Source organism: Pelobates fuscus, chromosome 11 (genome assembly GCF_036172605.1).
Source record: "Pelobates fuscus isolate aPelFus1 chromosome 11, aPelFus1.pri, whole genome shotgun sequence".
In the NCBI taxonomy this organism is placed as follows: Eukaryota; Metazoa; Chordata; class Amphibia; order Anura; family Pelobatidae; genus Pelobates; species Pelobates fuscus.
The window spans coordinates 133,517,118-133,626,318 of NC_086327.1; the positions used below are offsets into that span (position 1 = coordinate 133,517,118).

The window sequence follows — 109,201 nt, forward strand, 5'->3', positions numbered from 1 at the left end:
CAGTCACTGGATTTGCTGCATTGTGAGGTCACACATATGATGTCATTGTTACAGAATCCAGTCACTGGATTTGCTGCATTGTGAGGTCACACATATGATGTCATTGTTACAGAATCCAGTCACTGCATTTGCTGCATTGTGAGGTCACACATATGATGTCAGTGTTACAGAATCCAGTCACTGGATTTGCTGCATTGTGAGGCCACACATATGATGTCATTGTTACAGAATCCAGTCACTGGATTTGCTGCATTGTGAGGCCACACATATGATGTCATTGTTACAGAATCCAGTCACTGGATTTGCCGCATTGTGAGGCCACACATATGATGTCATTGTTACAGAATCCAGTCACTGGATTTGCCGCATTGTGAGGCCACACATATGATGTCATTGTTACAGAATCCAGTCACTGGATTTGCCGCATTGTGAGGCCACACATATGATGTCATTGTTACAGAATCCAGCCACTAGATTTGCCGCATTGTGAGGCCACACATATGATGTCATTGTTACAGAATCCAGTCACTGGATTTGCTGCATTGTGAGGTCACACATATGATGTCATTGTTACAGAATCCGGTCACTGGATTTGCTGCATTGTGAGGCCACACATATGATGTCATTGTTACAGAATCCAGTCACTGGATTTGCTGCATTGTGAGGCCACACATATGATGTCATTGTTACAGAATCCAGCCACTAGATTTGCTGCATTGTGAGGTCACACATATGATGTCAGTGTTACAGAATCCAGTCACTGGATTTGCTGCATTGTGAGGTCACACATATGATGTCAGTGTTACAGAATCCAGTCACTGGATTTGCTGCATTGTGAGGTCACACATATGATGTCATTGTTACAGAATCCAGTCACTGGATTTGCTGCATTGTGAGGTCACACATATGTTGTCAGTGTTACAGAATCCAGTCACTGGATTTGCTGCATTGTGAGGTCACACATATGATGTCAGTGTTACAGAATCCAGTCACTGGATTTGCTGCATTGTGAGGTCACACATATGATGTCATTGTTACAGAATCCAGTCACTGGATTTGCTGCATTGTGAGGTCACACATATGTTGTCAGTGTTACAGAATCCAGTCACTGGATTTGCTGCATTGTGAGGTCACACATATGATGTCATTGTTACAGAATCCAGTCACTGGATTTGCTGCATTGTGAGGTCACACATATGATGTATTTGATACAGAATCCAGCCACTGGATTTGCTGCATTGTGAGGTCACACAAATGATGTCATTGTTACAGAATCCAGTCACTGGATTTGCTGCATTGTGAGGTCACACATATGATGTCATTGTTACAGAATCCAGTCACTGGATTTGCCGCATTGTGAGGCCACACATATGATGTCATTGTTACAGAATCCAGTCACTGGATTTGCCGCACTGTGAGGTCACACATATGATGTCATTGTTACAGAATCCAGTCACTGGATTTGCTGCATTGTGAGGTCACACATATGATGTCATTGTTACAGAATCCAGTCACTGGAGTTCATTAAGATCACAAGCCACCGGCGCATGCCCAGACCCACACAGTGTTAGGCTAGCAAAGAACCTGCACAATTCTTGCCACATCCTGAGTCCTGCCGCACTGTGCAAACAAACAACCCAATCCACCTCCTGCCATTTCAACCTACAGAGGAATGAACTGAGACTGCAGTCCCAACTCACCCTGGAACTCATGTGATGCATGGGTCAATTGGCCCTCCCCCCACTCGGTAGCCCCCCCGTGCTGACATTTAATATCAGGAGCTGTCACTGAGAGGTTGAAACTATTTCAAAATGGCCGCCTCTGCACTGAAAGGCTGACAGAGAAGTGGTAATTATTATTGCAGCTAAATTCGCTATTACTGGGTTACATAAAAATCAGTAACTCTATTTGTATTTTTCAGTAAATTGATTTATAGAATGACATTTTCAGGTGAAAGTTTCACTTTAAATATAATAAGTCCCTATTCTGAGTTAAAAGACTGAGGTTTAGTGGGGTTCAGTGGGGTGAGATGGCCGCCAGGATAAGACATGGAGATTGCTGTGTGCCATATGTGAACAAGCTCGTTGTTAGAATGCATTTTCATACAATCCCGGCCTGTGTACTGCCACAAAGAGAACTATTCATATAGGTTAAACCAACAACCCAAATCTGAACACAGGCCCGTCTGTAGCTCATTCAGAGCCAGTAAAATCCCCAAAATAACCAAATCTGATCTTTTCACAGCCCCACAGCCATTCACTGCGACAGAAGGCATAGGGCAATACACACTGCAACATATAATGTCATCGCAAGAGACACTGACAGAGACACTGACAGGAAAGACAGAGACTGTGTGAGTCTGAGAGAGACAGAGACCGAGAGAAAGACTGTGTGAGAGACTGACAGAGACTGACAGTGACTGTGTGAGAGACTGACAGAGACCGAGAGAGACTGACAGTGACTGTGTGAGAGACTGACAGAGACCGAGAGAAAGACTGTGTGAGAGACTGACAGAGACCTAGAGAGACTGTGTGAGTCTGAAAGAGATTGACAGAGACCGAGAGAAAGACTGTGAGTGAGACTGACAGAGACCGATCGAAAGACTGTGTAAGAGACTGACAGAGACCCAGAGAGACTGTGTGAGTCTGAGAGAGATTGACAGAGACCGAGAGAAAGACTGTGTTCGAGACTGACAGAGACCGAGAGAGAGACTGTGTGAGAGACTGACAGAGACTGTGTGTGAGACTGACAGAGACAGAGAGAGAGACTGTGTGAGAGACTGACATAGACTGTGTGTGAGACTGACAGAGACTGAGAGAGAGACTGTGTGAGACTGAGAGAGACTGTGTGAGTCTCAGAGAGACTGACAGAGACTGTGTGAGTCTGAAAGAGATTGACAGAGACTGAGAGAGAGACTGTGTGAGAGACTGACAGAGACTGTGTGTGAGACTGAGAGAGACTGTGTGAGAGACAGAGATAGAATAAGAAAGTGACTGTGTCAGAGATTGAGAGAGAGAGACTGATAAAGGCTGAAAGAGTGAGAGAGATACTTTGAAAGAGGGAGACTGTGATAGAGACTGTGTGATAGAGACAGAGACTGTGTGAGTCTGAGAGAGACAGAGACCGAGAGAAAGACTGTGTGAGTCTGAGACAGACTGACAGAGACTGAGTGCGAGACTGAGAGAGATACTGACAGAGACTGAGAGAGACTGTGTGAGCCTCAGAGAGACTGACAGAGACTGTGTGAGTCTGAAAGAGATTGACAGAGACCGAGAGAGAGACTGTGTGAGAGACAGAGACTGTGTGAGAGAGAGATTGTGTAAAACAGGGACTGTGAGAAAGCCTGAGAGAATTAAAGAGAGAAAGAGTGGAGAAATGAGAGAGAGAGAGAGAGAGAGAGAGAGAGATGTTAGACAGTGACGGAGTTAGGAAACAATAGGCAAAATGAAAACATGCTGACTTGGAGGATTTTACCAATGATGACCTAAACATTTGAAACTTACAGTTCTGTTCAAATTCCCAAAATTTGAGAATTTGTGAATGACCATGCGGATGTGAAATAGAGGTGGAAGGGTGAGAGCGATGGAACGATTATAGAAGGTTATAGCTGGTGTATTCCTTATCAATGAATAAATGACTCATTCATTCTCGTTAAAGTTACAGTAAAACATTATATCGAGAGTGACCGATAACTGCTCTGAGAATTCTCAATGACAATTTGAAATAAAATAAATCAGCTCAATGTAAAGGAATGTGATCATTCAGAAAGTGTTCGTATGAGCTCACAGACTGTGAATTATTAAAGATCTCTGCTTTCACACACATTGAATCAATTTCAGTCGGTCCATTGAGAGAGGTAAAGAGAGAATTTACAATGTTCCAAACGAGGATTCCTCAAGATACAGCCTACCCACATTATATAGAGAGCAATGGGGTTTGTGTAAGGAAAAGGCATACACCAGGCATGTATTAAAGGACAACTGTCACCTCTAAACTATTTTTAATATAATAAACCCCCCCCCACTCTTTTTTTTTTTTTCAATAAAGTACATATAAAAAAAAGAGAAAAGGTTATCCCTACTTTTAGTATATAACAGGATCCTTGTATGGTCCTCCCTGCTTCATTCCCTGTGCAGGATCCTGTCATAGACTAAAGGTAGGGATGATTTCCACTATTTATTTATTTTTACATTTACCTTGTTTAACAATATTTATATTTCCTTTCAATAATCGATGGAAGATTTATTATATTAAAAAAAGGTTTGAGTTGACGGTTATCCGTTAAAGGGACATGCATCACTTGATAGCTGTTTTTTAAACCAGCATTCAAACACTTTTAAAGGGACACTATAGCTTTAAGGATACAAAGCTGAACAAACAATATAGGATCCCTCTGCTCCCACACCCCTCCACTGGCACTCAAATGGTTAAATAAGCATTTAAACAATCACTTTCTTTCAGGTCCCTCAGCACTGGGTCATTGCTGCCTCCTCCGATGTCATCGCAATGGGAAACCTAACATGCATGCGCGGCGGGTGCTGCATGTTCACTAGGCCTTCCCCTTAGGATAGCATTGAATCAGTGCTTCATGTGAGGAATTAGACACAGGATGTCCTCCAGGATTTCAGCTAAATAGCAGGAATACACGGACCAGGTGGTTGAATCGAGGTTCAGAGGATTCAGACTGGGGTGTAGCAGCCACAGACACTATGACAGGTGCCAGGGTCGCCATCAGAAATTTTGGGGGCCCTAACAAAGCTCTTGGCCCCTAGGGGCCTGCCTCCAAGCCCGCCCACAGGAATACACACACAGACACAAACATACGCACTGATACAGAACGACACAGATACACACACACAAAGACATACTGACAGACATACATATGACAGACAGACATACATACTGACAGACAGACATACTGACAGACTGACAGACAGACATACATACTGACAGACATACATATGACAGACAGACATACTGACAGACATACAAAACAATAGGGTGCACCAAGGGGTAAGGAATCGGCATAGCTATAGATAAGACAAATAAAAATGAAACAAGATATACACTGTCCTATAATAATACAAAAACGTTAATTTAAAAAGAACAAACAAAAAGTCCAAGATAAAGTCTAATATACAACAGTGCGGAAAAGTCTGTAAGGTTTTGCCTGTGTCTTCAGGTTAGTGTACCATCCAAATGTTCGGAATCCAGGAACATAAAAGAGAGAAGAAAAACTACAATAGTGTAATATGTACAAAATGAGATAAAAACTTGAATAAAAGGAAATCCAAATGGCCTACTCACATGGAATAGAGCTAAGACCAGCTCTAGTATAAAGCGCCTGCAGTGGATTTGATCCCACACTTCAGGGATATTGGTGGAAGATATTGACCAGCAAATGTCTTAGCAGCAGGATATATTTGAAAATAAAAAAGGTGCAACGATAGTGCTCTCTGTATAAAATATATAAAACCAGGAGTAAAAATAAATGAGTTGTGGGGGCGGAGTCTGACCGCCAAGCAGCACGGACGTGCGGGGAAAGAGCTCCCGTCAGGCGGTCAGCAAAAACGCCGATACCGGCGGCCACAGAGCTCGTACACCCATCGGGGTGCGCCACCCGAAACGGGGGTGCACCACAGCACCAGAGGAACCTTTTTCTGAGCCTGTCGGAGCCTGGGGCCCGACACACGACTTGCGGCCTGCGGGAGTGGATGCCGGGGAGAGGCGGCCGCTCTCCTCGACGCCGGAACCCCGAGAGTCAATACCGGTCTCCTACCCCCCCCCCTCTGGACCGGTGGGGGTCATCCCGGTCCCTATCAGAAAAGCGGGCACAGATTGAAGCAGAGAAATTCAGCTAAACAGTTGACTGAAACGGAGGGTGTCTGAGCATGCCTAAAATGGCCGCCCAACTAGGGCCAGTGAGAAAGCACACAGACAGCTACCCACACTCGCAGCACCTAGAAGCACTGGACCGACTTTGCTCGAAGTTCTATATTATACTATGCGATAGAGGGGTGCTGTACCTTCAAGCGGCTAAGATGGTCTCCTCATGGCTCCGCCCTGACACCCGCCGACGCCACTACGGAGCCCCACTGCGGGCCTTCGGGGAGGACAAGCAGACCAAACAGCACCGGCAACAACGGCGGCGGACGAAGGTACGGAGCAAATTGGGTGCATGCCACCGCTCACATGCAAATAAGAGCGGGACAGCCAGGCAGCCACAAAGCCCCGGCCTGTCGGAGCCTGGGGCCCGACACACGACTTGCGGCCTGCGGGAGTGGATGCCGGGGAGAGGCGGCCGCTCTCCTCGACGCCGGAATCCCGAGAGTCAATACCGGTCTCCTACCCCCCCCCCTCTGGACCGGTGGGGGTCATCCCGGTCCCTATCAGAAAAGCGGGCACAGATTGAAGCAGAGAAATTCAGCTAAACAGTTGACTGAAACGGAGGGTGTCTGAGCATGCCTAAAATGGCCGCCCAACTAGGGCCAGTGAGAAAGCACACAGACAGCTACCCACACTCGCAGCACCTAGAAGCACTGGACCGACTTTGCTCGAAGTTCTATATTATACTATGCGATAGAGGGGTGCTGTACCTTCAAGCGGCTAAGATGGTCTCCTCATGGCTCCGCCCTGACACCCGCCGACGCCACTACGGAGCCCCACTGCGGGCCTTCGGGGAGGACAAGCAGACCAAACAGCGCCGGCAACAACGGCGGCGGACGAAGGTACGGAGCAAATTGGGTGCATGCCACCGCTCACATGCAAATAAGAGCGGGACAGCCAGGCAGCCACAAAGCCCCGGCAAAGCACCTAGACACAGCACCCTCGACCAGCCAGCCTATACTATGCAATCGGGGAACACAGCAACCTACCAAGCCCCAGTACAGCCTAATGCCGCACACAACCAAGCCAAAGAGGAACCCTGGCCCTCCCCAGTTACAGAGACTGTCTATCCCAAATGGCCCATATGCGGGGTCGGCTGATCCGGGACTGGACCTGGTGTTATCGTGAGAGGCATGGACGGACAATCCAATCCCAAGAAAAACTTGCATTCATATAATATGTTAACATTTGTCGCTACGTTGCACCATATCGTTTTAACGTTTTAATGCTTTAACATACTCAGCAGGCAGAAATAATCAGCAAATCTTGTTACTGTGCCTTTAATACCCAAACAACACACAAATGTCATCTCTTGTATTAACTTGTGGAAAACACACTAGCATGTATGTAAATTCTTGTTATACTCATGCCATTAATATAATTAATCTAGAACTGTTAAACGTTGACCGTCCTACTTTACTTTATTTTACTATTGCTAAGTTCACCGTTTAGCTATGCTTAAAAATAAAAAAAATGTGCAATTCCTCATGCCACTGTCAAACTCCAGTACATCTCTTAACACGCTGATGTGGCGTATGTCGCTACCATGTAACACCCTGCACAACAAAAATAAAGAATTCAAAAAAAATAAAAAAATAAAAAATAAATGAGTTGTACTCACATTTACCTGAGCAGATAGCCCGCTCAGGTTAATCAGCATAGGTGGTATAATCCCCACCTGGGATACTAGGTGAGGTCCTCACTGGAAAGAGAAAAACTGGATGCCAGGTAACAAGAGAAACAAGGTATATGGGACAAATATATGTTGTAAATATAACCAAAACCTTTATTATAACAAAAATAGTAGTAAAATAGATCCACAACGTGTTTCATGCACAATGGGCTTTTTCAAGTGGTAATGGATTACGGATTACAACTTGAAAAAGCCCATTGTGGGTGAAACGTGTTGAGGATCTATTTTACTACTATTTTTTACTACATACATACATACTGACAGACAGACATACTGACATACACATACATTCATACATACTGACATACATACATATTGACATACACGTAAAAATACACATACATATATACATACTGACATACACATACATACATACTGACATACATACATACTAACACACACACACACACATACATACTGACATACATACATACTGACAGACAGACATATTGACAGACATACATACATACTGACATACATACATACTAACACACACACACACATACATACTGACATACATACATACTGACAGACAGACATATTGACAGACATACATACATACTGACATATATACTGACAGACATACTGACAGACATACATTCTGACAGACAAACATAAAGACAGACAGATATACATACTGACAGACAGACATACTGACATACATACATACATATGACAGACAGACATATTGACAAACATACATATTATTATTATTATTATTATTATTATTATTGCCATTTATATAGCGCCAACAGATTCCGTAGCGCTTTACAATATTATGAGAGGGGATTTAACTATAAATAGGACAATTACAAATAAACTTACAGGAACAATAGGTTGAAGAGGACCCTGCTCAAACGAGCTTACATTCTATAGGAGGTGGGGTGTAAAACACATTAGGACAGGAATTTACAATCAAATAAGGTGGGCTGCCCTTTAGGAGAGGGCAAGAGACAGGTATGTGAGGTAGGGGTTAGTCTTGGAGGCCATAAGCTTTCCTAAAGAGATGGGTTTTAAGGCACTTCTTAAAATATGCAAGACTAGGGGAGAGTCTGATGGCGGGCAGGCTATTCCATACATACTGACAGACATACTGACAGACAGACATCCTGAAGAGCTCTTCTAACTGCACATGTGTAAATCTGTCAGACATGCCTAATACACATGCAGCATACCTAGGGACAGGAAACTGATTGGTTATAGCAGTGTTACCACTGGAGTGGTTGTGGAAAGCATCAGACAGCAGAAGCAGATAAATATGAAGAAAATAATAATATCTAACTGTTTCATGCTGCAGAGTGAGGTAGTTGTCTCATTTAAGGCTAAATCTGTAATAATTAATACATCCAGGGGACACTATCACAGCACAAGTTCAACTAGTACCATATCAGCACTTTATAAATAATTATGAGATTGTAGTTAAAACCCATACTCACAACTAACTTATCATTTAATTTCACAACATTCCTCACCAGTCTACTCTCTACCCAACTGTAATGTATTCACTAAATTGGGAATTGTTTCATGAGAGAATCACAATTTTTTGTACAAAATAAAAGAATTGAAAACATTGACCTATTTTTCCCGCTCACCACTTTGGCTACAAATTACAATCCCATTGTATAGGGAATACACCCTGCATATCAAGAGAGAGAATAATAGTTTATAATTAAAGGGACAGCCCACTGCCCTAATACAAAAAATAAAAAAAAACATATTGTTTAGTAAATATACAGCAAATAAAAACATGTCTGCATGTAATTCTGCAATTTTTATTATTTGGGGGGGGGGGGGGGGTGTCTAAAAACAGCTTGTAAAAGCTGAAGATCTCTTCTCTGCAGCCTTCGCAAGTCCTCCCATTCAAATCCAGCCCAGACTTTCTGTGGCTGTCCAATCACAAACTTCCCAATGCAGCTCAATGAGAAGTCTTTGCAAGGTAGGTGCTCTGAACAATTGCCGACTCTTGAGTTTAACTTCACTGAGCTAACCGAACCAGGAAGTAGCAGCAACTGTGTCTGATTGACAGCCAGGGGATATAACAAGGTTAATTATATAAAAGTGTCAATATGTACTAAAAAATTACAAAATGATGACACATCCTTCACACATAAAGCATTTCAGCAAGTGTCCATTTATGATCTGAAGACATTAATAAAAATATGCTTGCAATCATTTGTATCAGGGTTGAGCTGCAAAATGGTGGGGCATAGGTGGAGGGAGAGGGGGTGTTGGATACAAGACACAATTTGTGCTTGTTTCAAATTATGATTTATCTACAAATATACACAAACCAGTTTCTTAATAGAACACATTGTTCAGTTATATTGTTATTATTATTATTATTATTATTATTATTATTATTATTATTATTTAAAAGAACATTTTATTTATTTGACTACTGAGTAGCTATGTAAAACCTGGGAAAAAAAAGTATGTAAACTCCCCCAAACCTCTGGTCCTATCACTCTCCACTACCACTGTAAAAATGGTCACAAATCTTTTTTTTTTAAGAAAAAAATCCAAGAATTCTTTCTTTGGGGATAAATTGAAAGCAGACTTCGAAAAAAAAATGACTTCACAGCAAATATTTGATTCTATCCGAATGCATGGGTGACCCATTTGCAGAGCTGTTTTTCTAAGGTCAGGAGAGAGTTGAGTCTATCCAATATAAATAAATCTCAGATTAATTACGGCCCCAAGCAGCAGACCAGACAGCAGAGGCAGCAGCACTGCTCTGTGAGTTTGGCAAGATATTTACTAAGCAGAGAAGTCTTGTTCAGAAGGGATCCCCAGATATACAAAACTGCTTCCAATAGATTTCAATCTTCTTTTTAGCCTTAGATGCAAAGTGTAAAGAATAAAATAGTAGACATGGCTCCTTGAATGTAACATGACAAACAGTAGACAGGGATATTGGATTATGGGGTAACAATATTGCTTCTTACTATATAATTCCCTGTGTGCTCCCAGCTCAGGGCTGAGTCACAGCTATGGAATCTCAGTGTGCTTTCAGTAACCTGGGCTCAGCTCCCTGGGCGGACATATTGTGGGCACACAGTATATATACCAGCAAAGGTTTAAATGGGCACACTGTGTATATATCAGAGAGGAGAGAGTGGGCATTGTGTATATTATTAGTGTAGAGTGGGCACAGAGTACATTGTTGGGTTAGAGTGGGCACTGTGTACATTGCTGGGTTAGAGTGGGCACTGTGTACATTGTTGTGGTAGAGTGGGCACTGTGTATACTGTTGGGATAGAGTGGGCACTGTGTATATTGCTGGGTTAGAGTGGGCACTGTGTATATTGGTGGTATAGAGTGGGCACTATGTATATTGTTAGGGTAGAGTGGGCACTGTGTATATTGGTGGTATAGAGTGGGCACTATGTATATTGTTAGGGTAGAGTGGGCACTGTGTATATTGGTGGTATAGAGTGGGCACTGTGTATATTGCTGGGATAGAGTGGGCACTGTGTATATTGCTGGGATAGAGTGGGCACTGTGTATACTGTTGGTATAGAGTGGGCACTGTGTATATTGCTGGGTTAGAGTGGGCACTGTGTATATTGGTGGTATAGAGTGGGCACTGTGTATATTGGTGGTATAGAGTGGGCACTATGTATATTGGTGGTATAGAGTGGGCACTGTGAATATTGCTGGGTTAGAGTGGGCACTGTGTATATTGCTGGGATAGAGTGGGCACTGTGTATATTGCTGGGATAGAGTGGGCACTGTGTATACTGTTGGGATAGAGTGGGCACTGTGTATATTGCTGGGATAGAGTGGGCACTGTGTATATTGTTAGGGTAGAGTGGGCACTGTGTATATTGGTGGTATAGAGTTGGCACTATGTATATTGTTAGGGTAGAGTGGGCACTGTGTATATTGGTGGTATAGAGTGGGCACTGTGAATATTGCTGGGTTAGAGTGGGCACTGTGTATATTGCTGGGATAGAGTGGGCACTGTGTATATTGTGTATATTGTTAGAATGAAGTGGGCACTTTGTATATTATTATAATAGCACGGGCACTGTGTATATTGTTAGGATGGAGTGGGTACTGTGTATATTGTTATGATGGAGTGGGCACTGTGTATATTGTTATGATAGCGTGGGCACTGTGTATATTGTTAGAATGGAGTGGGGACTTTGTATATTATTATGATAGCATGGGCACTGTATATTGTTAGAATGAAGTGGGCACTGTGTATATTATTATCATAGCATGGGCACTGTGTATATTGTTATGATAGCGTGGGCACTGTGTATATTGTTATGATAGCGTGGGCACTGTGTATATTGTTAGGATGGAGTGGGCACTGTGTATATTATTATCATAGCATGGGCACTGTGTATATTGTTATGATAGCGTGGGCACTGTGTATATTGTTAGGATGGAGTGGACACTGTGTATATTGTTATGATAGCGTGGGCATTGTTAATATAGGTGCGGTTTATTATGAAAATATTAGTCTTATCCAATTATATTTTTTCAAATTGCCTATTTTCTACAATACTAAAATGATAAGGGACAAAAATGAGAAAAAATGAAGAGAATGAAAGAGAGACCGAGTGATGGAGATGAATGATGGGTAAGGTCTGCTCTGCAGACAGGATGGCACCATGGTTCTGCCACCTAGACTACGGATCCAACAACAACCCAAGGAGGCCCTGATCTCAGTCCCTACCCCACGTCCCCATATCATGCCCATCTCGTGACTGGTCGTCGCCATAGGGTACCAGAGTGTAGGACTATTATAACTATCTTCCTGTAACCATGGAGACTGTCACCCAGGGTAACGGGATGACTTAGGAGGAATAGGATTGTAGATAGTAACCGGATGATTTTACTTGCTAATCGTTATTCTTATCATTCTAATTAGCAGTAATTAATAGTGGAAGTATTATTGGTATAGGAGTAGGTAGTATTAAATGAAGCATCAGCAGTATTAAATAGTATTAGTAATATCGGTGTTATTATTTTTACTATTAGCAGTCTCATTATATCACTAGTCATATATTATTATAATTATTACTGCAGTCCTCCTGCAGGTTATGTAGATGTGTGATGTCATACAATGAAGTGATGTACAGTTTGCATCACCATCAGTTGTTGGTAGACTCTGCAGACTTAGGGAACTTAGAAAGTCCAGCTTCTTTATTATTATACTGTTATACAGTTATTATCTACGGCATTCTCCGCTATCAGTCAGTATGGTCAGTTTACCCTTTCAGTGCTGTTCAGATACATTACTTGGCCATTTAGGAAGTTGATTGTAAACAAAATCTGCATTCACTATAAATAGCCAACTGTTTCTATTAGTTACTATGAGTCTCTATATCTATACTATGATTGGGTCCATTGACTCTGTAATCGGATTATGATGTGCTTATCTGATATACCGTCTGTATGTTGTATACATAGTTTATCTGTAATCTCTGTGTATACCTGTTATTATGTATCACTCAGCCAGCAGAGTTGGGCAGGGGAGGCTGGATGCAGGGTCTTTGGCCAGGTTAGGTAGCCAGTCTGGAGGGGGTTATGATGGGGTCTGTGAGAGCCAGAGCCAGAGCCAGAAAGGGACATGAAGGGTTAAGTCTGTATTCATTTAGTGTTGTTGCAGCTCAAGTGGCCTCAGGCAAGGGGAGAAATGACCCCGCTAGCAGCATCCAGATGTGGCAGGCTCTGGGGACTTGGGATGCAGACCCCTGGATTGTAAAGCAGACAGGAGGAGGGGGGAGGTAAAGTAGGGGTGTGAGTACCCTTCACATTTCCTTGCTCTACCCCCTTTACAGTCTACATGGAGACAGACCCTCCCTCCTTTACCTACAGCAACCAAACCCCATACACCCCCACTCTGCATCTGCACTGGAAAATCTACTTGAATTGATGAGGCTAATTTCAGAGGGGGGAGGGATAGAGAGAAAGAAAAAATAATAAGGGGATAGAAGTAGTTAGAGAGAAACAGAGAGAGAGTTACAAAGAGAGAAATTGGGAGACTCGGCCACCTACTGGGATTAGCAAACACATGGCCACATAGGGATAGTGTCCAGAAGGAACCATCTACAGGAGGAGGACACCTCCAGAACCCATCCAGAGGAGGAAGAGACCTCCAGAACTCAACCAGAGGAGGAAAATACCTCCTGAACCCATCCAGAGGAGTAGGACACCTCTCAAACAAATCATAGGAGTAGGACTCCTCCAGAACCCATCCAGAGGAGGAGGAGGATACCTCCTGGACCCATCCATAGGAGAAGGACACCTCCAGAAACCATCCAAAGAAGGAGGACACCTCTAGATCTCAGTGAAAGAAGGACACCTTCAGAACCCATCCACAGGAAGACACATCCAGGACCTATCCAGGAGAAGTGGGCACTTCTAGAAACCATACAGTGGGGTAAGATACCTCTAGAACTCGTTCAGAAGAGTAGGACACCTGTAGAACCCACCCAGAATAGGAGGACACCTCCAGAACCCATCATTGTACCTGTGGATATATATTCAACTTTTCTGTGCACTCCCTGGATTAGCTGAACATGCATGTTAAGAAGATTGTCGAGCATAGAAAGGTCAGTGAATGTTATCCCGAGAGTCAAGGTCTATGGTGAAAATTAAAGGTAGAGAATAAAGCTGTCTCTGTCACAGTATACAGGAATTTACCCCTTTCACCGCTAGAAAGGATGTGGCTTGCTCTCTGTGTGTATCTGTTAGTGCTTCCAATACCCAGACTTATGGAAGGCTCTGGCCAGGGAGGAGTTAATGGGATTTATCCTAAAAAGAGATGATTTATTTTATAGTGTCCATGTGGACATGTTACTGTGTATCTCTGGGCTGACTGTATGTGTGCATATATTGCATTGTATTCTAGCTCTTAGTGATCATTTCCTGCTGATCTCAGTGAGGAGTGGCTGGCTGGCAGTGATGGGAGCTGTGCCATAAGCTGTTTATTATATGGACCAGACTGGTGGTGGCAGGGGATGCAGGGGGATGGGGGTTTTTGGGGTGCCCAGTTAGACTGAGCTGGGGTGCAGGCTGTGGAGGAAGGGACCTGCCTGGAAATGATTTAGGAATTGTCCCCAGCTTATCTCCCTGTGCCACATATCCTGTCCATGTGTAATGCTGGAGACTGCACTCACCCTGCTGCTTCCTCCTTCACAAAACCAGTGACTTCACTTCCCAAAATTAGCAAAAAAAACTTTCATCCGGTGAAGTGTCTCTCTGTGTCTCTGCCACAATCAGAGTGAGAGGGTCCGGGACACTGACAGACATACAGACAGGCAGGCAGGCTCTCCGCTCACCAGGTCAATGAGTGGCACCGCAAGGGGTTCTCCTGCACTCAGCTTCATATGGACGGGACCATCAAGGTAAGGGGCAGGAGATAGGGGCCCGGGACACCGGGGAGGGGGAACTCGGCCAGGTTAGGGGCTCAGCTTAAACTGGAGATGGGGGGCGGGGGCACAATCTGGTACCCCCACAAATAGCGCCCCTCATCGCTTTATTTACCATCACTGGCTGCGTTCACCATCACTTTCACCAGAATTATCTCTCTGCACCATCACTGTGTGAATACAGCATCACTCACTGCTCACCATGACTACTCACCATCAATCACTCTCACTCTGCTCACCATCACTCACCTTCTCTCCATCTACTCACCATCACTACTCACCATCACTCACCTTCTCACCATCTACTCACCGTCACTACTCACCATCACTACTCACCATCATTCACCTTCTCTCCATCTCCTCACCAACACTACTCACCATCACTCACCTATCCATCTACTCACCATCACTCACCTCTCCATCTACTCACCATCACTACTCACCATCACTCACCACTCCATCTACTCACCATCACTACTTACCATCACTCACCACTCCATCTACTCACCATCACTACTCACCATCACTCATCATGTACACAATTACTCTGTTCACATCACTTTCTCTATTCACCATCACTCACACTATTCACCATCACTTTATTCACCGTCTCTCACTCTATTCACTATCACTTTCTAAACTCTTAATCTATTCTCTCTCTCTCTCTCTCTCTCTCTCTCTCTCTCTCATCACTTTATCTATCCTATTATCTCATCACTTTATCTCTCCTATTATCTATCTCCCTGGTATTTATCGCTTTATTCAGAGAAGTGCGGGTTTACAGCCTTATATAAAATTAGGAAGACAAAGTTATTGTGCAACTGCGGTTAGAGGGGGCTAAACGTGACACCCAGCCTGGCTCCCTCTGTATAACCACACACGAGTAATATAATATAATACTGTGCATAGAGACTGGGCCCCTCTGTATAATAATATAATACTGTGTATAGAGACTGGGCCCCGCTGTGTAATAATAATATAATACTGTGTATAGAGACTGGGCCCCACTTTATAATAATATAATACTGTGTATAGAGACTGGGCCCCACTTTATAATAATATAATACTGTGTATAGAGACTGGGCCCCTCTGTATAATAATATAATACTGTGTATAGAGACTGGGCCCCTCTGTATAATAATATAATACTGTGTATAGAGACTAGGGGCCCCTCTGTATAATAATATAATACTGTGTATAGAGACTAGGGGCCCCTCTGTATAATAATATAATACTGTGTATAGAGACTAGGGGCCCCTCTGTATAATAATATAATACTGTGTATAGAGACTGGGCCCCGCTGTGTAATAATAATATAATACTGTGTATAGAGACTGGGCCCCACTTTATAATAATATAATACTGTGTATAGAGACTGGGCCCCGCTGTGTAATAATAATATAATACTGTGTATAGAGACTGGGCCCCACTTTATAATAATATAATACTGTGTATAGAGACTGGGCCCCCTCTGTATAATAATATAATACTGTGTATAGAGACTGGGCCCCTCTGTATAATAATATAATACTGTGTATAGAGACTGGGCCCCTCTGTATAATAATATAATACTGTGTGTAGAGACTGGGCCCTCTGTATAATAATATAATACTGTGTATAGAGACTGGGCCCCTCTGTATAATAATATAATACCGTGTATAGAGACTAGGGGCCCCTCTGTATAATAATATAATACTGTGTATAGAGACTGGGCCCCTCTGTATAATAATATAATACTGTGTATAGAGACTGGGCCCCTCTGTATAATAATATAATACTGTGTATAGAGACTGGGCCCCTCTGTATAATAATATAATACTGTGTATAAAGACTAGGCCCCTCTGTATAATAATATAATACCGTGTATAGAGACTAGGGGCCCCTCTGTATAATAATATAATACTGTGTATAGAGACTGGGCTCCTCTGTATAATAATATAATACTGTGTATAGAGACTGGGCCCCTCTGTATAATAATATAATACTGTGTATAGAGACTGGGCCCCACTTTATAATAATATAATACTGTGTATAGAGACTGGGCCCCTCTGTATAATAATATAATACTGTGTATAGAGACTGGGCCCCTCTGTATAATAATATAATACTGTGTATAGAGACTGGGCCCCTCTGTATAATAATATAATACTGTGTATAGAGACTGGGCCCCACTTTATAATAATATAATACTGTGTATAGAGACTGGGCCCCTCTGTATAATAATATAATACTGTGTATAGAGACTGGGCCCCTCTGTATAATAATATAATACTGTGTATAGAGACTGGGCCCCACTTTATAATAATATAATACTGTGTATAGAGACTAGGGGCCCCTCTGTATAATAATATAATACTGTGTATAGAGACTGGGCTCCCTCTGTATAATAATATAATACTGTGTATAGAGACTGGGCCCCTCTGTATAATAATATAATACTGTGTATAAAGACTGGGGCCCCTCTGTATAATAATATAATACTGTGTATAGAGACTTGGCTCCTCTGTATAATAATATAATACTGTGTATAAAGACTGGGCCCTCTGTATAATAATATAATACTGTGTATAGAGACTAGGGGCCCCTCTGTATAATAATATAATACTGTGTATAGAGACTGGGCCCCTCTGTATAATAATATAATACTGTGTATAGAGACTAGGGGCCCCTCTGTATAATAATATAATACTGTGTATAGAGACTGGGCTCCTCTGTATAATAATATAATACTGTGTATAGAGACTGGGCCCCTCTGTATAATAATATAATACTGTGTATAGAGACTGGGCCCCACTTTATAATAATATAATACTGTGTATAGAGACTGGGCCCCTCTGTATAATAATATAATACTGTGTATAGAGACTGGGCCCCTCTGTATAATAATATAATACTGTGTATAGAGACTGGGCTCCCTCTGTATAATAATATAATACTGTGTATAGAGACTGGGCCCTCTGTATAATAATATAATACTGTGTATAGAGACTGGGCCCCTCTGTATAATAATTTAATACTGTGTATAGAGACTTGGCTCCTCTGTATAATAATATAATACTGTGTATAAAGACTGGGCCCTCTGTATAATAATATAATACTGTGTATAGAGACTGGGCTCCCTCTGTATAATAATATAATACTGTGTATAGAGACTTGGCCCTCTGTATAATAATATAATACTGTGTATAGAGACTGGGCTCGCTCTGTATAATAATATAATACTGTGTATAGAGACTGGGCCCTCTGTATAATAATATAATACTGTGTATAGAGACTGGGCCCCTCTGTATAATAATTTAATACTGTGTATAGAGACTTGGCTCCTCTGTATAATAATATAATACTGTGTATAAAGACTGGGCCCCTCTGTATAATAATATAATACTGTGTATAGAGACTGGGCTCCCTCTGTATAATAATATAATACTGTGTATAGAGACTTGGCCCTCTGTATAATAATATAATACTGTGTATAGGGACTGGGCCTGCCTGTATAATAATATAGTACTATGTATAGAGACTAGGCCCCTCTGTATAATAATATAATACTGTGTATAGAGACTGGGCCCCTCTGTATAATAATATAATACTGTGTATAGAGACTGGGCCCCTCTGTATAATAATATAATAATGTTTATAGAGACTGGGCCCTCTGTATAATAATATAATACTGTGTATAGAGACTGGGCCCCTCTGTATAATAATTTAATACTGTGTATAGAGACTTGGCTCCTCTGTATAATAATATAATACTGTGTATAAAGACTGGGCCCTCTGTATAATAATATAATACTGTGTATAGAGACTGGGCTCCCTCTGTATAATAATATAATACTGTGTATAGAGACTTGGCCCTCTGTATAATAATATAATACTGTGTATAGAGACTGGGCTCGCTCTGTATAATAATATAATACTGTGTATAGAGACTGGGCCCTCTGTATAATAATATAATACTGTGTATAGAGACTGGGCCCCTCTGTATAATAATTTAATACTGTGTATAGATACTTGGCTCCTCTGTATAATAATATAATACTGTGTATAAAGACTGGGCCCCTCTGTATAATAGTATAATACTGTGTATAGAGACTGGGCTCCCTCTGTATAATAATATAATACTGTGTATAGAGACTTGGCCCTCTGTATAATAATATAATACTGTGTATAGAGACTGGGCTCGCTCTGTATAATAATATAATACTGTGTATAGAGACTGGGCCCCTCTGTATAATAATATAATACTGTGTATAGAGACTGGGCCCCTCTGTATAATAATATAATACTGTGTATAGAGACTGGGCCCCTCTGTATAATAATATAATAATGTTTATAGAGACTGGGCCCTCTGTATAATAATATAATACTGTGTATAAAGACTGGGCCCCTCTGTATAATAATATAATACTGTGTATAGAGACTGGGCCACTCTGTATAATAATATAATAATGTTTATAGAGACTGGGCCCTCTGTATAATAATATAATGCTGTGTATAAAGACTGGGGCCCTCTGTATAATAATATAATACTGTGTATAAAGACTGGGGCCCTCTGTATAATAATATAATACTGTGTATAGAGACTGGGCCCCTCTGTATAATAATATAATAATGTTTATAGAGACTGGGCCCTCTGTATAATAATATAATGCTGTGTATAAAGACTGGGGCCCTCTGTATAATAATATAATACTGTGTATAAAGACTGGGGCCCTCTGTATAATAATATAATACTGTGTATAGAGACTAGGGGCCCCTCTGTATAATAATATAATACTGTGTATAAAGACTGGGGCCCTCTGTATAATAATATAATACTGTGTATAAAGACTGGGGCCCTCTGTATAATAATATAATACTGTGTATAGAGACTAGGGGCCCCTCTGTATAATAATATAATACTGTGTATAAAGACTGGGCCCCTCTGATAATAATATAATACTGTGTATAGAGACTGGGCTCCCTCTGTATAATAATATAATATTGTGTATAGAGACTTTGCCCTCTGTATAATAATATAATACTGTGTATAAAGACTGGGGCCCTCTGTATAATAATATAATACTGTGTATAGAGACTGGGCCCCTCTGTATAATAATATAATAATGTTTATAGAGACTGGGCCCTCTGTATAATAATATAATGCTGTGTATAAAGACTGGGTCCCTCTGTATAATAATATAATACTGTGTATAAAGACTGGGGCCCTCTGTATAATAATATAATACTGTGTATAGAGACTAGGGGCCCCTCTGTATAATAATATAATACTGTGTATAAAGACTGGGCCCCTCTGTATAATAATATAATAATGTTTATAGAGACTGGGCCCTCTGTATAATAATATAATAATGTTTATAGAGACTGGGCCCCTCTGTATAAAAATTAATATAATACTGTGTATAAAGACTGGGACCCTCTGTATAATAATATAATACTGTGTATAAAGACTGGGGCCCTCTGTATAATCATAATAATAATATAATATTGTGTATAGAGAATGGGCTCCTTTGTATAATAATATAATACTCTGTATAGAGTCTTGGCTCCTCTGTATAATATTATAATACTGTGTATAGAGACTGGGCTCTCTCTATATAATAATATAATACTGTGTATAGAGACTGGGCTCTCTCTGTATACTAATATAATGCTGTGTATAGAGACTGGGCTCCTCTATGTAATAATATAATCCTGTATATAGAGACTTGGCCCCTCTGCATCATAATAATAATAATACTATAATAATACTCTGTATAGAGACTGGGCCCCGCTGTGTAATAATAATATAATACTGTGTATCGAGACTGGGCCCCGCTGTGTAATAATAATATAATACTGTGTATAGAGACTGGGCCACTCTGTATAATAATATAATAATGTTTATAGAGACTGGGCCCTCTGTATAATAATATAATGCTGTGTATAAAGACTGGGGCCCTCTGTATAATAATATAATACTGTGTATAAAGACTGGGGCCCTCTGTATAATAATATAATACTGTGTATAGAGACTGGGCCCCTCTGTATAATAATATAATAATGTTTATAGAGACTGGGCCCTCTGTATAATAATATAATGCTGTGTATAAAGACTGGGGCCCTCTGTATAATAATATAATACTGTGTATAAAGACTGGGGCCCTCTGTATAATAATATAATACTGTGTATAGAGACTAGGGGCCCCTCTGTATAATAATATAATACTGTGTATAAAGACTGGGGCCCTCTGTATAATAATATAATACTGTGTATAAAGACTGGGGCCCTCTGTATAATAATATAATACTGTGTATAGAGACTAGGGGCCCCTCTGTATAATAATATAATACTGTGTATAAAGACTGGGCCCCTCTGATAATAATATAATACTGTGTATAGAGACTGGGCTCCCTCTGTATAATAATATAATACTGTGTATAGAGACTTGGCCCTCTGTATAATAATATAATACTGTGTATAAAGACTGGGGCCCTCTGTATAATAATATAATACTGTGTATAGAGACTGGGCCCCTCTGTATAATAATATAATAATGTTTATAGAGACTGGGCCCTCTGTATAATAATATAATACTGTGTATAAAGACTGGGTCCCTCTGTATAATAATATAATACTGTGTATAAAGACTGGGGCCCTCTGTATAATAATATAATACTGTGTATAGAGACTAGGGGCCCCTCTGTATAATAATATAATACTGTGTATAAAGACTGGGCCACTCTGTATAATAATATAATACTGTGTATAGAGACTGGGCCCCTCTGTATAATAATATAATAATGTTTATAGAGACTGGGCCCTCTGTATAATAATATAATACTGTGTATAAAGACTGGGTCCCTCTGTATAATAATATAATACTGTGTATAAAGACTGGGGCCCTCTGTATAATAATATAATACTGTGTATAGAGACTAGGGGCCCCTCTGTATAATAATATAATACTGTGTATAAAGACTGGGGCCCTCTGTATAATAATATAATACTGTGTATAGAGACTGGGCCCCTCTGTATAATAATATAATAATGTTTATAGAGACTGGGCCCTCTGTATAATAATATAATGCTGTGTATAAAGACTGGGTCCCTCTGTATAATAATATAATACTGTGTATAAAGACTGGGGCCCTCTGTATAATAATATAATACTGTGTATAGAGACTAGGGGCCCCTCTGTATAATAATATAATACTGTGTATAAAGACTGGGCCACTCTGTATAATAATATAATAATGTTTATAGAGACTGGGCCCTCTGTATAATAATATAATAATGTTTATAGAGACTGGGCCCCTCTGTATAAAAATTAATATAATACTGTGTATAAAGACTGGGACCCTCTGTATAATAATATAATACTGTGTATAAAGACTGGGGCCCTCTGTATAATCATAATAATAATATAATATTGTGTATAGAGAATGGGCTCCTTTGTATAATAATATAATACTCTGTATAGAGTCTTGGCTCCTCTGTATAATATTATAATACTGTGTATAGAGACTGGGCTCTCTCTATATAATAATATAATACTGTGTATAGAGACTGGGCTCTCTCTGTATACTAATATAATGCTGTGTATAGAGACTGGGCTCCTCTATGTAATAATATAATCCTGTATATAGAGACTTGGCCCCTCTGCATCATAATAATAATAATACTATAATAATACTCTGTATAGAGACTGGGCCCCGCTGTGTAATAATAATATAATACTGTGTATCGAGACTGGGCCCCGCTGTGTAATAATAATATAATACTGTGTATCGAGACTGGGCTCCTCTGTATAATAATATAATGCTCTGTATAGAGACTAGGCCCCTCTGTATAATAATATAATACTGTGTATAAAGACTAGACCCCTTTGTGTAATAATATAATACTGTGTATAGAGACTGGGCTCCTCTATATAATAATATAATACTGTGTATAGAGACTGGGCTCCCTCTGTGTAATAATATATTACTGTGTATATAGAGACTAGGCCCTTCTGTATAATAATAATAATAATAATAATAATAATAATAATAATAATATAATACTGTGTATAGAGGCTGGGCTCCCTCTGTATAATAATATAATACTGTGTATAGAGACTAGGCCCTTCTGTATAATAATATAATACTGTGTATAGAGACTGGGCCCCTCTGTATAATAATATAATACTGTGTATAGAGACTAGGCCCCTCTGTATAATAATATAATACTGTGTATAGAGACTGGGCTCCCTCTGTATAATTATATAATACTGTGTATAAAGACTAGGCCCTTCTGTGTAATAATATAATACTGTGTGTAGAGACTGGGCTTGCTCTGTATAATAATATAATACTGTGTATAAAGACTAGGGGCCCCTCTGTATAATAATATAATACTGTGTATGGAGACCAGGGGCCCCTCTGTATAATAATATAATACTGTGTATAGAGACTGGGCCCCTCTGTATAATAATATAATACTGTGTATAGAGACTGGGCCCCTCTGTATAATAATATAATACTGTGTATAGAGACTGGGGGCCCCTCTGTATAATAATATAATACTGTGTATAGAGACTGGGCTCCTCTGTATAATAATATAATACTGTGTATAGAGACTGGGCCCCTCTGTATAATAATATAATACTGTGTATAGAGACTGGGCCCCTCTGTATAATAATATAATACTGTGTATAGAGACTGGGCTCCTCTGTATAATAATATAATACTGTGTATAGAGACTGGGCTCCTCTATGTAATAATATAATCCTGTATATAGAGACTTGGCCCCTCTGTATAATAATACAATACTGTGTATAGAGACTGGGCCCCGCGGTGTAATAATAACATACTACTGTGTATAGAGACTGGGCCCCGCTGTGTAATAATAATATAATACTGTGTATAGAGACTGGGACCCTCTGTATAATAATAATAATAATATAATATTGTTTATAAAGAATGGGACCCTCTGTATAATAAAATAATACTGTGTATAGGGACTGGGCCTGCCTGTATAATAATATAGTACTATGTATAGAGACTAGGCTCCTCAGTTTAATAATATAATACTTTTTTTAGAGACTGGGCTAATCTGTATAATAATAATATAATACTGTGTATAGAGACTAGGCCCCTCTGTATAATAATATAATAATAATAATAATAATAATAATATATTGCTGTTGATAGAGAATGGGACCCTCTGTATAATAAAATAATACTGTGAATAGGGACTGGGCCTCCCTGTGTAATAATAAAATACTGTGTATAGAGACTAGGGTCCTCAGTATAATAATATAATACTGTGTATAGAGACTAGGCTCCTCAGTATAATAATATAATACTTTTTTTAGAGGCTGGGCCCCTCTGTATAATAATATTATAATACTGTGTATAGTGACTGGGATCCCTTTATATACAGATATCCCATGTTATCCCTGTTTGTCCCTCGTTCTTAATGTGTGTGACATAAAGTACCTATGAACCAGAAAACATTAAAAGATTACTATAGGGTCATGAACACAAATGTAGCCCCCCTGGCCCCCTCTTGCCACCCTAAATATAGTAAAATCTTACTTGTATTCAAGTCTGCTCCTGGCTCTGCCCCTGTCTACCTCTGACTTGCCCCTGTCTGCTGACATCATCAGAAGTGGTGGTCTGAACCAATCACAATGCTTCCCCATAGGACTGGCTGAAACTGTGAAGGAGGCAGATCATGGGCAGAGTCAGCATGATTCAAACACAGCCCTGGCCAATCAGCATCTCCTCATAGAGATACATTGAATCAATTAATCTCTATGAGGAAAGTTCAGTGTCTGCATGCAGAGGGTGGTGACACTGAATGGCAGTGCTGCACATTAGGCACTGCAACTTTAGCAGCCATCTGAGGAGTGGTCAGTGGAGGTATCCCTAGGCTGTAATGTAAACATTGCATTTTCTCTGAAAGCCTGAAGGGAATGATTCTACTCACCAGAACAAATACAATAAGCTGTAGTTGTTCTGGTGACTATAGTGTCCCTTTCATTTGTGTTCTATAATTTTTATTCAAAGAAATAAAATACATATTTTGAAAAGTTGTTTATGTTTCTTGAATGTATCCAAGAGAGTGTAGCAGTAGAGTGTTGTTCTATAGAGTGTAGCAGTAGTAATATAGAGTGTAGCAGTAGATGGTTGTTCTATAGAGTGTAGCAGTAGTAATATAGAGTGTAGCAGTAGTAATATAGAGTGTAGCATTAGAGGGTTGTTCTATAGAGTGTAGCAGTAGTAATATAGAGTGTAGCAGTAGAGGGTTGTTCTATAGAGTGTAGCAGTAGTAATATAGAGTGTAGCAGTAGATGGTTGTTCTATAGAGTGTAGCAGTAGTAATATAGAGTGTAGCAGTAGAGGGTTGTTCTATAGAGTGTAGCAGTAGAGGGTTGTTCTATAGAGTGTAGCAGTAGTAATATAGAGTGTAGCAGTAGATGGTTGGTATATAGAGTGTAGCAGTAGTAATATAGAGTGTAGCAGTAGAGGGTTGTTCTATAGAGTGTAGCAGTAGAGGGTTGTTCTATAGAGTGTGTCAGTAGTAATGTAGAGTGTAGCAGTAGAGGGTTGGTATATAGAGTGTAGCAGTAGTAATATAGAGTGTAGCAGTAGAGGGTTGTTCTATAGAGTGTAGCAGTAGTAATATAGAGTGTAGCAGTAGAGGGTTGTTCCATAGAGTGTAGCAGTAGTAATATAGAGTGTAGCAGTAGAGGGTTGTTCCATAGAGTGTAGCAGTAGAGGGTTGTTCTATAGAGTGTAGCAGTAGTAAATCCTGAGTAATCCCTGGTCATTAATTATTTATCTCATTAATCCAAATTAATCTCTTTAAACCAATTCTGCTGTCTGGTGCTTTGTAAATGGCAAAATCCAAACTAATAATGAATTTTAACATAGGGGCCTTTGCATTCACATATATTGTTCCTACGCCTGGCAGGGCACCAACGTATCTTCTGGTGAATGTAGCGGCCACAGAATGTGTGAGCTCTGCGTATAATGTGGGGTTTGTCCACACGCCCGGGGTGGGAACACTTTTGATCTGTGAGATCTGCTGACCTGATGGATAAATACTGTTAAGAAATAATGGACCACCAAGTGAATGTGTTTGATTAACTTTCACAGAGAAAGCAGTTTAAAGCATGAAATGTCTGTCTGTCTGCTGCAACATCTCATATTAAATATATAATATTCATGAAAGAAATTGAGCATATAACATAACATACAATACAAGTATAATATATACAACACAACATGTAAATATACTAAAATGCATATGTAATACAAAATAGATATTGCACATTTATATAACACAATCTATATATATATCACAAAATACTTCTAGCACAACATTCATATATATATAACACAACATTCATATAACACAGCATAAATATAACACAACATTCATATAACAGCATATATATAACACAAAATACATATAACACAGCCTATATATGACACAACATTCATATAACACAACATTCATATAACACAGCATATATTTAACACAACCTATATATAACCCAACATGCATATAACATAGTATGCATATTCATTGAAGTCATTTCAGTTAGTATACACATGCTATGTCTCTGTATAAAGAGCTGCTGTGTTTATCACTGATATGTACTATTAAACGGGATGCATTGGAGTATGATGGACAAGGGGTAACTTTGTCTGCCCTACAAGGTACCCTCAAAACGCGAAGGGATTTCTTCGCTAAACAGTGAACTGTGGGATGTTCTAAAGGGATATGGAAAAGTGGAGCCAAAATCTTCACCAGAAATCACCAGTTGCAAAGCCTGGATATTTGTTACAATTTGATTTTAACAAACACGGGGTTAACTCACCATTTAGGGAATACTCCCCCTGGGCCGTGGTCCTACTAGATGAATTTTAAAGATCGTCAGGGTTATTTACTAAATTGTGCATCATCCCGAATTCAGGTTTAATTTTAGGGTTCAGGCAGAAATGGCAAAACTGGAAACAGCAAGAAAGATGTGTTGGCTATTTTGGGCTAAAACTTGAAGCAGTCTGTATTTGCCATTTTGTTTTCTATCCAATGGGTTGCTTCATTTGAAATAAAATCACCTTCCTCAATCTGTGTGTGATTAATACGATGTAGCGTTAATGTATGATGTATAGTGTGACTTCTAGTGGAGGGTAGCACAGCTTAGTGGAGGTGGCCCACTGTAAATAGAGTATACTTGGTGGTAACTTGTCTTTGGTGCTTGTTAGAGATCGCCTTTTCCTTTTATGCCTTCATTCTGGGACTGGCTGGCAGATTAACTATTGGGTGTTCACTGAAGTGTGAATTATTGGTAGTTTGAAGTAATTTCAGAGTGAATTTCACTGCTCAAATTAAAAAAATAAATTGAAAAAATGCACTGTTTAGGAGCTAAAAAATGCACTGTTTAGGAGCTATACCACATACAATTCTTTTTATATGGGAGTATATATAAAACAGCTTGTAAAAGCTGCATATCCATTTTCTGCAGCCTATACAAGCCCACCCCTTCTAACCCCGCCCAGACTTTCTGTGGCTGTCCAATCACAGACTTCCCAATGCAGCTCAATTAGAAATCTCTGCAAGGCTTTGGGCAATTGCTGTATCTTGAGTTTATCTCCACTGAGCTAAACAAACCAGGAAGTAACAGGATTAATAATCTGGTTGACAGCTGGGGGCATGTAGCCAGGTTATTTTATAAAAATGAATGAAAAATGAGACTCTCATCAAACATGAAGCATTTTTAGCAAGCTAGTGGTATGGAGTGTCTCTTTAAGCCACAATAGGCCAATTGGAAATATCTTACAAGTAGTTTTTGTTTTCAGTTTGGCTATTCTTGGCTGGAATGACAGATTCATTTTGATTTCACTATGAATCCTATCTATTCAGTATGAGAACACATGCTTGCATGTATAGACATTGGAATCGCGTTTAAAAGGGAATTCTGGAGCAAAGTTCTGGAAGTGTAGGAATCAACAGAAACATTCCCTGGGTTTCTGTGGAGACTGCTCCACTTTTACAATTTGCACTACTTCCCAGTATACATGTGCTGCATTAGGTGCACCTGCTGGTTAATGTAAACAGCCAAACAGTGACTCATGTGTCTGTAACTCAATAAATAAAACATGTGAGATATATGCCAAAATACCAGAGAGCAAAAAACGGTAACTGGAGATTTTTTCTTTCTCATTCAGTTATTTTTCTGGCATACATTTTCCAGGGCCCTAAGTTAAATACAACAATTCCTCATAACTCACCCCAAAGTACATTCCAGCCTCAAGTGGACAGAGATAACAGTCAGCCTCTGATAACTACACACAGGGTCAGTGACATATAATGATCAATACAAGTTTGGCTTTATTGAATACAGTATCCCAGGGCTCAATCTGTAATGGCTTTACTGCAGAAATTCAACTCTAATTTAATCTTTCATTGCTCACTTCCCTTCTGTTATACTTCACCCTCTCCTCAATCATCAAACCCAATACCTCTACCTCTCCTCAATCATCAAACCCAATACCCCTACCTCTCATCATTCATAAACCCAATACCCCTACCTCTTCTCATTCATAAACCCAATACCCCTACCTCTCCTCAATCATCAAACCCAATATCCCTACCTCTCCTCATTCATAAACCCAATACCCTACCTCTCCTCAATCATCAAACCCAATACCTCTACCTCTTCTCATTCATAAACCCAATAACCCTACCTCTCCTCAATCATCAAACCCAATACCCTACCTCTCCTCAATCATCAAACCCAATACCCCTACTTCTCCTCAATCATCAAACCCAATACCCCTACCTCTCATCATTCATAAACCCAATACCCCTACCTCTCATCATTCATAAACCCAATACCCTACTTCTCCTCAATCATCAAACCAAATACCCCTACCTCTCCTCATTCATAAACCCAATACCCCTACCTCTCCTCAATCATCAAACCCAATACCCCTACCTCTCCTCAATCATCAAACCCAATACCCCTACCTCTCATCATTCATAAACCCAATACCCCTACCTCTTCTCATTCATAAACCCAATACCCCTACCTCTCCTCAATCATCAAACCCAATATCCCTACCTCTCTTCATTCATAAACCCAATACCCTACCTCTCCTCAATCATCAAACCCAATACCTCTACCTCTTCTCATTCATAAACCCAATAACCCTACCTCTCCTCAATCATCAAACCCAATACCCTACTTCTCCTCAATCATCAAACCCAATACCCCTACCTCTCATCATTCATAAACCCAATACCCCTACTTCTCATCATTCATAAACACAATGTCCTACCTCTCCTCAATCATCAAACCAAATACCCCTACCTCTCCTCATTCATAAACCCAATACCCTACCTCTCCTCAATCATCAAACCCAATACCCCTACCTCTCATCATTCATAAACCCAATACCCTACCTCTCCTCAATCATCAAACCAAATACTCCTACCTCTCCTCATTCATAAACCCAATACCCTACCTCTCCTCAATCATCAAACCCAATACCCCTACTTCTCCTCAATCATCAAACCCAATAACCCTACCTCTCCTCAATCATCAAACCCAATACCCTACTTCTCCTCAATCATCAAACCCAATACCCCTACCTCTCATCATTCATAAACCCAATACCCCTACTTCTCATCATTCATAAACCCAATGCCCTACCTCTCCTCAATCATCAAACCAAATACCCCTACCTCTCCTCATTCATAAACCCAATACCCTACCTCTCTGTGGTGAAACCAGCTTCGCCACTGTGAACTGGAGAGGCCTGGCTGCTGGCCTCCTGCCCGCTGACTATGGCCCCTGGACGTGTTGCACTTTAGAAACTATATTTGGGCATGTAATAATTTGTATTGCTGCTGCTGGCCCTTTAAAAGCAGCGATGGACATATTGGAACTTTTGGGACTACTGTACCTTTAAGACTGTGGAGCGTAGTACAGTAATCCTGCCTTTAATACTTTAATGTCATGTATGTATTGTTGTATGCAGTTAACCTGGGTTATATATATGTACAGCATTCATCTGATTGTTCGGTAGAATCACTCCATTCATTGTATGGAGGAAACTACCGAACAACCAGACCACCCAGGACTAAGTGTGCCTCCAATTACCGTTTGCAACAATGTTGCAAACAGGTAATTGGCAATCCATGTAATGTATTATGTGTCCTCTGGGTGGCCGCCATTCGGGAAACAACCACGTGGCGGCGGCCATCTTTAACTGCCGAACAGCGGTGTTTTGCCGTCGAGTGTCTGGAACTGAAATCGGACACTCGACTAGGCAAACACCGCTGAGACCTCCAGACTTCCAGGATTTCGTGGGGAAACTACCGAACGGCCCGCCGTTCGGTAGAAAGAAACATACGAACTAGGGGATTCATGCGAATCCCCCTTAGTCTCTATAACCCAAGTAATTCGTATGTTTCATTCACCTGTTTGTGACCGACCGCAGGGCCAAAATGCATGGAACTGTTTTCGGATACTTTACCCATGCGGTCGGTCAATACTTTAAAGTCCCATAACTCCTGAACCATTTATCCGAATGGGCTGATTCTTGCATATGTTGTCCCCCTGAATAAGGGCTATCAGGGGATACCTGTTTTGGAGGTGTAGCATAGGTATTTGGGGTACATCCAGGAATTGGGGAAAAAGGTGTACAGTATAATTGTGTTAAGTGTTAATCTAAGGGGAGGAAATGTGTGGGAGGTACATCCATGTGATTGGTTAATTTCATCCTCCCCCTGGGAGTGTCCTGTATGTACTTGTTGGTAATAAAAGCCAGACTGGGTGTCCCAGTCTTGAGTCTTGCTTAACCCTCAAAGCGATGTGTCGTCTCGGTCTTTGGGGGAATGGGATTGTATGCTGACTGCCAAGAGTGTAAGCCGATGTCTGCTTTTCTTGTTCAGCTGTTCCAGTGTTCGTGTGGTTCCAGTCGGGAGAATGGTGTTTGCAGTAGCTGCCTGTGCATCTGGAAAGGGGATTATCGCCTAAACTGGGTTTTATCCTCTTGTAAGTGAAACGGTCCGTTACAATTGGTGGCAAGCGGCGGGATCGTTCCTACAACCAGAGGGACAGCTACAGACAACACCATTTCTGGATTACAAATTGAGGGCAACGCTAGTATCCGTACAGCGACCCTATCTACAAAGGAACTCAGAAAATGGAGAAGAAGCTTCAGGATGTAATGTCCAGTTACGTAAGCCTGTGGGGTGGAGGAGTCCCAGAGGAGGACATGATGAGGTACAGAGATATGGCCAGAGCCAGATTGTGGGACGAAGCCCTAGAAGAAGTACAGCATTCACGAGGGGATCGGCGCCGCAGCAGAAGGCAGCGAATTCTGGCTAGAATGGCAGAGCGGATGCCCCTCCTGAGAAAACAGACCACAGAAAAGTGGGTGACTAGACTCGAGATTCTAGTATACGCAGAACTGACGCTCGACAACGCGTACCAGGCGCTACAGTGGTATGCGGCTCAGTGTGTCCCCAGGATGGCAGAGTATGAGTTCCCAGAAGGCGGAGAATACACTGGCCCCGGTCTATTTTGGGATAATAGTGGTGACGGGGACTTTGGGGAAGATACCGACTATCGTTTTTGGGACCTGTACGGCATCCGAGAGAACATGCTGGGTCTCTTTGGCGCTATGGACCTCGAGGCAGACCTACGATATTTGGTCACCGAGGAATGGAACCTGGAGGGGGATTACCTGCGACTCATCAATGAGGCCTGGGAAGAGACAACCGGCCCTCCCGCCCAACAGCAACCAGCAGTACCCGAGGTAGCAGAGTTCCTAGACTGGTCCTGTGAGCAACCCCAGGGAGATGAAGGTGTCGTCCTTCCTCCCCAGCGGCAGGCTGAGTTACAGGGGGCAGAGGTTGTTGTTCCTGCCCCCCAGCAGCAAAGTGATGTGCCAGGAAGGCAGTGTGAAGTGAAAGGAGAGGAGAGCAGCGTCCTCCCTCCCCAGCGGCAGTGTGTACCCCAGGGAGATGAAGGTGTCGTCCTTCCTCCCCAGCGGCAGTGTGTACCTCAGGGAGCAGAAGGTGCAGTCCTTCCTCCCCAGCGGCAGTGTGTACCCCAGGGAGATGAAGGTGTCGTCCTTCCTCCCCAGCGGCAGGCTGAGTTACAGTGGGCAGAGGTTGTTGTTCCTGCCCCCCAGCAGCAAAGTGATATGCCAAGAAGGCAGTGTGAAGGGAAGGGAGAGGAGAGCAGTGTCCTCCCTCCCCAGCGGCAGTGTGTGCCCCAGGGAGCAGAAGGTGCAGTCCTTCCTCCCCAGCGGCAGTGTGTGTCTCCGGGAGCTGATGGTGTCGTCCATCCTCCCCAGCGGCAGGCTGAGTTACAGGGGGCAGAGGTTGTTGTTCCTGCCCCCCAGCAACAAAGTGATGTGCCAGGAAGGCAGTGTGAGGTGAAGGGAGAGGAGAGCAGCGTCCTCCCTCCCCAGCGGCAGTGTGTACCTCAGGGAGCAGAAGGTGCAATCCTTCCTCCCCAGCGGCAGTGTGTACCCCAGGGAGCAGAAGGTGCCATCCTTTCTCCCCAGCGGCAGTTTGCCATCCAGAGAGAGGAACTTGTTACACCCTCTCTCCCACGGCAACCTAACCCACCAAGGGGAGATGTTAAGCCCCACAACTGTGCAGATGGGACCGTAGTCTCTGCACTTACAGCACAAGGGATAGGGACGGTCGGTCCTGTTCCCCAGCCTCAGTGTGATGGATCCAAAGGGGAGACAGTCGGTCTCCCCCTCCGGCAGTCGAGCGGTGCACCTAAAGGGGAGACAGCCAGTCTCCAGCAACCAGACGCCCACCAGACTACTCCCGTGGTAGTGCTGACAACAGGACAGAGTACCGCTGGTCTCTGCCCCCTCAGCAACCCACCAAGGCAGCCTACCCGTCTCCCACCCAGCAGTGGTGAAACACCAGAACTTGGACAAAATCCTTCCTCACCCAGATGTAGTAACCGGTTAGTGTGGGTGGGCTGCTCTGTTATTTCTGTTTTGTGGGTGGGTTGCTGGACTAACCAGGGCACTGACCGGCAGAAAGTCAGGTACCCTGTTAGTCTAATTGGCAAAGGGGAGAAATGTGGCGAAACCAGCTTCGCCACTGTGAACTGGAGAGGCCTGGCTGCTGGCCTCCTGCCCGCTGACTATGGCCCCTGGACGTGTTGCACTTTAGAAACTATATTTGGGCATGTAATAATTTGTATTGCTGCTGCTGGCCCTTTAAAAGCAGCGATGGACATATTGGAACTTTTGGGACTACTGTACCTTTAAGACTGTGGAGCGTAGTACAGTAATCCTGCCTTTAATACTTTAATGTCATGTATGTATTGTTGTATGCAGTTAACCTGGGTTATATATATGTACAGCATTCATCTGATTGTTCGGTAGAATCACTCCATTCATTGTATGGAGGAAACTACCGAACAACCAGACCACCCAGGACTAAGTGTGCCTCCAATTACCGTTTGCAACAATGTTGCAAACAGGTAATTGGCAATCCATGTAATGTATTATGTGTCCTCTGGGTGGCCGCCATTTGGGAAACAACCACGTGGCGGCGGCCATCTTTAACTGCCGAACAGCGGTGTTTTGCCGTCGAGTGTCTGGAACTGAAATCGGACACTCGACTAGGCAAACACCGCTGAGACCTCCAGACTTCCAGGATTTCGTGGGGAAACTACCGAACGGCCCGCCGTTCGGTAGAAAGAAACATACGAACTAGGGGATTCATGCGAATCCCCCTTAGTCTCTATAACCCAAGTAATTCGTATGTTTCATTCACCTGTTTGTGACCGACCGCAGGGCCAAAATGCATGGAACTGTTTTCGGATACTTTACCCATGCGGTCGGTCAATACTTTAAAGTCCCATAACTCCTGAACCATTTATCCGAATGGGCTGATTCTTGCATATGTTGTCCCCCTGAATAAGGGCTATCAGGGGATACCTGTTTTGGAGGTGTAGCATAGGTATTTGGGGTACATCCAGGAATTGGGGAAAAAGGTGTACAGTATAATTGTGTTAAGTGTTAATCTAAGGGGAGGAAATGTGTGGGAGGTACATCCATGTGATTGGTTAATTTCATCCTCCCCCTGGGAGTGTCCTGTATGTACTTGTTGGTAATAAAAGCCAGACTGGGTGTCCCAGTCTTGAGTCTTGCTTAACCCTCAAAGCGATGTGTCGTCTCGGTCTTTGGGGGAATGGGATTGTATGCTGACTGCCAAGAGTGTAAGCCGATGTCTGCTTTTCTTGTTCAGCTGTTCCAGTGTTCGTGTGGTTCCAGTCGGGAGAATGGTGTTTGCAGTAGCTGCCTGTGCATCTGGAAAGGGGATTATCGCCTAAACTGGGTTTTATCCTCTTGTAAGTGAAATGGTCCGTTACACTCTCCTCAATCATCAAACCCAATACCCCTACCTCTCATCATTCATAAACCCAATACCCTACCTCTCCTCAATCATCAAACCAAATACCCCTACCTCTCCTCATTCATAAACCCAATACCCTACCTCTCCTCAATCATCAAACCCAATACCCCTACTTCTCCTCAATCATCAAACCCAATACCCCTACCTCTCATCATTCATAAACCCAATACCCCTACCTCTCATCATTCATAAACCCAATACCCTACTTCTCCTCAATCATCAAACCAAATACCCCTACCTCTCCTCATTCATAAACCCAATACCCTACCTCTCCTCAATCATCAAACCCAATACCCCTACCTCTCATCATTCATAAACCCAATACCCTACCTCTCCTCAATCATCAAACCAAATACTCCTACCTCTCCTCATTCATAAACCCAATACCCTACCTCTCCTCAATCATCAAACCCAATACCCCTACTTCTCCTCAATCATCAAACCCAATAACCCTACCTCTCCGCAATCATCAAACCCAATACCCTACTTCTCCTCAATCATCAAACCCAATACCCCTACCTCTCATCATTCATAAACCCAATACCCCTACTTCTCATCATTCATAAACCCAATGCCCTACCTCTCCTCAATCATCAAACCAAATACCCCTACCTCTCCTCATTCATAAACCCAATACCCTACCTCTCCTCAATCATCAAACCCAATACCCCTACCTCTCATCATTCATAAACCCAATACCCTACCTCTCCTCAATCATCAAACCAAATACCCCTACCTCTCCTCATTCATAAACCCAATACCCTACCTCTCCTCAATCATCAAACCCAATACCCCTACTTCTCCTCAATCATCAAACCCAATACCCCTACCTCTCATCATTCATAAACCCAATACCCCTACCTCTCATCATTCATAAACCCAATACCCTACTTCTCCTCAATCATCAAACCAAATACCCCTACCTCTCCTCATTCATAAACCCAATACCCCTACCTCTCCTCAATCATCAAACCCAATACCCCTACCTCTCCTCATTCATAAACCCAATACCCCTACCTCTCCTCAATCATCAAACCCAATACCCCTACCTCTCATCATTCATAAACCCAATACCCTACTTCTCCTCAATCATCAAACCAAATACCCTACCTCTCCTCATTCATAAACCCAATACCCCTACCTCTCCTCAATCATCAAACCCAATACCCCTACCTCTCCTCATTCATAAACCCAATACCCCTACCTCTCCTCAATCATCAAACCCAATACCCCTACCTCTCCTCATTCATAAACCCAATACCCCTACCTCTCCTCAATCATCAAACCCAATACCCCTACCTCTCATCATTCATAAACCCAATACCCTACTTCTCCTCAATCATCAAACCAAATACCCCTACCTCTCCTCATTCATAAACCCAATACCCCTACTTCTCATCATTCATAAACCCAATGCCCTACCTCTCCTCAATCATCAAACCAAATACCCCTACCTCTCCTCATTCATAAACCCAATACCCTACCTCTCCTCAATCATCAAACCCATTACCCCTACCTCTCATCATTCATAAACCCAATACCCTACCTCTCCTCAATCATCAAACCAAATACCCCTACCTCTCCTCATTCATAAACCCAATACCCAGGGGCGTATTAGCCGCGAGGCAAACAAGGCATTTGCCTTGGGCGGCATTTTCCAGGGGGCGGCAAAAAAAGCCGCCCCCAAATGCCCAAGGCAAATGTCTTGTTAGCCTTGCGGCTAACAGACCTGCTGGGCTGCTGCTGGGCGATCGGGCGGTACTGCCTGGCGGGCGGGCGGGCGGCCGGCGAGGGAGCACTTCCCCTGAGCTGTCTGCTCAGCTCCCTCGCCAGCCGCAGAGTGAGGCTGGGAGGCGGAGCCGGAATATGACGTCATATTCCGGCTCCCAGCCTCACTCTGAGGCGCGCGAGGGAGCTGAGCAGACAGCTCAGGGGAAGTGCTCCTTCGCCGGCCGCCCGCATGCCCGCCCGCCCGCCAGGCAGTACCGCCCGATCGCCCAGCAGCCACTGGACCACCAGGGAGGAAGAGACACCCCCCCTCCCCAGCATTCCCAAAGGTAAGGAGGCTGGGGGGGGGGTGTTAAATAAAAATAAAAAAAAAGTGTTAAAAATAAATTTAAAAAAAAAGTGTTACAAATAAATTTAAAAAAAAAACGTGTTAAAAAAATAAATAAAAAAAAAGTGTTAAAAAAAAAAAAAAAAAAAATTAAAACAAATGTGTTAAAAATAAATTTAAAAAAATGTGTTAATGTGGGTGGGTGAGTGTGTGTCTGTGTCTGTGTGTGTGTGTGTGTGTCAGTGTTTGTGTCTGTTAGTGTGTGTGTGTGTGTGTCAGTGTGTGTGTCTGTTAGTGTTTGTGTCTGTTAGTGTGTGTGTGTTTCTGTTAGCGAGTGTGTGTGTGTGTATTTAGAATGCGGGGCGGGGGGAAAGGTTGGCTGGGGGTGGCGCGGGGGGAAGGGGGGGGCGCCTGAGTTTTGTCCTGCCTAGGGCAGCACAAAACCAGGATACACCACTGCCAATACCCTACCTCTCCTCAATCATCAAACCCAATACCCCTACTTCTCCTCAATCATCAAACCCAATACCCTTACCTCTCATCATTCATAAACCCAATACCCCTACCTCTCATCATTCATAAACCCAATACCCTACTTCTCCTCAATCATCAAACCAAATACCCCTACCTCTCCTCATTCATAAACCCAATACCCCTACCTCTCCTCAATCATCAAACCCAATACCCCTACCTCTCCTCATTCATAAACCCAATACCCCTACCTCTCCTCAATCATCAAACCCAATACCCCTACCTCTCATCATTCATAAACCCAATACCCTACTTCTCCTCAATCATCAAACCAAATACCCTACCTCTCCTCATTCATAAACCCAATACCCCTACCTCTCCTCAATCATCAAACCAAATACCCCTACCTCTCCTCATTCATAAACCCAATACCCCTACCTCTCCTCAATCATCAAACCCAATACCCCTACCTCTCCTCATTCATAAACCCAATACCCCTACCTCTCCTCAATCATCAAACCCAATACCCCTACCTCTTATCATTCATAAACCCAATACCCTACTTCTCCTCATTCATCAAATCTGATACCCCTACCTCTCCTCATTCATAAACCCAATACCCCTACCTCTCCTCATCCATCAAACCCATTACCTCCACCTCCAATCATTCATCAAACCCAATACTACTACCTCTCCTCATTCATCAAATCCGCTACCTCTACCTCTCCTCATTCATCAAACCCCATAGCCCTACCTCTCCTCATTCATCAAACCCAATACTGCTACGTCTCCTCATTTATACTCACTATACCATTACCTCTCTTCATTTTTCACACCCAATACCCCTACCTCTCCTTATTCATCAACCCCACCACCCCTACCTCTCCTCATTCATCTAACCCAATACCTTCACCTCTCCTCATTCATCAAACCCAATATCTCTACCTGTCTTCATTCATCAAACCCAATACTGCTACCTCTCCTCATTCATACTCACTATACCCCTACCTCTCTTCATTCATCAAACCCAATACCCCTACCTCTCCTCATTCATCAAACCCAGGGTGGGTCCTTAGTACACGTGCATTTCTCTATTTTCCACTGGGAACTCACTGCAGCCTCTTGTTGATTTCTCTAATACTTTTAATTTTCAAATACAATATACAATAGTTGGTTTACTCATCCTCAATCAGTTTTTCCACACTTTAGTTTTTAGGTTTTTTTTCTGATATGCCTGCATTGCTAAAAGAGCTCTGAGACATTACTGCTAATAAGAAAAATGTCCAAAGCCTCTAATATCTCGCCATGATAATATGGACGTTAAATTATTGCTAAAAGAATTACACTGTGGGTATTAAGTCCCTCCGTTGTATGCTCTCATCCACTCTCATTGCATTCCTGCCGTCCAATCTATCAAGCACTTATCCCCTCACATGATAATCCTTTCATGCCCAGTTCTCTCTCAATCCTATGCCCCCAGGGCTCCCCCAGGCTATGCTGCTCCTCCCTTCTGTTCCCAGGTCTCTTACACTCTCACCTCATCATCCCCCTCTGTCCCTAAGTTTCCTTTACTCTCAGCGTGTTCCCCCTCTGTCCCCAGTTTTTCTTACCTCTCACTCTCCACCATCTTGGTTCCCAGGACGGTTCGATCCCAATCTTCTCACCCCCGACACCAGCTTATCTTTAAAGGTTAATGTTTAACCACAAAGTGTTGAATTCAACTCCGTCTAGCTTTGCCCCTCTTCTTCCACTTATGTCTCAAGCTTAAATTAGGAAGCCTCGGACAGGGGCGCTGTGATGGCAGTTACCATCACCTGGAAATTCAGACAAACACTTTGCATAGGACCCTGGACTAGTCCTATGTCTAAGTCATCCTGTGCCCATTATAGGTGCAGGCTGTGTATAACATATTTGTTTATTGTTAAATGTTTTGTGTGCTCTCCTGTCCTGCTTATGCTTGCTACAAACGGGTGGATTTGGCTAAGGAGCCTGTATAGCACCCTCTGTTGGTAGCAACGCTACCTGATTAGCAAGGCTTGTTAATTTGCATATTCAGGTAGATTTGCATATTATGGTTTCTGAAGGCAGGATAGATATTTTGTGTTAGTTATTATTTTTCCCACCCCTTTATAAATATGTCATTATGTTATTATAAGTTCATGTATGTTGTATGATATGAGTTGCTTATTTGTATGTTATTTAAGTTGTCACAGCAATGTTAATGTAATGAGGATAGTGGCTAGTCCTCAGTAAAAATAAAGCTGAGAATGTTCAATCATTTTCAAACTTGAGAGATGTATATATATTTCTTAATTATGTCAACTATTTAACGGAATCCCTGTTTGAAGCTGTCCATGGCTTTTTCATTCCAACTTTAGACAAAAGCAGAAGGAGAGGAGCCAAACTCACAGGCGCTGGATTCAACACTTTGAGATTACATAGTTCTTTAATGGTTTAACCCCTGAAATAAGGTGATGCTAGGGATGCCCTGGTACCAAAACAACTTAATTCAGAAGTCGTTATGGTGCCAAGAGTGTTCTTTAACCCCTTAAGGACACATGACGTGTGTGACACGTCATGATTCCCTTTTATTTCAGAAGTTTGGTCCTTAAGGGGTTAAAGATGGATGGATAGAACAAACATGTTATAAGGTGTAATAGAAATGACATGTAAACAAAAAAATTTATTAAATAATTTTTCTGATTTGGCTGTATTGATATATGCCCATGTAGCAAATCCCTGTGTAGTAAATAAACTTGTAGGAGGTCAGTTTTCGTCCTATTCAGTTCCTCTAAAGTTATTTGGATTGAGACAGCTTTGTAGAGTGACAGGATTGGGACTTTGGGTTTCCATATGACAAGAGGTGGCCAACTTGCTCCTATTTTTGAATTTGGGCCTCAGCTTTTCTGTGAAGTATTCCATTAATTCCTCCATTCTCTTACAGATGTTGATCATGTTGATGTTGATATTTTCTAGCAACTTTCTTTTCTACTCTTACCCTCACATTTTGCGTCGCTTTACCCCACTCCCTCTAGAATGTAGGCTCACTAAGCGGGTCCCTCAATCCATCTGATTCTGTGCGTCCAACTCATCTGGTTACAAATACATGTCTGCAGAATATAAATAAATAATAATGTATCTAAATAAATAATAACTATAATAATAATAATGATAATAATAATAATAATGTGCGGAAGCATCAAGATGTTCCGGTTTTGTAGATGTGCCTCCGTGGATGACACTTTTTAATCTTTCCATCTGGAAGCATTACCGATGGTGCCGCCATGATTGCATAGTATAGCTGTCCTAATGATGCCAATAAAGAGGTGCCCCCTGTAATAATTCATGGCTGCTGTGTTTGGAGAGCAAGCTTGGCTAGTGAGGAAGCTGGTTTCCTTAATCTATTCACTGCAGAGATCTGTGTCTAATCTGAAGGTCACAGGTCAGTTCCCAGCAGATCCCTTCATCAATCTAAGGTCACTGAATGAGCAACAAAGTGTCAGATAGGAGCCATGTTTTGTTGCTCACTGTAAATTACACGATGCCCCATTTATAAGTAAAGGATTTTTACTACATAATGGATTTAAAACTGAATTACAAAATATAATAATTGGAAACCTCTGCAACTCAGCTACACTCACAGCCCGGATATTCTAGCCTGAAGTTGGTCATTTAGTGGATAAACTGGGATATTTTATCTTCTAGAATGGCATCAGGAATTCATCATTTCGAAGATGTTCATCATTTTGGCTCATTTTGTCAAATTATTGTCTTTTTCATCTTTGCTTGTATCATATAATTGGCATTCCAACCATAACAACCACAACAACCACAGTCATTGTGACTGCTCACACCATTAGTTTAGGCCTATCATTGAGGATTAGACAGTTCGGGTAATGTTCAGGGTTTGGATCAGCGTTAGGTTTAAGGTAATGGTTAGGGGGATTGCGTTATATTATGACGCACGCTTTGATTTATTAAATCTAAATTACTGAAATCATTGTACGCAATCTACTTTTTGACGAAATCTGTGTTATTAAATACATTTTATGTAGCAGTTGACCTACTCTCAACTCTATACACTGACATTTCTGGAGGTTGATTTTAACAAGTCGTCATATCTGAGGTCGACTGGGAATAAGGAAGGAAAATGCAGGCGTCCAACTAATTAAACTTGTTAGACCTCTGAGCCTGGGACCAGCATTCAGCAATGTGTGTTCTTAACACCGAGACACATATATTGCAGTCATGTTGCAGACGATGCACATGTTGCAGCAGTCTGAACACTTGCGTTTGTTTTGCATTAATCTCAGAGAACGTCAGCCAATAACCCAGGGAGTCAATTTGCAGGAAGATACTGATTATAAACTGCTTGTGATCTGGTCCAAGATATTGGAAGATGCAAAGAATGAATCGTACCCAGATCAGTTATAAAGGGACTCATGTAACATGCTCTGCCGTGCTCCGTAACGGCCACCATAGCGAGCATATAAACACGCTTCATTAGTGACAAATAGAAGAGTTTCAGGATATTTCTCTAAAATGTTAACTGTCAGGAATTCAAAATTAATTTAAAGTAAATTTTAAATGTAGGTCCCAAATAGCTAAACGGAAAATATAGTTAATTTGAAAAATGTCCCTATTCAGACTTTTTTTGCATAAAATATTGGAATTCCCGTTGAATTCTTGACAATTCCCACTTTAGTGGATAACTGTGTGTTCTTCTCACACTTACTACATGTGGCAATGATTGGAAATATATGATAGATAGATATATATATAATAATCAAATAAAATCTTATATCTATTATTTCTACAACACATTATTTATTTATTTAGAATGTTTATCTGAACATATTTTACCAAGACGGGCACATTGGGATTTCTTGTGAAGTATAATAAGCAAAATACAAATGTTACACATTTACTATGAGTCGTACCCAGTGCAGGGTACATTAACAATGAGTGCAGTTAGGTGGATATTTGTAATTATTGTGCGTTATCACAAAGGGTAACAAACTGTGTGTACTTACCACCTTGTGTACTTACCACCTTGTGTACACATAAAGCAGTGTATCATTTTCTTAACTTATTTGCAATTATCAAAAGGGACTGTAGCGGCTAAGGAGGAGCAATGGAACGGATATATATTTCTTCATACTGTTTTATTTCTAAACTCTTACAGGCACTGACCACTGTAGTAGAATGGAGAACTGCTCACAGTCTCTACCAGAGTTAGAGTTTGGTAACATGACTTCCTTAGAGCTGGAAAACCCAGGTTCAAATACCGGCTTAGACCAACTCACCAGTAAGTGCACCTGGGCAAGACATGTAATACGGGCCAGATTAACATAGGGTCTGATGGTGCTGCAGCTCCAGGCCCATGTTCATGGAAATAGGCATATTGTTAAAAAAACAAACAAAAAAAACTATAAAAATGTTTTTTTTTTTACTACACTTCCCATGCTCTTGCTTAAGTATGGAAACTTAAGAGGAATGTAGGGGAACACAAAGTGTATGGAGTGGCTGACAATGAAATTAGTTAAGGTAACGCTCTGTGCAAATACTCTTGCTGCGCAAGTCTCTCTAACACTGTGGCATATTCCCTTTCTGCTACACTCACTACATACACCTTTTCTCTGTCCCAGACTGTATAACAGGAGCTTCTGCCTGCCAGTAATAAGGAAAGCAGAGGAGTGGGCCAGTGAGTGCTAGGGGACAGTCCTTAGAAAGCATGGAGCGAGCACATCATTAGACGCATTTATGCCAAGCTTAGGGTGCTCAATGTAACACAGGAACTGCACTCAATCTTCCAATCTTCAGGGTGCTGTCTGCATGGTATGCCCTTTGTTGGCCAGTCTGCATGATTGGCAGGCTGTCTGTCATGCATTTACACCTGTCTGACCATCTACCGGTAATTCTTCAGGCAGACACTCCCCCTTTTTGGGCATGTTTGCCCCTTTGGGTACTTCTGGTTACGTGATTCGCGTCAGTGGCCCACCGTTTTATCCTGCCCACCGACATTCTGCTTCACCGTACACTGCTGTTAGGGGGTATGGATTTACTTTAAAGATGAGAGATTAGCATAGGGTATGTGTTTTATGATAGCTATATCCTATGATGTTAGCCCTTAATTTTCTTGCACTGTACAGGAACCTGCAAGGATCAATTTGTGCAGGACTAATGAAAATCATCTGGGGGTTTAGGAGGTGGGATGGGTTCTGTTCACAGTTAAGGGGATATAAGCAAGCAGGGATGCCCTTCAAAATGCAAATTCACAAAAGCTACCACACAACTTGATCAATTTTGATTTGACTATTTTGCCTGTGTACATCATAATTATTTATGCTTCTGGCATTTTTGGACTTTACATTCCCAAACATGGCTGTAACGGAGCTCTCTGTACTCCGACCGAGTACCCTCCGTTGATGGACGCTTCCTAGTTTGCGCCAAGGACCACAAGCACCGCGCCAGGCACCACAAACACTGCAACTGCTGTAGCTTGACTGGAGCCTCGCCGTCTTCTTTCCACCCTGGATCAGCTTCTGTCCTCCAGGACTGTTTGGGAAAGATCTCTTCCTTCCACCCTGTATGAACCTCCAGTATCCAGGACTGTGTGCAGAAGACCTCTCCTCCAAGGAGAACACATCAAGAACAAGCTTTCAAAAGTGCTAAGTGATTCAAGCTCAGGAGAGTATGCAGAGCATAGCAATCCCGAGTGTACTTATAACAGCTCTCTCCAATAATGAGACAAGGCTACATTTTGAGAGATCAAGAAGAACTGTCTAAAACTTTATTTTACTTGGGACCAACCCATATGGTCATAACATTAACATTGCTGTGAAAACTCAATAAAATTACAAACAGTCAAATCATAGCAGGCAACATACAGTGACTTATTATAACATAATTACATATTTATAAATGGGTGGGGAAGACCATAATTAACACAAAATGTCTCTCCTGCATGCAGAATTAGTGATATGCAAATCTACCCGAATATGCAAATTACCAGTCTTGCTATTCAGGTAGTGCGTATTACTGTTGCTACCAACAGAGGGCACTACACAAGCTCCATAGCCAAATCCACCTAGTTGGTAGCAATCCTCAGCAGTACAGGAGAGCAGGCAATACATTTCACAGTACACACACACACTATAAACAATTACATTACACACACCCTGCACCTATAATGGGTACATGGTGACTAAAACATAAGATAAATAAAGCAACCTACATAAATAGTCTGTCTGAAGGTAGAATAGGGGCTTTAAAGCCAAATACATCAAAGAGTCATAGTCACAGGGGAGGAGGCTGGCAAGCAGGCCTCTCCAGGACCAAGTGGCGAAGGGCACTTCGTCACACCTTAAAATACTCATAAGCAAAGTTTTCATAATTTTCATCTATATTTTTTAATCACACGTACTCTACATTATATAAATTATATTTGTGTGTCTTTGCTACGTACCCCATTTTTCATATAAATATTGTATGATACATCCCGCAGACTAAAATCAATCAATAATAAAGTAGTCACAGTAACCATGTACAAGAACAACAAAAATAGCTTTATTTAACCATGTACCTGTCAGTATACTCTAATGCATGACATTCCCACTGTCTGGATACACTGCGCTGTTAGAGAAAGGATTTGTGCGATCTGACAGGTTATTACCAGTTTGGGGTTCGTAGTTATTTAAAAATTTCCTTTTTGCCTCCAAAGTCATCTCGCTCAGACATTTTTATCAGCTCCAGAGAGATTTCCGTTTAAACACATCCAACACTTCCTGATCTATTTCCTCTGGTAGAACAAATATACCACCTGACTCGGTTTCCTTTGATACATGCCAAGGCTGTTGGACAATAGAGACAGGACAATGGGGTGTCCATGTGCTAAACGGTGCCATACAATGAGGCTTCATTTCCCACTGGGAGTCCAACTAATTTATAGGTAAATATTAGTAATGTGTGGGGCTATAAGGGCGAAAGAGTGATGAAAGAGCGGAGGGTGAATATTAAGGAGGCCAGTTTGTGATTAATCTTCTTCCTGAAGTCAGTTTTTATTGTTCACATCATGGTCGTTTAAAAAGTTCAGCATCGTTCCACATGTATTTTACTTGTATATTAAGGTATCAGGCTGTTGTGCAGATACACAAAAAACAGCGTCTTGTCCTGTGAAGGCTATCCCTGAAACCCAGATAGATCTGGGGTGCTAATGAACCCCATTACTGATTAATACCACAAAGGTTTATTCATGGCTTTAAGGAAGTGAGGTTCCAACTGTTCAGTGCGTTACGACCACCGATCCACCATTCCTTTAAATAAAATGATTTTACTGTGATCCCCTACCTCGGTCTGAAACAAGAATTCATGGCTACTCAGGGCGTATGTGGTAAAATGATAATAACACATTTATCGAGGAAAAAGGCAGCTCATAGTTCCCACAGAAGCTTTCCGCTGATAAATTGGGTGCGTTTCTGTGTTCTGGGGAAAAAATCACAAATTTTACTGGCTTTATTCCAAAAAAATAACCTAGTTCTTTCCTCTAATAGCTTATAGGACCATATCTATCTAAAATGCTACAATTGTAAAGCAAATCACTTTGTATTCATGAAAACACTGTCAGAAGAAAAATAATCTTTTATGTATAGCTGCAAAGCTATAGAGAGACAAAGAGATAATTCTGTTATTACAGAGATGGAACAGGGTAACATCTATTTCATGTCTGTGTCAGTGAGAAGATTGTTCATATTGTTTGGGCAGAAAAACAGCCCTGACCTGCAACCACAGAACGATCAAGGGCTCTTCTTGCAGAAAATTCACTATTGTGATATCTGTCAAAACACAACCAACCTTGGAGGCCAACAGTATGGCCTGTGAGCCTGTCTATATTCTGAAATGTCCTACATTTGTCGTTTATAAACAATGTCTTGGTATAACAGAACTGAACACGCTTTCTGAAATGTTATTGTAACACCTGTTTGTGCATTAATTCTCCAGTTTGTGATAGTTATTAGATACATCAGCCATTTCTACTCTACTGCTGCAAAGATTGACATCTGTGGTTATAATATAAAATAATCAGTACCATCAGTGCTGCAGAAGCTAGCTTTTTATGGCTAAAAATACCAGCATAACTTCCTGCTTTTGGTTTTTTTTAAGCAGCATCTGTATTTTAACTGTGCGCAGAATTAAAGGCGCACCATACAACCACAAGAGAATGAATGAACGAGAGACGTTTTAACTGTCGCTTAATCCTAATCAGCTCCTGTTCTTAAAATAACAGATTTTCAAGGCCTGATAAGAAAGCCACATCCAGGTATCTGGGGTCTGGGTATTTTGTTAGCTCTCGTACTAGGGACAAAAATGGGGTTAGGTACGCTTGCCTGAGCTGGGCCTTCATTCGTTCTGATTTCTGTGAGCTTAACATTTGTTTATCATGACCTTTTTTTACCATATATATGGCGCCAAATAAATACTGCTGATATTTATTATTTCCTGTTATGTTTTGTTTACTCATTGTACAGCGCTACAGAATGTGTTGGCAGCTTGCAAATAAAACAAGCATATGTAAAGAGCAGCTTTGATACAATGTGCTAAAAAAGAAGTAATTAAAAGGTTGCAACGGTGACTGCTCCACATTTACTAATCATCTACATTTTTTGAAAGTAAATTGAAAATGAAAAGTAATTGTTGTTCCACCTAATAGCCTGTGACAGAGAAAGCCAGCGAGTTCACCAGAGTGGGGGTGTTGGGCAGGAAGTGGTAATGTCTCAGATCTAAGTGCAGTGTGCTGGAGATTGCTAAATTAATTTTGGGAGAGGGTGCAAATTCAGAATTTCGAAAATTTGTATTTAATGTTAAAAGCCCCAAAATAAAAGTTACATTTTGTGTTAATAGTTCAGTGCAAGATATCGAAAATTGGTATTTTTTTTTAAATCATTCATAATGTGTCTGTGGCATTTGTTGTGAGTTTGTGTCATTTGTTGTGAGTTTGTATCAAAGCCCGACTGTATTTTAGCTTGTTAGACATTCCGTTCTAAAACGGTGGGAATTATTATGCAGTTGGCCCCCCCTGTGTGGCATTCTTCTGGGAAGACTTTTTACAAGATTTTGGATTGTGTCTGGGGGAAATATGTGCCCATGCAGCCAAAAGAGCATTTGTAAGGTCATGCCCTGATGTTGGAACGGTAAGGTCTGGCTTGCGAGAGGCATCCTAATTTATCTCCAAGGTGTTCAGTGGGTTTGAGGTCGGGAGGGAAATGTGCCGCATTTAAATCACTGAACTCTTCCTGAGGATTTGTTGTTCTCCCAATGTTTGTCTATGGAGATCTCGTGGCAACGTGTTGGGTTTTACCACCTGTTAGCTATGGGCAAGGCTTGAACACCTGAACTCAACCATTACTAGGGGTGTCCCCATACTTCTGCCCATATATTGTTATAAGGTGCCTTAAAAAAATAATATTGTCTCAGTGGAATTCAGTACAGAGCGATACAGAGTAACAAAACAGAGGTTACCAGTATTTACAGAATAGTCTGTAAACTGAGTATTAAAGATGCAATTTGTCATCAATGAGTGCAAAACTCCTCTTTTAGACTTGAAGGACAAAGTTCTCCTTTATTTTTTTAAAAAGTTTATTACATTTACTGACACTTATTGATATATTTATTTTTTAACGATGTGTGTTGAGTTTTGAGTAAATTTCACTTTTTTATCTGACTGAGAGGTTGTGTTGGGTCAAACCCTACTGTTATTTGACCAACTGCTGCTCAACCTAACTTCCCTGCTGTGATCACTCTGTGCGCGTTCTGTGTGAACCTGGAGAAGCAGGTTAGGCTGAGCAGCAGTTGGTCAGATATCAGTTCAGCCTGACCCAACAAGGACGCTCAGCCAGATTAGATAGTGTGTTCAAAAGGTTCAAAAGAAAGGGAGAGAATGGGTGTGTTTCCATTTTTTTTTTTTTAGAAGACCCCTAAATTTAGAATGAGGGAAAAAAGCAAAGCCATAAAAAGTAGTGGTAAAATGGATAAATCCGATGTTCCCCAATAATAACTGATGGACCCTGTAACGGAACCGCTGGCACCCCGACCGGGTACCCTCCGCTGACGGATGCTCCTAGTGCTTTCCGAGGTCTCCAAGCACTCCACCAGACACCATAATCACTGTAGACTCCCACGAACCGCCGCAGCTTGGTTGGGGTCTCGCCACGCTACCCACTCTGGACCCAAGACCAGGGTCCCGCTTCCAGTAGATGGACCTCTCCGAATTCCAGAGCGCAGGAACAGGAACCAGCTCTTAGCAGAGCTCAGCGATTATACCCTGGGGAGTATAGTGATTATAGCAATCCCCAGAGTGTAGTTCTCCAATCCCCCCAAACATGAGCCGAAACTTCATGAAGGTGCAAGATGATCTGAGGTGCTAGCACACCCAGTCTGGTTTTTATTACAGTTGTACACTTACAGGCCACACCCAGGGGGAGGCATAAAACAACCAATCACATACATGGTTCAGCCCACACATCCCCTCCCCTCAGATAACAGTAAACCCAATTATATAGTACACATTTTTAACCAAGTTCTGGATGTACCCCAAAACCAGGGGGTACACCTTTAAATACAGCATCGCTGGATAGCCCTTATTCAGGGGGACAACATATTCAAAATTCAAGTTATTCGGATGAACGGTTCGTGAGATATGGGGTTCAAAAGATTTGACCGACCGCATGGGTAAAGTATCCGAAAACAGTTCCATGCATTTTGGCCCTGCGGTCGGTCACAAACAAGGGAATGAAAACAGGCGAATTTCCTGTGTTATAGAGCCTGGAGAGGGTTTGAATGAATTCCCTTGTTTGTGGGGTTCTTTCTACCGAACGGCGGGTCATTCGGTAGTTTCCATACGAATTTCTGGAAGTATGGAGGTCTCAGCGGTGTTTGCCTAGTCAAGTGTCCGATTTTAGTTCCAGACACTCGACGGCAAAACACCGCTGTTCGGTAGTTTAAGATGGCCGCCGCCACGTGTTTGTTTCCCGAATGGCGGCCACCCAGAGGACAAAGAATACATTACCTGGATTGCCAATTACCCGTTTGCAACATTGTTGCAAACTGTAATTGGAGGCACACTTATTCCTGGGTGGTCTGGTTGTTCGGTAGTTTCACTCAATATAATGAATGGAGTGATTCTACCGAACAATCAGATGAATACTGCATACAAATCACCCAGGTTAAACTTAACACATAAATACATATACAATATTACAGGCAGTACACTGAAATATGCTTCATAGTCTTAAAGGGACAGTAGTCCCAAAAGTCCCAATCTGTTCATAGATGATTTTAAATGGCCAGTAGTCGAACAATAAAATACAATATGCCCAAATATAGTTCTCTAAACGTACCAATTTTCAAGGGGCCATAGTCAGCAGGTAGGAGGCGGGCAAACAGGCTTCTCCAATGCCCAGTGGCGAGGTTGGTTTCGTCACAGACCCCAATAACAGGGCTACGTTTTATTCAGATTCTTAGACAGGATCAGATGATTGCACATTGCCACAGTTGGTAATAGCTTTCTCTGTGAGTGCTTGGCAGAACTATGAAAATGCGTCTGCTTGTTGCCTGCTGTCAGTAGATCCCAGGGGCCGTTTAACCTGCCCACGGGGCAGAACTCAGACAGAAAGCCTTGTGTCAGACTGAAGTAATGAGGACACAGAGGAGAGAGTCCAGCTTTGCTCGCTGACAACACAAAACACACTTTTCTAAAAGGTGCCCGAAAGTAAAGCAGAACTGCTTAATTTGAGCATTGCCATCAGCCAAAAAACATTTATTTTTTTACTTTTTATTGTATTCTTTTTTTAAGAGGAATAATCTAATCTCCCGCCTTGGTTCTCTGTCTCTAACAGTTGTCAGAGAATAATAGGAAATAGGTACTTTAACAGCAGTGGCTCTATATCTGTTTATCTTAAAGGGAGACTCCAGGCACCAAAACAACTTCATCTAAATTATGGTTGTCATGGTGCCAGGATACCCCTTGAGGCAACCTTATCTCAAGGGGCTCAACCGTTCTCGAACAGTTTAAGCTCTAAGTTGCTTCCAGCTGCGATGTCCACTTCCTCCCCTGGTGGCAATCAGTGACTCCCCATTCACGAAACTGGCTTGGAAGAGGTAAGTTTGTTTCTAAGCCAGTTTAGTGAATGGGGAGTCACTGTTTGGCTGAGAGTGTCTGCTGACCGCTCTCAGCCAAAATATGGACTGTCCGTCCTAAATAGAGACACTTGGGAAGTATGCCATACCCAAGCAGTGCAGCAGTATGGGAAGCCATGTATGACATCATTCCAGGTGAAATAAATTCTCTGCGTTTCAACATATGGGTACATTGTGTGGCGAAGTCTTCCCTTTAATACCACAACCTTTATAGCAAGCGTTGGATCTCAAAAATGTCCTCACACCCACTGTCAAAATAAATATGTGATTTTCATGAAGCAAAGTGCGTCTATGTGTGCTCCTGTTTCTAATTTGTGTTTCTGATGATTTACCGTGTAAAGAATGTGGCATGTCACGCGCCTCCACAGTCAGACTAAGAAAACACAGGGCCCTGGGCAGTAACACATTGGGAGCACTCATACACTTTATGATAGTGGGAAGGCAGCTGTTAGGAGAAGTGGCCCCATAACATCTGCCCAATGCAGAATGCCCCACAATTTACCAATAAATTACTTGGGCAGTAATTTATTGGTAAATTCCCTCACGCTACAACTCACACGCTGACCAGGGATCTCCTGCCTCTAAGGTAGAAAATGTAGAGTATTTTCGTTTAAATATATTTCCACTTCCTAGCAGAAATCTTTATTTATCTAGTAACCACACCTTGAAATGAAGGTGTTAGGGGATGCTTGATTTAACTCTTGCTCTCAACGTGTTTGAGGGAGTGTGCTTTGGGTTTCTTTAACTCATGGCCATACAGCTGCTTATTCTTTCACTAGTGTTCTATAAAAATTGAAGCTCACAGAATTATTTTCTTTACTCTCTAAATAAAAAACTGAAAGTCTAGAGAAAAATGATGTAAATGGCAGTGTGATGTCCCTGGGCTTGTGCCCTCAATGCATCTAAGCCAGAGGTTTCTGAAGTCAAAGCGTGGAACCTTTAAACTAGAGATGTTCTAAACATCTGTGCAGGAAAAAAAAACAGGCCAAGGGACCTGACAGTCCAGCGCCAGCGTTTTGCGCTGTTTGCTCCAAAATCTCTTAATTTGAATATGGTTTAGAATGTTCAGCATTCCAGAGTTCTGCAAAACAAATAACAATTTAAATCATATAAAGAGAGACTAGAGACTAACAAGTGCATTCCTTTTGAAATGTATTTTGTTTTGAGCAGATGATCCTGAGATAGATGCTGAGCGGCTCAGATTCTCTGGATCTTTGAAAGTATTTGTGGAGCACAGTATCCAAAATGTCATCCAAATGACACCCTACGAAAATCCCCCCACCTTTGTGCTACAGAGTAGCGTGTTGGTGGTTAAACTGGCAGGGTATGTGTTTGGAGAAGGTTCACTGCCAGAGAAACATTGTCACATTGGCAGAGTACGTGTTTTAGGGGTAAATGGTAGAGTATGTGTTTTATGGGTTCACTGGCTGGGTAATTGTTTAGTGGTATCACACTGGCAGTGTATGTGTTTTGGGGGGTTACAATGGCAGAGTATGTGTTCTGGGGGTTCACTGGTTGGGTAGTTGTTTAGTGGTATCACATTGGCAGAGTATGTGTTCTGGGGGTTCACTGGCATCACATTGGCAGGGTATGTGTTTTCAGGGGGTTACACGGGCTGGGTTTGTGCTTGGATGGTATTTTAGATCTGATAAATTACTCTGTACATTAAATTAATTACTCTCTTTATTACAGGAAGCTTTGTCGGTGGTGAGTGACGACCAATCACTGTTTGATTCAACGTATGGAGCATCATCCCACCTTTCGAAGGTGGACATGACTGCCTCTGGGAATCCGGATTATGGACAACCACACAAAATAAACCCTTTGCCCCCTCAGCAGGAGTGGATTAACCAGCCCATACGAGTCAACATCAAAAGGGAATATGAGCACATGAATGGCTCCAGGTGAGGTGAACACAGGAGCTATCCTTTCTGCAGTCATATAATGTAGATAGAATGTGCAACTGGTGGTGCCCATGGCTGTGCCTGGAATGTGCGGACAGTGAATATAGAGCCTAGGCAGCATTTCTTTATTACTCCTGCTAGGCCACCTGTCTGTACGTAAATCTTGAGCAAGGTATATGTAAATGTGTAATGTAATGTGAATACGCTTTTAGATTCATTACTGTCCTACATGCAGTATTCTGTAATAATGAAACACAAGATAAAAGCAACTGAAAAGTTCATATACATTGTAAATTGTAAGAAAAATGCATGGTTCTAAGAAATGCTTGTTTTCTCCTAATGTGACTCCTGTCAGAGGGCTGAGAGTTCTAAATCAGGGCCTACCTCAGTACCTAGCTAGCCGTGTGTTTCTCTAAGTAAGGAAAACGAGGCATCATGTAAACTGGGAGGCATAGGAGGTAGAGGACATTGTTGAAAATCAGCAGCAGGCAGAGTATGTGTTTTAGGGGATAGATGGTAGAGTATGTGTTCTGGGGGTTTACTGGCTGGGTAATTGTTTAGTGTTATCACACTGGCAGAGTATGTGTTCTGGGGGTTTACTGGCTAGGTAATTGTGTAGTGTTATCACACTGGCAGAGTATGTGTTCTGGGGGTTCACTGGCTGGGTAATTGTTTAGTGTTATCACACTAGCAGAGTATGTGTTTTGGGGGTTACATGGGCTGCTATTTTGATTAAACATTTACAATCCCATTCTCAAAACTCCACAGATCACAGTTTAGTGAATTAACCCTTGAGCACAAGAGAAACGATAATGGTTTGAACTGTTAGGTCCACTTTGGAAATATGAAATGTATTTCACTCTGGAAGTCTTTTTGTGTGCCAGTTCTATTTTTTAAGATTGAAGTGTGAATGTTGCTGTATTCTTGCATGTTATTTATGTGCAGCTGTTTGTAATATTGTATTTGTGCATATGTGGACTGTTATATATGTTCATGAGTAGCTCGTGGCGTGGTGTGTGATACCTATGAATGAGGACTGTGTATCGGGCTGCTTGTAGAATTGTATTTGTGGATGATACAGTTGTGCTCAAAAGTTTGCATACCCTTGGAGAATTGGTAATATATGTACCATATTTAAATAAAACATGAGTGAGCAGGCAAAACACATTTCTTTTATTTTCTATGGGATTCATATTCAACTGTAGGTTATAACAGAATGGCACAATCATAAAATAAAGCATGGCAATAAAGAAAAAAAATGAAATGACCCCTGTTCAAAAGTCTGCACACCCTTAGTTCTTAATACTGTGTATTGCCCCCTTTAGCATCAATGACAGGGTGCAGACTTTTGTAATTGTTGCCTATAAGGCCCATAATTCTTGCAGGTGGTATAGCTGCCCATTCATCTTGGCAAAATGCCTACAGGTCATGCAAAGTCTTTGGTCGTCTTGCATGAACCGCACATTTGAGATCACCCCAGAGTGGCTCGATGATATTAAGGTCAGAAAACTGCGATGAACACTCCAGAACCTTCACCTTTTCTGCTGGAACCACTGGAGGGTCAACCTGGCCATGTGCTTAGGTCATTGTCATGCTAGAAAGTTCAAGAGCGTCCCATGTGCAGCTTTGGTGCAGAAGTTGGCAAATTGTCTGCCAATATTATCTGATAACAACTACATTCATCTTGCCATCATTTTTTACAAGATTCCCCGTGCCTATAGAGCTCACTCCCCCCCAAACATCAGTAACCAAGTGACCCTTGTTGACCTCTCTCCAAACATAGTGTATATTGTTGTGACCATGAAGCTCTATTTTGGTCTCGTCACTCCAAATTACAGTGTGCCAGAAGTTGTAAGGAGTGTCAAGTTGTTGTCAGGCACATTGTAACCAGGCTTTGTTGTGGCATTGGCGCAGTAAAGGCTTCTTTCTGGCAACTTGACCATGCAGCAAAATTTTGTTCAAGTACCATTGTATTGTGCTCCTAAAAACAACCACATTGTCTTTTTCCAGAGCAGCCTGTATTTCTCCTGAGGTTACCTGGGGGTTTTTCTTTGTATCCCGAACAATTTTTCTGGCAGTTGTGCCTGAAATTTTTCTTGGTCTACCTGACCTTGGCTTGATATCAAGAGATTCCCAAATTTTCCACTTCTTAATAAGTGATCGAGCAGTACTGACTGGCATTTTCAAGGTTTTGGATATCTTGTTATTTCCTTTTCCATCTTTATAAAGTTCCATTACCTTGTTACGCAGGTCTTTTGACAGTGCTTTTCTGCTCCCCATGGCTCAGTATCTAGCCTGCTCAGTGCATCCACGTGAGAGCTAACAAACTCATTGACTATTTATACAATTTAAATAGCCACAGGTGTGGGAAATTAACCTTTAATTGCCATTTTAACCTGTGTGTATTACCTTGTGTGTCTGTAACAAGGCCAAACATTCAAGGGTATATAAACTTTTGATCAGGGCCTTTTGGGTCTTCATATGATCACTGTCCTTCAATAAGATACATTATATTGCGTGATCCGTCATATTTTCTAAATCAATGCCACAATTTCACAATTTCTGCCAGGGTATGCAAACTTGAGCACAACTGTATGTCACATTGTGTGTTTAGTGGTGTGTGGGGCTGCTTAGGGTATTGCTTGTGAGAGGCTGCTTGTTGTGTGCGTGGATTGTCAGTGTTTTGTGTTTGTGGGGACTGTGTGCGTGTTTTGTGTGTGAGCTGTTTATATTATATGTATGAAGGGGAAGCTTATCCTGCAGCTCTGTGTATACCTAGCAATATGGTTGGATTCCATGGGGTCCAGTGGGGACCGGCTGGCCAGGTACAGGTCAGGGGCAGGAGCTGCAATAACAGCTGTAGGCAGGGCTGGACTGGGAAAGAAAATAGGCCCGGGCATTTTTGAGTCACAGCGGTGTGTGTGTGAGGGGTGCAGTGTGTGTGAAGACTGCAGTGTGTGAAGGCTGCAGTGTGTAAGGGGTGCAGTGTGTGTGTGAAAGGTGCAGTGTGTATATGTGTCCGTGTGAAGAGTGCAGTTTGTGTGTGTGAAGGGTGTAGTGTGTGAAGGGTGTAGTTAGTGTGTGTGTGTGTGTTTGGTGTGCAGTGGGGGGAGGAGTGCAGTGTGTGAGTGTGTGTGTGGGTGGGTGAGGGGTGCAGTGTGAGGCTGTGTGTGAGAGGTGCATGTGTGTGTGTGAAGGGTGCAGTGTGTATGAAAGGTGCTGTGTGTTTGAAGGATGCAGTGTGTATGAAAGGTGCAGTGTGTATGAAGGGTGCAGTGTGTATGAAGGGTGATGTGTGTGTGAAGGGTTCAGTGTGTATAAAAGGTGCAGTGTGTATGAAAGGTACAGTGTGTATGAAGGGTGCAGTGTGTATGAAGGTGTAGTGTGTATGAAGGGTGCAGTGTGTATGAAAAAGTGCAGTGTGTATGAAGGGTGGAGTGTGTATGAAGGGTGCTGTGTGTATGTGTGTGTCTGTGTAAAGGGTGCAGTGTGTATGTGTGTGTCTGTGTAAAGGGTGCAGTGTGTTAGCAGTAAAGGGTGTAGTAAGTGTGTGTGTGTTTGGTGTGCAGTGGGGGGAAGATTAAATTAATACATAAATATGTTTTTTTTTTTAAATCTACACTTTATATCCCCCCTCCCTTCTTACCGTTGGCTGGGAGGGGGGACATAGATGTAGTGGAGGTGCAGTGTGTGTGAAGGCTGCAGTGTGTGAGGGGTGCAGTGTGTGTGTGAAAGGTGCAGTGTGTATATGTGTCCGTGTGAAGAGTGCAGTTTGTGTGTGTGAAGGGTGTAGTGTGTGAAGGGTGTAGTTAGTGTGTGTGTGTTTGGTGTGCAGTGGGGGAGGAGTGCAGTTTGTGAGTGAGTGTGTGTGTGGGTGGGTGAGGGGTGCATTGTGAGGCTGTGTGTGAAAGGTGCATGTGTTTGAAGGATGCAGTGTGTATAAAAGGTGCAGTGTGTATGAAAGGTGCAGTGTGTGTGAAGGGTGCAGTGTGTATGAAGGTGCAGTGTGTATGAAGGTGCAGTGTGTATGAAGGTGTAGTGTGTATGAAGGGTGCAGTGTGTATGAAGGGTGCTGTGTGTGTGAAGGGTGCAGTGTGTATGAAGGTGCAGTGTGTATGAAGGTGTAGTGTGTATGAAGGGTGCAGTGTGTATGAAGGGGGCTGTGTGTGTAAAGGGTGCAGTGTGTATGAAGGTGCAGTGTGTATGAAGGGTGCAGTGTGTATGAAGGTGTAGTGTGTATGAAGGTGTAGTGTGTATGAAGGGTGCAGTGTGTATGAAGGGTGCTGTGTGTGTGAAGGGTGCAGTGTGTATGAAGGTGCAGTGTGTATGAAGGTGTAGTGTGTATGAAGGTGTAGTGTGTATGAAGGGTGCAGTGTGTATGAAGGGGGCTGTGTGTGTAAAGGGTGCAGTGTGTATGAAGGGTGCAGTGTGTATGAAGGGTGCAGTGTGTATGAAGAGTGCAGTGTGTATGAAAAAGTGCAGTGTGTATGAAGGGTGGAGTGTGTATGAAGGGTGCTGTGTGTATGTGTGTGTCTGTGTAAAGGGTGCAGTGTGTATGTGTGTGTCTGTGTAAAGGGTGCAGTGTGTTAGCAGTAAAGGGTGTAGTAAGTGTGTGTGTGTTTGGTGTGCAGTGGGGGGAAGATTAAATTAATACATAAATATGTTTTTTTTTTTAAAATCTACACTTTATATCCCCCCTCCCTTCTTACCGTTGGCTGGGAGGGGGGACATAGATGTAGTGGAGGTGCAGTGTGTGTGAAGGCTGCAGTGTGTGAGGGGTGCAGTGTGTGTGTGTGTGAAAGGTGCAGTGTGTATATGTGTCCGTGTGAAGAGTGCAGTTTGTGTGTGTGAAGGGTGTAGTGTGTGAAGGGTGTAGTTAGTGTGTGTGTGTTTGGTGTGCAGTGGGAGGAGGAGTGCAGTTTGTGAGTGAGTGTGTGTGTGGGTGGGTGAGGGGTGCATTGTGAGGCTGTGTGTGAAAGGTGCATGTGTTTGAAGGATGCAGTGTGTATAAAAGGTGCAGTGTGTATGAAAGGTGCAGTGTGTGTGAAGGGTGCAGTGTGTATGAAGGTGCAGTGTGTATGAAGGTGCAGTGTGTATGAAGGTGTAGTGTGTATGAAGGGTGCAGTGTGTATGAAGGGTGCTGTGTGTGTGAAGGGTGCAGTGTGTATGAAGGTGTAGTGTGTATGAAGGTGTAGTGTGTATGAAGGTGTAGTGTGTATGAAGGGTGCAGTGTGTATGAAGGGGGCTGTGTGTGTAAAGGGTGCAGTGTGTATGAAGGTGCAGTGTGTATGAAGGGTGCAGTGTGTATGAAGGTGTAGTGTGTATGAAGGTGTAGTGTGTATGAAGGGTGCAGTGTGTATGAAGGGTGCTGTGTGTGTGAAGGGTGCAGTGTGTATGAAGGTGCAGTGTGTATGAAGGTGTAGTGTGTATGAAGGTGTAGTGTGTATGAAGGGTGCAGTGTGTATGTGTGTGTCTGTGTAAAGGGTGCAGTGTGTTAGCAGTAAAGGGTGTAGTAAGTGTGTGTGTGTTTGGTGTGCAGTGGGGGGAAGATTAAATTAATACATAAATATGTTTTTTTTTTTAAAATCTACACTTTATATCCCCCCTCCCTTCTTACCGTTGGCTGGGAGGGGGGACATAGATGTAGTGGAGGTGCAGTGTGTGTGAAGGCTGCAGTGTGTGAGGGGTGCAGTGTGTGTGTGTGTGAAAGGTGCAGTGTGTATATGTGTCCGTGTGAAGAGTGCAGTTTGTGTGTGTGAAGGGTGTAGTGTGTGAAGGGTGTAGTTAGTGTGTGTGTGTTTGGTGTGCAGTGGGAGGAGGAGTGCAGTTTGTGAGTGAGTGTGTGTGTGGGTGGGTGAGGGGTGCATTGTGAGGCTGTGTGTGAAAGGTGCATGTGTTTGAAGGATGCAGTGTGTATAAAAGGTGCAGTGTGTATGAAAGGTGCAGTGTGTGTGAAGGGTGCAGTGTGTATGAAGGTGCAGTGTGTATGAAGGTGCAGTGTGTATGAAGGTGTAGTGTGTATGAAGGGTGCAGTGTGTATGAAGGGTGCTGTGTGTGTGAAGGGTGCAGTGTGTATGAAGGTGTAGTGTGTATGAAGGTGTAGTGTGTATGAAGGTGTAGTGTGTATGAAGGGTGCAGTGTGTATGAAGGGGGCTGTGTGTGTAAAGGGTGCAGTGTGTATGAAGGTGCAGTGTGTATGAAGGGTGCAGTGTGTATGAAGGTGTAGTGTGTATGAAGGTGTAGTGTGTATGAAGGGTGCAGTGTGTATGAAGGGTGCTGTGTGTGTGAAGGGTGCAGTGTGTATGAAGGTGCAGTGTGTATGAAGGTGTAGTGTGTATGAAGGTGTAGTGTGTATGAAGGGTGCAGTGTGTATGAAGGGTGCAGTGTGTATGAAGGTGTAGTGTGTATGAAGGTGTAGTGTGTATGAAGGTGTAGTGTGTATGAAGGTGTAGTGTGTATGAAGGGTGCAGTGTGTATGAAAAGTGCAGTGTGTATGAAGGGTGCTGTGTGTGTCTGTGTAAAGGGTGCAGTGTGTTAGGAGCGTGTGTGTTTGGTGTGCAGTGTGGGGAAGATTAAATTAATACATGAATATGTTTTGTTTTTTTTTACAAATCTACACTTTATATCCCCCCTCCCTTCTTACCGTTGACTGGGAGGGGGGACATAGATGTAGTGGAGGTGAATCCCTGGTGGTCGTAGTGGCGAGATTTGAGCTTTGCCAATGTAACCGCAGCAACGCTCCGACCACACAAGAGCAACCCGGCAGAGCTGCAGGTTAGAGCTCCACCGGGTTCTCTCTTTCTCCCATGCCAGCGGCCGCATATCAGTACCTGTGGGCCGGTGAGGGAGCTCTTTGATCTAATCAGCATCTTGATATGCCACACTTGTGAGGTGGATGGGTTATCTCTGCAAAGGAGAACTGCTCACTAACACAGATTTAGACAGATTTGTGAACAATATTTGAGAGATATAGGCCTTTTGTGCACATAGAAAAAGTCTTAGATCTTTGAGTTCAGCTCATGAAAAATAGGGGCAAAAACAAAAGTGTTGCGTTTATAATTGTGTTCAGTGTGGGAACACGTTTAGCCAGGTAAGGCAATGTCAGAGGTTTGCAGTTAGCAGGCCAGTGATATCAACGTTCAAACTATTGCACAGAAACAGTGTGCAGTGTCAGGCACACGAGTGAGAAATCGAATGATTCACTGTACCAGAGAATCATGGGAAAAGTAATCTAATTTGCATGAAATGCCTTGTCTGTGTCATGAGGAAGTCCTTGTGATAGTAAAGTTATATTACTTACAATTCAGCGCCGTATAATATCAGCAATGCCTACTTTTCTGTGTTCAATAAAAAAAAAAAATCTCCCAAATGTGACAGATCTCAAATTTTACTGCTGATTTCTGTTTCTATACTTGTGTCTAAACGGTAAATATTAGAGACATGTAGGAATTGTACTTGTTACAAAGGTTGACTCTTGTACTTGAACAACATGGCATTCTCTTTCAGTCTTGTGGGATGAGAATTAAACCTCTGGTTTGCTGCCTAGAAAAACAGTAGCCAAAAACAAAGACTTAAATTCAAACATATGTTAGTCAACATCTTCTGTCTATTGTGCAGCCTCGGCAGTCTAACAGACATTCGGAAAACATTATGGATGAACTATTAACCCCTGTGAGAGATCAGAAACACATTATATAGGAAACCCCTCTCTCTCTCTACAGAACAGCTCAGTCTGCGTCCGAGAGAAGGAAAATTCTTGCTATCGTAGATTATCTGAGTGCGATGTGAAACATATTGACCCTGCAGAGCTCTGAATCTCGCTGTCTGTGTCTGAACAGACTGTAGCATGCGCTCGATTCGGGATACTCAAGAAATACTATGATTATTGTTATATTATTTTATTATTTATATAGCGCCAGCAAATTCCGTAGCGTATAATAATTACTGAATGGTTACTAGTCATTTCTTTAAAACTATTTAAGAGTTTCAGATAAAATGTAGAAATGCAGCAATCAGTAGCCAAAGGTTGAAGGGATTGTATAAAGCATTTATATTTGATTATTAAACGCTTGTGCTATGCTGTATTGAAGTTTAATCTGTGCTATGTTAGCTATGTTAGAGTGTGGGGCAGTGCTGTGTTTGTGCTACGCTGTATTAATCTGTTAGTCTGTGCTATGTTAGCTATGTTAGAGTGTGGAGCAGTTCTGTGTTTGTGCTACGCTGTATTAATCTGTTAGTCTGTGCTATGTTAGCTATGTTAGAGTGTGGAGCAGTGCTGTGTTTGTGCTACGCTGTATTAATCTGTTAGTCTGTGCTATGTTAGCTATGTTAGAGTGTGGAGCAGTGCTGTGTTTGTCTTACGCTGTATTACTCTGTTAATCTGTGCTATGTTAGCTGTGTTAGAGTGTGGAGCAGTGCTGTGTTTGTGCTACACTGTATTAATCTGTTAGTCTGTGCTATGTTAGCTATGTTAGAGTGTGGGGCAGTGCTGTGTTTGTGCTACGCTGTATTAATCTGTTAATCTGTGCTATGTTAGCTATGTTAGAGTGTGGATCAGTGCTGTGTTTGTCTTACGCTGTATTAATCTGTTAATCTGTGCTATGTTAGCTGTGTTAGAGTGTGGAGCAGTGCTGTGTTTGTGCTACACTGTATTAATCTGTTAGTCTGTGCTATGTTAGCTATGTTACAGTGTGGGGCAGTGCTGTGTTTGTGCTACGCTGTATTAATCTGTTAATCTGTGCTATGTTAGCTATGTTAGAGTGTGGAGCAGTGCTGTGTTTGTGCTACGCTGTATTAATCAGTTAATCTGTGATATGTTAGCTATGTTAGAGTGTGGAGCAGTGCTGTGTTTGTGCTACGCTGTATTAATCTGTTAGTCTGTGCTATGTTAGCTATGTTAGAGTGTGGAGCAGTGCTGTGTTTGTGCTATGCTGTATTAATCTGTTAATCTGTGCTATGTTACCTATGTTAGAGTGTGGGGCAGTGCTGTGTTTGTGCTACGCTGTATTAATCTGTTAATCTGTGCTATGTTAGCTATGTTAGAGTGTGGAGCAGTGCTGTGTTTGTCCTACGCTGTATTAATCAGTTAATCTGTGCTATGTTAGCTATGTTAGAGTGGGGAGCAGTGCTGTGTTTGTGCTACGCTGTATTAATCTGTTAATCTGTGCTATGTTAGCTATGTTAGAGTGGGGAGCAGTGCTGTGTTTGTGCTACGCTGTATTAATCTGTTAATCTGTGCTATGTTAGCTATGTTAGAGTGTGGAGCAGTGCTGTGTTTGTGCTACGCTGTATTAATCTGTTAGTCTGTGCTATGTTAGCTATGTTAGAGTGTGGAGCAGTGCTGTGTTTGTCCTACGCTGTATTAATCTGTTAATCTGTGCTATGTTAGCTATGTTAGAGTGGGGAGCAGTGCTGTGTTTGTGCTACGCTGTATTAATCTGTTAATCTGTGCTATGTTAGCTATGTTAGAGTGTGGAGCAGTGCTGTGTTTGTGCTACGCTGTATTAATCTGTTAATCTGTGCTATGTTAGCTATGTTAGAGTGTGGAGCAGTGCTGTGTTTGTGCTACGCTGTATTAATCTGTTAATCTGTGCTATGTAAGCTATGTTAGAGTGTGGGGCAGTGCTGTGTTTGTGCTACGCTGTATTAATCTGTTAATCCGTGCTATGTTAGCTATGTTAGAGTGTGGGGCAGTGCTGTGTTTGTGCTACGCTGTATTAATCTGTTAATCTGTGCTATGTTAGCTATGTTAGAGTGTGGAGCAGTGCTGTGTTTGTGCTACGCTGTATTAATCTGTTAATCTGTGCTATGTTAGCTATGTTAGAGTGTGGAGCAGTGCTGTGTTTGTGCTACGCTGTATTAATCTGTTAGTCTGTGCTATGTTAGCTATGTTAGAGTGTGGAGCAGTTCTGTGTTTGTGCTACCCTGTATTAATCTGTTAATCTGTGCTATGTTAGCTATGTTAGAGTGTGGAGCAGTGCTGTGTTTGTGCTACGCTGTATTAATCTGTTAATCTGTGCTATGTTAGCTATGTTAGAGTGTGGAGCAGTTCTGTGTTTGTGCTACGCTGTATTAATCTGTTAATCTGTGCTATATGTTAGCTATGTTAGAGTGTGGAGCAGTGCTGTGTTTGTGCTACGCTGTATTAATCTGTTAGTCTGTGCTATGTTAGCTATGTTAGAGTGTGGAGCAGTGCTGTGTTTGTGCTACGCTGTATTAATCTGTTAGTCTGTGCTATGTTAGCTATGTTAGAGTGTGGAGCAGTGCTGTGTTTGTGCTACGCTGTATTACAGTTTCATCTGTGCTATGTTAGCTATGTTAGAGTGTGGAGCAGTGCTGTGTTTGTGCTACGCTGTATTAATCTGTTAATCTGTGCTATGTTAGCTATGTTAGAGTGTGGAGCAGTGCTGTGTTTGTGCTACGCTGTATTAATCTGTTAATCTGTGATATGTTAGCTATGTTAGAGTGTGGAGCAGTGCTGTGTTTGTTCTACGCTGTATTAATCTGTTAATCGGTGCTATGTTAGCTATGTTAGAGTGTGGAGCAGTGCTGTGTTTGTGCTACGCTGTATTAATCAGTTAGTCTGTGCTATGTTAGCTGTGTTAGAGTGTGGAGCAGTGCTGTATTTGTTCTACGCTGTATTAATCTGTTAGTCTGTGCTATGTTAGCTATGTTAGAGTGTGGAGCAGTGCTGTGTTTGTGCTACGCTGTATTAATCTGTTAATCTGTGCTATGTAAGCTATGTTAGAGTGTGGGGCAGTGCTGTGTTTGTCCTACGCTGTATTAATCTGTTAGTCTGTGCTATGTTAGCTATGTTAGAGTGTGGAGCAGTGCTGTGTTTGTTCTACGCTGTATTAATCTGTTAATCTGTGCTATGTTAGCTATGTTAGAGTGTGGAGCAGTGCTGTGTTTGTGCTACACTGTATTAATCTGTTAGTCTGTGCTATGTTAGCTATGTTAGAGTGTGGGGCAGTGCTGTGTTTGTGCTACGCTGTATTAATCTGTTAGTCTGTGCTATGTTAGCTATGTTAGAGTGTGGAGCAGTGCTGTGTTTGTGCTACGCTGTATTAATCTGTTAATCTATGCTATGTTAGCTATGTTAGAGTGTGGGGCAGTGCTGTGTTTGTCCTACGCTGTATTAATCTGTTAGTCTGTGCTATGTTAGCTATGTTAGAGTGTGGAGCAGTGCTGTGTTTGTTCTACGCTGTATTAATCTGTTAATCTGTGCTATGTTAGCTATGTTAGAGTGTGGAGCAGTGCTGTGTTTGTGCTACGCTGTATTAATCTGTTAATCTGTGCTATGTTAGCTATGTTAGAGTGTGGAGCAGTGCTGTGTTTGTGCTACGCTGTATTAATCTGTTAATCTGTGCTATGTTAGCTATGTTAGAGTGTGGAGCAGTGCTGTGTTTGTGCTACGCTGTATTAATCTGTTAATCTGTGCTCTGTTAGCTATGTTAGAGTGTGGAGCAGTGCTGTGTTTGTGCTACGCTGTATTAATCTGTTAATCTGTGCTATGTTAGCTATGTTAGAGTGTGGAGCAGTGCTGTGTTTGTGCTACGCTGTATTAATCTGTTAATCTGTGCTATGTTAGCTATTTTAGAGTGTGGAGCAGTGCTGTGTTTGTGCTACGCTGTATTAATCTGTTAATCTGTGCTCTGTTAGCTATGTTAGAGTGTGGAGCAGTGTTGTGTTTGTGCTACGCTGTATTAATCTGTTAATCTGTGCTATGTTAGCTATGTTAGAGTGTGGAGCAGTGTTGTGTTTGTGCTACGCTGTATTAATCTGTTAGTCTGTGCTGTGTTAGCTATGTTAGAGTGTGGAGCAGTGCTGTGTTTGTGCTTCGCTGTATTAATCTGTTAATCTGTGCTATGTTAGCTGTGTTAGAGTGTGGAGCAGTGCTGTGTTTGTGCTTCGCTGTATTAATCTGTTAATCTGTGCTATGTTAGCTGTGTTAGAGTGTGGAGCAGTGCTGTGTTTGTGCTTCGCTGTATTAATCTGTTAGTCTGTGCTATGTTAGCTATGTTAGAGTGTGGAGCAGTGCTGTGTTTGTGTTACGCTGTATTAATCTGTTCATCTGTGCTATGTTAGCTATGTTAGAGTGTGGAGCAGTGTTGTGTTTGTGCTACGCTGTATTAATCTGTTAATCTGTGCTATGTTAGCTATGTTAGAGTGTGGAGCAGTGTTGTGTTTGTGCTACGCTGTATTAATCTGTTAGTCTGTGCTGTGTTAGCTATGTTAGAGTGTGGAGCAGTGCTGTGTTTGTGCTTCGCTGTATTAATCTGTTAATCTGTGCTATGTTAGCTGTGTTAGAGTGTGGAGCAGTGCTGTGTTTGTGCTACGCTGTATTAATCTGTTAGTCTGTGCTATGTTAGCTATGTTAGAGTGTGGAGCAGTAGATCTGAGCTTTTTAAAGGCGTCTGAATTTTGGGCAGATCTGCTGAATTCCATGTCTCTGAATTGCTATACGGATTTATTATGAAACAGACAATAGGCAAACAGTTTAATTGGATTAGTAATACAGAGTTCCGCCAGTGGCGCCAAATAAAGACATGATTGATAGGAAAATAGATCTAAATTATGATTTTATTTACAGAACAAGGGAAAAGGAGGAGCGTTAAAACACAATAACCATATATTATATACTTAATTAATATATAAATATTTGATTATTGTATCCCCCCCTCCCCCCCCCCATCCCCCCCATCTTTAGTTACTTCTTCTCAATTCATCTGTGAAACAGTGCTGGGTTCGTGTTTGTTGCAGTGCTGGGTTAGAGTGTTTTCCAGTGCTATGTTAGACTGTTTTACAGTAGTGTGTTAGAGTGCTGAGTAGCGCTATATTGCAGGGGTTTGCAGTGCTATGTTAGAGTGTTTTGCTATGTTAGAGTTTTGCTATGTTAGGGTGTACTGCTATGTTAGAGTGTTTTGCTATGTTGGAGTGTACTGCTGTTAGAGTGTTTTGCTATGTTAGAGTGTTTTGCTATGTTAGAGTGTTTTGCTATGTTAGTGTTTTACAGTGCTATGCTAGAGTGTTTTGCTATTTTAGAGTGTACTGCTATGTTAGAGTGTTTTGCAATGTTATGTTAGAGTGTTTTGCTATGTTAGAGTGTTTTGCAGTGCTATGTTAGTTTTTTACAGTAGTGTGTTAGAGTGCTGAGCAGTGCTATATTGCAGGGTTTTCCAGTGCTATGTTATAGTATTCAGCATTGTTAGAGTGTTCTGCTATGTTAGAGTTTTTTCCAGTGCTATGTTAGAGTGTTTTACTGTAGTGTGTAAGAGTGCTGAGCAGTGCTGTATTTCAGGGTTTGGCAGTGCTGTGTTAGAGTGTTTTCCAGTGCTATGTTAGAGTGTTTTGCTATGCAATGTTAAAAAAGTTCATATATTTCTAGAATTTGTGCTGATTTTTTATTACTTTTATTTGCAAACACAAGCATAACCCATTGCAATATATCACAAAAACAAAATTAAAAAATATAATTGTGGTAAAAAACAAACAAATAGAAAATGCAGGAACAGAAGGTTTCTGGCTTGTGCTCTGTGTTGTATTATAGCAATGTGTCGCACTGTATTAGAGTGTTGTATAGTAATAGACCAATGTGTTGCACTGTATTAGAGTATTGTATAGTAATAAAGCAATGTGCTGCACTATATTAGAGTGTTGTATAGTAATAAAGCAATGTGCTGAACTACATTAGAGTGTTGTATAGTAATAAAGCAATGTGTTGCACTGTATTATAGTGTTGTATAGTAATAGACCAATGTGTTGCACTGTATTAGAGTATTGTATAGTAATAAAGCAATGTGCTGAACTACATTAGAGTGTTGTATGGTAATAAAGCAATGTGCTGAACTACATTAGAGTGTTGTATAGTAATAAAGCAATGTGCTGCACTGTATTAGAGTGTTGTATAGTAATAAAGCAATGTGCTGCACTGTATTAGAGTGTTGTATAGTAATAAAGCAATGTGTTGCCCTATATTAGAGTGTTGTATAGTAATAAATCAATGTGGTGCACTGTATTAGAGTGTTGTATAGTAATAAAGCAATGTGTTGCACTGTATTAGAGTGTTGTATAGTAATAAAGCAATGTGTTGCACTGTATTATAGTGTTGTATAGTAATAAAGCAATATGATGCACTGTATTAGAGTGTTGTATAGTAATAAAGCAATGTGCTGCACTGCATTAGAGTGTTGTATAGTAATAAAGCAATATGATGCACTGTATTAGAGTGTTGTATAGTAATAAAGCAATGTGCTGCACTGAATTAGAGTGTTGTATAGTAATAAAGCAATGTGTCACACTGTATTAGAGTGTTGTATAGTAATAAAGCAATATGATGCACTGTATTAGAGTGTTGTATAGTAATAAAGCAATGTGCTGCACTGCATTAGAGTGTTGTATAGTAATAAAGCAATGTGCTGCACTGTATTAGTGTTGTATAGTAATAAAGCAATGTGTTGCACTGTATTAGAGTGTTGTATAGTAATAAAGCAATGTGTCGCACTGTATTAGAGTGTTGTATAGTAATAAAGCAATATGATGCACTGTATTAGAGTGTTGTATAGTAATAAAGCAATGTGCTGCACTGCATTAGAGTGTTGTATAATAATAAAGCAATGTGCTGCACTGTATTAGTGTTGTATAGTAATAAAGCAATGTGCTGCACTGTATTAGAGTGTTGTATAGTAATAAAGCAATGTGCTGCACTGTATTAGAGTGTTGTATAGTAATAAAGCAATGTGTTTGTAACGGACCGTTTCAGCATACAAGGGGAAAAATGCGTTTAGGCGATAATCCCCTTTTCCATAGACAGGCACAGCTACTGCAGAACATCAGAACTCACGAGCTGGATACGAAATAACACTCCGAACTGGAACAGCTGAACAAGAAAAGCATACAATCGGCTTACACTCTTGGCAGTCAGCTTACAATCCAATCCCCCCCAAGAACGAGACGACACTTCATTTTGAGGGTTAAGCAGGAACTCCAGACTGGGACACCCAGTCTGCCTTTTATTACCAACAAGTACATACAGGACACTCCCAGGGGGAGGATGAAATTAACCAATCACATGGATGTACCTCCCACACATTTCCTCCCCTTAGATTAACACTTAACACAATTATACTGTACACCTTTTTCCCCAATTCCTGGATGTACCCCAAATACATATGATACACCTCCAAAACAGGTATCCCCTGATAGCCCTTATTCAGGGGAACAACATATGCAAGAATCAGCCCATTCGGATAAACGGTTCGTGAGATATGGGGTTTCAAAGATTTGACCGACCGCATGGGTAAAGTATCCGAAAACAGTTCCATGCATTTTGGCCCTGCGGTCGGTCACAAACAAGGGAATGAAAACAGGCGAATTACTTGGGTTATAGAGACTAAGGGGAATTCGCATGAATCCCTTAGTTCGTATGTTTCTTTCTACCGAACGACGGGTCATTCGGTAGTTTCTATACGAAATCCTGGAAGTCTGGAGGTCTCAGCGGTGTTTGCCTAGTCGAGTGTCCGATTTCAGTTCCAGACACTCGACGGCAAAACACCGCTGTTCGGCAGTTAAAGATGGCCGCCGCCACGTGTTGGTTTCCTGAATGGCGGCCACCCAGAGGACACAGAACACATTACATGGATTGCTAATTACCTGTTTGCAACATTGTTGCAAACGGTAATTGGAGGCACACTTAGTCCTGGGTGGTCTGGTTGTTCGGTAGTTTCCTCCATACAATGAATGGAGTGATTCTACCGAACCATCAGATGAATGCTGACACATATATAACCCAGGTTAACTGCATACAAAAATACATACATGACGTGAAAGTATTAAAGGCAGGATTACTGTACTACGCTCCACAGTCTTAAAGGTACAGTAGTCCCAAAAGTTCCAATATGCCCATCGCTGCTTTTAAAGGGCCAGCAGCAGCAATACAAATTGTTACATGCCCAAATATAGTTTTTAAAGTGCAGCATGTCCAGGGGCCATAGTCAGCGGGCAGGAGGCTAGCAACCAGGCCTCTCCAGTTCACAGTGGCGAAGCTGGTTTCGCCACATTTCTCCCCTTTGCCAATTAGACTAACAGGGTACCTGACTTTCTGCCGGTCAGTGCCCTGGTTAGTCCAGCAACCCACCCACGAAACAGAAATAACAGAGCAGCCCGCCCCCACTAACCGGTTACTACATCTGGGTGAGGAAGAATTTTGTCCAAGTTCTGGGGTTTCACCACTGCTGGGTGGGAGACGGGTAGGCTGCCTTGGTGGGTTGCTGAGGGGGCAGAGACCAGCGGTACTCTGTCCTGTTGCCAGCACTACCACGGGAGTAGTCTGGTGGGCGCCTGGTTGCTGGAGACTGGCTGTCTCCCCTTTAGGTGCACAGCTCGACTGCCGGAGGGGGAGACTGACTGTCTCCCCTTTGGATCCATCACACTGAGGCTGGGGAACAGGACCGACCGTCCCTATCCCTTGTGCTGTAAGTGCAGAGACTACGGTCCCATCTGCACAGTTGTGGGGCTTAACATCTCCCCTCGGTGGGTTAGGTTGCCGTGGGAGAGAGGGTGTAACAAGCTCCTCTCTCTGGATGGCAAACTGCCGCTGGGGAGGGAGGACACTGCTCTCCTCTCCCTTTACTTCACACTGCCTTCCTGGCACATCACTTTGCTGCTGGGGGGCAGGAACAACAACCTCTGCCCCCTGTAACTCAGCCTGCCGCTGGGGAGGAAGGACGACACCTTCATCTCCCTGGGGTACACACTGCCGCTGGGGAGGGAGGACGCTGCTCTCCTCTCCCTTCACTTCACACTGCCTTCCTGGCACATCACTTTGCTGCTGGGGGGCAGGAACAACAACCTCTGCCCCCTGTAACTCAGCCTGCCGCTGGGGAGGAAGGACGACACCTTCATCTCCCTGGGACTTACTCTGTCGCTGGGGATCTGGGCCTGCTGCCCACCATCCCGTTGGGCCCGGTGGAGAGACCTCGGTCCCATCTCCACCTGCCTGTTGTGGTTCCTCACAGGACCAATCTTGTTGGATCCTCTGCGTCCTTAGCAGCATGAGGTACGCCTGTACATCGTCGTAGACCCGGGATGCCATCTGCACCGCTCGGGCTGGTGAGAATAGAGCCATCCTGCTCCTGTATTCCCTGATAAACTCGGATTCCTCCTTCTCCCTTGGAGGTGCTGCAGCAGCTGCGACTCTGTCTCCTTCCATTTTCTTATTTCCTTTGTAGCTAGGGTCGCTGTACGGATACTAGCGTTGCCCTCAATTTGTAATCCAGAAATGGTGTTGTCTGTAGCTGTCCCTCTGGTTGTAGGAACGATCCCACCGCTGCCACCAATTGTAACGGACCGTTTCAGCATACAAGGGGAAAAATGCGTTTAGGCGATAATCCCCTTTTCCATAGACAGGCACAGCTACTGCAGAACATCAGAACTCACGAGCTGGATACGAAATAACACTCCGAACTGGAACAGCTGAACAAGAAAAGCATACAATCGGCTTACACTCTTGGCAGTCAGCTTACAATCCAATCCCCCCCAAGAACGCAGTGTTGCACTGTATTAGAGTGTTGTATAGTAATAAAGCAATGTGTTGCACTGTATTAGAGTATTGTATAGTAATAAAGCAATGTGCTGCACTGTATTAGAGTGTTGTATAGTAATAAAGCAATGTGCTGAACTACATTAGAGTGTTGTATAGTAATAAAGCAATGTGGTGCACTATATTAGAGTGTTGTATAGTAATAAAGCAATGTGTTGCCCTATATTAGAGTGTTGTATAGTAATAAATCAATGTGGTGCACTGTATTAGAGTGTTGTATAGTAATAAAGCAATGTGTCGCACTGTATTAGAGTGTTGTATAGTAATAAAGCAATGTGTTGCACTGTATTAGAGTGTTGTATAGTAATAAAGCAATGTGGTGCACGATATTAGAGTGTTGTATAGTATTAAAGCAATGTGCTGCACTGTATTAGAGTGTTGTATAGTAATAAAGCAATGTGGTGCACGATATTAGAGTGTTGTACAGTATTAAAGCAATGTGTTGCCCTATATTAGAGTGTTGTATAGTAATAAATCAATGTGGTGCACGATATTAGAGTGTTGTATAGTAATAAAGCAATGTGGTGCACTGCATTAGAGTGTTGTATAATAATAAAGCAATGTGTTGCACTGTATTAGAGTGTTGTATAGTAATAAAGCAATGTGGTGCACTGCATTAGAGTGTTGTATAGTAATAAAGCAATGTGTTGCACTGTATTAGAGTGTTGTATAGTAATAAAGCAATGTGCTGCACTGTATTAGAGTGTTGTATAGTAATAAAGCAATGTGTTGCAGTGTATTAGAGTGTTGTATAGTAATAAAGCAATGTGTTGCACTGCATTAGAGTGTTGTATAGTAATAAAGCAATGTGCTGCACTGTATTAGAGTGTTGTATAGTAATAAAGCAATGTGGTGCACTGTATTAGAGTGTTGTATATTAATAAAGCAATGTGCTGCACTGTATTAGAGTGTTGTATAGTAATAAAGCAATGTGTTGCACTGTATTAGAGTGTTGTATTATAGCAATGTGTTGCACTGTATTAGAGTGTTGTATAGTAATAAAGCAATGTGCTGCACTGAATTCGAGTGTTGTATAGTAATAAAGCAATGTGCTGCACTGTATTAGAGTGTTGTATAGTAATAAAGCAATGTGTTGCACTGTATTAGAGTGTTGTATAGTAATAAAGCAATGTGTTGCACTGTATTAGAGTGTTGTATAGTAATAAAGCAATGTGCTGCACTGTATTAGAGTGTTGTATAGTAATAAAGCAATGTGCTGCACTGTATTAGAGTGTTGTATAGTAATAAAGCAATGTGCTGCACTGTATTAGAGTGTTGTATAGTTATAAAGCAATGTGCTGCACTGTATTAGAGTGTTGTATAGTAATAAAGCAATGTGCTGCACTGTATTAGAGAGTTGTATAGTAATAAAGCAATGTGTTGCACTGTATTAGAGTGTTGTATTATAGCAATGTGTTGCACTGTATTAGAGTGTTGTATAGTAATAAAGCAATGTGCTGCACTGAATTTGAGTGTTGTATAGTAATAAAGCAATGTGCTGCACTGTATTAGAGTGTTGTATAGTAATAAAGCAATGTGTTGCACTGTATTAGAGTGTTGTATAGTAATAAAGCAATGTGTTGCACTGTATTAGAGTGTTGTATAGTAATAAAGCAATGTGCTGCACTGTATTAGAGTGTTGTATAGTAATAAAGCAATGTGCTGCACTGTATTAGAGTGTTGTATAGTAATAAAGCAATGTGTTGCACTGTATTAGAGTGTTGTATAGTAATAAAGCAATGTGTTGCACTGTATTAGAGTGTTGTATAGTAATAAAGCAATGTGCTGCACTGTATTAGAGTGTTGTATAGTAATAAAGCAATGTGCTGCACTGTATTAGAGTGTTGTATAGTAATAAAGCAATGTGCTGCACTGAATTCGAGTGTTGTATAGTAATAAAGCAATGTGCTGCACTGTATTAGAGTGTTGTATAGTAATAAAGCAATGTGCTGCACTGTATTAGAGTATGGTATAGTAATAGAGCAATGTGTTGCACTGTATTAGAGTGTTGTATAGTAATAAAGCAATGTGTTGCACTGTATTAGAGTGTTGTATAGTAATAAAGCAATGTGCTGCACTGTATTAGAGTGTTGTATAGTAATAAAGCAATGTGCTGCACTGTATTAGAGTGTTGTATAGTAATAAAGCAATGTGTTGCACTGTATTAGAGTGTTGTATAGTAATAAAGCAATGTGTTGCACTGTATTAGAGTGTTGTATAGTAATAAAGCAATGTGCTGCACTGTATTAGAGTGTTGTATAGTAATAAAGCAATGTGGTGCACTGTATTAGAGTGTTGTATAGTAATAAAGCAATGTGGTGCACTGTATTAGAGTGTTGTATAGTAATAAAGCAATGTGCTGCACTGTATTAGAGTGTTGTATAGTAATAAAGCAATGTGTTGCACTGTATTAGAGTGTTGTATAGTAATAAAGCAATGTGTTGCACTGTATTAGAGTGTTGTATAGTAATAAAGCAATGTGCTGCACTGTATTAGAGTGTTGTATAGTAATAAAGCAATGTGCTGCACTGTATTAGAGTGTTGTATAGTAATAAAGCAATGTGCTGCACTGTATTAGAGTGTTGTATAGTAATAAAGCAATGTGTTGCACTGTATTAGAGTGTTGTATAGTAATAAAGCAATGTGCTGCACTGTATTAGAGTGTTGTATAGTAATAAAGCAATGTGCTGCACTGTATTAGAGTGTTGTATAGTAATAGAGCAATGTGTTGCACTGTATTAACATTGTAAAGGAGGACACTATATTAACAACCACAGCAAGAGGACATGGTCTTAAATTAGAAGGGGGAAGGTTTAAAAATAGTATTTGGAAGTATTACTTTACTGAGAGGGTAGTGGATGCATGGAATAGCCTTTTAGCTGAAATGGTAGAGGTTAACACAGTGAAGGAGTGTAAGCATGCGTGGGATAGGCATAAGGCTATCCTAACTATAAGATAAGGCCAGGGACTAATGAAAGTATTTAGAAAATTGGGCAGACTAGATGGGCCGAATTGGTTCTTATCTGCCGTCACATTCTATGTTTCTATGTTTCACATTCTATGTATCTATGTCTATACTGTATATCGGAGAATCCCTGTATCAGAATCTCAATATATCAGAGTATATACTTATGTATGTTTTCGGAATATTCCTCTTTCAATAGTTTGTCATCTCTAACAATCTCTGCTCTCTGTGTCTCAGGGAATCCCCGGTGGATTGCAGTATTAACAAGTGCAGCAAATTAATTGGTGGCTCAGAGAACAATGCAATGACATACAACAGCTACATGGACGAAAAACATACCCCTCCTCCAAACATGACCACAAACGAGAGGAGAGTTATCGTGCCAGCAGGTAAATTGAGACATGTCCTCTTTACTGGCTCCAACTTATCACATTGGGGTTAACGAATATCTATAAAAACATTCCTAATGGTCGGCATTCGATAACTCCTGGATCTTTAGGAATTCATCAGGGAATTACACATTTAAGAATAAAATAGTTTTGCTGTAACATATTTTTTCTCTATTCTGTTATTTTGACCTAGAATTTGCAACTCTTTTGGTGAACTCCCAGGAAAATTCCAATTTATGGATTAATCATTGAGTCCATTCATTAAATTGACAGTTGTTAGAAATTGACAAAGAAATTACAAACTTTATGTTGAAATTACCAAACTGGCAAAATATCTGAGTATTTTTCCAATTCCGCTATCTTAGCCTGAAATTTCCATTTCATGCAGGGACATCAAGGCATAGCCTGGCATGCAATTTAAATTTCCTGGAATTCCCAGATGCTTAAAATACATGAGTCAGAAAAGTAAAATGGGAAGATGTTCACATCAGAACACACAGGCATTTTATACTTAGGTCCAGAGCTTACTTCACCCTCCAAACACTTCAATAAAATTAATTGCTTCAGAGAAAATAGAACCTGCCCTATCTGTCCCCAAGGTGACGATTCCCATTCCATGTTTAATAACTATTTTTTTTTTCATATATTTGATGAGCATTTGGCTAAATAAATGTATAGGTTACAAGGCCACCCATGTTCTCACATGTTGGGTGTTTTGTTTTTTTAGGAAATTATTGGAATTGAAGGGTTTAATAACAAATATCTATTTCTTGTTATTTTTAACAATTTTCCAAGTGCGTCTTTCTGTTTGGCTGCTTATTATATAATTTGTTTTTAATGTTTGCAACTTGTTTTTAAATGTTCCACGAAAACCCACCTTTTGAAGTAGCAACCCAATCAATGCCTTTCAAAGTAAGGTGGATTTAAATCAATTAAATACATTTTTAAAAGTTCACTCTAAGCTGATATAAATTACAACCTGACAGTCTTCAAGCAGTTTGACACAAACAAAGGTTCCCCCAGGCGTCTGTGGCCGGCTGCTTGCTTGGGATATTGCCAGTCCATAAGTTACAATTATACATTATCGATATCCAGTGCATCAGTCAGACTGCAGTTGAGAGCACCAGGTGATGCACACACTTGTCTTTTGATGATCAGCTTTTTCTAATGATTTTCGGAACAAATGTAGCAATATGATCTTATCGCTGACGTGGCTACAGCCAAATCCAGAACGCAACCAAATGTTTTCACTAATGGGGTTTATCCACAATAATAAGCAGTTTTTTTTTTGTTTTTTTTTTGTGGCTAGATCCTACCTTGTGGACTCAGGACCATGTCCGTCAGTGGCTGGAATGGGCTATCAAGGAATATGGACTTATGGACATTGATTGTAATCTCTTTCACAACACCGATGGCAAAGAATTGTGTAAAATGGGCAAAGACGATTTCCTTCGCAGTACGTCCCTATATAACACAGAAGTTCTCCTGTCTCATCTCAGCTACCTCAGGGAAAGTAAGTGTCCTATTCATGAGTCATGCTGGAACTTGCCTCAAGTGGAGTCCTAGCCTAAACTCTACAACTTGCCCAACTCTCCCAGATCCAACACAATGAACTGGTAACTCATCAGGAAGTAAATTCTTAATGTTTATTAGATTTGTGCATTCATTTAAGGCCGAATTGCAATTCTACTGAATTTAGGTAGACAAATTCAGGTCGTCTGAATTCTATAACTCTGAATAAATATGGACATATAGCCGAACAAACGATTTGAGCAACAGACAAGGATGTTTGTTTAAATCATGATTCGGAATTTCGTACATAAAAAAAGAGATTATTAATTAAAAAAAATAATAATTGGTGGCTGGGGACAGTCACTAAATGTTTATTCTATACACAGATCAAGTGAGAAGTGAACAATACAGGGGAAACGGGGGAGGAGTAAAAAAACACATATATTCATATGTTATATAGTTAATAAATATATTATATATAAATATATATTTTACTCTTCATCCTCTACTTGACTAAATTGGTTACCTCTTTTCACTTGATGTGTCAACCATACGTCAGGAATATGCATCTATAAGTGCATTGACTCATTGGTTCATCCAAATCATTTCCCCTAATATATTGTATGGACCATATTCGGGCAAAACAAACCATTAAATCGATTACTTTTGAAATACCCAACTACATTTTATGTACGGACGAAGTGATTCAGCCAAATTCTTCCACCATGCACAAGTCTAGCAGTTGCATTATAGACGTAATCTCATAAATAATCAGCACTATACACTTATATGAAAATCAAAGCAAATTCAAAGCGAAATTCAAACTTGAACCTCTAATAGCTTTTGGCTGTATTAAATTACAATTTGAAGTTTGCTTTGCAATTCTGACAATTTGCACGTTAGTGAATAACCATGAAATATAATTTTGCACCATCCTTTATTTAACGTTGTGTAAAGATTAGTAACTACATGCAGATGAGGGGATACTGTGTGTAGATATAGACACTCGAACAGAAGGAATTAGAGAGAGTCTGGCCTGTGAGCTTGCAATCGAAAGGTGACAATGGAAGGGGGATACAATGTAAAAGGAAGAATTTGATGTAGATGTTTGAGAATTTAAGTGTGGTCATTTATATTCTATTTTAAGGAGTTGGAGAATGGTGCTCCAAGTCTAACCTAAGCTAGGTGAATTACTGGTTAAAAGATAAGGTTCCAATGCAGATGGAAGTTGGGGTTCAGGGTGCAGCATCTTTATCTAAGGATAAAAGGGGAAGGCATCGCTCTTACCAGCGGGTAAAATATCTGTAACTGTGGTAGGAGTAGATGATGGTTATAATGAGCCTGGATATAACGTGTTTTTATTTCTGAACGACCCTTCTATACCATAGAATGTCTGGAATAGGAAGTGTCTATACGAATCAGTACTAGATGTGACGCTGAGTTTTTACAGTTGGTAACATTTTATTTTTGGGTCCCATAATTTTTGAAAGTCACACTAAGCAAATATTTGAATACTATATAAAGTACAACCACTCAAAAAATGGACTGAAGAATTGCCGTGTTTTACAAGACGACGACTCCTTGGACAATGCTGCGTAAAATGTCTCGAAATGCTCCCCTCATTGGGTGCACTGCTTGTGTCAATGTTTTGGGATTTTCAAATCTTGGTCTATTTTTTATGAAAATATCTCCTTTAGTATCACGTTGTACAATGCATGAACGCAACAACAAAAAAAGGACTTTTCAACATCTTCCCCATCAGAGCCCCAACTCAGCGTGAAATAGAAACCCAATCCTTCTAAAGTCTCTGTAATGTCTCCATCAAAAAGCACAGTAGGGGTCAGAGCAGGAAAAATGGGTACAGTTCACTTTTTTTTATCACACCTCCATCACTGGCCACTGGACAGGGAAACAAGCTTGGTCTTGTTCTAAATTGACATGGCTTTCTCCAGTTCGTTTCCTTTACCTCGTCGTTCTAATTACCTGAAGCCAACTTAGCCCCCACCGTTAGTGAATTGCAGATTTCTGTCCCACACAATGAGAACAGGAAATCACTCTGTCCTTTTCCCTTTACAAAATTTAAAGCAGACATCTGCATGCCATGTGTATAGGCCCAACGAAGCTTACACACTACACTGCCACTAGCAACCTCTGACCTGCATCCCACCGGGTCATCGAGTATCGGGCAACAGAATGCCTCTTGGCATTTATTAGTGAATTAACTCTTTTAGAATAATACTGCATTTTTGAGATCTCTGAGGGTATTTCTGGTGTGTTTCAGACTGGAATATATTAGGTCACTGATTGACATTTTATTTTTCCAGCTCAGAGCTCACAGGGGTTTAATCACATGCATTGGGTTAAGTGGTACTTTGACTAATAGTCCACACTATGAAGTGGTGTATCTCTAAGGTAGAGCCAGGTTGGGTCTAACTTGTATTAACAGGATAGTAATGCATCGTAGTCTTTACAAAGAAATGCACATTTAGAGGATGGAATGTTCTGGGATAGAATGTTCTGTCTTTATTTCATTCCTTCAGTAAATAGTCATTTCATGTCAGTCTGGGGCCACCCATCACTTAATTCTCATTTTTACATGTTTCCTGATAGATAAACACCTGACAGCCAATCAGAATGCAGCTTGAGTTTAATCAATTCTCTGTAAATCTTACGGCAGATTTTCCCTGAAATGCACGGATTGTCAGTGAAGTAAAATGGCGTTAGATATAGAGAGACAATTCATATCAAACCAATTATTATAAAGCATTTGGTGAATGAGCTATCCCCTATGCTGCACTAATGAGGATCCTTTTAACATAAATAGCACTGCACAATATGTTGGCATTATAAAAATAATTAGGTATAAACCCTGATGTGTTGTTACCATGTGTTTGTCATTCTGTCATTGAACTGTCTCCCAAAGTAGTATGACTTAATGCTCAAACATTATTTTCATTCCTTGATAAATGAATAATTGTTTTTAAATTCAAGCAGCATTTGGAAAGTAAAAAAGAGTGGAGAACAAAAATCAAAGTTACTCAGATTATTTGAATTCTGCTTAACTCACAGCAGACAGTTCTGAGTAATGTAGTGAGAGAGACCTTCATTATCATAGCAAAGGAGAGTTTTACCAGTAAAGAGTACCCCAGGAGAGAGCAAGCAGCAATCAAACAATGTACCTAGCACCAAGAAAATGCATGCACTCAGCGAGAGAATATAAACAGCTCAGAGTATGTACCCAGCACTGACAGAATGTCCGCAGCTCAGAGTATGTACCCAGCACAGACAGAATGTCCCCAGCTCAGAGTATGTACCCAGCACAGACAGAATGTCCCCAGCTCAGAGTATGTACCCAGCACTGACAGAATGTCCCCAGCTCAGAGTATGTACCCAGCACTGACAGAATGTCCCCAGCTCAGAGTATGTACCCAGCACAGACAGAATGTCCCCAGCTCAGAGTATGTACCCAGCACTGACAGAATGTCCCCAACTCAGAGTATGTACCCAGCACAGACAGAATGTCCCCAGCTCAGAGTATGTACCCAGCACAGACAGAATGTCCCCAGCTCAGTGAGTATGTACCCAGCACTGACAGAATGTACCCAGCTCAGAGTATGTACCCAGCACTGACAGAATGTCCCCAGCTCAGTGAGTATGTACCCAGCACTGACAGAATGTACCCAGCTCAGAGTATGTACCCAGCACTGACAGAATGTCCCCAGCTCAGAGTATGTACCCAGCACTGACAGAATGTCCCCAGCTCAGAGTATGTACCCAGCACAGACAGAATGTCCCCAGCTCAGAGTATGTACCCAGCACTGACAGAATGTCCCCAACTCAGAGTATGTACCCAGCACAGACAGAATGTCCCCAGCTCAGAGTATGTACCCAGCACTGACAGAATGTCCCCAGCTCAGAGTATGTACCCAGCACAGACAGAATGTCCCCAGCTCAGAGTATGTACCCAGCACTGACAGAATGTCCCCAGCTCAGAGTATGTACCCAGCACAGACAGAATGTCCCCAGCTCAGAGTATGTACCCAGCACTGACAGAATGTCCCCAGCTCAGAGTATGTACCCAGCACAGACAGAATGTCCCCAGCTCAGAGTATGTACCCAGCACTGAAAGAATGTCCCCATCTCAGAATATGTACCCAACACAGACAGAATGTCCCCAGCTCAGAGTATGTACCCAGCACTGACAGAATGTCCCCAGCTCAGAGTATGTACCCAGCACTGACAGAATGTACCCAGCACTGACAGAATGTCCCCAGCTCAGAGTATGTACCCAGCACTGACAGAATGTCCCCAGCTCAGAGTATGTACCCAGCACTGAAAGAATGTCCCCATCTCAGAATATGTACCCAGCACTGACAGAATGTCCCCATCTCAGAATATGTACCCAACACAGACAGAATGTCCCCAGCTCAGAGTATGTACCCAGCACTGACAGAATGTCCCCAGCTCAGAGTATGTACCCAGCACTGACAGAATGTCCCCAGCTCATAGTATGTACCCAGCACTGACAGAATGTCCCCAACTGAGTGAGTATGTTCCCAGCACAGACAGAATGTCCCCAACTCAGTGAGTTTGTACCCAGCACAGACAGAATGTCCCCAACTCAGTGAGTTTGTACCCATCTAAGAGCACATGTACTCAGCTTACACTAACTGTAACCAGCAGTGAGAACTACATTAATTTGGGTTTAATTTTCCGACAGGCAGCTCGTCATTGAGTTATCCCGCAACATCACACACAGACCAGACTTCTCGAGTACCCACGAAAGAGGGTAAATATGAATTCTCTTTATAATTTGATCTTTTTGAGAAAACCTGAGCAAAGATTTGATGTGATTGTTAATAAACTAGCTATTTCTGTGATTGAAATGATGAATAATTGGGTCATGTTTATTTGTGAGTTCATAGCGTGTGTGTTTATAGCGAGTTTACAAAAACCACCTCCGCAAAAAAGGCTGTAAATTCTCATCACTACACAATTAAACAAATAAGATTGGAATTCAACTTAACAGCAAAATATTAAAACCTCATTATATATTGGGGACAGCGATTCCCTTTAGTGACGTTTTTTAAAACACATTTTTTTAAATCTGCTGTAAAACGCATGTCGTGTAATGTTGTTTTGTTTCCTTGCTGGAACCTCCTTCCCAGATAGAAGCGTGAATACTTATCTTTTCTCAGCTACATTTTTTAGCTCGATGCTGACTTTGTTACATAATAAATATTTTGGTTACCCTTATCGTTCTGTGATTGGAAGTCCCAGTGATTGTTAGTATTGGATTCCAAGTATTCTTGTTTAATGTGATACAATAAACATGTGCTCCATCTAATGTCCATATCGCACAACTGTGAGATAACACAATAGAGTGGAAATCTGGCCAAGCAACACAGAGATTAGTGCAATTACTCTGCACAGTGTAACTTCTTTTATACATAGTGCTACATTCTAACATCCTTCGGTTTGTAAGAATTTGACAAATCTAGACGTCAAATTTAAGACGTGCGTCTTAAACTACTCCCTGTCCATTGTATGAGCATTGATTAGTAATCAAAGTGCCGGGAGTGGCGTATAGCAGAAGCCAATATTTCAAACGGACAGCAAGTAGCACTTTTATTTTTGGGGGGTGAGGTTGGGAGTGTAACCTGTAATTGATATATGATTTAAAAATGCACAAGAAGGTTCGTACCTTCCTCTGAGTGAAACCAGTGGTGGGCCGAGATTGTCAGCTGATGCTCTCAGCCTATGAATGGAGCCCAATCTGAGGCTTCCACATTAAAGATAGAGACACAGGGACCTGCAGGATGGGTCCATTTGGGGTTAAACCATTTAACACTTCAAGGAATACTATAGTGTTAGGAATAAAACACTGCTTTACTGTCTCTATGCCTCTGCCTCCCCCACCCCTCCGCCAGGTGTTTAAAGGGTTTAAGACCCTTTTTTCACTCACCTCTTTCCAGCAGCAAGGGTCCTCGGCGCTGGATCCATCTCCTCCCCCAGCGACATCACGGTGAGTACCGCACACACATTAGACCTTCCCCATAGGAAAGAACTGAATCAGGGCTTTCTAATTAAGATTTTCATGAAGCTGGTGGTTCTTGTGCAAACGTGAGGATGTCCAGCGTCATGTCACGGAGTCAAAAAAGTGAAAATGCAGAAAGCGCCTCTAGTGGCTGTCCAGTAGACACTAGAGGTTGTCTTAACCCTGCAACATAAACATTGCATTTTCTTAAATTACAATTGCGATGATTTCACTGGTAGAGTTAAGGGGACAGGGACACTGTACCCAGACCACTTCAATGAGATGACACGGTCTGGGTGCCTATAGTGTCCCTTTAAAGTAAAAGAGTACCAGGATCTCAAGGCATCGTAGCTTTGTTTCATCTTATTGAGATTAATAAGATATATATATACAGTATCTCACAAAAGTGAGTACACCCCTTACATTTTTGTAAATATTTTATTATATCGTTTCATGTGACAACACTAAATAAATGCCACTCTGCTACAATGTAAAGTAGTAAGCGTGCAGCCTGTATAACAGTGTCAATTTGCTGTCCCCTCAAAATAACTCAACACACAGCCATTAATGTCTAAACTGTGGCAATAAAAGTGAGTGGAAATGTCCAAATTGGGCCCAAACTGTCAATATTTTGTGTGGCCACCATTATGTTCCAGCACTGCCTTACCCCTCTTGGGCCTGGTGTTCACCAGAGCTTCACAGGTTGCCACTAGAGTCCTCTTGCACTCCTCCATGATGCCATCACAGAGCTGGTGGATGTTAAAGACCTTTCGCTCCCCCACCTTCCGTTTGAGGATGCCCCACAGATGCTCAATAGGGAGACATGCTTGGCCAGTCTATCACCTTTACCTTCACCTTCTCTAGCAAGGCAGTGGTCGTCTTGGAGGTGTGTTTTGGGGCGTTATCATGTTGGAATACTGCCCTGCGGCCCAGTCTCCAAAGGGAGGAGATCATGCTCTGTTTCATTATCTCACAGTACATATTGGCATTCATGGTTCGCTCAATGAACTGTAGCTCCCCAGTGCCGGCAGCACTCATGCAGGCCCAGACCATGACACCCCCACCATCATGCTTGACTGTAGGCAAGACACACTTGTCTTTGTACTCCTCACCTGGTTGCTGCCACACACGCTTGACACCATCTGAACCAAATAAGTTTATCTTGGTCTCATCAGACCAGAGGACATGGTTCCAGTAATCCATGTTCTTAGTCTGCTTGTCTTCAGCAAACTGTTTGGGGGGCTTTCTTGTGCATTATCTTTAGAAGAGGCTTCCTTCTGGGACGACAGCCATGCAAACCAATTTGATGCAGTGTGCAGCGTATGGTCTGAGCACTGACAGACTGACCCCCACCCCTTCAACCTTTGCAGCAGTGCTGGCAGGACTCATGCGTCTATTTCCCAAAGACAACCTCTGGATATTACTAGGAACTGGTCCTGTGAAACCGCTGTATGGTCTTGCCCACCGTGCTGCAGCTCAGTTATGTAGAGCAACATTTATTTTTTTCAGATCTTTTTTTTTTTTACCCCCTTCAGCGCCGAAGGAGGGGGGCCCCGGGGGAGGGGGGCCCGAGGGAGGAGGGGGGGGCACATTCCAAAAGCCTATTGTGCCAGGAAAACTGGTTTGTTTTCCTGGCACTATAGGATCTCTTTAATGATTGTGTGTTGAGTTATTTTGAGGGTACAGCAAATTGACACTGTTATAACGGCTCTACAGTGTTGTCACATGAAAAGATATAATAAAATATTTACAAAAATGTGAGGGGTGTACTCACTTTTGTGAGATACAGTATATATATTTATTTGTTTATATATTTATTTTTTTCATGTCTGGTTTGTCCAGGGGCTCTTTGCTCTTAGAATACAAAGTGTCAGAGCAGAATTGCAGCCACATCACAAAGTGTCCTGGGCAGTAAATAGTATAACCTCTCCATCTCTCTCCATTAACACTAGTATTTTTTTAACCAAGCTAAGAAACACAAGGTGCCTTTAAATGTTTCGGTGCTAAAACATTCAAACAAATGTGCTTAGGGTGAACTTGGCTCCAGAGATCCCATGGCCCAGTGATAATATATTTCATAGAATGAAACAGTTATAATAAACTATGAGACCCTTGCATACAATCCATTTGCAGCTTTTCTGCACATTCAAACAATATAGACTATTATTACTGAAGGCCAAGCATGCGCATGTTTTTGTGTGAGTGCTGTAGAGAAAATATATCTAAAATGTTACTTCAAGGGCTGGATTCATATCCAATATAATGACAAACGCTGTGTTAGTGTAAGATATGACACAATATTATGAACTACCGGTAATTATATCACACTTGTTTACAAACTCCTGGTTTGCCACATATTATTATATTGTTAACCACAACTCCCACAATTCTTGACCATAAGTGTTGTTTTTGGTTCATGTAGCCTCTGTGGATAAGCAGTAGCCAGAAAGAGACTAGCAGATCATCATAATTCCCACTTACAGCAGGTTAGCCTAGAGGGTGACTGATTCTTGGCATATTCTCAGCTGATGGGAGCTAGATACACAAAGAATATAATTAATACGTGAATACTTAATTAATAGTTATTTACACTATGAAAGGTGTATTATATAAAGCCTTAATGTACAGAGCCCTGAACACTGACTGCCGAGAAACAGATGTTGTAAAAATAAACCACTAATGTAGAAATGACTAATACCATGTTAATGCATTATACTACATTAGCGATATTTATTTATTTAGTTGTTATATATTGATGTTATCCAGAGTGTTTTAGATAATGTAGCAATTAATCATAGGCAGGGTTACAGTCATTAAACATACAGGTTCAGAGGCAGGACGGAGCCTTGTCCGTGGGTTTTACATCGGTAGCTGCTTCAAAAAAACTGATAGAACGACACCCCATAAGCTTACAATCTACAGGGAAAATGAGCACTGAAAGGCAGCAGGGAAGATAACTAAGAATGTGCGGGGCATCACAGTGGAGAATCTCAAATTTGAGTAATTGCGGAAAATACAATTTATAAACTGGCTTTATAACAATGTGTGCAATTGATGAATAATCCCTGCTGCTATGTAAGGTAAACCGTCAAGCAGTGAAACCTATAGCCTCTTTTAAACACTGATAGAATGTTATGTCATCATAATTTAGTCCGAATAGATAGTGTGTAGGCATATCTAATCAAAGGCTATTTAAGGACCAGATAGATCTGACAACCGAAGCTGTCACTGGCTTTAAATTAATTCCAGAATGTTTTTATTATAATAGGGATAATAGATTTGTAGACACCAGGCTGTGGGTTCTTGTAAAGATAATTTCTATGTTCGTGGCCATTCGCAATAAACTGCTTAAATAATCGCTAATCTCAGATGTAAATGAGGAATTTATTTGCTAAACTGGGAATTATGGAGACTGGACGAGAGGGTTGCAGATTCTAGCTGAGCAGAAAATAGAGCTGAATTATCAATTTATTCAGTTCAACTGCATTATACTAAAATTGATACATTTACCCGTGTCCTTTCTCTACAATTCCCGTATTTATTGAACGAACGCTAGTTATGATCCATAGGGTATGTAACTGGCGCAGGAACGGGTTAAAGCAGTTCCTTTTTTTAGGCCAGCTCGGGAGCTGCTAAGAGCTCGGGATGTGGCCCTTTATTCGGATATGCTAAATCACACTCTGGCGCTGCAGGTGCATCCTTTGTTCTACACATAATGGGCTCATGAAGTGCAGTGGATCAGCCTCCCCCTACCTGGGAACGCAGGCTGACACTGCTTGATGCAAGGTGCATTAACAAGATAAAAGCGAATCATTCAGCCCTCTCTATAATGCTTTGATGGCCGGCGACATAAAGGTTCCTTTAAAGCATTCACATTCAGCCCAAAATGCCCTCTTACATTCACTCTGAGCAGCCGCTACATTGTCCCCCCTATTCTGCACAGATACTTCTCCTCTCAGACCTGCCATCTTTACATTCTACTCACTAAGCACAGAACCGTAATGAACTGAAATCCAAATTGCAAAATTTGGAGAAAAGAGAAAACTGATTTGGAAAAATTGTCCGAGCTTATGTAATGTCGCACATTAATGTGTGTATTTAATCTAAATGTTAAACAATTTTCAGTTCATTAAAATGCAGAGTTTACAAGATAACCATGAACATGCGAATTAAAGAAACACGCTAAGAACAAATGCACATTTTAGTATTGGTTGCTTAGATTCTTGGCCCTTTCCCTATGGGATGCATTAGTGGCGTTCGGCGATATCAGCCAGGGAACTTGAAAAAGCGTAGATTTTGAATGAGGAAGTGCCTCTCGAGGCTGTGAGTCTGAAGCGTGTTTATTGCTAAATGTAAACTGTGCACCAAGGTCAGTGCACTGAAACCACTTCATTAAGACATAGTGGATTTGGTGCTTGGAGGGTCCCTGTGTATTTTGGTTCTAGACTGCCGTTCTGGGAGGGACCAGTCTCATATGCTAGTGGTATAGATTGATTTAATCAGACGGGAATGTGAATTTAGCTTGGTATGTCCTCCATAGGGTCAGTGACGGCTACACCCTTTGTTTTGCTCATATAAACATGTTTATCTATATTATATATTTGCTAACACTATATTGATAATTACACAATGGATTACTTCATGGCAGCTGCTTTGAAAAAAAGGAAGTTACCAAGTGTTTCTTAATATGTAGTAAGTCCTATACAGTATGTATTAACCCCGTCCATCCCAATGCTGTCCAGAAATGCACTAACTTTCATTCATTGTATGTATAGTCGCACCTACTGTGACACTGAATGTCACACTCTGTCTGAAATATTCAGAGATAAGAGGATACTGTAAATAGTTAAACCACTTTATCCCTGACTGATGTCAATTCTTTGCAAAATTTGTGTTTGCCACCAGCAATGTTTATTTGGTTGGAGTAACCCTTTAATTATTCTATTTTGTTTTAGGTGTATCTGAGCAGCAGTCTGTTTGCTGATAAAATCAAATGGGGATTGTTTGGTTTGTTTGTTGAATGTAAAGTCGTTTGCACAGAACCCTCTTCACTCAATGTTCCTGTATGTCAGTTAACAGGATGGTGAATACGTCTACAAATATCAAGCTATCAGTACAATGTGTACTAAACTGGGAATTATCATGAATTAATCAGGATATTTCACAGTTTAGGCCAGACGTCTCGAGCTGAAAACTAAAATGAGTTGAGCTACTTTGATGTATAATTTGTCGGGCCGCCGGTTGGACAGGCCTGTTCTAGTGAATTCTTTACAGTTTCTCTGTCTGTCTGTCTGCAGCCTGTCTCTCAGGACTGTCTGAGGTCAATATGCCGGAGAAGGGGATTTTTTTTAAAAAAGCTGACTTCATGGGTTGTTATTTTAGTGAATATAGTCAATTTATTGCCAATTTTAAACTCCGAACCTCCCTCTGGTTTTCTTTAAAAACTGTGAAATAACAAGGATTCATTTTCCACAAGTAATATTAATATTTCCTGCTACTGTGCTCAGAGCAGCTATAATATAGTATATATAACTATGAAAGCAGACACAGCTCGCGCAGACTATATACAGTGTAATCCCTGTAAAGGAATGGGTTGGATCAGTGTGTGCGTGTGCGTGTGAGTGTGCGTGCGTGTGTGTGTGTGTGTGTCACTAAGCTGGAAAAGGTTGAGGTGATTTCAAATAAACTCAAATTTAATTTTCATCCAGGAAAACCCCCCACACACTACTCATATTGGCGTTGGGCGCACACTTTATTTACATTCTGCCTGTTCTGTTTCTATCAATATCCTACATTTGTGACCGCGCAATTTACTAGAGGGCGGAGTCATTGATTTTTACAGGTTGATTTGTCACCTCTATGAATGAATAGTATGCTAACAAATTTTGGACAAAACGAACCAAAATTATATATTTTTTTCCGTGCACAAATCTAATTGTTAATAGTTTATAATGACACATACAAAATGAATTATATAGACAAAGTTCTATGATATTGTCAGTGTTTTATTCTAGGGTATACAATGTAGAGGTGTGACAGACAGTACCCATTTAAAGCTAAACTACAAATTTTGGAAAGGGACACCAGTATTGGCTGTGGAGTTTCAACTCCCTTGTCAAAGTTCAGTGCAAAAGGTGAAAAACCTTCACCGTCAGAGATTAAGAAATGTCAAAACCTTGAGATGAGTCATGTCAAAATGATCTGTAACTTCCAAAACTGAAAAATGGAAAATTAAGCAATATTTTGCAAACAAATAGGGTATGTAATGCCAAATCTGAGAGACCCAGTTTTTGAGTTCCTCTTTCTTCCAGGAGACAATAAGCTGGTAGAATATGCATTGCCTAGCTGATATGGGGTACAATGGTACCATATAATGGGAGAACAGTAATTTTAATTGACTGACATATTTTTAATGGACTCTCTTTGCTGACTGTTAATGGGGTAATCATTGCAAACCTTATAAAAGGAGGAATTAGACAGGAAGTTGTGAGGACGACGGGCAGGTGAACGGGTCTATAAAGCGTTCTCATGTTGCGATAATGATATCATACGGGTATGACATCATGTGATGCAATTTGTCATATCTGGGTGATGTCATTGACTGATGGAATGGTCGCATTAAACTAGTCAAATCATGGCACCGAGGAAAAATCTGTGAACTCAGGGATTGACCAAAAACAAAGTAATTATGTGTCATTACTGGTCACCCTAAGGAATACACAGCACACGTTTCTATAGGGCAAGGGTTCTCAACCCAGTCCACAAGGACCCCCTACCAGGATTTAGGGATTACCTGGGTGTGTCTAAGGTGGTTTTTTTTATTTTTCTAAACACCTTAGACACACCCAGGTAATCCCTAAATCCGGGACTCATAGGGGGTCCTTGAGGACTGGGTTAAGAACCCCTGCTATATGGGGACATAGCCGAGAAAAGGCTGACTGCAAAACATTTAATTTTTCACTTTTTTATCATGGTGCCAACGTTGAAATAGAAATATATATATATTTATTTCTGAAGGTGATGGGAAGAGAACTGGACCTTATTAAATGTGTTTTGCAAAATAATACGTTTGATTGTTGTGTTTTTAGGCAATTCCCTTGTTTTCGGGAAGAATCCTAGCCGCTCAGTCTTCCTTGACTTTCTTTCTTCATATATTTTTTCATTAAGTCTTTTCAGTGTGTCAGGTACAACCCTCGCACTCGTACTGTTTAGAGGAAAATGTCACAATGGGGTAGCTTTAAGACCAGCCAACAAATGTAGCTTTATTTGTGTTTTTTAATGTATAGCTAGCTCCATTTTACATTTTTATTTTGATTATTAAAACTACTCTATGACTTCACAACTGCATTTCAACTCTTCCGAAAATCAATTAGGGCAAATTATTATTTTTTAGGACAATCTTCTGATACATTGAAATGACTTAAAGGGAAACTAGAGGCACCCAGACCACATCCTCTCATTGAGGTGACCTTATATTTGAGGTTCACTTTCAGTGTTATTTACCAACATGAGAACTGATTGGGAATTCAAAGTGAATTTCAGAATTTAGAGAAAATTAGCCAAATTAGAAAGATCAGTCTCCAAGTCAATTCTGTTTTCAGTTTGTCTATTTTGGCGTTGAATGTGAAGTTCACTGTGAATTCCCTTTAGTAAATAGTCCTGTTACTGTCAGTGTGTTTTAAAGACTGTTACACTATGTAGGTCTATCGCGTTTTACCAGTATCACTTTGTTCAATATCCCTATTTCTTTTCGTCTGTAATTCTCTCTTTTTTTAATTGTTTTCCTTTGAAATTCCACAGCACATATTTTGTCTTATCCTTCCCTCTGACCCACCTCGGTGGTTGGCCACTGTGTTTTTTCACGGGAAGTAGAAACAAAGACCGGTTGTGTTAAAGTTGGGGGGAGGCAGGAAACTGAACTCACATGGGACCCTCCTAACTCCAGCCTGCCCCTGAGTCCGACTCCAGCTATTGGAATTAAACCTGACAGCCTGTCTGGGACACATTCTAAGTAATGGCGATTTAACTATCCCTCTCTCTAGGTAAAAACAAAAGCTAGTTCCTAAAATTGACAAAAACAGAAAACGACCTGTTTTAAGAAAGGTTTATACTCTCGTTTCTTCATGAAGGTCTGTAAAAACAAGAAGAAAATATTCCATATAAAACTTTGACAATATGATGAGAGAAAAAATAGTGAGCTTTCTGGGTATGAGGAGAACGCAACATCCGGAAGATCAGGGGCGTAAGCACAAATGACTCAAAATAAAAATAAAAAAGGTATATATATATATAAAAATTAAAAAAAATGTTATGGAACTTGCTACTTACTTCATGTAAGAAATTAGATTGTTCAGCTCCAACCAACCCCCAAATGTACAATTAGCACAAGCTCTGTTTCAACGTTATTTTTAAATCTCTGATTGGTGCACAGGGAGGCACAGAAAACCATATTTTATTACTTTCTTTTCTTGTAAGAGCTTTTTTATTTTAATTTTGCAAATGCCTTTAAAAAAAAAAAATAACAATTGATTTCACGAGTTCATGACGTATTCCCCATATACGGTTTTTATTCTGCAAATAAAATACATTTTAATATATATAAAAAAAAAACATTTTTTTTTTTTTTTTAAATTAAGCCATTTTTTACGAACATATTTATTCGTAGCATTCGACAAAGTGTGTGTTTTCCTGGCAATATTTAACACAGCCATTCTATTAAAAGAAAATAAAGAAAGTAAAAGTTTGATCATGCAGACAAATAAAAACAAAAAGTAAGTACGGGGCCTCTAAACAATAACTTGTGTTGAGACGGACGCAGAAGGTGTAATTTTTACTTGGAATAGGAAGCAATGATTTATGGAGCCGCTACTGTAGTCACGTTTTAACTCGCTTTTTAGTGAATAATGGAGGGAAAACGTGGATCTATTGATTTTCTTCTCCCTTGCATGGGACCAATAGGAGCATTCTATAAAAGTAAAGATCAAACCTTTAATAGCAGACAAACAAAATGCTGATTTATTTATTGATTTTTATGTCAATTTTTATAAATAAATTAGAAGTACAGTGGGACCTCGGTTTACAAACGCCGCGGTTAACATAATTTTTGGTTTACAAATGAAAATCCATTGAAAATAATGCCTCGGCTTACAATGTTTTTTCACAATATGAAGGAAGTTTCCCAGGATGCTTTGCACTTGGGAGGTTTGTAACGCCGCTCCCACGCATGCTGGAGTCTGTGGGTAGCACGTGGCATTGAGTGTGGAGGTGGTGGAGCGGTTTTTGCATCGAGATTTGCAGCCATTCTGGAAACTTTTTGCAGCGGTTTTGGGAATTTTTGGAACTTTATTGGTGCCTTTCTCAAGTGGTGGAAAGGTCGATTGCATGCCTCTTACTGTGTGTTCTGCATTGTGGGTTGGTTTCCATGCCAGCTCATTTTAACTTTTTTTCTGACCTCCGGAACGGATTAATTGGTTTTCAATGCATTCCTATGGGAAAACGCGTTTCGGTTAACACATTTTTTGCAATACGAAACGTCCTGGACTACGCATTAAATTCGTAAATGGAGGTACCACTGTAGATTGTTCTGAGTGATGTGTTTGCGTTTCACGTGATATTATTCACTGTGTAGTTATATTTATTTTTTCTGTGTTGCTATTTTTTCTTTACACCGACTTGTCAAGTCGTACAGTTTAATCTGTCAGCAGACGAGGGAGTTGGGAGGGTTATTGTGACATGCAGGGTGAGTTTCACTTGTTTAAACTTGTCTGTAGGTCATTGGGTGGTAAATCAGGCCTTTATAACCTGTAGTCGAGAGTCAGCATTGCCCAGTGTCCAAGCAGCAGTGATTGGCTGTGCCGATGACTAGCCTGTTATCTTGGCAAGCATGGCAGACATGCCATCTGTGACACTAAATGCTTTCTATACAAGCGGCTGGACAGCGACTCATGGGGTGAGATCAGATTCCATATCCTGCTATACAGTGCTTCTGATAGGGGGAGACACTTCCTGGTCTGGGCAGAGATCTGTGATTTTGGTGCTGGGCTGTCTATTTGCAGCATTATGATAAGCGTGTTACATTGTCAGTCCCACATGTTATCGTAACATTACTGAACTTCACATTTTGCAACACCCCAGGAAGTCAGACATATTGAATAATTGCGGTACGGTGGAGTAGATGTTTTCTGGGACAGCAAGCTGGTTGCCAGTCCCACACACAGACAATACATACACTGGGGATTTGGGGTAAATCATAGGAATGCTAACCGCGACTTAAAGCATCACCAGCAGACTTGAAGGATCACCGACATTCTGCATAGTCAGATCAATCAAAATGGCAGCTTGGCTCAGTGTGTTTAGCTGGTCAATCAATCACACCACAGCCTGGATCCTGGGCTGTTTTTCCAGGACTAGAGAAATGTGGTGGCATGATGCTCAGTTACACAGAAACATTACAGGTGCTGAAAAAAGTATTTTAAAGAGCAAGAAATTTTATATCTCCCTTCCCCAGACTCATGTGAAAGCCAAGTGTCGCTCATCAATGTAGTTTAAGGCAGGAGACTAAGAGTCCTTCCTATTTCCTCTCACTGGTGGCAGAACGTGAATGGAATGTTGTGTAAGGAACGCTGTACGCTCCTGATCTACAGACATGCTGATTCAGCTAGGCCCAGACAGTACATGGTATATTTCATTCACTTGCCTGAATACATTTGTTCTGATTACTTTTTCACCCATGAATGAGATGTTGGGAGTGCTTGCATTGCACATTTTGAATTCATTTCCTTGGGGAGTTGTTAAGTGGATGCACATGGCCACACTCATTTCCAACATGATTCAAAGAGCAGAGAGGGATTGGCTGACATATCCCAGCCAGTTCAGGTTTTCATCAGAGATCAGTGAAGGACATGAAAACTGTCCTGCTTGGACCCAATGTCCTTCCTGACAATATCATTTGCAGCACAAGCTCAATGTCATGCTTGAGACTTGGAGATTCTTTTTGCTCCAAACTGTAATTCGTCTGAATTTACGCCGATCAGGTCATTCCTTAAAGGGACACTATAATCACCAAAACAACTTTAGCTTAATTAAGCAGTTTTGGTTTATAGATCATGTCCCTGCAGCCTCACTGCTCAATTATTTGCCATTTTGGAGTTAAATCACTTTGTTTATAAACCCTAGTCACACCTCCCTGCATGTGACTTGCACAGCCTTCCTAAACACTTCCTGTAAAGAGTCATCTAATGTTTAAACTTCCTTTATGGCAAATTCTGTTTAATTTAACATTTCTTATTCCTTGCACCGCATAGCTTACCAGACCCTGCAGGAGCCTCCTGTGTGTGGTTTAAGTTCAATTCAGAGAGTAAGAGATAAACACATTTAACCCCTTAAGGACACATGACATGTCACGATTCCCTTTTATTCCAGAAGTTTGGTCCTTAAGGGGTTAAAGTAAGTTACATCTGATGGAAAGGGAAAGTTTTTTCATGCAAACTGTGTCAGTCACAACCAGGGAAGGTGTGACTAGGACTGCATAAACAGAAACAAAAGTGATTTAACTCCTAAATGGCAGTGAATTGAGCAATGAAACTTTAGAGGGATGATCTATACACCAAAATTGCTTATTTAAGCTAAGGTTGTTTTGGTGACTGTAGTGTCCCTTTAACTGCGCATCAAAATGTACCGGAATCGTAAACCAATCGAACTGCACAATCCCGAGCTTGTTTGTTTCGGGTCATGAATCTGGATTCCACCCGTAGTGCCAAAGAGAAAAATCATTGATGGGAAAAAAAAACATGATGGGCTAGGGGACTTTCACTAAAAATTAATTTTATTCACAAATCAATATATATAAATACCGATTTTAGTTTACTGCTCCACCTGGTTTTATACTATTGGTAATTTCTTCACACTGGATCTGGAGAGTAGAAAATTGCTCCTATCCATTTACTGCAAAATATGTGCATAATATTGTACTCTGCGTATTGTTTGCAAGACACTGATTGACCCATTCTCATCCTTTTAGTTCATGTGATTTGGCTCAGGGATTGGGTTTTTTTGGTACCAGAATTCTGCCTGGACTGAGCTGGATTGACAGATGGCTAAATTATGTTTAAGGAAAGTTAATAATAATTATTCATGTTCTTTAAAGATTCTTTGCATAGGCTAGTGTAGAGCAATAGTAGTCTTGCATCCTCCATCCTCCTTGAATGGGTGGGAGACGAGGACAATCGCTGCACAGAAACCAATTGACATTAATGAGCATGTTACGTTCTATGTTGTACTGGTTTTATAGCAGCTAGACTCTCGTTCAGCCGCCAACAGATTCTGGCTGACAGGCCGAGGAACACAGAAACTCTATTCACATCAGTGTATGATATTCAGGATTATTGTACGTTTCTTGCCAGGCTACAGGGCGGCTAGTCATTTAGTCTGGCCTATGCCGTTACAACAATCCACTGCAGGACAGGAGACATAAAGAAGTGTTTTGTTATTATGATCAGTGCGAGCAATTCACCATCTACACGTCAGTTTTTATTTAGTGAAGAGATTGAGCGTTTGCACGCGTGAGTTCGGAGAGGCCAAGAGCGCGTGTCTGGGCAGTAACGTGCAATCTTTGGCAAAGTCGCTTTCTCGTGCTGCTTTATAAATTAAGAGCAGTGAAAGATGAGACACACACACATAATGCCTCTGTCTGGAAAACTGGAAGCAGGGGAAAGTTTCCTGGGAGATGGAAACCCCAAATCTTTCCTGTGTTCCTCTGCGATGGCCATGCAGACGCTGCTTGCTGCTGATTTCAAGGGAGCTTGGCCCACGTCCCTGACTATGTCAGACTGAAACTTTCTCTTCTTAAAACACTCTCTCTTTACGTGGGTGGCGTCTGCATCTGGCGCTGAAACCCAGAATACTCTGAAAAACCACGTCCGATTTAACCCATTCACGACTTGAAATACACGTGAAGGGTGCCAATATTCATTTTGTATATATTGCGTATTAATATTGTTTTTGTATTTTATTGTACCCGATTGTATCAATGCAATGTTTTGTGGACTCAGGACATACTTGAAAACGATAGTAAAGACAAAAGCATATAACACTTCAGTTAAAAAATATATTTAATATTAAACGGCAAAATGTATTTTTTTTTTTTTAAATCTCTTAATCTTTAATTAAGTGCATCTCAAAATGACTTTTTGTCTTGTCTGACAAACTGTGTGAAACAATGTAACATGCATTTAACTACTGGGGTTATCATTAAACCAGAAATTGTGGAAAATTGGCAAAATACCCAAATGTCTCCAAAATTCCCTATTTAGTGAATAAACCTGTACTGTTACATAGCTGCTTTTCAGCCATTTTTTGGCCTTTACTCAGCTGGATATAGTTTGACGACCCGTTCTACAATTTTAAAATTAAGATAATAGATAAACAAGTTAATAGTGCTAAACACCTTCATTAAACTCCAGAGCCAGAGGGGTCTCTCATGCCCTTAAACAAGGCAGTACTGCCAAACTAACACATTTACTGGGGAGAGTTACCCACAGATGTGAGACTCCAGTTATACACAAACTAATGGAGGTGGTCCAGCAGATGTGCTTGTCCATCTAGTGGGGACCTAGTGAAATAGCATGAGGAGCACATTTGTAGGTCTCATCCTAAGGGTTAAAGAACACAGTGTTACGGAATATTGCATTCTAATGACGATAACGGTAAAACACGTTACTGCCCCTTCAAGGACTCCATGAAGGGAGTAACAGCAAGAAAAAAAATTCTATTCAGGCAGATCATTTACATAAAGCCCCAGATAGTTTTTAGATTACAATTATGTATATAGCACCAACATATTCCTCAGCGGTGTACAACAGGTAAACAAGATAGATGTTTATTTCTAATAAGAAACACAGGTTTAAAGAATCGTAAAAATATTTTATGAAACTGGTTCCCTTCTATCTTTTTTTTGTTTTTAAATAATATTCCCCATTTCTGTGTGTGGTGCCAGGGACTGAATGCACATGTAATATTGCCTGTTTATAACTCAGTGTATTTCGCATGTTAATGTCGCGGGGGCCCAATATTTGGAGGTTCTGAGTAATGTATGAATTTCTCACTGAATGGTGGGTTTTGTCATTAAAAAGAACGGGTTAGTAAATATTGATCATTCTCTGGCAGGGAAAGGATTTTAAAAGGAATGAGTCAAAATTCCACCTCTAAACAAACTTCAAAGTGATGGCGAACAATGGAGTATTTTAACAGACTGCAAACGGGACGCAATTTAGGCCAATAAACAAAGTTGTGCGTATAATGGAGCTGGTTTTCTACACACTGTGGGGTTCATTCACTAAACTCACAACTGTAGTGTACTGAAACCCAAATCACAGCATTCTAAAACAGCTGAGATATGTCTGCTGAGGAGGTGGAGAATTTATCCAGATACCTGTATTTTCCTACATTTTTAAATTGGATTTTCAATTTGGAATTTGATGAGTAAATCTCAAGGGATTATTCACTAAATTGGAAACAAATGTGTTGTTTGCTGTTTGGGACAAAATGGGAGATTTCCCCAGCTCATATGTATTAAAAATGTCTGATATGCATAGGAAAGGTGTGGTGACTGCCTTAGCATGATGAGAGCCTTAGCATGACTGCCTTAGCATTCGCTGAGAGGTAACCAGTGTCAAGTAACTGGCATTTCTCAGAAGTACAATATGGAGTTTGGGGACAAGAGACTCTCAAGCCCTTTTTGTAAATTGAAAGTAAAAAAACATGGTGTCACCATGGTGCGCTGTACGGCAGAGATTATCGTCCCCTGACGAACACTTACTGCTTTATATCTGGTAAAACAAAATAACGCACATTGTCACTGCATGCATATTGGTTCCCTGGTAAATACTCGGGTACCTTTGTATAGTTTATAGAAAGGCAACGTGCGTGTGCCGTGCCCAACATGGTTTTGGGAAACAAGGACCAGGTCTGGGAGGCTGGTAGAGGGGCACATCATTGGCATTATAGGGGCACAGCTTGGCATGAATGCAGGCTGCCCGGCTGTCTCTCTGGTCACCTCCCCATGGCTGTACATTCACAGAGCTCGTCTGGAGTGCTACACCCATGGGCTCAATGCTCTGTTAATGATATAATGGCACTGTGCTGGCTGAGGATAGTTACCTGGCGTTCCCGGATGCAGAACACCAAGGAACAAACTCAAATTAAAAACCGTAAAGGAACCTGAACCCCACTGTCAGATCCAGGACCGTTGGGAGGTGGGCTTTTTGATCCATACTTTGTGCTAGTCAGATCGGTACAACATGTATAGAGAAAACATTATCCTGCTATACAGTTTATTACCTTCATTAGACTGTGCATGTATGAGAGATAAAGGCTATAAAGACAGGGACCAACAAAAGGTTTTGCATGCAGCAACCACACCTGAAGCAGCAGCAACCACAAGTGATGCAGCAGCAACCTCCAACTGACGCTGCATTAACCTCCAACTGAGACTGCAGCACCCTCCAACTGAGGCAGTAACCTCCAACTGAGACTGCAGTAACCTCCAACTGACACAGCAGCAACCTCCAACTGAGACTGCAGTAACCTCCAACTGAGACTGCAGTAACCTCCAACTGAGGCAGTAACCTCCAACTGAGACTGCAGTAACCTCCAACTGAGACTGCAGTAACCTCCAATTGAGGCAGCAGCAACCTCCAACTGATGCTGCATTAACCTCCAACTGAGACTGCAGCACCCTCCAACCGACGCAGCAGCAACCACCAACTGACGCTGCATTAACCTCCAATTGAGACTGCAGCACCCTCCAACCGACGCAGCAGCAACCTCCAACTGACGCTGCATTAACCTACAACTGACGCAGCAGCACCCTCCAACTGACGCTGCGTTAACCTCCAACTGACGCAGCAGCACCCTCCAACTGACGCTGCATTAACCTCCAACTGAGGCAACAGCACCCTCCAACTGACGCTGCATTAACCTCCAACTGAGGCAGCAGCAACCTCCAACTGACGAAGCAGCAACCTCCAACTGACGCTGCATTAACCTCCAACTGAGGCAGCAGCAACCACCAACTGACGCTGTATTAACCTCCAACTGACGCTGCATTAACCTCCAATTGAGATTGCAGCACCCTCCAACCGACGCAGCAGCAACCTCCAACTGACGCAGCATTAACCTCCAACTGACGCAGCAGCACCCTCCAACTGACGCTGCATTAACCTCCAACTGAGGCAGCAGCAACCTACCAATGTCTCCCGCATGCTAGGAATAGTGGAATTGTGATGGCACTCCTTGGGCTTAGAGTGGCTGTGTTCACCTACCCCATCCATTCCAGGACATTGTTTTACAGGTAGAGAAAGAGATCCAATGTTGGGTGACGGGGGACAGGAGACGGAGACAGGTGACGGGGGCAGGAGACATTACACATAATTCATCTGCCAATATTTATTCTTTAAGTACGATACAAAAAATACTGTTCGAAGATGCCTACTCGTGGAGTGTGGTTCAGAAATAAATAGTATAATAGCTGATTAAATCCCAGATGCCGGGGTTCTATACACGACATTCTAATAAAACACAATGTAACTGCTAATACTGGCTGACCCTGTAATGCGCACTAATCTATATTCACCATTATATTTATACAGATCCCGCCTATGAGGCAGCCCGGAGATCGGGATGGGGAAATACTGTAAACTCTCCAGTTACCAAAAGTAAGTGGGTTCAATGTTATACATTACAAATCACAAATGACAAACAATGAGAGAAGTCACAATGTACCAGGGAATTTGATGAATGCTCTGTGAATGCAGAAAGCAGAACCAGCCGCCATTTAATACAACTTTACAGCCATCTACAGAATCCGGGAATCATTATTTCCTCTATCCCACTAATGCATTACATTGAAGAGACACTCCAAGAGCCATCATAATTACAGCTTATTGTATCATTACAGCTTATTGTATCATTACAGCTTATTGTATCATTATGGCTTATTTCATAATTACAGCTTTTTATTTTCAGGAAAAAATCAGTGTTTACGTTCCTGCCTAGACACGCCTTTAGTGGCAGTCACCCAGACGGCCACTAGGGGTGCTTTCTGTGTTAGTGCTGAACAGTGTCTCCACGTTCTGCATGGAGGTGCTGAACATTCCCCATAGAGATGCATTTCTATAAGGAGAAGCTGATTGGCATGGCACAGTGTTTTTCTGCGCATGCACAATAGCCTTCCAATACTTTCTAATAGGAAAGCATTGGATTGGCTGCGATCATCAAAATTGATTATCTCAGCCATGAAGGCGGGGCCAGCAACGGCGAGACTGGTGTGGCATGGGAAAAAAGGTGAAAAAATGCAGCTTTTCAGAGTAAACTACTGGGGGTTAGGGACTTAAACACTATTCCTGAAACTACAGTGGTCCTTTAATTGCACTCGATGAATATTTAGTGCAATTTTGGGCACCAATTTTAGAGAATAATAATATAGACGTTGGGTACAGACTTTAAGGGGATTTTTCTTTTTAAAGAAAGGCTATAAAAACTATTTTCCGTCACTTTGTTGAGGGAGTGTTTTGTCTGCACCAATGAGGCATTTACTATTAATAATAAAATATGGATTGTAACAAACATATAGTACCGTACTTTGTGTAATGCTAGCAATAATTTATTAATTAAACAGCAAGTTTTTGTTTGTTTTTTACAAACAAACGGTAATGTGATGTTTTAACACGTTATTTTGTGTGTCTTTACATTTGTTATTTTAGCTTAGACTGTTTTTTCAGTATTGCAATTTATTTTTTTCCCACAACATTTCATTTTACAGTAATTTTTTTCAGTTTCAGCCAGTTAGTAAATTACTCCCGTTCTTATAGTCTATGAAATAAGCCCAGTTTGTATCATTTCATGGAACAGAAAGGCAGACCCAAGATACCCCAAATAACTCAAGCATTGCAGTTCTGGTGATGCTGTGTGCGGCTGATATCTGATGTTTACACTGTTATCTTTCAGCCCCCCCTCTGGGAGGAACCCAAAATGTGAACAAGACTGCAGATCAGCAAAGGACCCAGCCAGGTACTGTGACCCTGCCTGTTCTCTGTTTATAATACAGCCATGGGGTATAGCTTGACTATCGCCGAGTCTCGGTACACCCGAAAGGCAGCATTAACACAATACAGTATAAAAGGGGATATTGTACAAAACAAGAAGTCAGACTTTAACCTCTGATAGTGCGTTATCTGTGCTGATAAATACGGTTTATAAAAGGGTGTGATATTCCTTCACAAGTCGGGTTATCCCCATATCTGCACCCAGTAATACAGTAGAGATAGCATTACATGGTTGTTTCAGACCTGCTGCTCACTTTATAAAGAATAATATGAAGAATAATTCACTTTTTTATTTTATTTTTTTAATCTTTAAAAGTCAGCTATGCTTTTATTTTGATTAGTCTGGCATTCCATTTTAAATTTACTTTGAATTCCGAATGGATTATTCCCGAGTGTGGATTGTTGGATTCATAATGAATTGAAATACCATGGGGAAAAATAATCGTTAAAATGGAAACATTTTTGGGGGGGTTATTTCGGCCTGATATTTGAAATTCACTTTGAAATCTGGACAGGTCACACTTTGGTAAATAAACCTGTCAGTGTGGTTCAGAGTACATACCGAGCAGGGCTGGTTAAACGTGAGCGTGACCTTGACTTCCCAGTTTAGCTAAGCATCATGGGAAATATAGTTTATTACATGTGCAGAGGTGCGAAGCTAGCCACTTGTGGGGTTCATTGGATAATTACAAAGTTGACATGTTGTGACATTTCAGCAAAAAAAAAAAAAAAAACAACAACATTCCAGCTCAGTAAACATGTGACTATATGCAAATGAATTGTTAGAGGAATCCACATTGGTTCCAGCAATGAGCATGATTTACATAATATGCCTTTGGCATCCCACTTTGATGTTTATTTACTAACTTGTGAGTTATCATGAATAGTCTGGCCAATCAGGGGATACCTCTCATACAAACCTTTGTGCAATATTGCAAATTATTATTATTATTATTATTTTATTATTATTTTTATAGCACCAGCAAATTCCGTGTTGTGTGTTTTTTTTTTTACCGCTACTTAATGCTAACATTGAACGTTTTATTTCATTCACGCTTGGACAAATCTCATTACATCTCTTTTATTTTAGATCCCTACCAAATCCTGGGACCTACAAGCAGCCGGTTAGCAAATCCAGGTGAGCAAAATACACTTTATTTACACGTTGATGTATTTTGTTGTTAACATTTTTACTAAAATGAAAATAATTTAATGGATAGAATGCAGCAGTATGAGTTTCTCAATTATTTAAATACACAAATACGCTTTGAGACTAACTCAATATAAAGTTATGAATTGTCATTGTGGGATCTGAAAGAGATGACCAGTAGCACAATTGGGAGCTAGCCAGAGACCTATTTTAATTGCAGTATTCCATGTTTTCTTTCTGTTCGGACTGAAGGCTTGTATCAGGGACAAGAAGGGGTGCAACAAGTTTGGGAGAAGAGGATTGATGCTTTTTTTTTTTTTTTTTTTAAATCCGTTTATTTGAGTTAAGACTTTTCCTTTTAAAGAAAACAAACTAGGTTATTTGTGAAAGTGTAATTTTGCAGCAATTCACCAAAGTTTAGTACTAAATATAAAAACACAAATAAACACTTTAGTGAATAACTCTGACAGTGCAAATCTGCTGCAGATTATTATTTTCTTAATTTGTAAATAAAAGATATTGTTTTCAAGTATTTGATAAGTGACTGTGCTGATCTTGTCCTTCCCCGGACTCCTTTCAGGAAGTGGTCAGATCCAGCTGTGGCAGTTCCTCTTGGAGTTGCTCTCCGACAGTGCCAATGCCAGCTGTATCACCTGGGAAGGCACAAATGGAGAATTTAAAATGACAGACCCGGACGAGGTGGCCCGACGCTGGGGTGAGAGGAAAAGCAAGCCCAATATGAACTACGACAAGTTAAGCAGGGCACTGAGATACTACTACGATAAAAACATCATGACTAAGGTTCACGGCAAACGTTATGCCTACAAATTTGACTTTCATGGTATTGCCCAGGCACTTCAGCCTCACCCCACTGAGACATCCATGTACAAATACCCATCGGAATTCTCGTACATGCCCTCTTACCATGCCCACCAACAGAAGGTTAATTTTGTCCCGTCCCACCCTTCCTCTATGCCGGTCACATCATCTGGGTTCTTTGGAGCAACTTCACCTTACTGGAGTTCACCAAGTGCAAATATCTACCCCAACCCCAATGTGCCACGACACCCCAACAGCCACGTACAGCCACACCTGGGTAGTTTTTATTAGACTCCGTTCCAGAGAAGGTGGTTTGGTGACTTCATCAATGGCTTTACCGTGCCAAAGATCTCCCCGTTTGTTGGATAAAGTGTGGCTATCGAGGCATAAAGTGAACATAACTGGATAAAAATCCAGTATTTTGGCAAATGTGCCTTTATTCTTTCCTAACAGTGAAAATGGATCTTTGTGGGCCAGTATTATACTGCATTTATGTTTGCATTCATGTGGTTTCAGGATAAGCTCATTGAAGATCTCGGTGTGTGATTGGGAAGAAAGCCACATCTTGATGTGCTGCCAAACTTAGCATTGGATCCGGTCAGTGAGCTATTTACTTTAACAGAGTCATTTACGAAAGTGAGATATCAGATTGAATTAGAAATTTAAGGCCAGAGTAGTTGAATTGGAAGAATAGCTGACTTAGAGATTGTTTCATTTCGACTAGTATGACCTCAAATATTAAATTCACTTTGACTTCTGTCTTTAGTGAACCCTGGAAATATTCCTGTTTATATTTTTTTGTTTATTTTTACCTTCTGAATTCTGATTTTGACACATTTTTCTCAGACGCACTGGATGGCAATAGGAAACCTTTTAAACCAACTGGAAACAAATGGAAGTATTATTATAAGTATAATGACCGTAAGGGCGTGTTATATCGCCTTTTGGAATGTACAGAGACCACTCTGAATATAGCTTTATTTAACTGGGGGCACTGCCCTTTCAATGCAAAATGTTTACTCATTTTATTATCGATCAAACCCAGCAATAATCTAATGTTCATTCATACATTAAACTGTAAGCAGAGATCTTTAGCGCAAAAGAACAATTTAACTATGAAAATGTTTGCAGTGTACGCCTAAAGACCCCACCGGCTGCAGATTAAAGTGTGGGTAACGCCTTAACATAAATGGGTTGTGTAGGAATCATCACAAATAGGCAGGTTTATATATGTTTGTAAATGCTTTAAAACTGGCCCTTCGTGCATTTTACTGCTTAAAGAGTTATTGTAATCATCATTACCACTAATGTCTGCTGTAGTGGTTATGGTGGTAGGAGTACCCTTGAACAGTTCCCCAGTAATGGAACAAACTGTTTGCAGTCTAACCTGGTCTCCTCTGTAGGCAGGTTTACAACATCGGCAGAGCTGATATCTATCCTGCCCCACATGCATTGTCTGAGACCACTTAAATCACTGAAGTGGTAATGGTGTCTGGAGTAACTCTTTAAGGAGCCTTGGGAGCTATAACAGTTGGTCAAGGGTTCTCTGAGGAATCTAACCAAGGTGAAAGTGTTTAGGGCAGTAAAGAAGGGGAGCTGGAATAAAGTGAGGTTTATTTTTCTATCCATGTACTGAACTGGCTCTGACTTCGTATGAAAACAATTGGTCTTTAAATATCACGTAGAACGTGGACTAGCAGGCAGGGTACAGACAGCCGAAGCTTGGGTTATATTTAAATATACTAAAGGTGGCCATTTAGAAGGTTTTACCCCATGGCACAATTTATTCTTGATCTCTACCTGTTAGATATAAAAACTTCCAGTCTGATTGGACGATCAATGACCATAAAATACATTAATGAGAATAAACTAAAGGCAGCCCCATGTTGGCTGCATGACGCCAAGTGCCTTAAACGATAAAAGTAAAAACGTTTACATTTACATTTAAACATCCAAAAAAAAATGAATTTAAAAGCGCCTCACAAATAAGAGATGGTGACACGTTTCGAGGCACACAATGTAATGTATACATTATGATTTGCTAAAATGATTTAAATGTATCTTTATTTTACCTGAAGCTAACCTAGATATGCGTATGAAAAGGCAATGTGTCACTGTCTTTTTAAAGTTTATAATCTGTTTCCTACACCAAGACCCCCTTCCTCTCCTTGGAAAATCATGGTGGATGATGACAGAAGGGGAAAGGTTTCAGCACGATTTATCTTGCGAGTTGATGTAGAATACAGATCTGCAACTGTAGGACTCTGCTGGCAGACAAACAACATGCACACACTCAGCGGACCAGGCAATAAGCAATTAGAGTTAGCAAAACAAGATTTTGTTTTTTGGAAAGCGTTTTCACTCTTTAGGGCAGAATGAGAAACCCGACCTTCATCTGCAAATAAGAACATTTGGGGGTTTCCCCATTAAATGCAACACAGTTCTGCCAATTGCAGAGAATTGAAAACCAAGTGGGTGAATTCAGGCTAAATCGCAAAGCTCTAATTATAGTTGGAGAATTTTTTATCAAATGAAAACATTTATTATAGTTTGGTGTTTATTGAATAAACCCATTAGCATTGTGTACCTTCTGTGATAATTTTTATAAATTAACAAATCACGAAGGAAGTATATTGCATTAGATTTCACCTGTCGTGAAATAAATGCATAATTATATAGTATAACATATTACTAATAACAGTGACAAGTTAGGGAATGCAGGTATTTTGTAGTCTGGTTTAAAGATGGGAAAAGGCTCTCCCTCTCATGATTTGATGCTCCCATAAACCCTCTGTAGTCCTCGGACAGTGAGCCGTATCCCTTCACAGGGAAAATGTCTATCCTCTAAAATACACAAAACCAATAGCGAACTAGAAGCAAACTATAGACTGTGTTTTATTAAAAAAAAAATGTTTTATTGCGAGTTATATAGTGCTACAGAGATACGTGTGTTTTATACTTACCTCTGATGCTCTCCAAGCAATACAATAGCGTTTGTTTTGTTGAGGGAATGAGGAACTATCACGTTCAGAGAACTGACGTTAATCTTTAAAACCTTTACTCATTTCATCCGCTATTTCTGCTCATCATATCAATACAAAGCTGACTCTGCCAGTCATGTTGATTAAGTTTGAGACTGTTGTTTCTCATAGATGTAGTTCTGCATTTTTCTTTCATCAACAGATATTTGGCATTTGACCTAGAACTCTTATAAACCCTGGGTACATACCATATTGTCTATTGGATAAACTCAGCAGCACTGTGGCACGTTAAGTGAGCATCATAATTGTCTAAGTCACTTCCTGGTTTGGTAAGAGCTCATCTGGATGCTGCGTGGCACTAGCTACATCAATGTTTCCCAAACCAGGGCCCTCATAGCTCAGCAACAGTCCACGTGTTGTCATAATTTCCATTGGAATAGAAAAGGGATATACAGAAATCCTGCACTGGTCCATGAGGACTGGTTTGGGAACCACTGATCCACATAATGCATTAAAACCCAGAATGGGTCAAATCCAGCCAAGCCTGGGGAGTCTATTAGATCCCTTCCTCTTTGTTACTTATGTTCAGTTTTATAACAAGTAACTGTTATCCCAATATTATGCTGCTTTTGTAATGAATCAACTGCATCAAAGTAGGAACGAAGTATGATCAGGAAGAGTTAGTTCTACAAACATTCTAAAGATTCCAGTACATTGACTTCTAGAATCTTTATTCAACAGAAAAAGTAGAAGTCTGTGGGCTGTTAAAGATCTTTCTTCCAAGTCAATGGTTGTAGCTTTCCATGAATCAACCTCAAAAACTCATTGTTCACAACCACTGTTTGCTCAAATTAGACATGAAAATGCCTTTCTCGAAATTCCGTTCCTGCAATCAGCTACAAAGATTCCAGATATCAAACCACCATCTAGATCAGTGACGGAGAAATTGTACAACTTTAAAGGGACACTACAGTCACCAGAACAACTACAGCTTAATGTATAGTATACAGCTTAACTTATAGTATACAGCTTAATGTATAATATACAGCTTAACGTATAGTATACAGCTTAATGTATAATATACAGCTTAACGTATAGTATACAGCTTAATGTATAATATACAGCTTAACGTATAGTATACAGCTTAATGTATAATATACAGCTTAACGTATAGTATACAGCTTAATGTATAATATACAGCTTAACGTATAGTATACAGCTTCATGGAGTTGTTCTGGTGTCTATATCCTGTCCCTGCAGGCATTTCAATGTAACAATGCCTTTTCAGAGAAAGGCAGTGTTTACATTACTGCCTAGTGACACGTCCAGAGGCAGTCATCTTAGATGGCTACTAGAGGTGCTTCCTGGGGCAGTGCTGCACAGTGTGGCTGACATTCAGCGTCTCCACCCTCTGCATGCAGACACTGAACTTTCCTCATAGAGATGCATTGATTCAATGTATCTCGATGAGGAGATGCTGATTGGTACAGCTTTGCATTTTGCCGAGCATGCGTGATAGCCTCCCAATGCTTTACTATGGTAAATTTGACACATTTTAAGCCAATGTATCCAAACTGGGAATATTCTCCAAGTAAAAATTACATTTCCCTGGTATAGTGAATAATTTTGTACAATTAAGTCACCAAATGCACTAAAGCCCACATATTTCTGCTAAGAATAATGAATTAACGTTGACTTTTTTTCCTGGTAAATAACATATACCACAATGTAAATAAATGATACAACCTCAAAACCTGCGATGATATTGTGTGATGAAGGATTAGGGGCCCGGAAATGAGCAGAATGGAGGAAAATATCGAAGAATTGTTTGTGTTTGCGAGCGTATACCTTTTTAACATTTATGTATTACATTACCAGAGCCAATATGATAAATCGCCCAACAAGCTCAATTTCCTAAAGTCTTCCAAGATCCAGAAAAAAAGTTAAATGTAGGAATGAAAAATATTGCCTGGTCCCGGCTCTGCCGCCTTTATGGATTCACAAGCGCTGTGCGTTTGTTAGAACGGCCTTTTGAGATCCTACAAAGTACAGGGCAAAGTTTACTGTATAAATTATAAAGTACTTCCCAAGGATTCACAGTATGAAGAATCACTGCAGGGGAAGGCTGTGAAGCAGGACAGTCTCCTTAGCAATGGACAGATTAATGACGTTTAGAAACGAGTTGATCTCACAGAAATGCAGGAGGGTGGGGGGGGGGGGGGGGTTCTTAGAGAACTGTATTTTGGATTTTTAAAATTTTGTACAGGATTTTTTTTCAGTTATTTTTCTAAACTTTTGATCTTTTTGTACATTTTGGCTTTTTAACTTTGTATTTTCCAATTTTCTCTTTTTGCAATTAAATAAAAATGTAAAACAAAAAAAATATATGTGTTTTTTTTTAATGTTGAAACTCAACGAGGATACTTTGCACACAAATCCACCAACCTTCCCAATCATAAAGCTTTCATCGTGCATACACCCTGTGTTAATCACACATCACTGTCCCCATCGAGGTACAAGTCCACCTGCTTTTACATCAGCCAAAATCATCCTGAGTCTGATATGAATATGTTCTGAAAATATTCAATAAATAAATATAGTATCAATGTATGTACACTGCATATGAATAGATATCAATACTTAAAGATCATATATAGTGACCATAGGTTATAGCTGTGTTTAATCAATATAGTTAGATGCAGTCACATGTTATTTGGGGATAATACACAGGAATACCTTAATATAACAATACCATTGGCAGGCATGTATGGTTTAAACGTATTTTATTTGGAAGGAAAGGAATCTTACAGAGGTTTACAATAGGATTATACAAATATCTAAACAAACAAACAAACACACACACACACACACACAATACAAAGGAACAGAACTATTCATTAAAAGGACTGTACAAAACATGGGGTCAGTTATCTGGAATTGGGGAATTTTCCGTTTCAGTGCAAACATTCTTTACACTAAGAACCATACAGTTATTGAACTCGATGCCCAGAGAAATTTTGCTCTCAAACTAAACAGATGCTTCTAAATTGGGTTACATGCTCGTTAGTAAGTGCATTATTATAATAATTATAGGTAGTGGATCCAGGGGAAATGTTACTGCTATTAAGAGACAAGAATGCCTCTCTTCTGATTTCAGGGGACAACTGTAAATCACAGCTTGGGGTGAATAAATGATTGAATGTGATGAATGAATATTTCTTTTGTTATTCTGTATGTTTCTTATCAAAGATAAATTGTTGCATTTCTAGTTTTGTGTGTTCTATGTTCCATTCCAGGGAACACAACTGGCCAATTGTGAAATAGACAAGATTACATGAAACGTGTCATTGTGTAATCTCCGCGTACCTAAGGAATGAAAGAACTATATATTTTTTCCATTCTGCTCTCTAGTCAAAGTATTTATTTTTCCCATAATTTTCCCTTGATTTCCCTTGTTCTTGAAAACACTGTCAGCCCGGTAAGATGAGTCCACATTAACTTCAATGAGTCTTCACTTTGGGAGGTTACTGGTGGAAAATGTCCGTTAATCTGCGCAATATGCACCGAACGAGCCTTTACAGAAAGCAGCTGTGATGTCTGATGGAAATTAGATTAATCAAACTACATAAATTGGGTTTAGTTACCGAACACTGACTTGTACTGAACTGAAAGGAGAATTTCAAATTTTAGCTTAAAATAACTGAATTGTGAAGTAATGACATAAAACTAGTGGGTGGTGCTTTTAGAAGTTTTATAAGGGTTGTACTCATTAGCTTGGCTAATATAGATTGGTTGCTGCTTCTAAGTGTGTGATTGGAGATATTCTGGAGATTAACTGGAGGTAATCTGAGATAGACAAAAAAAATGTTTTTAAAAAATTACAATTTGTTTGATTTAAATTACTCACCTCATTAATATGGCAGAATTAGTTCAGTGCAATAGTTGTTATGCATTTGTTTCACGTTCCCTTAATTGGCTGTCTGCTTGTGAAACCCCTTGCATGGGATTGGGCATAAAAATCGTGTATGTGTCAATAAAATTCAGTTATACCCCATGGCTGAGTGTTGTCCAGTTGCTGTGGATGAGTTGGGAGATTCTTGGATTGGATTGCTTGTTCCTGACAATGTCTTGTTGTATCAGCGGAGAAAAGTCCCTGTTAGGACTAGGGCTCCGCTACAGGGGTAATGGTGGTGTGGGAGGGAGTATACTGGGAGGGGGTGATAGTGAGGGGGGTACAGAATTGGAGGGGGTAATGGTGGTGTGGGAGTATACTAAGAGGGGGGTGATAGTTAGGGGGGATACTAGGAGGAAGGAGGTAATGGTGGTGTGGGAGGGGGTATACTGGAGGGGGTGATAGTTAGGGGGGATACCGGGAGGGAGGGGGTAATGGTGGTGTGGGAGGGAGAATACTTCAAGCACACAGCACTTCACACACACATAGCACCCCTCACACACACACAGTACACATCACACACACAGCACCTCAGACACACAGCACCTCTCACACACAACACCTCACACACAGCACACTTCACACAAAGCACCTCCAAAACAAACAGCATCCATCACACACACACACACACATCACCTTACACACATCACCTTAACCCCTTAAGGACCAAACTTCTGGAATAAAAGGGAATCATGACATGTCACACATGTCATGTGTCCTTAAGGGGTTAAACACACAGCAGGGAGGGAAGGGGTAATGGTGGTGTGGGAGAGGTATACTGAGAGGGGGTGATAGTGAGGGGGGATACTGGGAGGGAGGCAGTAATGGTGGTGTGGGGGGGATACACTGGAGGGGGTGATAGTGAGGGGGAATACTGTGAAGGAGGCAGTAATGGTGGTGTGGGAGGGGGTATACTGGAGGGGTGATAGTGAGGGGGAATACTGGGAGGGAGGGGGTAATTTTGGTGTGGGAGGGAATATACAGTCAGTGGGTGATAGTGAGGGGGGATACTAGGAGGGAGTATCACACACACAGCACCTCAAGCACCCAGCACACTTCACACACAGCACCCCTAACACACACATCACCTCACACAAAGCACCTCCAACACAAACAGAACCCTTCACACACACACAGCACCCCTCACATACACAGCACCCCTTGCTTACAGCAACTCTCACGCACACAGCACCTCTCACACACAGTGTGTGTGTGTGTGTATTCAGCAGTCTGTATGTATTCAGCTGTCTGTGTGTGTCTATTCAGCAGCCTGTGTGTATTCAGTAGTCTGTGTATATTCAGTAGTCGGTGTGTGTGTGTGTATTCAGCAGTCTCTGTGTGTGTTTGTGTGTGTGTATTGCATAATGCTTTCCTATGGGGAGGTCTAATGCATGCGCGGCCAGCTGACATCAGTGGGGGAGGAGCGTGGGAGGAGCGTGGGCGGAGCCTGACCCAGCGCCGATGTCTCTTGGGTAAGTGGCTGAAGGGTATTTAACCTCTTGAGTCCGACGGGAGGCGTGAGGGAGGGGGGACGGACCTATTAACCCTTTAGTGCCAGGATAACGGCTTTGTTTTCCTGGCACTATAGGATCCCTTTAATGGTGTGTTTGTTTTTCTATATTTAGTTTTGTTTCAAATCTTTTTGTTCACAAAACATTAT

At 41.2% G+C, this 109,201-nt stretch overlaps 1 protein-coding gene across 2 annotated transcripts; it reads left to right on the forward strand.

The window, feature by feature from the left end:
* The first annotated feature begins 13,728 nt into the window (after window positions 1-13,728).
* Window positions 13,729-103,144, forward strand: FLI1 (Fli-1 proto-oncogene, ETS transcription factor). Of its 2 annotated transcripts, none has more exons than XM_063435418.1 (9): window positions 13,729-13,976; window positions 51,825-52,036; window positions 72,838-72,989; window positions 74,299-74,502; window positions 79,222-79,290; window positions 97,185-97,250; window positions 98,542-98,604; window positions 99,730-99,777; window positions 100,370-103,144. In XM_063435418.1, exons 2-9 carry the CDS (start codon window positions 51,906-51,908, stop codon window positions 100,897-100,899), a joined length of 1,263 nt encoding a protein of 420 aa, XP_063291488.1. In that variant the 5' UTR covers window positions 13,729-13,976; window positions 51,825-51,905; the 3' UTR covers window positions 100,900-103,144. The 2 variants fall into 2 exon arrangements, with proteins under 2 accessions (XP_063291488.1, XP_063291487.1); XM_063435417.1 differs by lacking the exon at window positions 13,729-13,976 and adding an exon at window positions 14,773-14,943.
* Window positions 103,145-109,201: the final 6,057 nt, after the last annotated feature.

Bases quoted from the DNA above. Each gene is read 5' to 3' on its own strand.
- FLI1 (XM_063435417.1), top strand. The intron at 97,251-98,541 runs GTAAGTGGGTTC...GTTATCTTTCAG, and splicing joins AAACTCTCCAGTTACCAAAA to CCCCCCCTCTGGGAGGAACC. The intron at 99,778-100,369 runs GTGAGCAAAATA...GACTCCTTTCAG, and splicing joins CAGCCGGTTAGCAAATCCAG to GAAGTGGTCAGATCCAGCTG.